At 41.4% G+C, this 144,179-nt stretch overlaps 2 protein-coding genes across 2 annotated transcripts; one reads left to right on the forward strand and one right to left on the reverse strand.

Moving 5' to 3' along the window:
• Positions 1 to 4,476: 4,476 nt before the first annotated feature.
• AHCY (adenosylhomocysteinase) lies at positions 4,477 to 62,129 on the forward strand. Its single transcript, XM_070744865.1, has 10 exons — positions 4,477 to 4,648; positions 9,548 to 9,738; positions 12,677 to 12,752; positions 16,792 to 16,944; positions 32,201 to 32,313; positions 36,378 to 36,585; positions 39,648 to 39,735; positions 44,242 to 44,359; positions 57,358 to 57,552; positions 61,357 to 62,129. Exons 1-10 carry the CDS (start codon positions 4,621 to 4,623, stop codon positions 61,486 to 61,488), a joined length of 1,302 nt encoding a protein of 433 aa, XP_070600966.1. The 5' UTR covers positions 4,477 to 4,620; the 3' UTR covers positions 61,489 to 62,129.
• A 29,689-nt stretch (positions 62,130 to 91,818) lies between these two features.
• ASIP (agouti signaling protein) lies at positions 91,819 to 110,806 on the reverse strand. Its single transcript, XM_070748826.1, has 4 exons — positions 110,742 to 110,806; positions 103,418 to 103,578; positions 93,119 to 93,180; positions 91,819 to 92,070 (listed from the first exon to the last, which is right to left on the reverse strand). Exons 2-4 carry the CDS (start codon positions 103,575 to 103,577, stop codon positions 91,894 to 91,896), a joined length of 399 nt encoding a protein of 132 aa, XP_070604927.1. The 5' UTR covers position 103,578; positions 110,742 to 110,806; the 3' UTR covers positions 91,819 to 91,893.
• Between the last annotated feature and the right edge of the window lie 33,373 nt (positions 110,807 to 144,179).

The following is a 144,179-nucleotide window of genomic DNA, read 5'->3' on the forward strand; positions in this document are numbered from 1 at the left end:
TTTTCTAAAGTTACACAGGAAATAAATCATATCTGCCCTCTGGTGGGGAGCTAATTGAACATAGGCTATATCCATCACAGGATTAGTACAGTATAGGCAGGATTAATTTAACACTTCACTTTCCTACTATGAAACCAGTTATAGCTGCTCCAATACTTCAAGCCTACACAAATACTTTTTTTTAGTGAAGAGATTTCATGCAGATTCATTCTAGATTATTTGAAGTTGGTATAACTGATATCTTAAAAATCCATTTGAAGTGATCCAAATCTAATGGACAACATTGCCAAAGATTCCTAGGAAGGGAAATTAAAAAAAATGTATTTTGGAACTATAGCACTGGATTGCTGATACTTAATAGACAAGAGCAGACTATAAGTGCAAATGGTTTAGCAACACTGATTTATTTTGAATTGGCTAATGACAATTCATATCATAGTTCCCTCTAAGCTGAGCAGTGAGCAATTGCTCACTTAAAAATCATCATCAACTCAGAGTTTTCCAAACCTGCCCAGAAACCGAGAGGAAAAGAGTGAGAGGGAAGGAGAGAGGAAGAGAGAGAAACAGATAGAAAAAAGAGAGGAAGGAAAAGAGAAAGAAAAAGAATGGGAGTAAGGAAGAGAGAAAGAAAATCAAAATCTAGTTTGAAACTAGCTCAACTATTTAAGTGGCATTTTGATATTGATAGAGTTGCCCTATTATGAGCTCACTGTTATAGACACACAGTACAGTATTTTATTTTGAAATTCTCTGAGGCAAAACAGGGTGGGTTTTTTATTTGTTTGTTTGTTTGTTTATTTATTATTTCTGTGCCGCCCAGTCCCAAAGGGATTGCCGCTCAGACACTATACTTTTCCGCCCACCCCCCCAAAAATTAGAGGGAACACTGATTCATATTGTTCTCAATTTACATAAATAAAATCAAGCCATGGGCAGAGAAATGATGTAATCCAGTGGCTCTCAACCTTTCCTCATGTTGTGGTCACCCCCAACCATAAGTCACGTGAGGTATCGTGATATATCATGACTTTTTTTCCCCTTTGCAAAGCTGGGGTGGGCGTGACCAGCACATGATACATTTGGCCTGTGGGCTACCAGTTCGACAGGCTTGGCCTAAAAGAACAATATTTGGGATGTCATCTGGAGAGGAGGACTTCATTATTGCAAGATTTCTGTCCAGTTTAGGGTCAAAAAAAGCCAGTGTGACTACTGTATGTGATTAGGGAACTAGCATAAAAAAAGGCATGGCTTTGCTTACACGGTCACTGCTGTCATTGTGACTCCCATTCTCCTTCATTATTTGTACAATTTAAGCTCTTTTATTTAGTTAATGCTCCATTGTTTATTTCATAACAATAACCACAATCACCATCATCATCACAGACTGACAGAGCACCACTGGCTCAAAATCACCATCTGAAAGAGAACTAGAGCTCACAGTCTTCTAGTTTTTAATCCAGCACTTTAGGCATTACAGTATACCAAACTAGCTTTCTAGTTAACATATTACAGTATACTAATACCGAGTATAGAAAAGTAATAACTTGGACGGAAGGTTATAATTACTTTGAATAAGACAGGCTTCTATTCATAGCATTGTTATGTACAAATTATAATTTTGGAGTACATAAACTGATTGTTGGCAGAACATTGTACTGTAAACTGTGACTTCTTTAACCAAGTTGATTTAATATGCTACACGCGTGCAAGAAGGGGCCTGAATCACAACCAAGAAATAACTGATTGATTTAATATGTTACATGAATCAAGATTCTATAGGCAATTTACTATTAATCTTGGTTCTAAACTTTTTGCACAAATAAAGACCGGAATGTACTGTATTACCCAATTCTTTATCATTCGTGACTTCATCATTTTTAGTCTGTCTATCTATCTATCTATCTATCTATCTATCTATCTATCTATCTATCTATCTATCTATCTATCTATTAGATTTGTATGCCGCCCCTCTCCGTAGACTCGGGGCGGCTCACAACACAATAAAACAGTTCATAATAAATCTAATAATTTTAAATTTAAAATATTAAAAAAACCCATTATTAAGTAGACATACATACAAACATACCATACATAAATTGTATAGGCCCGGGGGAGATATTTCAATTCCCCCATGTCTGACGACAAAGGTGGGTTTTGAGGAGTTTACGAAAGGCAAGGAGGCCCATGACTGCTCTCGCAGCTGCATTCTGCACGATCTGAAGTTTCCGAACACTTTTCAAAGGTAGCCCCATGTAGAGAGCATTACAGTAGTCGAATCTCGTGGTGATGAGGGCATGAGTGACTGTGAGCAGTGAGTCCCGGACTTTTTATAATTTTGTGGCTGACCATCCTGATAATACCTGTAGTGTAAAGTGCAAAAAGGTGCTGTGTCCTAAGCCATTTACTTTCAGGTGAATGTGAGCATACCAAGAATCCAACTACAGTAGTCCCTCGCGGCTTCACTTCATCGCGGGTTTTCAAGAAATATTAATGAGAAAAATCATTCGCGGATCTTCGCTGGTTCGCGGGTTTCTGAGGAAGTCGATCGGCAGATTTAAACAGCCCGCCGAACTCGATCGGCAGGTTTTTCAAAAAAAAATATATCTAAAATTGTAAATACTGTATTTAAATACTGTATCTAAAATAAATACTGTGTGGGAAGGATTTATAAACACTTAAAACAATGAAAACTTACCAAACAATTACAATATAAATACTTAAATAAGTACTATCAGTCGATAAATTCCCCATCACGGATTTCACCTATCGCGGCCAGGTCTGGAACGTAACACCAGCGAGAGGTGAGGGACTACTGTAGTCCATTTCCTGCTACAGCCCATTTCTGCGGAGAGGGGCGGCATATAAATCCAATAAATCTAATCTAATCTAATCTACATACTGCAACACAAGAAAAGCCAGATCTTTGAAATTGCCAGGAACATTCCTATCAAAATTGCAAAAACATGGACTTTGGTATTTCAAGTATAACATTAATCTTGCTTTGTTAAAGTTAAAGCGTTATCAGAACATTACATTTATCAAGAAACCTTTGATCCAGCAGGATAACTTTACTGAAACATAGGATTACAAAGTTAACTTTAATAATTAAGGATGTCATCATTTAGAACTAGCAGATCTGGGTGGCCTAGATTTGGATAATCATTAAGTTAATAGTGAATGTTTCATTTTTCCTGCCCAGTTGTGTGAACTGGTACCTGTTTATCTACTTGCACTTAACTGTTTTCGAACTACTGGGTGAGTAGCTGAATTCCTGAGTTTGCGCCCTGCGGTCTAGAACAGCAGCTGACATGCGTCTTTAACCACTGAGCCATTATCATCACCCCCCCCAATGATCATTAATTGGCAGAAAATACCAGCAGTCCTCAACTTACAACCATAAATGAGCCCAACATTTTTGTTAAGTGAAACATTTGTGAAGTGAGAGTTTTGCTCCATTTTATGACATTTATTTATTTGTTTGTTTGTTTTGTCAAGTACCTATTGGTGGTATACAAAAATATAATAATATTTATATACATGGTACTAATAAAAGAGAAAAATTAGACCAGGGGACGGAAGGCACTCTGGTGCACTTCTGCATGCCCCTTACTGACTTCTTAGGAATCGGGAGAGGTCAACAGTGAATAGTCTAAGGGTAAAATTTTGGGAGTTAGGTGATGATACTACAGAGTCTGGTAGTGAGTTCCATGCATCAACTACTCAGTTACTAACGTCCTATTTCCTGCAGTCGAGTTTACTTTCAGTTTGTATCTCTTGTGCGCTCATGTGTTGTTGTGGTTGAAGCTGAAGTAGTCGTTGACAGGAAGGACATTGTAGCTGATGATTTTATGGGCATGTTTAAGGCGACGTAGTTGTAAGTTTTCTAAACCTAGGATTGTAAGTCTGGTTGCGTAGGGAATTCTATTGCAAGGAGGGCTCTTCTAGTAAAGTATCTCTGGACGTTTCCTAGAGTGTTTATGTCCGAAATGCATTTTGTTGCCAGAGTTGTTAAATGAATCATTGCAGTTGGTAAACGAATTACCTGGCTTGGTAAGTGAATCCTGCTTTTCCCATTTGACTTCGCTTGTCAGAAGGTGGCAGAAGGGGATCACACTCCTCGGATCCACTGCAACGGTTTCATGCATGAAACACGGCCATCAGTCATGTTTTGCAGTGACGTAAACTTTGAACGGTCCCCTAACAAACTGCTTTAGACCGAGGACTCCCTGTAAACAGGAAACGAACTTTTTTTGCCCCCAAGTGGGCGTCCGGATGATTGCAGTTGTATCATAGCCTGTCTTGATTAGTACAAATACAAAAAACGTGAACAACGTAGCTGCGCTGTGACGTCAGCAAAAGAAGGCGTTTCTCTCCGCCCCGCCCCAGCGCGCCTCACGCTCTCTCGCCTCTTCCCCGAGCAAGCGCTTTCCTCTGCATGGGAGCAGTCTACGGCCACGCCCACATCGTGCCCCGGACGGGGATTGGTGGACGGGGTCTCGGGGATTTGCAAAAGTAGGCGAGTCTATTTAAAGCCTGTTTTTGGCGCCGCTTGCTTTCCTGCGCCCGTCTAGGCGGCTCCCTCTCGCTCGCTCCTCTTTTGTACTGTTCAAAGCACCAGCAATGTCCGAGAAGCTGCCCTACAAAGTTGGTAAGTAATTCATTATCCTATTCATTCTTCTTCGTGCCCACAAGCGGTTCCCATACGAGGCAGTTTTGCTGGCTTTCTGAACACAGTACAAAGGTTTACTGCAAAAAAAAAAAAGGGGGGGGGGAAGCAATGGCCAAAAGCACTCAGATTTCTCTTGGAAACATTTAGCAGAGAAACACGTGATGGCTTTTTTCTCTCCCTGTGCCTTAGGCTCTCTTTAAAACGGAAAGGAGATGTTTTTATACATCTGAAAGGATCTTGAAAGAGGGATGCACCATTCTTTCTTCCAGGGGAGGATTTAATATGCAACCGACAAATATATCGCAATGTGAAAAGAATGCAAATTGTTTTATATTGTCTTTGATTGATGTACGCCGCCCAGAGTCCGGCAGGAATTGGGCGGCTTATCAATCAAATAAATAAAATAAAGGAACAAATAAACCGATTGATTGTCTTTTAACTGGAAATCGATCTGAAAATTAAAAGGGTGACACTACACTACAGAAAAAAGGGAATATCCTTTATTCTCTTTATCAAAGAACACATCCTGGATCTGAATGAATGAAATATTCTCATTGAATACTTTGTCCTGTACAAAGTTGAATGTGCTGACAACATGTGAAATTGTCAATCAGTGCTGCTTCCTAAGTGGACAATTTGATTTCACAGAAGTTTGATTTACTTGGAGTTACATTGTGTGGTTTAAGTGTTCCCTTTATTTTTTTGAGCAGTATATAATGTTGCAAGGCTTGTGGGGCGTTTTTTCCCCCTTCGTTTGTCAAAATGGATTTCAGATTGATTCCTGGATGGCTTTCTTTGCGATATCTGAGCAAAACGCCATGTGGCTCTGAAGGGAAAAAGAGACTTCGGGGAAATGTAGTTCTTCTGACTGTTCTCCAGCAGGCCGATGTTCGAGTCTTGCCATTGAAGTGACTACATTTCCCGTCATGCTTCCGGGGACCATGCTGTCAAAGCAAGCGCTGCCCTCTGGCTGCTCAATCCATTCACGTTGTGTAGTCATTATTTCTACGAAAGAAAAAGCTGACAGTTGAAATTACAATCCGGAGTAAGACAGATCTTTTTTTAAAAAAAGTGTTCCTTCAGCTGCATAAAAATCAAATGTTATGCAGAATCGAGACTTGTTAACTTTTCACATTCTAAAAGAATTGTGATTTATAATGGAAGCCTTTGTGGACCAGTGTAAGATATATAGATTCTACTTACAAATGTTAGAATCAAGAGGTTTTTTAAAAATTAATTTAATTTAATTAATTTAATTTATTCGACTTCTATGCTGCTCAATCCCGTAGGACTCAGGGTGGCTTACAGCAATAAAAAACACAACAATACAATAATAAAAAAGTTGAACATCAACAGTAAATAAAACCCCATTATAACTGAAACAAACTCATTATAAAACCCCAAAAACCAACCTAACAAACATACATGCCAGGCAAACATAATTTGGGCACGTCTGATGTTAGAGTTCACAGCCTGTTGACCTGGGGTTATTATTGCAATGTTCCTCTTTGCTGAATTTGAACCCTCTTCTCTGGACCTTAAACATTGCTTAGACAATGTAAGAATACCTTAAGGAAGTAATTGAAGGTTTGCCATTCCTTTAAGGGATCAGAATTAAAAGGCATTTACGTATGCACTAGGAACACTTTAGGCCAGCTCCACCGGTGTATATTGTACTGTAGTTTCCATAAGGATTTCCATAAGGTCTTTGGATCATTTACAACCTTTGAACATCCACTGCATAACCATGTTGATAAATCTTTTCTGATCTTCTGTGTCTGAGAGCATACACATCAGTGCTGTCAATTCCAAAAGGTTATTTCGTATCAGAAGATCCTGATATGTCCTGAGGCAGATATCTTAAAAAGACTCAACTCTGTTCATAGTATAAAAGTCTTCTTTCTGTCTTCCTTCTTTCCTTTCCTTCTCTGAAGTCAGACGTGTATGTACATGCAATCACCAAAATTTTGTTCTAGGGTAAAGTTGACTCAAGTCAATTATTTATTAGATGCTTTGCATAAGCATTTATTTTTTGCTTCGCTGTCATTTCAGCGTTTTCATTTGCTTTGCCTGGACAAAATCTCTTTCATTTCTTGGGTTTATTTTCAGTTACATATCCACAATTTCACTGCATACTGTCTCCAGTCTAAGGGTGCTTAGTTTTCTCCTTTGCGCTTGAATCTCCCAAATGTCCACCATTAGAAGTCCTTTTATTGCCAAGTGTAGCAGATGCAGAATAACATTAACAGAGTTGGAAGGGACCTTGGAGGTCTCCTAGTCCAAGGGAAGGCAAAGTTGGCTCTTCTATGACTTGTGGACTTCAACTCCCAGAATTCCTGAGCCAATCATGCTAGCTCAGGAATTCTGGGAGTTGAAGTCCACATGTCATAGAAGAGCCAACTTTGCCTATCCCTGTCCTAGTCTAACTTCCTGCTCAAATAGGAGACACTATAGCCATGATGGCGAATCTATGACACAAGTGCCAGAGTTGGCATGTAGATACCTCTGTGGGCACGTGCATCATTGCCAGATGCCCTCCTAGGTCCGTTGCGCATACGCACACAGAACAGGTGGTCCGTCGTTCATGCACATGGCAGCCAGCTGCTGTCCTCCGGGTTCAAGCTTGTGCCAGTCAGCTGGTCTTCATGAGACGGAACTGAGAATTGCAGCTGTCTGGTGTGCACGCGCACTTGACCAGCTGTCTGGCAAGCATGTGCACGATGGAACCCGGAAGTGCAGCTGGCCACCACACACATGCCAGCTACACTTCTGGGTTTCATCGCACACATTCATGGTGGACAGCTGGTCCAACTGTTCTCTTCCAGGTTTTGGCGTGCACACACACCGGTTTGGCGTGCACACACACTGGGTGCCAAAAAGATTAACCATCATTGCCCTATACCATCATTGCCCTATACAATAGATTGACTCCCTCTTCTTTGTAGCAGCCCCTCAGATATTGAAATACTACCAGCATATTACTCCAAGTCCGTTTTTTCGTCTAAATTAGACATACCAACATTATTTAGGTTAATGGATAATAGGGAAGTTTGTAAGAGGATAACAAAACTTTAACATTACCAACTGCTGTTATAGGTTTTTTTTTTAAAATAGAAAACTGCAAGTGGGATTAAGTAAGAAGTAGAACTAGATTTGAAGGTAGGTCATTCTGGGATTGCAGTTCTGTAATGTCAGCTGTTCTTGCTCACCTCTCTCCAAGACCTGTTCCAGTGTTTCTCAATTATCGCAACTTTTAAGATAATAGACTTCCAACTACCAGAATTCTCCAGCCAACACTGTGTTTTCTTGGTATTTGACTATTGTTGCTCCTTCTATGTTTAGATTTTTATCTCACCATTTTCAGATAATTCAAACATCAATACTCTTTGAATTTTCCCCAATCTTGTGATAATTTGAGCTGAGAGTGATTGGCCCAAAGTCACCCAGCCAGTTTTTCATGCCTCAGGTGCAATTAGATTTCACTGAGCCAGCATCTTAACTGCTGGTGGTGTACACAAATCTTTTAGAACCCACTTTATGATTTTATTTTTGCTAAATCTGATAAACTGGTGGCTCCTCATGAATGTCCTTTTCATCCCATGCTCTCATAATCTAGAAATACTGACAAGAAGCAGGAGGAAGGGAGAATTATTTTTTTTGCAAATTTCAATTACTTTTGTTATAATTTTTAATATCTCTGTAAGTATTAGAAGTTTAGGAATTGACAAAATCAACTTTTGAGTAGTGGTACTTTAGGGAAAAATGCATTGAGATTCATATCCCTCTAATAGATAGATAGATAGATAGATAGATAGATAGATAATTGTTTTGCTGAGTCTGGACAAATATTTATCGAGGCCAATATTGTTTTCTTTATAAGGGATAAGCAGCTGTTTGTAAGCAATATCCCTGCTTTCTGAACACTGCTGGTTTATTTTTTGAATATAGAGTTAGTCCTGTAGAAAAAAGTTTATTATAGTTTTAACCAAAATAGTTGATCTAACAGACCCATTTGCTGTCCAGTCCTAACATTTTATAAATGACAGTTGTATAGTGTTTGTATGATAGTTCTGGTGATGGAGAATTCATCTCTAGTTCTTGAATGGCAGATAAGTGACCTTAATATTTTTAAAAACTCAACTACTCCATGAGATACTCCATGAGTTATTCTAAGAGCACTTAACATTCAAAGACTTTAAAATCTTGAAGGTTATAATTCCTTCTTGTCAATTGTTTTTCTGTTCAGTTGTGTCTGATTCTCTGATATTATCTGGACAAGACTCCCTCCAGTTTTCTTGGTATGGTTTTTCAGAAGTGTTTTGCCGTTGCCTCCTTTCTAGGGCTGAGAGGGGTTGACTGGCCCTCGGTCATACGGCTTCCTTTGTCCCCTGGTTTCTAACTTGATGCCTATTATGTAAAATTGATACTTGTCAACAGTGCTTGTTATAAATGTTAAGCTAACAATTTAGTTTTTTAGAGCCGGGGTTTATAGAGCCTGCAGCACTGTAGCTGTACTGCAGGCCACTGAAGCTGACTGTAGATCTGTAGGTCAGCGGTTCAAATCTCACCACCGGCTCAAGGTTGACTCAGCCTTCCATCCTTCCGAGGTGGATAAAATGAGGACCCGGATTGTGGGGGGCAATATGCTGGCTCTGTTAAAAAGTGCTATTGCCAACATGTTGTAAGCCGCCCTGAGTCTAAGGAGAAGGTCTGCACAAAAATTGAATAAATAAAATAGAATAGAATAAATAAATTGCTTTTAGTTTAGCTCATGTTTCCTTCCTTAACATTTTATTCTGGAAATTTGGAGAAGGCCAGAGCATAGTATTATAATATAGTATGTTGTGTTTAAATGTCTATTGTTTTCTTAATCGGCAGCTGACATCAGCCTTGCTGAATGGGGACGCAAGGCTCTGAACATTGCTGAAAATGAGATGCCAGGGCTGATGAAGATGCGTGATATGTACAGCTCTACAAAGCCACTGAAAGGAGCTCGAATTGCCGGTTGCTTACACATGACTGTGCAGACTGCAGTTCTTATAGAGACTCTGACAGCTCTGGGGGCAGAGGTAAGGCTGCATTTGGGTTAAGTTATACTCACCTGCATGGTTGATTGATTTATTAGACTTGTATGCCGCCCTTCTCCAAAGACTCGATGTGCTGTATTTGGATGATACCATATGGCCCATTTCCAGGTTAATGAGCCGCAGTGGTTAGAATGCAATACTGCAGGCTACTTCTGCTGCCTGCCAACTGTCTGCAATTTAGCAGTTTAAATCTCACCAGGTTCAAGGTTGTTTCAGCCTTCTATCCTCCCAGATTGTTGGGGAAAATATGCTGACACTGTAAGCCACTTAGAGAGGGCTGTAAAGCAGTATATAAGTCTAAGTGCTCTAGCTAGTGCTAACACTGTCACTCGATAGAGGCAGTTAAAAACACAGTACGCGGGGGATGCGTTCCGAGATCGCCCGCGAAAGTCGAATTTCCGCGAAGTAGAGATGCGGAAGTAAATACACCATTTTTGGCTATGGACAGTATCACAAGCCTTCCCTTAACACATTAAACCCCTAAATTACCATTTCCCATTCCCTTAACAACCATTTACTCACCATTATTACTGGTACTAACCATTGAATAAGACATTTAGTGATCCTGATATTTATAAACATAATTATTTATTAACAATAATTTTTTTTTGTTATTTATTTGCAAAAATTATTAGTTTGGTGATGACGTATGATGTCATCGGGTGGGAAAAACCGTGGTATAGAAAAGAAACTGCAAAGTATTTTTTAATTAATATTTTTTTGAAAAACCGTGGTATAGGCTATTCGCGCATTTCAAACCCGCGGAAATCAAGGGAACACTGTACTGGGAAAGCTTAATTGATAACTTATACTTATCTCAAAGCCAGGGGTCCCTGGGACGCAGCTCACTGCTGGGCCTTGAACCTTTCGGAAACAAGTGGCAGAAGTGATGAGCAAGCATGTGTGTATTTCCACTTGTAGCGGGCAAGCGCATGCTCCATTTATGTGAGCAGTGGGTGCAGGTGCCCACTACTCCTGCAGATGGAGCTGAATGTGCCCGCTTGCCTGCCAAATGTACGGAACCACCCCTTCTCCCCCTTCAACCAGCTAGTCCGCAAAGGTGAAAAGGTTGGGAACTCTGCTCAAAGCTACGGGGACAATTGCTAAACATTTTCCTACGCGCTAGTTATACTTTCCATAGAGTCTTTCCATTTTAATCTTGTAAAGAAGCTACACTTACAGTGTGTTTCTACAAACCTAGTCATTGTGGCTTGTAAATAATTGATTTTGGCATACCGCGTTGTGCAAACTCAATTAGGTTTTATTCTATAAAGCATGATTGATAAAATTATGGCTTAGTGCGTCATAGTAATTATAGCTGGCTAGGCATGATGTACTGGTGGCTGTAGATAGCACAAAGACAGCTCTGTTTCCATTTTTGTATACTGGCACTGATGAAAAGGATGAGGCTCACATGCTATAGTGTGATTTGTATGTATCTGTAAACCTAATAGTTGTGACTTAACATCGTGCATGAACCCAGACTGTTATTTGCTCAACTGAAAATGTGGTTGAAATACTGATTCCCTGCACACAAATTAGTTTGTATAGAAACGTCCTTAATCCTGGGTTGATTCGGCTTAGTTTTGCAAAGCTTTGTTGAATAAGTCCAATGGGTTGGGTTTTTTGTGCCAAATTATAAAGCTAAAATGAGTTTGTACAGCAGAACCGAAAAAACAATGGCATTGTTTAAAACAGTGTCTGACCTAGCTGCAAACTAGCCAACTATAAAGTTTCCTTACAATGTAATGATTAAATTAATATGAAAAAAGCTCTCAAGAATGTTGAGTGGAGCTAAAAAAAGAAACCTAAGTAAGCAGTCACTTCAAGATCCATTTACACTCTGATTTTCAGCTACTGAGTTTTGGAAAGCTTTTAATTTAACCAGGTGCAAAGTTTTGAATGCTGACTCCGCTTTTCACTGGGAAATAATTGATCCCCTGATTTTTCAAACTACAGTGATCCCTTGATTTTCGCGATCTCGATCTTCGCGAAACGCTATATCGCGATTTTTCAAAAAATATTAATTAAAAATATTTTCCCACCCGATGACGTCACTCTCTTCCTTTCTCATCTTTCTTTCTCTCTCTCTTTCTCTATCTTGCTTCTTCCTCTCTCACACTCTCTTCCTCCCTCTCTCATCTCTTTCTTTCCTTCTCTCTCTTTCTCTATCTCTCCCCCTCTTGCTCTCGAGCGGCGCGTGGGCGGCGGGGAAGACCCAGGGAAGGTTCCTTCCGCCGCCCAGCAGCTGATCTGCTCGGCAGCGCCGCAGCAGCGAGGAGCCGAAGATCGGGGTTTCCCCTTTGCGTGGGCGGCGGGGAAGACCCAGGGAAGGTTCCTTTGGCCGCCCAGCAGCTGATCTGCTCGGCAGCGCCGCAGCAGCAAGGATCCGGGTTTCCCCTTTGCGTGGGCGAAGATCCGGGTTTCCCCTTTGCGTGGGCGGCGGGGAAACCTGGATCTTCGGCTCCTCGCTGCTGCGGCGCTGCCGAGCAGGTCAACTGCTGGGCGGCCGAAGGAACCTTCCCTGGGTCTTCCCCGCCGCCCACGCAAAGGGGAAACCCCGATCTTCGGCTCCTCGCTGCTGCGGCGCTGCCGAGCAGATCAGCTTCTGGGCGGCGGAAGGAATCTTCCCAGGTGCGGAAGTAAAAACACCATCTGCGCATGCGCGGCCATGGAAAAAAAAGGGCGCGCATGCGCAGATGGTGTTTTTACTTCCGCACCACTATATCGCGAAAAATCGATTATCGCGAGGGGTCTTGGAACGGAACCCTCGCGATACTCGAGGGATCACTGTATTTGTCTTTGAAGCATTTCTCCTAACCAAAGTCAAATTCTGTGAAAGTAGTAAACGAGGAATTGCTTCATTAATTCTATATAGTTATTGAATATAGTGCTGATGGCATTTTGAATTATTTTTCAGGTCCAGTGGTCCAGTTGCAATATTTTTTCCACACAAGATCATGCTGCTGCAGCTATTGCCAAAACTGGAATTCCTGGTAATGTTTTGCATTGTTAACAGTTATGAGCTTTTTTAGCCCTGTCGTCGTTGGTGTAAAGTAAGGGAGAACCAAAAAAAAATGTTGGAGGTTCCTAGAAAGATAGTTACTCCAACTGAATGTGTCCTATTGGGGTAACCTCCTTTTTTCCAGTGAAAATAAGAACACTAGAATGTTGCTTTATCATTAAAAAAATTAATGAAAATAAAAATCTGGAAGTGTAGGATAAAAACAATAGAGGTTCTATAGCAAGAAAGCTTTTGATCTTGAAACTAGCAGATATGTGATCTTTAAGGTTTTGCACTAAGGGATTAAATGCAGTAAGGGGTGCAGAATTGTTGCGGGTTGGCGGAGCCTCCTGGTGCCACCAGTTCTTAGAACTAGGTCGAACTGGGAACAACTCACCACTGAGTCACTGGATTCAATAATTTGAAAAAGGGTTACATTTCCTGTTTCAAAATATTGGATCCACTATAATGAATCTTCTAACTTCTAAGTGATTTTAATGTAAAGAGCAAACCAATAACATACCTTATATTGTTTTTGTTTTCTCAGAAGTGCTTAAGTCAGTGTTTCCCAACCTTTTTTGAGCCACGGCACATTATTCACATTTACAAAATCCTGGGAAACATTGAGTGGGTGGGTGGGTGGACTAAAAAAAGTTTGGACAAAAACTCCCTCTTCCTCCCTTTCGCTCTATTTCTCTCTCTCTCCATCTTTCTCTCCCTTCCTTCCTCTTTCTTTCCCTCTCTCTCTCCATCCCTCTTTTTCTCCCTTCCCTCCTCTCTCTTTTGCTCTCTTTCTCTCTCCCTCCTTTCCTCCCTCTACGTCTTTCCCTCACCCTCCTTCCCCCTTCTTTCTCTCTCTCTCTTACTTTCTCTCTCTCTCTTTCTGACTTTCTCCCTCCCCCCTCTCTCTCCCTCTCTCTTTCTCTCTCTCTCTTTCTTGCTATCTCTCTCTTTCTCTCTTTTTTGCTTTCTCTCTCTTTCTCTCTCTCCCCCCCTCTTTCTCTCTCTCCCTCTCTTGCTATCTCTTTCTCTCTCTTGCTATCTCTCTCTTTCTTTCTCTCTCTCTTTCTCGTATACCACGGCGCAGCAACGGCATTGGGCAGTAGTCGTGGGGCGGCGGCAGGGTGGTCAGCTGTGAGGCAGAGCTCCGGAACAGAGGCACCGACGGCGGCGGCTGGACATGTTGCTAGACGCCGTACATGCTGCCGTTGCACTGGGCATGGGCGTAGGGCTGGAGCCTCCGTCCCGGCCCAGCCAGCAGGCAAGTGCCAGCCATGCAATGCCAGCATGTACAGTGTACAGCAACATGTCCAGCCCCCGCCGTCGGTGCCTCTGTCCTGGAGTTCTGGCTCGCAGCCGCCCACCCTACCGCCGCCCAGCGGCTACTGCCCGGTGCCGCTGCTGCCGCCGCCCTCCCACCGCCATCGTCCCAGGCCCCAAGGCTCACCTGCTGCCGCCGCCAGGGAAGCTCCAGCTGGGCGGGGCACTGCAGCTGCCGGAAAACTTGGAAGGTGCAAAGAAGGAAGCTCAGCTTCCGGTCTCACAACTTTTTGCTCTTCGCACTCTCAGCAAAAAGTTGCGAGACCAGAAGCTGAGCTTCCTTCTTCGCGGCACACCTGACCAGGTCTCGCGGCACACTAGTTGGGAAACACTGGCTTAAGTGACATGGATTTTTACACACTAGGGAATCTTCAGTATAGTGAAGTGTGTTTTCACAATATTTAAGAATATCTTAGACTTTGAAAATTTACAATTCTTGTTTGTAACAATATAATTTCTTTGCAAACTGGAGCCTGATGTAGACTTTAGAGTAATTTTTTTTGACAAATGAAGTGTGATAGCTTCTAATCAGTGGTACAGCTGCTTTGCTGGTAGAATAGTAATGTAGAATAGCTGTGCTCATGTATTCAAGGCAGAGAGGTGCCCCTGAAATCTGCACCGTTTTACGATGTGGCTTAGTTTTGCAAAAACGTGGAGTGATAGATCTGATGATTAAACTGCTTGGAATTTTAACATTAACTATTTTTGTGAGGAAAAGCAAAAAGTTCTCATTTTATTGGCTTAATCATGACTAACAAGGATTATGATTATGCTTCATTCCCATGAAAATAAATAGACGCGAAGCTCCACTTGCTGCCTTGGATTTAGCTTGGTAAGAATATATAGCAGAGGCTATGGAATATATATCCTTAATAAGTCTGCATAGGGAATAAGGCTGCATGATCTACATAGGGAATAATGTCTTGGAATTAGAGAAAGGTAAAGAAATAGAACAAAGCACAAATGAATGAATACTATAGTCTTACTTGCACGGTAATCTGCAAAATAATAATACACAATTTATATACCGCCAGTTCTCAGTTGCTCTGAGCAGCTTACACCAATTAAAGGGTTGGTGATGATGCTGAAATAGATGTTTCTAGAATAGATGGAAGACAGAAAGACAGATTCACTTTTAATCTAGTTAATTAAAAAAACATATAGTTTAACTGCTTTGGTTTATGTTACTGCAGGGTCAGGCCCCTTTACATCTCAGACATATTCTTGGAAATAAAGATAACACTGGTGAAAGGCTCTTCATAATTCATTTACAAGCAAAATCATGGAGCCCATGGAACCCAAAGTTCATCCTTAAAACATTTAGAAGGCAATTATTCTTTTCTTTTTTCTTTTTATTGGATTTGTATGCCGCCCCTCTCCGTACACTCGGGGCGGCTAACAACAATGATAAAAACAACATTTGACAATCCAATAATATAACAACTAAAAACCCTTATTTATAAAACCAAACATACACACAAACATACCATACATAACTTGTAGTGGCCTAGGGGAAAGGAATATCTCAACTCCCCCATGCCTGGCGATATAAATGAGTCTTGAGTAGTTTATGAAAGACAGGGAGGGTGGGGGCAATTCTAATCTCCGGGGGGGAATTGTGACCGGAAACTGATCGGCAGCCAATGCAAGCCACGGAGTGTTGAAGAAACATGGGTGAATCTTGGAAGCCCCACGATGGCTCTCGCGGCTGCGTTCTGCGCGATCTGAAGTTTCCAAACACTTTTCAAAGGTAGCCCCATGTAGAGAACGTTGCAGTAATCGAACCTCGAGGTGATGAGGGCATGAGTGACTGTGAGCAGTGACTCCCTGTCCAAATTATGTTTGTTGCAGAAGCCTTAACATGGTTAACTCCTGACATATATGTTAAAGAATGACTACATTGATTAGCAATTGGATTGGAGGAAGGGAATTGAAAATTGTGAGATTTTGATAGTCCTTTATTTTTTAAAAAAAAAAACTTGTTAGGTATATATTGGCTTGAGACCAAAGCAATGTGAAATGTGTCTCTTCACACTTGCTCCCAGCATCTGTGGATGTTCCTCACCCAGATCTTGCTGACATATCTGGCAGTTTTAGCATCTGAGGAGTGACCAGTTTGAAGAAGGATGATCTAGACCAGGGGTGGGGCAATTAATTTTGCCATAGGGCCGCATGAGAAATTGGGATGGTTTTAGAGGGCTGGACTAATATAATTAACTCAGTTCTACCCAATACTGTGTATATTATTGGGTAGAACTGAGATAATTATAATTATATATTATATATTTATATTATATTATATATTATATATTATATCTTGAACACCCAGTTCTTATCTAGAAAAGTTGGACCGACCTCCACATCTTGCCCAGGTCTGATCTAGACATTAATCTTTATCTTGAGTTAAATGTGTTCTTGCCTTTTCACAAATACCTTTTACATTTACATTTTGACCACACTTTTTTTACTGCTTTCCTCTTTTGAAAGATTTTTAGGTCAGAGTCATAGATCTGTGAGAAACTGATGAGTGCTGATCACAGTCTTAATAGTGGGGAAATTAGTTTTCTATGCAGAGAATATTTTTTACTGCCTCAAGGAAAATTTTACATTAGGACTTCCTGTCATTATGTTCTCAAACGTCACTCAATTGGTGATAACAGCACTCCTGAGAAAATTATAAGCCATATGGTCTATGTTTGATTTGTGTTTAGTGTACGCCTGGAAAGGAGAAACGGATGAAGAATATATATGGTGTATTGAACAGAGCCTCTACTTCAAGGATGGACAACCTCTAAACATGATTCTTGATGATGGTGGAGATCTCACCAGTTTGGTTCATACCAAATATCCTCAGCTCCTGAAAGGTAATTGTCTAGTCTTCCAAAATTTTCTAATTTATTGTACATTCAGAGTCACAGGGGAGGTAATTGTTTCATTTTTAAACGGATGACTGTGTGGGTAGGTAGAACTCAAATCACTCAAAACATTGCATTTCACTTGAAAGGCAAGAAACTCCCACCACGTATGTTGTGAGTCCCAATTGACTTAGCATATGGTAAGGGAGGATTTATTTGCATTAAACTTTGCCCCATTCCTCCAGAGTATACAGTACTAGGTGCTATTTAGTGTTGCCAATTGCTCTGCAACCTTTAGAAATACAGAATGGCCACTTTAGATATAAAGATTGGTTTGAACTCCTTTCCCAACTGACCTCGTTATTCTCATTTAGTGCACAAACCAGATATTGTGATTACCTCTCATATGGGGGAAACATTGTACAGTTTGGGGTATTATGGATATGAGATTCTGTGTAGTGCATTATAAGGTAAAAATACAGGGATGCACTACACAGAATCTCATATCAACAAAATTAACAAAAAGTTGATTAAAAGTTAAACATATTAACAAAAAGTATTTGAAAAAATTGAAATAAAAACCCATCCTTTTGTAAATACTGAACTTGTATGAAAAGCTTGATAAACCTACTTAAGTACCGTATTTATATTCTGGAAGTGAGATGTAGTATGTTTTCCCAAAAATAAGATCTTGTCATATATATTTTTGAGCCCTGAAATACGCCCTTGGGCTTATTGCCATGCACTCAAGCCCAATTGGACTTGCTATCAGGGGATGTCTTATTTTTTGTGGGGAGGGGGAACAGGCTACATTTTACATTTTGTGACCTTGTAAACTTGTTTACAATTGTTAAAATTGTTTCATGAAAAAAAATTCTGACCTGTATTGTAGCGTAGTTAGCATGAATCTGAAATTCTATAAATTTTAAATTACATTTAATAGCTTGGAGTCATTTTCTGCTCCCTTCCCTTTGGAAAATTCTCTGTATGAGCTATGCTCATACTTTTTTGCAGCCTTAAAAACAGTGTGGCTTCAACTGTAAAATAGTATTAGACAACCCATGCTTTGTTGGGCCATCATTTTAGAGATACAGTGTTCCCACGATTTTCACGGGGGATGCATTCCGAGACTGCCCGCGAAAGTCGAATTTCTGCGAAGTAGAGATGCGGAAGTAAATACACCATTTTTGGCTATGAACAGTATCCCAAGCCTTCCCTTAACACTTTAAACCCCTAAATTACAATTTCCCATTCCCTTAGCAACCATTTAGATTATTACTTATTTATTAAAGTTTATTTAAAAAAATGTTTTTTAAAGGCAGACAAAAGTTTGGCAATGACATATGATGTCATCGGGCGGGAAAAACCGTGGTATAGGGGGGAAAACCCGCGAAGTATTTTTTAATTAATATTTTTGAAAAACCATGGTATAGACGTTCCGCGAAGTTTGAACCCGCAAAAATCGAGGGAACACTGTATTCAGCCCAGCCCAGCAGGCAAGTAAGTAGCTGCTGCTGGGTAGAGGAGAGAATATGGGATTGTGAATCTGGCTTGGAAAATCTCATATTGAAACCCTATGAGAACTGAAGAAGCTGCTTGGAAGAGAAGTGAAATGTTTTCAGAGGGGGAAGAAAAAAACAAAGTCCACTTGCCTTTTAGAAAAAGCATCTTTGGGATAAACATGACCTGGATGATGGAGAATCTTCATGGACATTCTGTCATGGTGACAATTAAGACCATGTGATTGCAGAAGTAGCATTGGAACAGTTACATTCCCTTGGGAATCATGGGTTCTGGATTTTAGATACATTCTGTAAGCTACCCATTTGCGGTGCCTTGCTTGAAAGAATGTTGCTCTGTGATGCAATATTTCACCTGTTAAAAATCCTGACAATGAGAAGTTTCATCGTATATAGAACTTTTTCGTATTAATGAAATAATCCCAGATGACTCGAATAAGAAGAAATGCCATATATTTATTTATAGACTGAATAGGTTCCAAAACAAATATGCAATGATCTTTGCAACAAATATACAATGAATTTTTTTGGAAAGTAGGCAAACCAAATTTTTTTTGGGGAAAGTAGCCAATCAAAAGTATTCTTTGGATTTTGAGAAAAAACTTTTCTTTTGAAGATTTCCTTGAAAGCCCCCCCCCCCCAAATTTTTCAATCCTCTAAATCAGAGGTCCTCAAACATGGCCACTTGAAGACTTGTGGACTTCAACTCCCAGAATTCTCCAGCCAGTATAGTTGGCTGGAGAATTCTGGGAGTTGAAGTCCACAAGTCTTCAAGTGGCCAAGTTTGGGGACCCCTGCTCTAAATCTTACATTGTTCAGGAATATCCAAGGTTTTGCTGTCATGAATTACATGGTAAGCATCCCAATAGCAATTTGAGAAATAAATCAAAGTCCAAACCTTGGCCTTCTTCCAAATCCCGATTTATTAACGTAGCCATGTGGGATACAAACTGTAGCCAAAATGATACTAACTTTCCTAGGGTTCCCCACCCAGGTTAAGGTTCATCCCATATGCCCATGCCCCAAGTTCATCACGTTAACACTCCGGTTTTTTTGGCGACAATGATCCAACCCCGTATTTCTGGCTGAAGAAAGGATGACCTTTGAGTATTATGGAAGGAATGTTTTGTGGCTAGTAACTTTCCCTTCTCATGCAACCACCCCTCCCCAATTTCCATAGAACTATTCTAATTGGCAGGCCAAAGTCTCTACTCAAAGGACAGCTTGGGCTTGGCAATAAGTGGAAGATTCAAGGAAAGACAGAAAATGTTCAAGTACTCTGCTATGTTATGATATTTTCTTAGTCTGTATGTACTAGATTAGGAATTTAAATAATCAATAAAACACCAATAAAACCCTGGGATTTGAGGAGGAGCATTTTGAACTCTGGCTGCCAAAATAAATGCTTGTTTTTAAAAAAAAATAATTTCTGCCTCATCATGTTTTGCTGTTTGAAAGGCATTGATTTAGTAGTTAATGCAGTATTTCTGACAACCAGAAAGTCTGGCTTCCTGCTCTCATTTCATTTTCATTTCATTTTATTGGATTTGTATGCCGCCCTTCTCCGTAGACTCGGGGCGGCTAACAACAGTAATAAAAACAACGTGCAACAATCCAATACTAAAAACTAAAAACCCTTATTTTAAAAACCAATCATACATACAAACGTACCATACATAAATTGTGGAAGCCGAGGGGGAAAGAATATCTTAATTCCCCCATGCCTGACGACACAGGTGGGTTTTAAGAAGCTTGCGAAAGGCAAGGAGGGTGGGGGCAATTCTAATCTCTGGGGGGAGTTGGTTCCAGAGGGCCGGGGCCACCACAGAGAAGTCTCTTCCCCTGGGTCCCACCAAACGACATTGTTTAGTCGACGGGACCCAGAGAAGGCCAACTCTGTGGGACCTAATTGGTCGCTGGGATTCGTGCGGCAGAAGGCGGTCCCGGAGATAACCTGGTCCGATGCCATGAAGGGCTTTATAGGTCATAACCAACACTTTGAATTGTGACCGGAAACTGATCGGCAACCAATGCAGACTGCGGAGTGTTGGTGTAACATGGGCATATTTAGGAAAGCCCATGATTTATTTATTTATTTTATTTATTTATTATTTGGATTTGTATGCCGCCCCTCTCCGAAAACTCGGGGCGGCTCACAACAAGTGAAAAGACAATCCAATACATAATCCAATTAATTAAAATATTATAAATTTAAGAAAAACCCCTATACTAACATACACACATGATTGCTCTCGCAGCTGCATTCTGCACGATCTGAAGTTTCCGAACACTTTTCGAAGGTAGCCCCATGTAGAGAGCGTTGCAGTAGTCGAGCCTCGAGGTGATAAGGTCATCTTCCTTATTCATTTTTCTTTAGCTTTGCATTCTGTTTTTCCAAGAAACAGATGGCGTTCAATACAATTAATATAAAGCAGTAAAGTAATTAATCCCACAAATGAAAATCTTACACAGTAGATTAGAAAGTGCTCAGGCTTACCTTCTTTAGCTAAGCAACTGAAGCTTGCTTACACATAAAAACCAACCTAAATAAAAATGTCACTTTTAATTAATTAATAAATTAATTTCCAGTGAGAAAGATAAAATGACCAGTGCTTTAGGTTTTTACCAAATTTACCAACCTGTTTCACAAAATGTAAGATATATAACACACACACACAAACCAATTCAGAAAATTCAAATAAATTATTAGGGGTGGATTGTTTTGCTTTTCTTTTAGGAAGAAAAATGAATTGAATGAGGGCTCAGTGAATCAGTGCCATATAGACGAAGTGTCTCCAACTTTGGTAACTTTAAGACTTGTGGATTTCAACTCCCAGAGTTCCTCAGCCAGCAAAGCTAGTTGTGCAAATCTGGGAGTTGAAGTCCACAAGTCTTAAAGTTGCCAAGGTTAGAGACTCCTGATATAGACTGTATTAATTTCTCTTCCTTGAACTTTGAAGACAGGTAGAAATAGCATAATATCAAAATGCCCTTATCCCCTTAATAAATAGGTATTTATTGAGAAATAGCTTAATATCAAAATGCCTTTATCCCCAATAAATAGGTATTAATGTATAGTTTTGAAACTATGCCTGTCAAGAACTTTTCTTTCAGGATCAGAACTCAGGTCTTTATCATCAACACATAGTCTTTGATTTATGACTATAATTGAGCTCACAGATAATTGAAAATTGTGATCATTAAACATGTTCTCATGTGACTGCTGGTTTTATGGCCCTTTTTGAAGTGGTTGTTAAGCAAACACTATCACTATACAATCCAGTGGACTGTTTTTGCAAATAACTGGGAGTAAACATTGAGTAGAGGCCAAATTATTCATGGTCATGTAACTGTGGAATATTGCAAATAACCATATAGGCAAACTGGTTATCAAACACCCAAAATGAGATCATGGGACCAGAGAATGATACAGCCAACATAATTTCAAAATCAAGTTATAAGTAGTTTTTGGGAGTGTCCATTGTAACTTTGATCCTTAAGCAACAAGTTGAAAGTCAAGGACTACCTACAGTCTAGTATAGTACAAATCCATATTGTTTCAAGTGGCAATCCACATAATTAACAAACTGGATTTATTAATACATCGCAGTTAATAAAGATGACAAATGGAAAAAAAGTTCCTAAAGATAAAAATCAGCAAATATTGGAAAAACAAAAGCAACATTAATCTACAAATTTGAGCAAGGCTGTTCTCCAGTGCAGCAGTGAAACTGAAACCTGCAAGTTAATCCTCTAATGTCCTCTATTTTTAACAGCAGACAACAATAAGGAAACAGACCAAGATCTTTCAACATTGGTTCTTTTAGGGGCAATTATTTATTTATTTATTTATTGAAATTTTATTGCTACCTATTCACCCATCATGACTCAAGGCGGCTTACAGAATAAATGATCACATTTATACTGCCGCCCCGAGTCTTCGGAGAGGGGCGGCATACAAATCTAATAAATAAATAAATAAATAAATTTAAAACTAAAAGCTAACAAAAATAATCAAATAAATTAATGAGCAGAGATGGCGCAGCAGACAGAGTGCAGTACTGCAGGCTAACTGTAGATCTGTAGGTCAGCGGTTCAAATCTCATCACTTGCTCAAGGTTGACTCAGCCTTCCCTCCTTCCGAGGTGGGTAAAATGAAGACCCGTATTGTGGGGGCAATATTATTGCTGGTTCTGTTAAAAGTCTGCACTGGTTGCCGATCGGTTTCCGGTCACAATTCAAAATGTTGGTTATGACCTATAAAGCCCTTCATGGCATCGGACCAGAATATCTCCGGGACCGTCTTCTGCCGCACGAATCCCAGCGACCAGTTAGGTCCCACAGAGTTGGCCTTCTCTGGGTCCCGTCGATTAAACAATGTTGTTTGGCGGGACCCAGGGGAAGAGCCTTCTCTGTGGCGGCCCTGACCCTATGGAACCAACTCCCCCCAGATATCAGAGTTGCCCCCACCCTCCTTGCCTTTCGTAAGCTCTTAAAAACCCACCTCTGTCATCAGGCATGGGGGAATTGAAATATTCCCTTCCCCTAGGCTTATAAAATTTATGTATGGTATGACTGTATGTATGACTGATCTCTTAAATTGGGGTTTTTTAGATTTTTTTAATATTAGATTTGTTCACGATGTCTTTTTATTGTTGTTAGCCACCCCGAGACTACGGAGAGGGGCGGCATACAGATCTAATAAATAAATAAATAAATAAATTAATTAATTAAAAATAAATGAATGAATGAATAAATAAATAAATAAATAAGTGCTATTGCTAATATATTGTAAGCCGTCCTGAGACTATGGAGAATGGTGGCATTTTAAAAAAATCAAATTAATTAATTAATATAGTACAATGTAACAAAATCACACACACCTCCACCTCCCACCCACCCCGCTTCAGCAGCAGATCACATGAGCCATTTAGTGGGCTCCATACCGCTTTGTGATCCCCAGGCCTGCTGGCAGAACCAGGTCTTCAGCGCCTTCCGTAAGAGTATTAGAATAGAGGCCATTCTAATCTCTGGAGGGAATGATGTTCCAGAGAGAGAGAGAGACACCCGGAGAAGACCCTTCTTCTGGGCCCCACCAGGTGTATCTCTCTTGGGGATTGGACCCGCAACATTCCCTGCCTCCCTGCTCTGATGGGTTGGGTAGATATGACCGGCAAGAGAAGATCTCTCAGTTATCCCTCTGGAGCCATGAAGAGTTTTAAAGGTTACAACCATCACCTTGAATTGCGCCCGGAAGCAAATTGGTAACCAATGCAGCTCCCGCAGTAGAGGTAATACATGTGCACACCAGGGTCTGCACAAAACCATGTGGGCCACTGAGTCTTCGGAGAGGGACGGCATACAAATCTAATAAATTATTATTAATTATTATTATTTTGCACCAACTGGAGCTTCTGGGTGCTCTTCAAGCTCTAGGGCATTACAATAGTCAAGATGAGAAGTGACTAGGGTATGAGTGAGTGTGAGTAGGGACCGTTGGTCCAGGAAAGGCTGTAACTGATGCACAACCTACAGTTGCGCAAAGGCCCTCCTAGCCTTTATGCACATGGTCTCATTGGGGTAGTGCCACCCCATCCAACACCAAAGGTGGCAATTCTCCCTGAGTCAACAAACCCCAAACCCAGAGCCACTCAGTCTTGCAAGGGTCTAGTTTCAACCCATTGCTCCCCATCCAACTTCTAACAGTCTCCAGGCACTACTAGAGGGGGGGTGGGAACACCTTCACTTAACTCACCATGGGCCGAGTCATACAACTGAGTATCATTAGCATATTTGTGTTATCTCAGTCCGTGGTGACGGATGATCTGAGCCAGCAGCTTCATATAAAAATTGAACAGGAGCTCAGAGAGTTCTGAGCCCTGTGGAACCCGTAAAGCAGTGGGTACGGGCTGGTTCTCCCCCCCCCCCCCAATTAACACTGACTCAGAACAGCTGCAGAAGGAAGGAAATGAACCAGGATAGCACAAGGGTTCCCACTCTCCTTCACCGAAGCCCCCCCCCCAGAGAATACTATGGTTGATGGTATGAACGGCCGCCGAGAGGTCAAGTACAGTAAGGATAGATGCACTACTCCCATGCCACTCCTGCCACACCAAAAATGTGACAGATGCCATTTATGGCCCAAATCCAGGCCTGAATCCTGACTGGTAGGAGTCGAGATACTGTAATCCGTTTCATCCAGAAACCTCTGGAGCTGCCACGCGACCACCTTCTCAACAACCTCCCCCAAAATCTCATCACCAGCTCAAGGTTCACTCAGCCTTCCATCCTTCCGAGGTGGGTAAAATGAGGACCTGGATTGTGGGGGCAATAGCCTAGCTCTGTTAAAAAGTGCTATTGCTAACATGTTGTAAGCCGCCCTGAGTCTAAGGAGAAGGGCGGCATAAAAATCAAATAAAATCAAATAAAATCAAATAAAATTAAATAAATAAATAAATAAATAAATAAATAAGATTGGAGACAGGTTGTAAATTATCCAATAGAGTAGAGCCCAGTGATGGCTTCTTAAGAAGTAAGCAGACCATAGCCTGCTTAAAGTGCTGGGGCACTGCCCCTTCCTGTAGGGAAGCATTAATCACTGCAAGAGTCTAATGATACTGCTGGTTTAACAAGTCCATCAATATTACATAGGCATTATTACATTAGTCGACATTATATAATTACTTTATGCACTGGCTGCTGATCAGTTTCCGGTCACAATTCAAAGTGTTGGTTATGACCTATAAAGCCCTACATGGCAACGGACCAGAAAACCTCCAGGACCACCTTCTGCCGCACGAATCCCAGCGGCCAGTTAGGTCCCACAGAGTTAGCCTTTTCCGGGTCCCATCGACGAAACAATGTCGTCTGGCGGGACCCAGGGGAAGAGCCTTCTCTGTGGCGGCCCTGGCCCTCTGGAATCAACTCCTCCCAGAGATTAGAACTGCCCCCACCCTCTTTGCTTTTCGTAAGTTATTGAAAACTTTGTAGCCAGGCATGGGGAAATTTACAAAAACCCCAACTATCTTGGTTTGTGCATGGTTTGATTGGATTGTGTGATTATTTAACTATAAGAGTTTTTAAATTGTTTTTTAAATATTGGATTTGTAGACTGTTTATTACTGTTGTGGGCCGTCCCGAGTCTTTGGAGAGGGGCGGCATACACATTTAATAAATTATTATTATTATTAATTATTATTACTTCGAGGCTTTGGACATTTTATAATCATTTAAGCAAAAATGGGAACAATTGTTCAGGGTCAGTGCTGCCCTGGACTTTTTAGAGATATGGAAGAGGCTACACAAAATAGGCAGGTACAAGTAACTGAAGTAATTACAGTTAATTAAACTTAAAATACAGTTAATATGGTCATTTATTTATGCTAAATATAGTTATATGCTATAACTGTATGTTGTATGCATGCATGTATATATGTAGAAAGAAACCAAAATTGTAGAAGTATAGAAGCTTTTGTAGCCATGGTAGAGGATACACTTACTAATACAGTAGGTAGCTTACTGTAAGAATTTCTTAAGCTGTAATAATAGGTTATAATTTTTTACATAATCTTTTAAAATAAAATTGCAGATGCATCAGTGAATCAGTAAAACCATGCACTAAAAGTAAAAGGGAGACTAATTGGTAACAGATATAAAATTATGTAAATAAGGTTTTGCAAAATGCCCACTAGAGGGAGGCCTTGCATTTTCTATTGTCCCAGTCATTCTTACTTTACATTAACAAACAATATATTGCCAAGTCTATTTTTACTCATCAGCTATATTTCAGGAGAGATATAGGGTAGACTATTCCTTTGTCCATCTAGAAGTCATTAGTGTTCAACTTTTTTTCTCCTTTCATTTTTCTAATGCTAAGAGGTGCAAATAGGGATATACAGTGATACCTCGTCTTACAAACCCCTCGTCATACAAACTTTTCGAGATACAAACCCGGGGTTTAAGATTTTTTTGCCTCTTCTTCCAAACTATTTTCACCTTACAAACCCAAGCCGCCGCCACTGGGATGCCCTGCCTCTAGACTTCTGTTGCCAGTGAAGCGCCCCTTTTTGCGCTGCTGGGATTTCCCTGAAGCTCCCTTCCATAGAAAACCCCACCTCTGGACTTCCGTGTTTTTGCGATGCTGCAGGAGAATCCCAGCAGCGCAAAAATGGGTGTTTCGCTGGCAACAGAAGTCCGGAGGTGGGGTTTCCCAGCGAGGAGAGCCTCAGCGAAATAACAGCATCACAAAAACACAAAACTCCAGAGGTAGGGTTTCCCATGGAGGGGAGCCTCAGAGGAATCCCAGCAGCACAAAAACGGGCACTTCAGCTGGCAAAAGGGGTGAGTTTTGGGCTTGCACGCATTAATCGCTTTTCCATTGATTTCTATGGGAAACATTGTTTCGTCTTACAAACCTTTCACCTTACAAACCTCGTCCCGGAACCAATTAAGTTCATAAGACGAGGTATCACTGTACTTGGTTCTTGGTACTTGGCCTCATTTTTCTTAAAATGTTCTTTTTTTCCTGCTGCTTCCCCGCGATCCAAATATTTATATTCAATATGATCAGGGATGAAACGCTACCGGATGTGCCTAGTTCAGCTGTATTAGTAACGATAGCTGCCGGTGGTTTGGAGAATTGGTAGCGGTGGTAGCGTGAGGCTCTGCCCATCCACCTGGAAGTCGCCATTTTCTTTTAAAACCCTTTTAAAACCCTCTGCGCATGCACAATGGCTTCTGGGCATGCGCAGAGGCTGAAAAAGCACAGGTGATGGTGATGTGTGCATGAAGCGGGCGCATACACTTCCAAACCAGTAGGGAAGATAAATAGATTTCACCAAATGTATTTAATGGCTGGAAGTGATATCAAGCTATTTCATTATCAGAATTCTGATACAAAATTTGTCTCCCTGAATATGCAGTCTGTTAAAATACTATATTAACAGGGCCATTGGTTATCAGTTAAGATAATGACAGCAAAGCTATGGTTATACAAGGCTATTGTTCACTTCTGGGAAACACTCTTTGATTGGTTTAAGAGTTAAATTTTATATTCTTGTAGTAGTTCTTTGTTCAATGAAAAGTATTCCTAAATTTCACTTACTACAGTACACTTACTTTCCCATAGGAAATCCAGTATCCATGGAACGCAAAACTAAAGAGACAAACTAATGCTGACCACACCGTCTCAAAAATACACCTCCTTTCTAATTATCTCTTTTTTCATCGTGAAATAAAAGAGATAATTTAAAATGAAAGATAATTACTTTATAAATATTCTAAAATCCTTAATAAAACTGTTATATTAGGTCAATCGTGATTGTAGAATTACGTTCAAAGTTTCAAGTTCAACAAAGTCCATTGTTAAATCTACATTTGGTTTCAATCTTCTGGGGAAAAAGGAATAAATTAAAAGTCATGTAAACTGGGGGCTATCAAATTGCATGTACTGAGTAAGCTGATTAGGCTGATGAAACAAGTTTAATGTAATTTATAAAACACACAGTCCAGTTTGGCTTTTCTTGTTTCTTAATTCCATTCATCTTTCAAAAAGCCTGATGTAAGTTAAAACTGAGTTGGAACATCTGAATTCTGTTCCGAGGTTCCATTTAAGGCTGTAGCAACTTTATCTATCTATCTATCTATCTATCTATCTATCTATCTATCTATCTATCTATCTATCTATCTATCTATCCATTTATCCATTTATTTACTTATCCATTTATTTACTTATTTATCCATTTATTTATTTATTTATTTATCCATTCATTTATTCATTCATTCATTCATTCATTTATTAGATTTGTGATGGTGAACCTATGGCACGTGCGCCACAAGTGGTACCTGAAGCCATATCCGAGGGCATGCAACACATTGCCCTCTATGAGCTCCAGTGCTCATGCATGCACTGGCCAGCTGATTTGCAGCCTTCTGGGGGGGGGCATTTTTGCCCTTCCTAGGCTTCAAGAAGGCTTCCTCCAAAAGCTGTGCCAAGCAGCAGAGTGCCAGAGTCAGGCTGCCCTGCCAAAGGGATGAAACGAGACAGTGTCAGCCATTTCCTGGCACCAAAGCGGAAAGGGCCCAGTAGAGCAGCTCTGAAGGCACAGCAAAGAGAAGGGGCAAGGGAGTGATGGGCAAAGTCCATTTTGGCTGAAATAATGGGTGCTCATTGGGGGACGGAACAGGCGCTCCAAAGGGCTCACCAGGCAACCGCCTGGGCTGTCCACGCCTCTACCACTGCCTCCTTATTCTCTTACATGTCATTCGGTGGCTGAGACAACTCCAGGAGCGCCGCCTTCTCTCTGACCTCAGGGCCAGCCAGGACCTCAACAAATGTCTGGCCACAGCCCAGTTCACATCTGACGCCACCCTTTAACCAACCCGCTGTGCTGCCAAAGCCATGGAGTCTCCATTGTGGCGCCTGGCATCTGTCCCCTTAAGGGGCCAACAGTTGTTTGGGGAAGCTTTAGACGCCATCATGATTGAGTCGCAGGACAAGAGGAGGGTTCTCCCTTCCCTTCCCTGTAAGAGTTCCTTTCGTCCCTTCCCCTACAACAGGCATTCCTTTCTGGCTCTTGACCAAGGCCCAGGGTATGGGAGGTTTCAGAGCCAATCTGAAACAACAGGATCAGGACAGGAGCGGCAAAGGCAGACAATGCAGGCGGCCCTTTCGCGGCTCAGGAGATCGTTCCTTCCACCGTGATGTGAGATCTTGCTCGATCGTCCCATTAGGGGTTGCTTCACCCTCTTCAATAGCTGATGGGAGGAGACTACCATATTTTTCAGAGTATAAGACTCACCTTTTTCCTCCCTAAAAGAGGCTTAAAATTCAGTTGCGTCTTATACTGTGAATGTAGCTTTTTTTTGAAGCTTTTTTTCAGCCCTAACTAGTTGCTAACGATCTTCCCAGTTCTTACCTTGCAAGCTCTTTCATTGTTACTCTTTGTGAAGAATGTTTTCCTAGCCCTAAGTCTTTGCAGAGTTTTTTTTTCAATGCTTTACTTGCTCCGAATGTTTCTTTCCAGCCCTTACCAGGTGCTAATAATTTTCCCACCTCTTACTTGCTTGCAAGCTCTTTCATTGTTACTCTCTCCAAATAAGGTTTTTTAAAGCCCCAACCAGGGGATTAAATAATGTGCTGAAGCTGACAAGACTAAGGTCACTAGCCAGATGAATATCTGGTAAGCAGATTCTTTTCCATATTTTCCTCCCCAGAAACTAAGGTGCGTCTTATACTCCAAAAAATAAAACTTCTTAAAACTTCTGATGCATGGATTTGGGAGACTGTTTCCTCTGGGCTTTCTATATAATTCCTCTCCACCCTCCTGGGGTATTTCATTTGATGACCTGTGTCTTCCAACCCTGACAAACTGGTACTCATGGATGCTGCCACCCAGCACCTGCTGGATATTTGAGCCATTCAGATGTTGCCTGAGAACCAGCAGGGGCACCAGTTTTATTCTATCTTGTTTGCGGTCTCCAAATCCTCAGATAGGTGGAGAGCAATTATTGATTTGAAGTGTGTAAATCGTTTTTTACACTTAGGACGATTGCAGCATCTCCATGGTCATCAACATGATCAAAATTCAGACACTTGGCAACTAATTCATATTTATGATGTTTGCAGAGTTCTGGGATCATGTGATGAGTTTCAAGGTTCCAAATAGCATCTAAAACTAAATCAGAGTCTGGGGCAAAGGATTTTTCAAAGTTCCAATTTATTAACAAAGCCATGTTGGTACATCTGGGAGAAACTCGAATCTGAAGTCCCAGGGGTTTCTCCATCCAATTGAACGTTTAAGCCCTTGTCCCCACATCCCCAAGTCCATCACGTCAACCAATCTTCACTTGCCAACTTGGCAGCAACTCCCATCTCCTTCCGTGCAGGCTCAGAAGTGCGAAGACAAAGGATGACCTTGACCATCTAGAAGGAATTTGTTATGGCTACATGCAGACATCCCTCATGCAATTACCCCTCTCAAATTCCCACAGCTGAGAATACATTTTAAAATAGAAAAATGTGTGGCAGGCCTGATAATCACCTTTTGGCAATCTGGCAGTCAGAGTCGATGGGGAAGGCAAATTCACTTAAGAACTGCGTTACTGATTTTAATAACCGTTTTGATTTACTTAACATAGAAACATAGAAGATTGACGGCAGGAAAAGACCTCATGGTCCATGGTCTACGGAGAGGGGCGGCATACAAATCTAATAAATAATAATAATAAATAATAATAATCTAGTCTGCCCTTATACTATTTCCTGTATTTTATCTTAGGATGGATCTATGTTTATCCCAGGCATGCTTAAATTCAATTTCTGTGGATTTACCAACCCCGTCTGCTGGAAGTTTTTTCCAAGCATCTACTACCCTTTCAGTAAAATAATATTTTCTCACGTTGCTTCTCATCTTTCCCCCAACTAACCTCAGATTGTGCCCCCTTGTTCTTGTGTTCACTTTCCTATTAAAAATACTTCCCTTCTGAACCTTTTAACGTATTTAAATGTTTTGATCATGTCCCCCCTTTCCCTTCTGTCCTCCAGATTATACAGATTGAGTTCATTAAATCTTTCCTGATAAGTTTTATGCTTAAGACCTTCTACCATTTTTGTAGCCCGTCTTTGGACCCGTTCAATTTTATCAATATCTTTTTGTAGGTGAGGTCTCCAGAACTGAATACAGTATTCCAAATGTGGTCTCACCAGCGCTCTATACAGCGGGATCACTGTCTCCCTCTTCCTGCTTGTTATACCTCTAGCTATGCAGCCAAGCATTCTGCTTGCTTTCCCTACCGCCTGACTGCACGGCTCACCCATTTTGAGACTGTCAGAAATCATTACCCCTAAATCCTTCTCTTCTGAAGAAGAGGCATGAAAAATGATAAAAAGTGGTTGAGGATCAGCTGTAGTCAATTAGCAAAATTTTACATGTTTTTGAACACCGTATCTTAACAGATGTAGTCTCAGTGTGCAAAATTATGATGCTGTAGCAATGCATCCATAAATCCTGATTCGAATCCCTCCGTGAAAAAGGATTTGATCCCCATCATTAACATAACAGTTTGAAGTAAGCATAGGATTATTTTATATCAGCTCTTTGAAATTCAGATAATGTTCCAAACAGCTTCAAGATGTCTGAGAATGTTGTATATTGTTGTTTGTCACTGAGGGAAGATCCTTCTTCCTGGGTTAACCTTGAAAGCCCTCCTTGATCATACATATTGTTTTCTTCTGCCCATGCACTAGATAAAGTGAACTAGGAAAGTGAACACAAGAACAAGGGGACACAATCTGAAGTTAGTTGGGGGAAAGATCAAAAGCAACATGAGAAAATATTATTTTACTGAAAGTGTAGTAGATCCTTGGAACAAACTTCCAGCAGACGTGGTTGGTAAATCCACAGTAACTGAATTTAAACATGCCTGGGATAAACATATATCCATTGTAAGATAAAATACAGGAAATAGTATAAGGGCAGACTAGATGGACCATGAGGTCTTTTTCTGCCATCAATCTTCTATGTTTCTATGTTTCTGTGATATTTATTCTGAAGTCTTCAAATCTTTAAAAAAATTACAGCTGAAATAAAATAAATAGATGGTCAAAGATTAAGTTCTTATATGTGTAAAAAAGGGATTGGTTATGTGTGTCCATTATTATCGTCTGTCATCCTGCCAGAATAAAATCTAAGATTTCCTCCGGTAAGAGGTAGTGCAGTAAATTCTGTTGGATTTTTCCTTTGCAGGAATCAAAGGAATATCTGAAGAGACGACCACTGGTGTCCATAATCTTTACAAAATGCATGCCAATGGAACTCTGAAGTTGCCGGCTATTAATGTTAATGACTCTGTCACCAAGGTAACAACCAGTATTCTTATGTTCTATTTTATTTTTCCTTGAAAAAAGAAGGCAACTTACTGTTTCTTCATATTTTACATGAAGTGTTGTTTCCGTATCCTGTTTTATGTGTACAGTGTTCCCTCGATTTTCGCAGGGGATGCGTTCCGAGACCGTCTGCGAAAGTTGAATTTCCGTGAAGTAGAGATGCGGAAGTAAATACACTATTTTTGGCTATGAAAAGTATCACAAGCCTTCCCTTTAACACTTTAAACCCCTAAATTACAATTTCCCATTCCCTTAGTAACCATTTAGATTATTACTCACCATGTTTCTTTATTAAAGTTTATCAAAAAAATATTTATTAAAGGTGGACGAAAGTTTGGTGATGACATATGACGTGATTGGGTGGGAAAAAACGTGGTATAGGGGGAAAAACCATAAGTATTTTTTTAATTAATATTTTTGAAAAACCGTGGTATAGACTTTTCGCGAAGTTCAAACCCGCGAAAATCGAGGGAACACTGTATATGACTACCATATTTTTCAGAGTACAAGATGCACCTCTTCTCCCCTAAAAGAGGGTGGAAGTATCAGTGCGTCTTATACACCAAAATACAGCCATTTCTTTGCTGTCCCAAAGCCCTGCCTCCCGCATCTTATTTTTGTGTAAAATGGGCCAGGTGTTTTGCAAAAATAGGGTGGACAGAGGGTCTGGGAAGCCTGCAGGGAGTTCCTGGGTGCTGGGGGATGGCAAAAAAACTTCCAAGTTACATGTATTCATTTTGTTTACTACAGTTTCATATATCTCTACTTCAGTGGTTCTCAACATTGCTAATGCCGCGACCCCTTAATACAGTTCCTTATGTTGTGGTGACCTCCAACCATAAGTCTAGCGCCAATTCTCCCTACAGAGCTTTAAGCTGATTGGCAGGAAGGTCAGAGGGATACCCCCACTGTAAACACCTGATTGGTTCAATTGTAAAAATATGTTCCAAGGCACCAGAACAGAAGCTTTAGTTCCTAACACCATGAGAAATTTGTCTTTTCTAAAGGTATTAGGTGACCCCTGTGAAATGGTTGTTCGACCCCCAGGGGGGTCCTGACCTCCAGGTTGAGAACCACTGCTCTAATTGATAAATATTAAGCCTTTGTACATACAGTATGCAATGTTTTCATTTATCTGTAGTTTTGGCTTCATTTTTTGAATTTTTAATCTACTTTTTAGTTGTCCAAATCACTAGAGTAATTCTAAGTGGCTTACTTATTAACATTAAAAACAGTAAACAGAAACAATTACAGTGGTACCTCTACTTAAGAACGCCTCTACTTAAGAACTTTTCTAGATAAGAACCGGGTGTTCAAGATTTTTTTGCCTGTTCTTAAGAACCATTTTCTACTTAAGAACCCGAGCCTGAAAAATTTCCCAGGAAATTTGAGAGCGGCACGAAGGCCCGGCCAGTTTCCTGCCATTCCCCCTTTAATCCCGGCCATCTTGGGCTTTTCTGGGCTGCCAGAGGAGCCTTTTGGTGGCGCTTAAGGAGGCTTTGGCAGTGCAGAGCGAACAAAGCATTTTCCTTTCTCTGGGTGCTTGGCGAGGGAATAAACCTCTGCCAGTGCCCAGAAAAAAGAAACTCTCCCTTCGCTCTGGGCAGCGACTGTCCTCCTCCTCTTCCTCTCTTCCTCCTCCTCCTCCTACCCAAATTCTGAGCTTTTATTTCTTTCCTAATGGGTTTGCACGCATTATTTGCTTTTGCATTGATTCCTATGGGAAAAGTTGCTTCTACTTACAAACATTTCTACTTAAGAACCTGGTCACGGAATGAATTAAGTTCTTAAGTAGAAGTACCACTGTATTATGCAAAGGACAAAACAGTAGTGCATACTGTGCATCAGAGAAAGATAACAAAATCAAAAGCTGGTATTTCATTCACATTACGCTATCAGGAAGAGAATGAATACAATACAGGCACTGCTGAAAGGGTCCTGTTTGGGACCCTTTGTAATCTAGTATTGTTGCAGCCTTAGGAATCACCAAATGAATGTTCCACAGGGCAGGCACTGAAATGGAATAGGTTTTCCAACTAGATCCTGCTCAGTGGAAACGCTAGAGACCTGAACTCCTCCATATCTTAGTAATGGGACAAGAAGTGACAACAGAAAGTTGCCCCCATAGGTCTTAACAATCAAGATCTCAAACTTTGCTGATTTTCTAGCATCCAACATTTTTAAATTGGATTTTGATAATATTTTTTATTATTAATAATATTTTTATTACTTTATTATTGTTATTATAATTATTACAATTATTATTATTATTATTATTATTATTATTATTATTATTATTATTATTTATTAGATTTGTATGCCGCCCCTCTCCGAAGACTCGGGGCGGCTCACAACAACGATAAAAACAATATTATAATGGCACAAATCTAATATTAAAAAACTAAAAACCCTATCATAATTAAAAATCAAACAGCACATACATACGAAACATGAATTATAATAAGCCTGGGGGAAAGATGTCTCAAATCCCCCATGCCTGGCGGTATAGGTGGGTCTTAAGTAGTTTACGGAAGACGAGGGTGGGAGCAGTTCTAATCTCCGGGGGGAGTTGATTCCAGAGGTCCGGGGCCACCACAGAGAAGGCTCTTCCCCTGGGGCCTGCCAGATGACATTGTTTAGTCGACGGGACCCGGAGAAAGCCAACTCTGTGGGACCTTATTGGCTGCTGGGATTCGTGCGGTAGCAGGCGGTTCCGCAGGTTCCGCAGGTGAAAATATAAGACAGGGTCTTATTTTCGGGGAAATATGGTAATGCTGCTTGCACATTGCCTGTAGCTTATTCCACAGTTGCAACAAATAATCTGCAAGCAGCAACAGCATCCAATGAAGCCCCTTGCGATGGTCTCTCTCACTAAGACTGAAAGATACAATGTACAGTGGAGAAGTGCGCATTAGCCACATGGCAGAAAATGGAGCAACAACCCCCACCAGCAGCCCATCAGTCTCCCTGTTCTGCCTGGGTCACTCCAGAAGCCAATACCAACCCAAAAAGAGAATCCAGACACACTGGTAAAAGGCAAAGGCAGTTTATATAATTCAAGGAAAACACAGGTAACAGAAAATGTCCTTACAAACAGGAAAAACGCTGGAACTTCAAATATATACACGAAGGGAATAGTCCATGAAGCAATACCAGATTTTTGCTGCCAAGACGAAGCTGTAGAGAGCAAACAGACGCCTCCCATGAGTCTTCCAGACTGCGCGGCCACAAGCCAAGATCAGAGACGCTGAGAATCAAAACAGGTCACCGCAACTCCAATTGATAACACTCCACATGGCTTCAAGGCCTTGCCTGCCTTTTAAACCCTGCTGATGAGGACCACACCCAAACCCAGCTGTTTCTAATTCAATGGTGATAATATTTCTTTAACTGCTCCTTTCGTTGCTCTGAACGTCTCTGTCTCATGTCAATGACAGCTTGTGCGTCATCACCTAATGACTCCAAGCTACTGGCTGGGGAGAGCCCCCCCCCCCCCGGGGCTCTCATGCTGTTCTCCTTCATCCCATTCCTGACTCTCCTCTCCCCCGTCCGACTGTTCAGCCCCCTCCTCTGCGCTGTCATCCTCCTCCGGGCATGGAGCCAGCAGAGACACAGCTGGTCCCTGAGCAGCCTCAGGCTGAATCACAACACTCCCCAAAGAAGATATTTTTACTGCAAGAGAACATCTTGGAGTCTGAAAAGCATACTGCACAGCTGAATGAGATGAAGAAAGGGCAACTACATTGTAGTGGAACTGTGTAGATAATTGCTTATGGGAAGAAGAAAATTACCATTGGCTCCAGAACCTAAGCCACAATTCCCATAGTTATAAGCTTGTTTTGTTAACCGTAGTTCAATACTGGAATAGAGTCTCTTGAGCAACAGCAGCCACCCATGAGATGTTTAATAGTCTCTGCTTTCTTACCAGTAGAATTTAGCTCCGTACAGTAACAAGTAACAGCTGGGGGGTTTTTTGCTTTTACATGAAACTATAAAGAATGTTCAGTTTTCTTCAAATGCTCACTTTTCTTTCCTAGAGTAAATTTGACAACCTCTATGGCTGTCGAGAATCCCTCATTGATGGGATTAAGCGTGCTACTGATGTCATGATTGCGGGGAAAGTGGCTGTTGTAGCAGGCTACGGAGATGTTGGCAAAGGTTGTGCTCAAGCCTTGAGAAACTTTGGTGCTAGAGTCATCATCACAGAAATTGACCCCATCAATGCACTGCAAGCTGCTATGGAAGGTGAGAAGCAACTTGGTTATATGTTACAAGATGGCATTATCAGTATTAATTTGGTAGCTGTACATTGACTGTAATCATTTACTGTAGTGATTTTCTAGCATCCAGTACAGTGGAACCCCGACTTACGAGTTTAATTGGTTCCGGAAGGAGGCTCGCACGTCGAACAGCTCGTATGTCGAAACATTGTTTCCCATAGGAAACAATGTAAAAGCGATTAATGCGTGCAAGCCCGAGGGCTGAGGGGAAAAGACGTCGGCTGAAGCGGGGAAGTTCGCCAGGAGTCAGCAAAGAAGCCGCGCGTGTGTTTTAAAACATCGGAGCCGGCATGGGGAGGCTTTTAATCAGCCCCCGAGCCCCCAACCCGGACTCGGGGGTTGATTGAGAGCCTCCCCATGCCGGCTCCGATGTTTTAAAACACACGCACGGCTTTTCCGCTGCCTCCTAAAGCGGGGAAGTTCGCCAGGAGGCAGCAGAAAAGCCGCGCGTGTGTTTTAAAACATCGGAGCCGGCATGGGGAGGCTTTTAATCAGCCCCCGAGCATCCAACCCGGACTCGGGGGTTGATTGAGAGCCTCCCCATGCCGGCTCCGATGTTTTAAAACACACGCGAGGCTTTTCCGCTGACTCCTAAAGCGGGGAAGTTCGCCAGGAGGCAGCAGAAAAGCCGCGCGTGTGTTTTAAAACATCGGAGCCGGCATGGGGAGGCTCTCAATCAACCCCCGAGTCCGGGTTGGATGCTCGGGGGCTGATTAAAAGCCTCCCCATGCCGGCTCCGATGTTTTAAAACACACGCGCGGCTTTTCCGCTCGGAAGCAAAGCAAGCCAGCCCGGGTCTTCTCGGCTCGTATCTCGAATGTGAGCTCGTGAGTCGAGCAAAAATTTCTCTAATCTCGCAGCTCGTATCTCGAGTAGCTCATAAGTAGAGCTGCTCGTATGTCGGGGTTCCACTGTACAGTGTTTCTCAATCTTGGGTGTTTGAAGATGGGTGGACTTCAACTCTCAGAATCCCCCAGCCAGCAACGCTGGCTGGGGAATTCTGGGAGTTGAAGTCCAACCATCTTCAAACGCCCAAGGTTGAGAAACATTGATCCAGTATTTGGCTAGAAAAACTGATCCAAGACACTAGTATAATGCCCTTAACCACATTGCCATTATATTCAGTACACATCCTGTAGCTGACCAGCTGACAACTCTCTTGCATGGTGGAGAGACTGGAGATTGGAGAAGAAATTAGAAAAGAGTAAGCAGGCACACAATGGGAATATACAGCAGTTTTCTGGTGCCAGCAGCTGCCATCAAACTCATTATGTGGGTCCTTATTCTCTTCTAAATCCCTGGCCAAGGCTAGATGGCACTGGACAGAGTAAGAGATGGCTCTGAAGCCACTTGCCAAAACTTGGCACCATCACAATCCTCTCCTGTTAGTCAAACATTTCTTCACATCAAAGCAGCAAGCACCACGAGGACTCTATATTCCCAAGGCCAATTAACTTTAGCTTCCACTCTGCCAAGATGAAAAAGGAGTTCTAAGCCTGCATTACCTAAGCCATTTCTGTAGGCAGTCCCACAGTGGAGAAATTGGAGACAACTGTATTAGAAGACACTACACAGGTAAAAGTGACTGCTGACACTGGCTCAATGCTTTCAATATGATTACTGTCTTCTAATCCCTTTCTCTCCAAAATGAAGGCAAACATTAATTCCAGTCTTGGGGTGAGCATTCCAAAGGGCAGGAGATGGTTAGGAGGCAAACAAAATTTGCCTTGTAAATTCTCCGTGTACATCCAAACTAAACTCTGTTGTTTTTCCATGTGATATAATATATATGGCTATATGCATAATTTGTATATAGTTAGTTAGTTATATTTACGTAGTGTATGTTTATTGAAGTGGATAACCTTTGGGAGCTGTATGCAATGAAATTTCATTTTACTGTATGCTGTTTATTGTATATTCAAAGTGATAATAAAGTTAGTCTAAGTTATTATTATTATTATTTATTAGATTTGTATGCCGCCCCTGTCCGAAGACTCGGGGCGGCTCACAACAGTAATAGAAACAATATAACAGTGAAACAAATCTAATATTAAAATAAAACGTATCTAAAACCCCAGCAATTTAAAACCATACAACACATACATACCAAACATAAAATATAAAAGCCTGGGGGAAGATGTCTCAGTTCCCCCATGTCTGGCGATAAAGGTGGGTCTTGAGTAATTTGCGAAAGACAAGGAGGGTGGGGGCCATTCTAATCTCTGGGGGGAGTTGATTCCAGAGGGCCGGGGCCACCACAGAAAAGGCTTTTCCCCTGGGAGCCCGCCAAAGTTCCTGGTTCCCAACGTGGAGCGCAATTTGATTTTTGAGGGGGGCAAATGGAACCTTGTTTAAACCAAATTAATGGCCTTTTATGCTTCCTCCATGTGGGTAGTTCACTTTTTGAATAGTAAGAACTATATGTCATGGAGATGGGGAGCATCAGGATTTGAGAGATGCTTAGGTGTGGCATGGCCAAAAAACGGCTGGGAACCACTGGTCTAAGTCTCATACCAAGCTGTGAAACTGATTAGCTTTGAGTCAGAAAGCACAATTGCAATGATTTCTCACTTAGTGACTGCTTCAGTCAGTAACTTAGTTACAGATCCCATTTGTGGCTGAAAATAGATGAATTAGAACAGTGTTTTCCAACCTTGGCAACTTGAAGATATTTGGACTTCAAGTTGAAGTCCAAATATCTTCAAGTTGCCAAGGTTGGGAACACTGCATTATATACCTGTATATATTCTCTCTTAAGTTTTTTGTAAGAATAGGAAGAATCATATGGATTAATAGAGCTTTTAAAGTTGTATTTACAAGTTTTGCTTGTTTGGAGATGATTCACCATAATCCAGTTGTGATGTATAACAAAGTATATTTTAAAATTATAAATTCACACAAACATTTTATAAGGAAGATTGAATCTTTATTGGTTGAGGTTTTATATTTTTAGAGGTATACCTGAAATAAATGCATGCCTTTGGCTGTGACGCAACATACATTTTTTTCCTTTTTTGGTATTTTCAGGTTATGAAGTTACAACAATGGAAGAGGCCTGCAAAGAAGGCAACATCTTTGTTACTACAACTGGATGTTCAGATATTGTTCAGGGGAGGTATTTATCTTTTTAGCTATGACCAGTGTGGCTCTATGTGATATTAAACAGAGATGCAGAATATTTCAGAAGTTGAATTGCTGACATAATTTCTTTGATGGTTTAATTATCTTATTCTCAGTGCTATTTACTCCCAACACAAACCATTAGATTTTAGTTGATGAAGTCCGAGAGTCAGTCTTCTAAAAAGGATTTCAATAGTTCTGCATACCAGATAGACCTTGTTTAACAATCGTTTACAGTGATGACAGTGATGAAAAAGTAACCTTATGATCAATCCTTGCATTACAACCTTTGCAGGTATATGAAATAATGCTAAAGTAAAATCATAAGCACAGTTGCAATTTTACTTAGTGACTGCTCTGCTTAAAACCAAGTTGCCCATCCTAATTGTGCTTGATAAACAAGAACTATCTGGGTACTAAAGATATATGATTTTGTTTATGAGTTTAGTTTCTTCTGTCCTAGCTTAGAGTTGAGACACTCACACAGATGTTTGCAGCAAACTATTACCATATTTTTTGGAGTACAGTGGTACTCCAAAAGTTCTACTTAAGAACTTAATTTGTTCCGCGATCAGGTTCTTAAGTACAAAAGTTCTTAAGTAGAAGCAATTTTTCCCATAGGAATCGAAGTAAAAGCAAAATGCGTGCAAACCCATTAGGAAAGAAATAAAAGCTCAGAATTTGGGTGGGAGGAGGAGGAAGAGGAGGAGGAGGAGGACAGTCGCTGCTGAAGGAGGAAGGTAAGGTGAGGGGAATCAAAAAAATTCAAAAACTTTAAGACTTTTAAAAAAAAGAGGGACTCTGAGGTGGCAAGGAGGAGCACGCACCTCCCATACACCCGGCACAAGGCAGTCTCCCATTCACTGTGCCAGAGAGAGAAACTCAGGCTCCTGCTGTTGCTGCTACATGCTGCCTCTTCATTCCCATGCTGAAAGGCTCCCCCCTCCTCTCGCTCGCTCGCTCACTTTGTAGCCGGCACCTTTGCTTCACTGTGGTGACTCCTCAGTTTGGCTGAAGTCGAGTTGATCTGGCTAGGGTGAAGCGCCCCTTTTGTCTTTCCACGGCCAGACACTCTGGGAGGCAACCTCGCGCCGGGTGTATGGGAGGCCACGCGAGGGACTCTCCACAACAAAGTGGTTTATTCCCTCTCCAAGCATCCAAAGAAAGGAAAATGCTCTGTTCGCTCTGGACTGCCAAAGCCTTCTCAAGCGCCACCAAAAGGCTCCTCTGGCAGCCCAGAAAAGCCCGAGATGGCCGGAATTAAATGGGGAATGGCAGGAAACTGGCCGGGCCTTCATGCCACTCTCAAATTTCCTGGGAAACTTTTCCAGATTTGGGTTCTTAAGTAGAAAATGGTTCTTAAGAAGAGGCAAAAAATCTTCCACATCCAGTTCTTATCTAGAAAAGTTCTTAAGTAAAGGTGTTCTTAAGTAGAGGTACCACTGTATAAGATACACCAGAGTATAAGGTGCACCTTTGTTTGAGGGAAGAAAAGCAAAGGAAAAAAATCTTCCTCCCAGCAATTTGCCGCTCAGCAAACAGTACAGATGATATACATTGTTTGCTGTATATTTCTGTACATGTATGCCTGACCCATAGAAATAGCAAAGAATTGGAGAAATGTATATTTTGGCAGTACATTAATACCAGAAAGTTTTATTAAATGTAGTCACACTAACTCTTCCCAGTTATTTAAATAGATCTACTCCAAACATGACTAAGTCAGGGTCTAACTCAGCTGTCTTAATACTAATCTTAATACAACAACAGGCACTGATACATTTCAGACTATACTTGTATAGATGCTGTTAAAATTGGTGTGGATTTCTGGAAGTATAGTTATTCTCTGCTCTTTAAAAGAAGATATAATACCGCTGGGCCTCTTCAGATCAAGCATTGATTTTAAAAGGTTTCTTCATATTGTTGTCTAGAACAGTGTTTTTCAACCAGTGTGCCGTGGCACACTAGTATGCCGTGAGACATGGTCAGGTGTGCCGCGAAACTCAGAGAGAGAAAGAAAACAAGAGAGAAAGAAAGAAAGAAAGAAAGAAAGAAAGAGAGAGAAAGAAAGAGAGAAAGAGAGAGAGAAAGAAAGCAAGAGAAAAAGAAAACAAGAGAGAGAAAGGAAGGAAGAAAGAGAGAGAGAGAGAGAAAGAAAGCAAGAGAGAGAGAAAGGGAGAAAGAAAGAAAGAAAGCGAGAGAGAGAGAAAGCAAGCAAGAGAGAGAGCAAGAGAGAGAGCAAGAAAGAAAGAGAGAGAAAGACATAGAGGGAGGGAGGGAGGGGGGGAGAAAGAGAGCAAAAAAGAGAGGAAGGAAGGAAGAGAGAAAGAGGGGTGGAGAGAGAGAGAAAAAAGAAGGGAGAGAAAGAGGGAGGGAGAGAGAAATAGAGCGGAAGGGAGGAAGAGAGAGAAAAATTTTTGTCCAAACTTTTTTTTAGCCCCCCCCCCCCAACTCAAAAGTGCCCCAGGATTTTGTAAATGTAAAAAATGTGCCATGGCTCAAAAAAGGTTGAAAATCACTGGTCTAGAACAATAATAAAGCAGTCTTTTAAAAATAAGTCTGATAATTTGAACATTCTACAGACATATTGAAGGGCTACCAATTTTTTTACTACCATACTGCAATGTTCCCTCTAATTTTTTTTCGGTGTGGGCGGAAAAGTATATTATCTGAGCGACAGTCCCTTTGGGACTGGGCGGCACAGAAAAATAAATAAATAAGTAAGTAAGTAAGTAAATAAAGAAAGAAAGAAAGAAAAACATTCCCTTCTTTTTTTATTAAAAGAAATTAATAATAAAACCAAACCAAAATCTATTACTATTATTATCTTCTCTTTTTCCATCCCTGTCTCCTCCCCCCTTGTGTGTGTGTGTGTGTGTGTGTGTGTGTGAACTCTTGAACCATTTACAATTAGAGGTGAGCTATTGGAAATGGTTCAAGAGTTCACACACACACACACACACACACACACACAAACGGCTGGGCGTTTTTCTCTCTGTTATTATTTGGGTGCTTTTTACCATATGCTTTAAATCAAGAGTCATTTCTCTCTCTTTCTCTCTCCCCCTCTTGCACTCTCTCTCTCTCTTTCTTTCTCTCTCTTTCTCTCTCTCTTGCTTTCTTTCTCTCTCTCTCACTCTTTCTTTCTCTCTCTCTTGCTTTCTTTCTCTTCTCTCTCTTGCTAGCTCTCTCTCCCCCCTTTCATCTCTCTCTCTCTTTCTCTCTTGTTTTTTCTCTCTCTCTCTCTCTATTGCTTTCTTTCTCTTCTCTCTTGCTAGCTCTCTCCCCCTTTCATCTCTCTCTCTTTCTCTCTTGTTTTCTTTCTCTCTCTCTATTGCTTTCTTTCTCTTCTCTCTCTTGCTATCTCTCTCTCCCCCCCTTTCTCTCTCTTAGCAGCGGCATTGGGCAGTAGCCCTGGGGCGGCGGCAGGGTGATCAGCTGTGAGGCGGCAAGGGGGCTGCGAGAGCGCTTTCTCCGAGCGCTTCAGGAACGCTTGCCGTGCCTCTACTGCAGCCCCCTTGCTGGAAGTCTGGGACAAAAGCGCTCCCAGCGAATGGGTTGCGAGAGGGGCGGGGCGGGCATTCCTGAAGCCCGCGGAGAAAGCCCTCTCTTGCAGCCTCCTGGCTGGCTGGCAGCGCTTTCATCCCGCAGCCGCCACCGCCGTGAGAGAAGTCGTGCCCCAAGGCAGGAGGCGGCGGAGGAGGAGAGGGGGCGGATCGGGCAGGCGGGGGGCAGGGCTGAGAAGCCAGGGGCGCGTTTGGCCGGAGGCACCGTGGGGGAGGCAGGGGCGACCGCGGCTCCCTTTCCTCCTACTGCACCTCCCCCCACCCCCCGCGGGCTGGCAGGGGGATGGGGAGCGCGCGCCCATAGAAAAGGGCGCGCGCGGGGTATTTTGGGGTGCGCGCGCACAGCTTACAGGGAACGGTGCCATACTGTGGGCGTGGCTTATGCAGGACATCCTGCATTTTCTTTCAACATCTTTCAGTGCAAATTGAGTGCTCTGGGGTGGAGCACCATTTTCACTACCCCACTGCATTTCCCCCCCATCCGGGCAGCAGCCCATCCCTGCAAATATAGTTATTGGCTTATCTTCGTGCATCCAGTTCAGCAGAAAATAAAAATCTTCCTCTCCGTTGAAGCCTAATTGCTTCATTGCTGGGGGTCGGGAAGCTGATAATGGGTTGCTTGGCTTAGCAGGCTCTGTTCTGTTTGCTGCAAGAAGTTGAATTTCTGGGAGGCAGAGGCCAAAGTGTGGGAGTGGCTGGGTGAGACTTCATTTGGTATATAAGATGCACCCAAGTTTTCATCCTCTGGGGGGGGAGGGGGATAAAAAGTTGCGTCTTATACTCCAGAAAATATGGTAACTAATAGTGGAGACATCCATCATTGCAAACTTTGGTGGATTTTCTTATTGCCAGACATCTGGAAGTCTTCAAAGTCCAGTTCTTTGGGTGCCTGCCTAGTTACTGTCCCTGAAAAAGATCTCCCTGTTTCATTTCAGGCATTTTGAACATATGAAAGATGATTCCATTGTGTGCAACATTGGGCACTTTGATGTGGAAATTGACGTGAAATGGCTAAATAAAAATGCTATGGAGATTGTAAATATCAAACCCCAGGTTAGTGCATCTACTCCAAGTTCTATCTTTTAAGGTACACAGAAAAGTATATGTATTAATAATTGTACCAGATTGTGAACAGCCTGAGAAAAGAATGAATGGAAACATAGAACAGCTTTTGTCATAAACGGCGATTTAATCCTGATGAAGAGAAATCTGGAAAGAAAACTTTTAAAACATTCAAAGAGGCTCCATCTTAATGAACACATTATAAATTAACATGGGAAACACGTAGTAAAATAATATAATTTCTGCAAGCAAGCAACCAGGCTCAGGAAGTTCTACAGTTTAACCCTGAGCTACATAGATTCTCTTCTATTGGATCTTGTTGCAATTTCTAAGATTCTGTATTTATCCAAGAGTAGCATAAAAATTTTTGTACTGAAATCTGTTTTATTCTTGCTTTCCTGAGCTTGCCCAGTTACGCTAATGGTTTACCATCCTGTGATTGAGAATTCTGATGCCCAAGCATCACAAAACATCAAATTACTTCAGTTTTTTTGGCCAAGTGATTTAACCTTTCGAAAATCTAACTTAAATGCATTACAGTGATCCCTCGATTTTCGTGGGGGTTGCGTTCCCAGACTGGCCGCGAAAGTCAAATTTCTGCGAAGTAGAGATGCGGAAGTAAAAACACCATTTTTGGCTATGGACAGCCAAAAACTACCCCCGCACACCCTTGTCCAAGGTCGCGCAAGGAGCCGGGCTTGAAGTTGGGGGTGGGGAGCGATGAAAGTGCGGAGGCCGGCAAATATTGTTTTGCATGTCGGCCTCCCCCAGCGCCTCCGGCCCCCTCGCCGCTACCCCCCCGCGTCCCCAATCCGCCCCTCTCACCAGCTTTCTTGGGGCACACGTCCTCCTGCAGCAGCGCTGGCGGCTACGGCTTCTCGTCCTCCTCATTCGGCTGCTAGCCGCTCTGAGCACTTTGAGAATGCCCGCCCCCCCCCTCTCGCAGTCCCTTACCTGAGAGTGCTTTCGTCCCAGCTGTCAGCGAGGGGGCTGCAGGAGAGGCGGGGCAGGCGTTCTACCAGAGAGAGAGCAACAGACAGCGAGATAGAAAGGAGAGAGGGAGAGAAAGAGAGAGAGAGAGAGAAAGAGCAAGAGGGGGGGAGAGTGGAAAGTAGAGAGAGAGAAATGATAGAAAAAAGGAGAGAAAAAAAGAGAAATGAGAAAATGATTGAAGCAGAGAATGACAGGAAAGAGAGAGAAAGAGAGAGAAAAGTGACTCTTGGTGATGACGTATGACATCATCGGGTGGGAAAAAACATGGTATAGAAAAAAAAACCGCGGAGTATTTTTTAATTAATATTTTTTGAAAAACTGTGGTATAGCCGTTTCGCGAAGTTTGAACCCGCAAAAATCGAGGGATCACTGTATAGCAAGTTGAGGAAGCATCTTTTTCTAGTTTAATTTGTTGCTAGTTTAATCCCAGTTGGCACAAGCTGAGTTTATTGCGGTGACTGCTTCATTGTTGTGTTCCTCTGTTGAAGCTTTCTAGCTAGAGTTGCTATCTCCTGCTGTGATTAATACTTTTGGGTATCATATAGCAAATCCTTATCATATTGAGCTACTGTTTTTCATTTATTAATAGGTAGCTGGAAGCCTGGTGTCTTTCAGAAACACATTTTTTCAATATTTTTTTTTAATGGAGACATTTTCTAGCACAGTTTTGAAACAGTCCAGGTACTAAGATAAATAATTCAAGGAGCACATCAAAAACATTTCTTATCCCTTCATGTAGTTTGATTTTAAAACTCTCCCCATCTTCCTTAAATTCCTGAACATCATATGCAAGCAAGATGTCACATAATTTTTTTGCAATTAAAGGAAAGCACGATTTTGATAAGAACCAGCGCCTTGGCATTCCTAAGGAAAATGTTATTCTGTTCAGATTGGTTCTTTGAGCTTTATTCCAAGGTGCTTTCTACTCAGAGGTTGCCTTTGAACAAAATAGCCTTTGAACAAATAGCCTTTGAACAAAACACTTTGCTCAAACACTTAAAATTGTCTTTTTAAATTTGAAAATCAAACACATCTCCCCTGGTATTTGATATTAAGCAGATGTCCAAGATAAAGTCTGGTAATTATTTCTTGTATCTCAGAAGTTAGGAATGACTTGGCCAATTCTTAACCATAGTTTAGTTGTTATAAGGCTACAGACAGTAATGCTATAGTGAACATATCTTTAGAAACATAGAAACATAGAAGTCTGACGGCAGAAAAAGACCTCATGGTCCATCTAGTCTGCCCTTATACTATTTTCTGTATTTTATCTTAGGATGGATATATGTTTATCCCAGGCATGTTTAAATTCAGTTACTGTGGATTTATCTACCACGTCTGCTGGAAGTTTGTTCCAAGGATCTACTACTCTTTCAGTAAAATAATATTTTCTCATGTTGCTTTTGATCTTTCCCCCAACTAACTTCAGATTGTGTCCCCTTGTTCTTGTGTTCACTTTCCTATTAAAAACACTTCCCTCCTGGACCTTATTTAACCCTTTAATATATTTAAATGTTTCGATCATGTCCCCCCTTTTCCTTCTGTCCTCCAGACTATACAGATTGAGTTCATTAAGTCTTTCCTGATACGTTTTATGCTTAAGGCCTTCCACCATTCTTGTAGCCCGTCTTTGGACCCGTTCAATTTTGTCAATATCTTTTTGTAGGTGAGGTCTCCAGAACTGAACACAGTATTCCAAATGTGGTCTCATCAGCATTCTATATAGCGGGATCATAATCTCCCTCTTCCTGCTTGTTATACCTCTAGCTATGCAGCTAAGCATCCTACTTGCTTTCCCTACCGCCTGACTGCGCTGTTCACCCATTTTGAGACTGTCAGAAATCACTACCCCTAAATCCTTTTCTTTTGAAGTATTTGCTAACACAGAACTGCCAATACAATACTCAGATTGAGGATTCCTTTTCCCCAAGTGCATTATTTTACATTTGGAAACATTAAACTGCAGTTTCCATTGCTTTGACCATTTATCTAGTAAAGCTAAATCATTTACCATATTACAGATGCCTCTAGGAATATCAACCCTATTGCACACTTTAATTTGATAGGATTTTGTTAAGTCTGTATATAACCAATGTAAAATTCTGTAAAAGAAAAGACCTTGTAAATACTGTTTAAACTATGAATAAACCTTGGCCGCGTCTGATTGGCTAAGACGCACGGCCGTTTCTTTTAGGCGCGAGCCTTAAACGTATAAAAAGGGCTGTTCTGACACTGACAGCTCAGATGCGTTCCTTGCTGAAGTCACTTCGAGAGAGCTGAATAAACGGAACCATCTTGTACTCCTTGTCTGAGTCTCATTCATTTCACTGGCGACGAGAGAACGAAGAATCCACGAGTCAAGCATGAATCACCTCCAGATCGGCCGGGCTCCCGACTACTTCGACCCCGAGAAGTCGTCTTGGGACGCCTACATGGCGAAATTTGAAATCTTCCTAGAAGCGGCAGGAATGGGAGAAGCTGAAGACGACAGGAAGCGGGCGATCTTCTTGAACTATTGCGGGACTGAGATTTTTGACCTCGTCCAAACGCTCACCGACCCGCTTCCAGCTAAATCCGTTCCGTGGGACGACCTCCAAGCAAGACTTGCAAACCACTTCAAACCAACGAAGCCTGCCGTAGTCTACAGACATCAATTTTCCAGGATGACCCAGCGTGAGTCTGAGACAATCAATCAATTCGCCACGAGACTTCGCACGGTACTGTCAAAGTGCAAATTTGACAGCCCAGAAGCTCGCCTCACAGACGCTCTGATCTTTGGGATGAAGAATGCGACGGTCCGAAACAAAATCCTGACAGAGGACGACCCAACGCTTCAGTCAGTCATCAAGCTGGCTCAAACAGCCGAAGTAGCTGACGCGGCCGCCAAAGAACTCAAGGAACACGAAAAGAAGGAGACCGTCTCCAAAATCTCCGTTGCTGTTTCCCGCGCCGAAACCACAGATGACCTCAGCCCAGCTGCCACGGACGACGACACCTGTCTCCTGCTGAAAATGATATGTCCATATATGGAGAGACGAAGGGGGTTGGATTCTATCATGTACTTTATTATATAAATGTACCCTTATTCCTTGTTAAAGATCGCAAAGTTCTTATAACTTGCGGTCCTATATATATATAGTATTGTTGATTTATTCAAACTTGAATAAATACTTTTTATTTTTTAATCAGAGCTCTGTATTTCTGGTTTTTATTCATTGTGCACGTTTTAGAATTTTTATAACAATTATTCATAAATATCTTAAAAGTGAGATACCCTAACGAAAATTTGCAAAGGATTTAAAAAAACATAAATACAATAACTTTCTAAACATTATTAACAATCTTAATTCTAAAAACTCTGTTTATACATTATGTTGCAGATTACATGAATATTAATTACTTTAAAAAGTGGCCCAAGAGAGGAACTTTGCTATAATTTTATCATGTCCTGATGAGATAGCAGCATTCATTTCTGAAATATATGTGCTCTTTGTCAGCTTTCTCAATGTAGCGCAATGTAGATGGATGGGATAATTCCAAGTCTCTCTCCTATAAATTGGGAATTGTATGGTAGGCGATGCATTAGGGAAGTTATTGGTTAGTTGCTTAGTTGATTAAAGTTTATTGCATTTAAGTTTAAGTTTTATTGGATTTATAAGCTGCCCAACTCCTAACGGACTCTATAAATAATAAAAAGTATACAACAATGAAACATTATTATACAAGCTGATACTGTTTTACTGAAAGAGTAGTAGGTACTTGGAACAAACCTCCAGCAGGTTGGTAAATCCACAGTAACTGAATTTAAACATGCCTGGGATAAACATATATCCATCCTAAGCTAAAATACAGGAGATAGTATAAGGGCAGACTAGTTGGACCATGAGGTCTTTTTCTGCTGTCAATCTTCTATTTTTCTATATTCACTGCATTTTTGACAAGACTTGTCTCTGCAGGTCTCTTGTTATAGAAATAGTAAACTTTTGTATTATAAGATCCTTGGTATATTGAAATAGGACAGATCTCAACAAAGAATTTAAACAGATGCATTTTAAGATTAATGTTTTTTAGATTAATAACATTCTTAGACCTCAAGGTTATATATTATTTTGTACTGTATAGATGTCATCTACAACATCAGATTCAGATTCCAGGGGAGATAAGTGATTGCAGGTTTATCTCACTGAAGTTATAAAACCTGTGGAGAGCTGTTGCATCTTCACTTGAATAAATAGTTGATTTATTTCCCCCAGCTCTTGGCTCTGAAAATCTGATTTAACTATTTTTGGTGTTACAAATTTAACATGCTTTAACTTTGCTTAGTAAGAACACTTGTTACTTCAGCTAATTCTATACAATGTACATTTTAATTACTTTAAAATAATTGTGTATTTTTAATTTAGTTACCATCTTAGTTTGTTTCCGAATCTTATTTAATAGGATAAAGTATATCTCAGAAATGAGCAATATATTTGCTAAAGCTGTTCAGTTTGGTTAAATATTTTCCACAGAATGAATACTTGTATACAGTTACAGTACCGCATCATGTGAAAATAATTTCCCTGTTTTTCACAACTCACACAGCATTTATTTTTTGCAAATTTTAATTCATTTCAGTCTGTCATGCCATCTGCTTATAATTTTGCAATTTTTAGCTTAAAATACCCATTTAAATATAAGCATTGTGGTTCAGAATAGATCATTTGTTCCATACTATTTCTTTCATCATCATACTTTTCCGCATTTCATCTTTTAGCAACTGCGAAATACATATTATGTTTTATGTTAAACTTCCATTATTTTCATATTGGTCTGTTGGCTCATTGATTAGAAATGAGTAGAATGTCAAGGAATATCTTAAATTGATTAGACATAATGGTAGTAATCAAATTCTATTACAGAGTTAAACATGCCTATGCCTATGGGTTATGCCAAGAAACTGAAGTTCTTGTAGAGGAGGAAGCGAAAAGTTGTGATGTGATGAAATGTATAGCCAAAAGTTCCATTCCTTTATACTAAACATAGTAATGCCCAGTGTTCTGTTAGTGGATATTAACTAATATGTAAATATGTGTGGGTCTGGAAGTGATGCTTCCTAACAAAACAAAACTAAATATCTCCGGGACCGCCTTCTGCCGCACGAATCCCAGCGACCGGTTAGGTCCCACAGAGTTGGCCTTCTCCGGGTCCCGTCGACTAAACAATGTTGTTTGGCGGGACCCAGGAAAAGAGCCTTCTCTGTGGCAGCCCCGACCCTCTGGAACCAGCTCCCCCCGGAGATCAGAACTGCCCACACCCTCCTTGCCTTTCGTAAAGTTCTTAAGACCCATCTCTGCCGTCAGGCATGGGGGAACTGAGACATCTCCCCCGGGCCTATACAGTTTATACATGGTATGTTTGTGTGTATGCTTGCTCTTAATAATGGGGGTTTTAATGTTTTTTAAATTATTAGATTTGTTCTTACATTGTCTTTGTTATTGTTGTGAGCCGCTCCGAGTCTATGGAGAGGGACGGCATACAAACCTAATAAATAAATAAATAAATAAATAAATAAATAAATAAATAAATAAATAAATAAATAAATAAATAAATAAATAAATAAATAAATAAATAAATAAATAAATAAATAAATAAATGGTTGTTATAGAATAGAGTAGAATAGAATTTTATTGGCCAAGTGTGATTGGACACACAAATAATTTGTCTTGGTGTATATGTTCTCAGCGTACATAAAAGAAAAAGATACATTTGTCAAGAACCACGTGGTACAACACTTAATGATTGTCATAGGGGTCAAATAAGCAATGAAAAAACAATCAATATTAATAAAAATCTTAGGATACAAGCAGCAAGTTACAGTCATACAGTCCTAAGTGGGAGGAAAAGGATGATAGGAATGATGAGAAAAACAAGTAGAAATAGAAGTGCAGATTTAGTAAAAAGTCTGACAGTGTTGAGGGAATTATTTATTTAGTAGAGTGATGGCGTTCAGGAAAAAACTGTTATTGTGTCTAGTTGTCTTGGTGTGCAGTACTCTGTAGCGACATTTTGAGGGTAGGAGTTGAAACAGTTTGTGTCCGGGATATGAAGGGTCAGTAAATATTTTCCCCGCCCTCTTTTTGACTCGTGCAGTATACAGGTCCTCAATGGAAGGCAGGTTGGCAGAAATTGTTTTTTCTGCAGTTCTGATTATCCTCTGAAGTCTGTGTCGGTATTGTTGGGTTGCAGCACCAAGCCAGACAGTTATAGAGGTGCAGATGACAGACTCAGTGATTCCTCTGTAGAACTGTATCAGTAGCTCCTTGGGCAGTTTGAGCTTCCTGAGCTGGCACAGAAAGAATATTCTTTGTTGTGCTTTTTTGATGATGTTTTTGATGTTAGGTGATGTAAATTATTATTATTAATTATTTTAGATCTTGAAATATGATAGAATCTAGAAATTTGAAGGTCTCTACTGTTGATACTGTGTTGACTAGTATTGTGAGAGGTGGAAGGGTGGAAGGGTTTCTCCTAAAGTCTTCCACCATTTCTGTGGTTTTGAGTGTGTTCAGTTCTAGATTGTTCCGGTCACACCACAAAGATAGTTGTTCAATCTCCCATCTGTATGCAGATTCATCATTGTCTCGAATGAGTCCGATCACTGTTGTATCGTCTGCAAACTTCAGTAGTTTAATAGATGGATCGTTTGAGATGCAGTGTAATGATGCAGTGTATAGAGCAGTGGTTCTCAACCTTTCTAATGCCGCAACCCCTTAATATAGTTCCTCCTGTTGTGGTGACCCCCAACCATAAGTCTAGCGCCAATTCTTCCAACAGAGCTTTAAGCTGATTAGCAGGAAGGTCAAAGACACCTCCACTGTAAATGCCTGATTGGTCAGATTGTAAAAATACTTTCCAAGGTGCCAGAATAGAAATTTGTCTTTTCCCATGGTCTTAGGCGACCCCTGTGAAACAGTCATTTGACCCCCAAAGGGGTCCCAACCCCCAGGTTGAGAACCACTGTTATAGAGAGAAGAGAAGTGGTGAGAATACACAGCCTGTGTGTGTGTGTGTGTGTGTGTGCGGTAATTGTACATGTATCTGATGTGATTTTTCCTAGCTTCACCTACTGCTTCCTGTCTGTTAGGAAACTTCTGATCCACTTACAAATGTGTTCAGGTGCCGCTAGCTGATTTAGTTTGGTTAAGAGAATGTCCGGTATGATGGTGTTGAATGCTGAACTGAAGCCTACAAAGAGGACCCTAGCGTAGGTCATTGGAGATTCAAGATGTTGAAGGATGTAGTGTAGATCTATATTAATTGCATCATCTGTCGATCTATTTGCTCGGTATGCAAATTGCAGGGGGTCTAACAATGGATCAGTGATGGTTTTCAAGTGGAACATCACTAGCTTTTCAAAGGTTTTCATAACTACAGATGTTAGAGCAACTGGTCTGTAGTCATTCATTTCCTTGATGGAGGGCTTCTTCGGCACTGGGATGATAGTAGAGCGTTTGAAGCAGGAAGGAACATAGCACAACTCTAGTGATTTGTTGAAGATTTGGGTGAAGATGGGGGCCAATTGGTCAGCACAGACTTTTAAGCAAGCAGGAGTTTTCTTGTCTGGGCCTGGTGCTTTTCCAGGCTTCTGTCTGTGAAATAGATCTTTCACTTCCTTTTCGGTGATCACTAGGGGTTGTAAACCCAATGGGATGGGTTCAGTTGTAGAAGATTTGACTGTTGTTGGTGTGTCTGGGATGGAGGTTGTGCAGATAAGTGGTTGTGGTTTCTTTTCAAATCTGCAGTAGAACACATTCAGGTCATCTGCCAGTTGCTGATCTCCTTCAGCTTGGGAAGGTGGTTTTCTCTAACCGGTGATGTTTTTGAGAGTTTTCCACATGTTTGCTGGTTTATTTGTTGAGAATTGATTCTTTAGCTTTTCAGAGTAGTTCCTTTTTGCTGCTCTGATCTCCCTTGTTAATATATTTCTGGCCTGATTGTACAGCATTCTATCACCTTTTCTGTAGGCTTCCTCTTTGGAATGACGTAACTGCTTGAGTTTGGCTGTGAACCAAGGTTTATTGTTACTGTATATTTGAAAGTTCCTGGTTGGTACACATAGATCTTCACAGAAGCTAACCTATGATGTTACAGTATCTGTGAGTTCATCTAGGTCTGCAGAGGTGTCTTTAAAAATATTCCAGTCTGTGCAATCAAAGCAATCCTGTAGCTTTAACTTTGCTTGGTCAGCCCAAGTCCTCACTGATTTAATTGTTGGTTTTGTGGCTTTAAATCTTTGTTTGTAAGCAGGTACAAGGTGAATCATGCAATGATCAGAGTGGCCCACAGCTGCTCTTGGTAAGGACCGGTAAGCATTGTTTACTGTTGTGTAGCAATGGTCTAAGATATTATTTCCTCTGGTGGGACAATTTACATGTTGAAAGTATTTTGGTAGCTCATCTCTTAAGTTTGCCTTGTTTAAATCTCCCAAAATAATGGCCAGTGAATCAGGGTATTTGGCTTTAACCTCCATAATCTGATCAGCTAGGGTTCTTAGTGCCTTTTTTACAGATGCTTGCAGAGGGATGTAAATCACAGATATTAAGAAAGAATGAATCTCACGAGGAGAATAAAAGGGTTTGCAATTAATAATTAAAGACTCCAAGTTTTCATCACAAAATTTTTGTATAATGGTGATGTCTTGAGACCAGCTGTTGTTGATATATATACATAAGCCTCCTCCCTTTTTCTCCCCTGATAATTCTGCATTCTGATCTGTACGAAAAATCTGAAAGTCCGGTATATGCATACTATTATCATAAATTTCCTCGTTTAACCAGGTTTCAGTAAAGCATAGGGCAGATGCGTGTGAAAATCAGAATTGCATCTATTTAAAAGCAGTATTGTAAATGTTTCCATTAAATTATGGCTCCCCCACCTATAAGAGTCCCTTTTCCCACCAAATTCGTTCAGCTTAAATTTGCTAATTTATTTTCTGCAGAAATTTTATAGTTTTATAGTTGGCTTTCCCCAAAATTTCCTTTTGGAAAAACTCAACTACTGAAATAAAACGACATATGTGGGGGATACTAGTGAGGGCTTCTATTTGATATAGTTTTGGTAGAGCAGAATCTGTTCTGCTTTAAATTGGTGTGTGTGTGTATGTGTGTGTGTTTACAGGAAATATGGGAAACCTTTTATCTGATTAATTTTCAGTTGTCACAGCCAAGCATCCTGAACATTGTAGAATTTGCCTCTTCTTAACATTCTTCTGTTTGTATTATTAAGACAGGTCCTTTAGCCACTTTCCTTCTGGTGTATTGGGAGCTACAAAATAATAATGATTCTTGTGTCCTTGCGCCTGAATACTTGGTGTAATGAAGAGGCATCTTTTCTTGTACTTCTTATTTTCATTGTTCCAGATGGAATATAAAGCTGTAGGCATTCCTGACCAAAAGTGTAATTCATGGCATCAGTACAAATTCAGATTCAGCTGTGCATTTTTTGAGATGAATGTCTTTCAAAAATATTTTATTTTATCATTTCCCATCTCAAATTCATTATCCTGGGTGGTTAATAGTGTTAAAAAATTAAGAGTTTGAATAAAACAGAAAAACATAAATAGCAGTTTGGGTAAAAACACCCCTCAGTCGCAAGTTTAAAAAACCAGTGTATGGGCCCAATTCCCCCCCTCCTCCTGCTATAATTGATCCCCCCCCCCCAATGAAAGACTTAAGTCTGAAAGGCCAACAAAGTCAAGGACAATTAGATTTCTAAGGGGAGAGTATGATATTTCAAAAGGCAATTCTCTTCAATTATGTCCCAGCATCACAACAGAAAAGCCTCTGTTTCAGGACCACCCTACTAATGGTACTGTTCCTTATAAGAAAGAGCCCGAAGCATGCCTCTTCTGTCAAACCTAATGAGATGGGAAGAAGACATAATTAGAGGTGATCTCTTAAATAACCTGAGCCCATGCCGTGAAGGGCTTTGTAGATTCCAATCAAGACCTTGTGTTTTTAACTTCTACATTTCATTAGGGATAGATAAATAGAATTCCTTGGTGGATCAAGCTAAGACTTTCTCTGCTATCTTGAGTGTCTCTGGAAATGATTGGATGTTGTAGTCTATTTCATTACTGTGGTGAGGCTTCTGTTTTATAATCCACTGTAACTTAAGAGATATGGGCAAGGGAAGTCAAAAAATGTAAACGTTTGCAAGGTCAAAATTTGCTATTTCAAGATTATATGATAATTACTTTTCAGATAATTGATCTAAAAGAGGGAGAGAAAACTAAAAGTTTCCAAGTTAAAACTTAAACTTAAAAGTGCTGGGGGAACATGTGATGGACATGTGGGGTGGGGGCTTGAACTTTCTTTTGGGTGTGGAGAACGGGAAGCTTTCAGATTTAGGTTTTCCCAAATATGCCAATTTCTAATAAAATGGAACTTTGAGGAAACTCAAGACTTGGAGTTTTCTTTCATTGAGGGTGTTACCTGGAACCCTGACATTTTCACTAAGAATATTTTTACTCATGTCAGAGGCTTTAGATCTTCCCAATATTCAAATTTACAGACTAGATATATTTTTTTCACATTAAAATCTGTTCATCTCAAGAATTTTTTTGCATAGGAACATTTCCTGATTCAGAATTTTCTGGAAATCCCATTATTTTGTCAAAAATAGACTTTGAAGGAAAATCTCCACAGTAGAATATATGTACAGAGAAGAAGCTTTAGTTTCTTTTACTGAGTCACTGCATTCAGCAATAAAAATACATAAATTGGTGGGTTCTAAGTCAGGGATGTCAAATTCATGGCCCGCGGACCAGATGCGTCACATGTTGGCCACACCCAGGCCCGGTTTAGTGGGTGGGGAAAATGTCCTGATATATGTGATGCCGCCATGACAACGTGAGTTTGACACCCCTGTTTTGTGTGTAGAACTGTCGGGCTGGATCAGGATCATATATTAAGTTTCAATTCAAAGATTTATAGCTGAAGCCTATGCATAAGAATTTAGTCAGCTCAATGCTAAATTGTTCGCAGGTCAATGGAATTCAAGAAGGGTTGTACTTTATGGCAATCTAATGACTAAGCTGATGATTTGCTTAACTCCCTCCCCTAGTCTGCCTGCTTTTCTTCCACAAGAACATGTCCAAGAACCTAGCTACCTTGATATACTAAAGAGACTTTATATTTTATCTTGATTTTAATATACAGTGATACCTTGTCTTACAAACGGCTCGTCATACAAACTTTTCAAGATACAAACCCGGGGTTTAAGATTTTTTTGCCTCTTCTTACAAACTATTTTCACCTTACAAACCCACTGCCGCCGCTGGGATGCCCTGCCTCCGGACTTCTGTTGCCAGGGAAGCGCCTGTTTTTGCACTGCTGGGATTCCCCTGAGGCTCCCCTCCATGGGAAGCCCCGCCTCCGGACTTCCGTGTTTTTGTGCTGCTGCAGGGCAATCCCAGCAGCGCAAAAACAGGCGCTTCACTGGCAACAGAAATCCGGAGGTGGGGTTTCCCAGCAAGTGGAGCCTCAGTGAAATCGCAGCATCACAAAAATACAGAGGTCTGGAGGTGGGGTTTCCCATGGAGGGGAGCCTCAGGAGAATCCCAGCAGCGCAAAAGCGGGCGCTTCGGCTGGCAAAAGGGGTGAACTTTGTGCTTGCACGCATTAATCGCTTTTCCATGGATTCCTATGGGGAACATTGTTTCGTCTTACAAACTTTTCACCTTAAGAACCTCGTCCTGGAACCAATTAAGTTTGTAAGACAAGGTATCACTGTATTACTTTTACATAAAATGCAGTGAAAAAGATTATCAGGAGATTGAATGGTCAATATACTTTTCCTTGTTTTGCAATATTGCTTAAAAAGATTCGGTGTATCGTTTCAGTTCATCCCAAAAATGGTTGTGATGCATCCTCTGGAAGTCCAGTAATGCCCTTCTTCTTTCCAAAAGAGAAAAAAAGAAGTCCTGAAACATTTTGTTTTTTGCTTTCATTCAGGTGGACCGCTACACACTGAAAAACGGGCATCATATTATACTTCTGGCAGAGGGCAGGCTGGTGAATTTGGGGTGTGCCATGGGACACCCCAGTTTTGTTATGAGCAATTCGTTTACCAATCAGGTGTTGGCACAAATAGAACTTTGGACAAATCCTGGTAAATATGCTGTAGGAGTACATTTTCTGCCAAAGAAGGTAAGCGTGCGGATTAAAAAAGGAATGATATGTTTTAGCTGAAATAGATAATTTTTAATCCAAAGAAAATGTGGGGAAGATAAGCCAACCTTATTTTCAGAACTGATTAAATTCTGTAAAGCTCAGCGGTCACATAAATAGCTCTTCTCTAGGATATTCTGTCCCCAGTCTGGTGCTTCAGAGCTTCCAAGAGCAGACCACCACTATCATTGAGTCCATCCATCTTTGCTGATAGATAGCCTTTTGCTTTTTTAAAAAATTATTATTATTATTATTTATTAGATTTGTATGCCGCCCCTCTCCGAAGACTCGGGGCGGCTAATAACAATATAAAAAGACAATGTAAACAAATCTAATATTAAAAACAATCTAAAAAAACACAATTTATAAAACCACTCATACATACAAATATTTTATTTTATTTTTTATTTTATTTATTAGATTTGTATGCCGCTCCTCTCCGCAGACTCGGGGCAGCTCACAACAGCAATGAAACAATTCATGACAAATCTAATAATTTAAAAACATTTTTAAAAACCCGTTATTAAGTAGACATACACACAAACATACTATACATAAATTGTATAGGCCCAGGGGAGATATCTCAATTCCCCCATGCCTGGTGGCAAAGGTGGGTTTTAAGGAGTTTATGAAAGGCAAGGAGGGTGGGGGCAGTTCTAATCTCCAGGGGGAGCTGGTTCCAGAGAGTCGGGGACGCCACAGAAAAGGCTCTTCCCCTGGGACCCGCCAAACAACATTGTTTAGTAGACGGGGCCTGGAGAAGGCCAACTCTGTGGGACCTAATCGGTCGCTGGGATTTGTGCGGGAGAAAACGGTCCCAGAGATATTCTGGCATACCATTGTATCCAACATTATAGACTTCTTCTACCTTAAATTTGTGCGGCAAAGTTATCATAACATGCTAGGCCATTTTTAAAATGTATTTTATTAGATTTATAGGCCGCCCTTCTCCTCACGGACTCAGGGCAGCTTACAAAAGTAAAAAAGAAGGTAAACAAGGTAAAAATAGAATACAATAAAAACATTAGAAAAAATAGATAAAACCCACTATAAGAACAATCAATCATCCTTCATTCATATCGATGGCCAGAACGGAACTGTCACTCGCGGCTTCCAGGCCTGCTGGCATAAATGTGTTTTTAATGCCTTTCAGAACGGGAGAAGGCATACGCCATAACATAAACTATAATAGCTAATCTAAACCAAGTAAACCACATTATGTCTTAGCATGTTTTTTGAATCCGATCAATATGATGTTAAGCCATAAGGTCATAAGTTACTGAACTTGAACATGTTGGATTGTTTCTCTAGGTCTATCCTGAAATTCAATCAGATTCAAAAAAGATTTTCCATTAGTAAAATGAACTGATGATTTGCTTAGGTAGAAAAAGATAGGAGCGAATTTTAAAACTTTCCTGAACAATGCTGCAGTAATGGAATAGACCAGGGGTGTCAGATCTGTCGCGGCAGTCATCATTTGCTAAACTGGGTCTGGGCGTGGCCAGCACATGATGCTTCTGGCCTGCAGGCTACAAGTTTGACACCCTTGGAATAGACAATCAAACTATACAATGTAAATCAGAGACTCTTCCATTAAGTTTTAAGTAAAGTTGGCTGTATTCACGGTCATTTTCCATTGGCCTATATCAGTTTTTATATAATTTTCAGGAAAGGTGCTATGATATATTGGGGTATGCAATTCTGCAGCCTAATTTTGGTAGCCCCAGAGCATGTTGATATTGTGCTATCCGTCCTTAAAAAGCACTCCAATTTTCCTTTAAAAAATGAAGGCAAAAAATAAAATGAGAGGGGATTCTCCTCTTCACTGCGGCAACAATATTTAATTATTGGCCCGCAGGGTTCAGAGGATGATATTTTTAAAAGGATGGCTAGACACGGAACAGAGATAATTGAGAAAACGGTTGTTCTATCCATGTGGTAAAATCTGCACATTCACCTGGCAGATATGCAGACCCACCCAGAGGTGGTTTGCAAGAGGCTTTACATAGGATTTAGCAAATTCAAGCAGCAGCAGCTAGAATGTTTGTGCGCAAACGCATGCTCAAAGCAATCCCAAATTCCTGTAGAATTTATCTTCTACTACTACTACTACTACTAGTAATAATAATAATAATAATAATAATAATAATAATAATAATTATTATTATTATTATTATTATTATTATTATTATTATTATTATTATTATTATTATAGAGAAATTAGTGAAATACGAAGATCTAAAAATCGAGTTGCAACGACTCTGGCATAAGCCAGTGAAAGTGGTCCCAGTGGTACTTGGCACCCTGGGCGCAGTACCAAAGGATCTCAGCGGACATTTGAAAACCATCGGAATTGACAAAATCTCCCATCTGTCAGTTGCAAAAGGCCGCTTTACTGCGATCGGCAAACATAATTCGCCGCTACATCACACAGTCCTAGGTGCTTGGGAAGCGCCCGACTGGTGATGAAATACGAAATCCAGCATAGTGATCTCGTTTGCTGTGTTGTACTGACATAATAATAACAGTAATAATAATAAATAACAATGATGGTTGTTGTTGTTGTTATTATTATTATTTATTAGATTTGTATGCCGCCTCGGGGCGGCTCACAACAGCAATAACAATACAATACAATACAAATCTAATATTAAGAAAAATAAGTTAAAACCCATTACAGTATTACTAAAAACAATCAATACTACACAATCACACCACACTCAAATGCTACAAGTCAGAAGGGGGGGGATTAGTCCCCCCATGCCTGGCAACATAAATGGCTCTTCAACATCTTACGGAAGGGATGTCACACTCGCATCATGATAGTGGTGTCATGTGATGTATCGAGACTTCCCCCCCTTCGCAAAACCAGGTGTAGGTGTGGCCAGCACTTAACACATCTGGCTAGTGGGATGGGAGTTTGACAACCCTGATCTACAATGAGTTCCAAATCATTATGATCATTAATGATGCACGAATCCCAGCGACCAGTTAGGTCCCACAGAGTGGGCCTTGTCCGGGTCCCATCAACTAAACAATGTCGTTTGGCGGGCCCCAGGGGAAGAGCCTTCTCTGTGGTGGCCCCGGCCCTTTGGAACCAATTCCCCCGAAAGATTAGAATTGCCCCCACCCTCCTCGCCTTTCGTAAACTTCTTAAAACCCACCTCTGCAGTCAGGCATGGGGGAACTGAGATATTCTTTCCCCCTAGGCCTTTACAATTTACACATGGTATGTCTGTATGTATGTTTGGTTTTTATAATAAGGTTTTTTTTTAGTTATTTTAGTATTGGATTGGATTGTTACATGCTGTTTTTATCATTGTTGTTAGGCGCCCCGAGTCTACGGAGAAGGGCGGCATACAAATCCAATGAATGAATGAATTAATGAATTAATGAATAAATGGCTAGAAAAAAAACCCAGCCTGAGTCCGTAGCACCTTGACCTTTGGTAGCTATAGTAGTTTAAAGATGTGTGGCTTCCAACTTCCCAGCGACGCTGGCTGGGGAATTCTGGTAATTGAAGTCTACCCATTGTGAAGCTGCCATGATTGAGAACCTCTGTGGAAACATATGCTTGATGAAATTATGATTTGCACATATTTTCAGCATTCACATATTTCTGAACTTCAGTTCTCTAATATCTTTCACCTAATATCTTTCACACATCTTAAAACTACTATTGGCCATCTGGAGTTATTCATTTGCACACGGTCACCTGCATGTTTTAGTCCATATCAAGATGTAGCCTCCTACATTAATACCTTTTCAACTTTTCTCTTTCAGCTGGATGAAGCAGTAGCTGCTGCTCATCTGGATAAACTCGGTGTGAAGTTGACTCAATTGAGCGATAAGCAGTCCAAGTACCTAGGACTACCCAAAGATGGCCCCTTCAAACCAGATCATTACAGATACTGAGCAGCTAGCAAAGCCCAACAGGCTCACATTTCAAGTCCTTCTGTGCTGCGATTTGATCAAATAGACACATCATCAGTCATCTATACTTTCCCACATCTGCCTCTTGTCTCCTTCACCTCAAGCACATCTGCTCTTCCGAAGTAACTTCCCAGAGTCTTTCAAGCAAGTGTCTGATGCTTCAGCCGAGGAATGATGATGCTGGAGAATCAAAACGTGTTTTGCAAATTCCCTTCTCTTCATAGCCTTACCTTTTTTGAATTTTTGAATACACTGACTAAAAATAAACTGGGGAAGGGGGACTGAGGAGGAGGAGGAGAAGAAAAATCTCTTGAAATCTCTTTTTCACATTAGGCCTTCTGGTTGGGAGATGAAATGATGCATTTTAATTTAATGTTTGCTTACATTCAGTCTCAGGTGCTGCTTGGATCTGGCTGAGGAGGCAAAATGTGCATTCAGGCAGGCTTTGAAAATACCTTGGAAGGAAATGTCTAAAAGCAATATATTTACTATGTAGTAAACCTGATTCTGAAAGGCTGACTGTGGGGTGGGGGTGTTCAATTCTCCAAAGAGGCCATCAGGCATTGCTCAAGCCCGCTCTGTTCTTGTGTCATAAAACAATTTTATTAAACATCTGGAAAGTGGTTTTGTTTTCATTTTAATTATGTGGGTTAGGAAAACTGTTGCTGTTAATTTTATCTGCCCAGATTGAGCAGCAATTTAAAGGTGCACTGTACAGATATAATTCTGGCATATTTGATTCATTTGTGAATGTAACAGTTTATTTGTCAAAATAGTTACTACTTACTGCCCAGTGGCAGAGAGTTGTAAGTCCTCATCCTGTGGCAATGAGTTCCCAAAATTATGTATTGAGTGGAAATCTAAATATGTTTTGACAGTGATTTAGAGGAAGCACCCAGGGGTGGGCTACTGCCTGGAACGGGGGGGGGGGGGGGAACGCCGTGGGATAGCAAAAATGGAGCTCCACCCCAGAGCCCCCAATTTGCACTGAAAGATGTTGAAAGAAAATGCATAAGCCATGCCCACAGTGTAGTAGTAAAAATTTTGGTAGCCCTTCACTGGAAGCACCAGTATTCTCTCTCCATTGATTGTTCTCTCCGAAGACTTGGGGTGGCTTACAACATATAAAAACAGTGGGTTACAATAAGATTAAATTCAATTAAGTTAAAATTACATAACTATCTAAAATCCCTAGTTACATTAAAACCAATCACTCCCATTCGTACAACAATCATACAATCATTCATTGGACAGGGACTAAGGTCTCATCTGCCCAAGCCTGCCGACATAAATGAGTCTTGAGACTCTTGCAGAAGACAAGGAGGGTGGGGGCAGCGCGAATCTCTGGGAAGAGCTGATTCCAGAGGGCTGGAGCCCCCCAGGGCCGCCATCAGGGATTTTGGGGCCCCATACAGCCTAAGTATCTGGGCCCCCCTGCCATTTTAAAACTATTTTAAGTCGCCGAGCCACTCCATCCCCCGGGGATCATTTCCCGCTTCACGCCAAGCGAGGCGGTCCCATAGGCCAGTGTTTCCCAACCTTGGCAACTTGAAGATATCTGGACTTCAACTCCCAGAATTCCCCAGCCAGCGAACGCTGGCTGGGGAATTCTGGGAGTTGAAGTCCAGATATCTTCAAGTTGTCAAGGTTGGGAAACACTGCCATAGGCTATTTCAGGAACTGGGTTAAGCCGATTGTGTGGACTCATCCAGGAGAAAGAAAGAAGCGGGAGTGGTGAGGGAAAGAAAGAGCCTCCTGGCATTGGTCAGGCGGAGCATCGCTTATTTACGGCTCCTTGGCACTTCTCCCTTCTTGGAAGAGGCCTTGTTGACAAAACCACGTGCTTTCTAGCGAGGGGAGAGGGGAGGGGGATCCCACACCTGGCAGTCACTGGTGAGGAGCTGGAAAGGGCGAGGGGAGAGAAAAAGCAGGGTACCAGCAGTCGGGCAGGTGTTTTGAGGGGGCACTCCCATCTGGAAGGAAGGGAAGAAAGGCGAGAGCGAGCTAGGAAGGAGGAAGGAAGGAAGGAATGGTAAAAGGGGCAATCAAGAGAGGAATGGATGAATGGATGGAGGGTGGGAAGGAAGGAAGGAAAGAGGGAAGGGACAGGAACAGAGGAAGAGTGCAAAGGAAGCAAGGAAAGGTGTAAAAGGGGAGAGTAAGAGGAAGGAGTGAAAGAAGGGAGTGAGGGAGGAAAGAAGGGAGGAAGGAGAAGGAAAGAAAGAAATGGAGGGAAAGAAAGAAAGAAAGAAAGGGGGAAGGGACAGGAACAGAGGAAGGAAGCAAGGAAACTTATGAAAGGGGAGAGTAAGAGAGGAAGGACTGAAGGAAGGGAGGGAAGAAGGTAGGAAAGAGAAAAAAGAAATAGAGGAAGGGAAGGTAAAAGAGAGAAAGAAAAAGAGCAAGAAAGAAAGAGAAAGAATGAAAGAGAAATAAGAGAGGGGGAATGAAAGAAATGGAAGGAGGGAAAGAAGGAGAGAGCAAGAGAAAGAAAGAAAGAAAGAAAGAAAAAAGAATGAAAGAGCAAGAGAGAAAGAGAAAAAGAAACGAAAGAAAGAAGGAAAGAAAAAGAGAAAAGAAAGAAAGAATGAAAGAGAAATAAAAATATAGAGGGAGAATGAAAGAAATGGAAGGAAGGAAGGAAGGAGAGAAAGCAAGAGAAAGAAAGAAAGAGAACGAAAAAAATGAAAGAGCAAGAAAGAAAGAAAGAAATGAAAGAAAGAAGGAAAGAGAAAAGAAAGAAAGAATGAAAGAGAAATAAAAATAGAGAGGGGGAATGAAAGAAATGGAAGGAGGGAAGGAAGGAGAGAAAGAAAGAGAAAGAAAGAAAGCAAGAGAAAAAAAAATGCCACTCCAAAGAAAGGCTCACTGAGCGGATGCATGAAAAGAGGGACCTGGATCTCCACTTGCCTCCCCCTCGCGCTTACCTGCTCCCAGCGCCAGCAGCAGGAATGCAAGCGAGTAAGCCGGCGCCTGCCCAAAAGAAGCTATTGGCTGCGGGCGGCAGGTGGTGTTCATGGCCCCCCCCGAACCCACGGCCCAGCACCTCCGGAGGCTGAAAGGCGCGGCTCTCTTGCCCTCGCAATCCTCGGGGGGACACAAGACTGGCAGAGAAGCCGGCCGGGCTCAGCCCTCTCCCGGCTTCCTCAATTCCACTTCCCCAGCAGCGCAGCTTGGCTTCCGGAGGGCCGAGACACCCCCACGGTGACTCCTCCTTCCGCGGCTGCCATCGGGGCTCCCTGCCTGTCTGCCGGCCGCCCTGCCTTCTTTCCTCGCAGGGGTGGGAAGAAGGTGCGGGGCTGCTGTCGGAGAAGCTCCGCAGAGGCAGAGTTCGTCGCAATCGGGGTTGGGGAGTTTTTGGCGGGTGCCGGGGCCCCCCCATTTTTCAATTTGGCCGGGCCCCTGACGCCACTCCCAGTAATACCGGTCTATCGGCGGCCCTGGGCCCCCCACAGAGAAGGCTCTTCCCTTAGGTCCCGCCAAGCAACTTTGTCTAGTTGAAAGGACTGGAGAAGTCTGACTTTGTGGGACCTAACCGGTTGCTGGGACTCATACGGCAGACACAATTAAGACACAGTTCTTTTGAGTTTTTGAAATGCAGAGCTTAATGTATATTTAAGATAATTGAAAGAATAATATAATCCATTGAACTCACATGTTGTTCAAAAAGTGGAATAAAATATTTAGTGCTGAAATTGATAGTATAATACAGATTAATAAATTAATCTAGATGAAATTAGATGTTTTAATTTTTTGCCTGGAAGAAACATGTAAGAATTCTAGTCCACTGGATAAAATTTATATATAATCATTACATCCCTTTAACTTAACTTAATATGCATTAGTGCTGGCGTATATAGTCCATTTGCAAAGGCAACATCCTATATCTGGGTTCTCATAATTTGATCATAGATATATAAAATGACCTTAAAAATTTAATTTTCTTTACTCTCCAGTGTTTATAAAAGGGTGATTTCACTTTGTAATGTAAAGTGTTGCATTAACAGAATTTACCAAGAATTAAAGTTGGTTAAAATATGCAGAATGATGCAGATTTTAATATAGAATAGAATAGAATAGAATTTTATTGGCCAAGTGTGATTGGACACACAAGGAATTTGTCTTGGTGCATATGCTCTCAACGTACATAAAATAAAATATACATTTGTCAAGAATCATGTGATACAACACTTAATGATTGTCATAGGGGTCAAATAAGCAATGAAGAAGCAATATTAATAAAAATCTTAGGATATACGCAACAAGTTACAGTCATACAGTCAACATGGGAGGAAATGGGTGATAGGAATGATGAGAAAAACTAGTAGAATAGAAGTGCAGATTTAGTAGAAAGTCTGACAGTTTTGAGGGAATTATTTGTTTAGTAGAGTGATGGCGTTCGGGAAAAAACTGTTCTTGTGTCTAGTTGTCTTGGTGTGCAATACTCTGTAGCGACGTTTTGAGAGTAGGAGTTGAAACAATTTGTGTCCAGGATGCGAGGGGTCAGTAAATATTTTACCCGCCCTCTTTTTGACTCGTGCAGTATACAGGTCCTCAATGGAAGGCAGATTGGCAGCAATTGTTTTTTCTGCAATTCTGATTATCCTCTGAAGTCTGTGTCGGTCCTGTTGGGTTGCAGCACCAAACCAGACAGTTATAGAGGTGCAGATGACAGACTCAATGATTCCTCTGTAGAACTGAATCAGCAGCTCCTTGGGCAGTTTGAGCTTCCTGAGCTGGCGCAGAAAGAACATTCTTTGTTGTGCTTTTTTGATGATGTTTTTGATGTTAGGTGACCATTCTAGGTCTTGAGATATGATAGAACCTAGAAATTTGAAGGTCTCTACTGTTGATACTGTGTTGTCTAGTATTGTGAGAGGTGGAAGGGTGGAAGGGTTTCTCTTAAAGTCTACCACCATTTCTACAGTTTTGAGTATGTTCAGTTCTAGATTGTTCTGGTCACACCACAAGGATAGTTGTTCAACTTCCCGTCTGTATGCGGATTCATCATTGTCTTGAATGAGTCCGATCACTGTTGTATCATCTGCAAACTTCAGTAGTTTAACAGATGGATCGTATGAGATGCAGTCATTAGTGTATATTGTATTATTAGTGTATAGTGTATCATTAGTATAATTAGTATAGTGTATCATTAGTATAATCGACAAATGAGTATTTCTCTATTAAACCATGAGAATATCTATTGCAATTCCTTCTTTGACTGCTGCTTCCTCTTTTAGATATAATAATTATTGTGTATCTATTAGAAATAATCTACATACAGCATCTGGTTGGAGAGACATGGAATTCTACAATTTGGAGAAAAATAACCTAGCTTAGTAAATATCTGAAAACTAATGAAATGCTCTGCATTTATTTTATTAAGGCTGATCTGACCCTAATAGGCAAAGAAAAATAACTTTCTGTTGTATCTTGAAATGGCTACCTTGTATTTCCTGTAGATAGTTTGTTCCGTCTTCCAGCGCTGTCTGAGCTAAAGCAGGAAGTCGCTCCTGATTGGCTCAGACGCGGCTGGCTCTTGCTTTGGCGGGAGCCGCAAATGTATAAAAGAAGCGGTTTCTCCAAGCAGAGCCAGTCGGTACTAGCTGAATTGTCACTTGCCTTGCTGAGCTGTTACTTGTTCTCTGAGCTGAATAAAAGTACCGATTTTGTTTGAACCCTGTCTCTGGGTCTACTTCACTGGCGACGACGGACGAAAAAAAACCTCGCATGCAACATGAGCAACGTCCAGATCGGCCGGGCTCCAGAATTCTTCGACCCCGAAAAAACGTCCTGGGACGAATACCTGGCTACCTTCGAGATCTTCCTCGAAGCGGCAGGAATACAGGACGCCGACGCCGATCGCAGACGGGCTATTTTTTTGAATTACTGCGGCCCAGAAATCCGTGGCCTTGCCCAGACTCTCACTGACCCGCAGCCAGCAAGAACCGTCGCTTGGGACGTCCTACAAGCCAAGCTAGCGAGCCACTTCAAGCCGACCAAACCAGCCATGGTTTTTCGGCATCAGTTCTCCATGATGGCTCAGAAGGAAACAGAATCAATCAACCAGTTTACAACGCGACTTCGGACGGTACTTGCACAATGCAAGTTTAAAGACCCGGAAGCTCGCCTCACCGATGCCTTGGTTTTCGGCATGAGAAGCGCCACGGTGAGGAATAAACTCCTCACCGAAGACGAACCGACTCTACAAACCGTGATTAAACTAGCGCAAACCGCAGAAGCCGCCGACGCAGCAGCTAAGGAATTAAAAGAACACGGAAGGCGAGAACTCATCGCCAAGATTGACTCTGCGTCTCCCCGCGCCGAGGGATCAGACGACCTCAGCCAACCAGCTCACAACGAGGACAACTGTTTCCTGGTACAAGACCAGCCAAGACACCACAGAGCTACTCACCCCCCAGCCCCCTGCGCCAGCTGCCGAGGGAACCACCAGCGCCATCGATGCCCCTTCCGGGACGCCACATGCCGCCGCTGCAACCGTCGAGGCCACATCGCCATCGCATGCAGAGCATCGGCACCAGAGGAAACATTCGCCACACCGCACCACCAACGGCCACAACACCAAACGCCCCAGCCACGAGAAAACCGACCGCTCCGCTATTCGGGTCAAAGGAACTACTCAGCCGCTAACCGCGACTACTCAAGAGGTAACACTCAATTTTCCGTGAATAACACGGCAACCAAAAAAGGGGGCAAAATTGTTATCTCGCTGTTACTTAACAACCAACCATGCTCGATGGAGCTTGATACAGGGTCTAGGTATACCATTATGCCATGGGAGAAGTTTAAACTGTACATGCCTAACCTGTCTAAATCTGATCTAAGGCAAACCTCTGTAGTAATCAGAGATTTTCAAGGGGGGGTAATCTCGGTCCTGGGAACAGCAAATGTACCTATTGTATTTAAGAATGTCAAATGTACCCTACCCATGCTCATTGTCACAGGGGCTAAGCACTCTCTCCTGGGTTTGGCTTGGATGGAACCTTTGGGGATTGAAATTTCTGGTGTTTGTACTGTAAACTGTGATAATATGCCTAACTTCGTGCAAGAGTTCCCTGAAGTGTTCAGCCTCACCTTGGGATCGTATAAGGGGCCCCCTATATCATTTTCTATTGACCCCAAGGTCCCACCAGTCCGGCTCAAACCTCGCAGGGTACCCCTCCCGCTTCTCCCCAAGCTAGACCTGCAGCTAGATAAACTTATAAGCCAAGGTATTTTGGTCCCTGTGGAACAAGGGCCATGGGAAACGCCCATAGTTACGCCTCTGAAGCCAGATGGTTCGTTAAGGGTTTGCGCTGACTACAAATCCACCCTTAATAAGGCTCTACAGCATCACCCCTACCCCATCCCGGTGGTACAACAACTCCTACACTCCCTAGGGGAAGGAAAAAGGTTTGCAAAAATCGACCTCGCGCAGGCTTACCAGCAGCTTCCGGTCGATGAACAAACAGCAAATGCACAAACGATTGTAACACACAGGGGGGCTTTCAAATGCACAAGGTTACAGTTTGGGGTAAGCATAGCCCCAGGGATATTCCAGAGTATTATGGAACGCCTATTGTCAGGGGTAAATGGGGCCATTCCATATTTTGATGACATCTTAATTGCAGGGGAAAACCAAGAACAAGTAAACAAAAGAATAAGGGAAGTACTTAAGAGGTTACAGGATAAAGGATTAAGGATCAAGCCTGACAAATGTGTCTGGGGAACCAACAGTATAGAATTCCTGGGATATAAAGTGGACAAAGAAGGTATCCACCCCACAACAGAGAAACTGAGGGCCATTAGGGAAGCCCCAGAGCCACAAGATAAAAATGAACTGCAGGCATTTTTAGGCCTCCTAAATTTTTATTCCGTTTTTTTGAAGCAGAAGGCAACAGTAGCAGAGCCTCTACATCGTTTACTCCAGAAGGAAACCCGTTGGACCTGGGGGAAAACTGAACGTGAAGCCTTTTTCCAAATAAAGCAACTACTAACTTCTAAAAGTGTGGTAGTCCAATACAGTGCTTCACTACCCATTAGGCTCACGTGCGACGCTTCACCGTACGGCATAGGAGGAGTCCTAGCTCACGTTCTGCCTAATAATACAGAGGCCCCAATCGCATTTTTCTCCAGAACCATGACCAGCACAGAGAGGAATTATAGCCAGTTAGATAAAGAGGCTCTAGCTTTAGTGGCAGGGGTGAAGAAATTTCACAATTACATTTTTGGAAGAAGTTTTGAATTGGTTACAGACCACAAGCCCTTACTAGGCCTGCTAGCCCCCAACAAGCCCACTCCGCCATTTATGTCTCCAAGACTGATCAGGTGGGCCCTTTTCCTCTCAGGGTACCAGTATGATCTCACCCACAAGGGGGGGAAGGAAATCAATCATGCAGATGGCCTCAGCAGGTGCCCCATAGCAGACTTAGTGGAGGACCCTGCTCCTTCCACAGATGTACTAATGATAGAGCTCGAGGATAACCCACTAACCACGGCCAAAGAGGTAGCTGCACACACGCAGCAAGATCAAATCCTTAAACAAGTGGTCAACTGTGTACTTAAGGGATGGCAAAATGACTCTGTGAAACCTGAATTGTGTGATTTCAAAACCAAAAGACTTGAGTTATCTTATGTAAAGGGTTGCCTGCTGTGGGGAGATAGAGTGATCATCCCCAAAAGCCTAAGGGTAAAGGTACTAAAAATGTTACATGTGGGCCATCCTGGGATTGTCAGGATGAAGAGCCTAGCAAGAGGGCATTTATGGTGGCCAGGGTTGGATGCTGATATTGAAAACTGGGTATCAAAGTGTGACCCATGCCAAGAATCACGGCCCAATCCCCCCAAAACAACTCCAGCAGAGTGGGAGCAGCCTGCTGGGCCTTGGTCAAGAATCCACATTGACTTTGCTGGTCCAGTGGGATCCCAGTATTTCCTAATAGTGGTTGATGCGTTCTCCAAATGGGTGGAAATAATAGCAATGAACAACATAACCACAAGTGCCACCATCAAGGTATTGAGTAGACTGTTTGCCACCCATGGTTGCCCGGATATCTTAGTGTCTGACAATGGGCCACAGCTAACAGCCAGACAATTCGAATTGTTCCTAGACGGCCTAGGGGTCAGGCATGCCCTCATCTCGCCTTACTCGCCATGGGCTAATGGCTTGGCAGAACGTTACATTCATGTGGCAAAGGAGGCATTGCGCAGATCAGGCCCTGGGGATGTACAACAAAACTTGGACCAATTCTTGCTCACCCAACACATCACCACATCACATGTAAGCCCTGCAGAGTTATTAATGGGAAGAAAATTAAGGTCACCACTAGATAGGTTGAATCCAAGATTCTGTGTTAATAATCAAATGTTTGTAAAACCTGAAAGAGAAATGTACTTGGGACAAAATGTATATGTAAAAATTTTTGATGGAGGTGTAAACTGGATGAAGGGAATTGTTGTTAAACAAAATGCACCAAAGACTTATATGGTAAAACTAGAGGATGGTCGACTGTGGAAACGGCACATCGACCACATTCGGAAACGAACAGAAAATCCTTTGCCACAAACCGCTGACATGGACTCTCCCCCTTTAACAGACTTTAACACATTGCCCGAATTAAGAGACACGCAAAGGAACTTATCGGGCCAGGGGGAGCCATCCAGCGACGCCGAGCCATCCTCCTCCTCCGAGGTCCTCGTTGGGCCCGCCAGGCCAAGTCCACCGCACCGGGAGAACAACAGCGAGCCATCCTCCACCGTCGGTGTCGAAGGAGAAATTGAATTGCGCAGGTCAGAGCGAGCTTCACGGAGACCCCACCGATTGGACGACTTTGTCACATGGCTGTCGTGATGGATGTGTCCAACTATGAGGGGAGGGGTGTTGTATCTTGAAATGGCTACCTTGTATTTCCTGTAGATAGTTTGTTCCGTCTTCCAGCGCTGTCTGAGCTAAAGCAGGAAGTCGCTCCTGATTGGCTCAGACGCGGCTGGCTCTTGCTTTGGCGGGAGCCGCAAATGTATAAAAGAAGCGGTTTCTCCAAGCAGAGCCAGTCGGTACTAGCTGAATTGTCACTTGCCTTGCTGAGCTGTTACTTGTTCTCTGAGCTGAATAAAAGTACCGATTTTGTTTGAACCCTGTCTCTGGGTCTACTTCACTTTCTCTTCTAAGAACTTCACTCTTGTGTTTTTAATATTAAAAAAAAAACTTCTGTTGTTTTGAAGCAACACATTTTCATCATGTCCCAAAACTTTGATGAACATTTTGTTCCACTTAAAATTTTCTAGGAATTAAGAAACCAAGTAAAGTGGATACAAGTCTGGAAATGATTTTGTAAAACGGATTATATTCAATCTTAAATTGAAGAAATGTTGGGAAATATATTTTATACATACCTGAGATTGGTGACAACACTTCAACTCATCTTTGGTGTAATTAATAAATAGAAAATCAGTAGAACAATCAGATCAAGGTCTACCACTTCTAGATGGAGAAAAATCCTTCTTGTCTGCAAAAAACTTATCTGTCTAACATCAATATACAGTGTTCCCTCGGTTTTTGCGGGTTCAAACTTTGTGGAACGTCTATACCACGGTTTTTCAAAAATATTAATTAAAAAATACTTTGCGGTTTTTTCCCCTATACCATGGTTTTTCCCGCCCGATGATGTCATATGTCTGCCTTTAAAAAACATCTTTTTAAATAAACTTTAATAAATAAACATGGTGAGTAATAATCTAAATGGTTGCTAAGGGAATGGGAAATTGTAATTTAGGGGTTTAAAGTGTTAAGGGAAGGTTTGGGATACTGTTCATAGCCAAAAATAGTGTATTTACTTCCGCATCTCTACTTCGCGGAAATTCGACTTTCGCGGGCAGTCTCGGAACGCATCCCCCGCCAAAAGCGAGGGAACACTGTATACTATATTATTATCTCTGTTAAAAAAAATAGAAAATCCCTTTCCGTAGAGCAGACCTGGGCAAGGGGCGGCCCATGGGCCGCATCTGGCCCGCCCGCTGTCTGACTGGCCCGCCCGCTGTCTGACTGGCCCGCCCGCTGTCTGACTGGCCCGCCCGCTGTCTGACCGGTCCGCGGAGGTCGGGGTCCGCTCCAGTGCGAGGATGAAAGAGCTCACCGCATCTGCCAGGACCCCTCCGTTTCCTGCTTTCCTGATGAATCATGAGGAAAGCAGGAACCGGAGGAGTCCTGGCAGATGCAGTGAGCGCTTTCATCCTCACACTGGAGTGGACCCCGACCTCCTACCGAGAGCAGCCGAGCACAGAAACCACGCAAACACTCCAGCGCACCGTGTTGCTGTAAAGCAAACAATTAGGGGTCTGTAGAGTGGGTCTGGGTGTTTAGGTCAGGCCGTGGTCTGGGTCTTTACAGTATTGGGTAGAACTGAGTTAATTATATTAGTCCAGCCCTCTAAAACCATCCCAATTTCTCATGTGGCCCCATGGCAAAATTAAATTGCCCACCCGTGCTGTAGAGAAAAAACATGTTAGCCTTAAATAAGTCCAAGTCAATTACTTTTGCTACTAAGTCAATTCTACAAATCATAAAAGTACTCATTCATATTATACAAATATATTACTTTTAAAACTGGAATCAGCCAAATTTTGTTCCCCATAAAAATATGGTAGTGTCTGTACTATAGGCAGCATGCAACCACATGTTGAGAAGAAATTATGGTTAGCAAAAACATCCACTTCTTCCTGCAATGGTCCCTTTAATTAGTACCGTTTTATCCCACATTTTTCTTTACAAAAGCATCGTTGATTGTGTGCCTTCAAATAAAAATGCCATCACCCCATGCAGTCGGGATCAATAGAACAATTAAACCATACAATTTTAAGAATTGGAAGAGATTTTGTGAATATTTATTCCAAATTCCTAGTGCAAGAAATGACTGCTACAACATCTATGAAAGAAATAATGATTCAGCAATCTTTAAACCTTTAATAATAAAGAAAAGCCTACTTCCTCCCAAGCCAATCTCTGTTGAACAGCTCTTAGGATTAAAAGACTTTTTTTGTTGTCCAATCAAAGTCATCTTCCTTATAATTTAAACACATTATTTCTTGTCCTGACATCTGGAATGAGTAAACAATTAAAAAAAAAAAACCTGTAGATTTTACTCCGCTATTCATTGCTGATTATAAGATGCTCATCTTCATTCTCAAGATGATTGAGCCAGCACTGACTGAAGACATTTCCATGGTTTTGTGGCCAGCATGAAATCACTGGAGTATTGTTATCTTCCCACCATGCTTTCAAACTGCGAGGGTGGCAGGAACTGGGGCGAGGATGGGAGCTTATCCTGTTGTGTGGTTTAGGATCTCACACCTGGCTGCCAGTTTTCCACTAAGGCACTAAGCCCAGCGTCTTAACACAATCCCAGTCTTAAATACTGCTCATTTTCTATAACAGTCCTATAATAATAATAATAATAATAATAATAATAATAATAATAATAATAATTGTTTTGTTTTTTTGTTGTTATTATTATTATTATTATTATTATTATTATTATTATTATTATTATGATAACATTGGAGTCCAACCCCCTGCTTAGGCAGGAAACCATACACTACTTCAGACAGATGGTTATCCAACATCTGCTTAAAAACTTCCAGTGTTGAGGCATTCAGAACTTCTGGAGGCAGGCTGTTCCACTGATTAACTGTTCTGACTGTCAAGAAATTTCTCCTTAGTTCTAAGTTATTTCTCTCCTTGTTTCCACCCATTGCTTCTTGTTCTACCCTCAGGTGCTTTGGAGAATAGGTTGACTCCTTCTTTGTGGCAATCCCTGAGATACTGGAAGACTGCTATCATGTCTCCCCTGGTCCTTCTTTTCATTTAATAGCCATGCCCAGTCCCTGCAACCATTCATATGTTATAGCCTCCAGTCCTCTAATCATCTTTGTGGGTGTGGTGGAGGGGGTTGGTGCGGCAGCGGCATTTGCCGCCACTGCTGCCGCCATTTGCTGCCGCCTAGGAATGCTGGAGCTTTTACCGCTAAGCAGCTGATCAGCGCTGAATGGGTCTCCCGGAATACTGCCAATCAGCTGTTTTACACAGCAGTAGCTATAGGTGGTGGTGGCAATGATCCCCACCACCCATAACAGTTGATATGCCGGGAGCGGTATTCCAGGAGTCCGACCCAACTACCAATCAACTGCTGGCAGTGAAGACTCCAATATTTCCTGGCAGCAGCAGCAACTCAGCTCAGTTGACCCGTGGTGGGCGCAATGGAGTGAGGCCCTGAGGAGCCACATGCTGGGACTGCAGTAATGAGCTGCAGCTGACCAGACTGTTTGCTGCAAGGATGCTAGCCAGATGAATACCGGATGGATGCTGGGAGGCAGAGGCAGAATTTTTTTCTTGTTTTCCTCCTCTAAAGCTAAAGAGCCTCTTATGATCCAGTGGGTATTATAGTATGAAAAATATGATATATTTGATATAATTTAAAATGGAGCACCTTAATTATAATATATAACTTTGAGTCAAGTCACCTTAATTGTACATACCTGGATGGGTTAGCTGACTAAATTTTCTCTCTGTTCTTTAGTTACAGAATTGACTACAATTCAACGCTATTCCTACGTAGGCACTTTCCTAATTCTTTATTCCGTATTACCTTCCTCACCTCACAAATGGTGAAATTAACATAGAAAGTGGTGAGGAAACACTTGGACTTCTCTGTTCCATGCATAGGATGTCGTCTAAATTCTAAGAGTCTTATTGTGTGATTCTTTTTGCTTCGATGTGCTTACTGACCAGAAAGGGACTGAACATAATGACTGGTCATAAGTCATATTATCTTATTATGTTTACTTCCTAATGCTAATAAATGTAAATGTAGCATGACTTGGAGAAATTTGAGTCAAATATCAAGCAATTAGGAAGATTCCTGAGTGATCTTGGCCCAGTGTACATTCTCATTTTAATTTATTGAAAATATCATTAGATTATTTAGGGGATAGAGGAAGAAGATCAGAGTTTCATTTGAAAATGCAGATAAAGTACAGTAATAAAATGACTGTGACTAGAATAATAAAATACAAACGTGGAATGTTACGAAAGACAAAGTGCCAATTCATAAAATAGAGCAAGAGCACGCAGCGAATGGTTAAATTTAAGAATTGGGGTAAATTAATTTGATTCCATGTGTTCTCTTTCATAATTGCTTTAGAATTAGAAAAGGCTTGATATAAACATCTTTTAGAAATACAGTGGTATCTCATGATACGAACCCCTCGTCATATGAACTTTTCAAAATACGAACCCAGGGTTCGGAATTTTTTTGCCTCTTCTTACGAACTTTTTTCACCTTACGAACCTGCCGCCGGCTGCTGGGATGCCCCACCTCCAGACTTGAGTTCCTCCTGTTTTTTCCCACCCTGTCTTGCACCATTCTCCCCTCTGGATCTCCATGGGTTTCCCCCGTTTTTCCCACCCTGTCCTGCCCCATTCTCCCCTCTGGATCTCCATGGGTTTCCCCCGTTTTTTCCCACCCTGTCTTGCACCATTCTCCCCTCTGGATCTCCATGGGTTTCCCCTGTTTTTCCCCACCCTGTATGGCCCCATTCTCCACTCTGGATCTCCATGGGTTTCCCCCATTTTTCCCCACCCTGTCCTGTCCCATTCTCCCCTCTGGATCTCCATGGGTTCCTCCCATTTTTCCCCACCCTGTCTTGCACCATTCTCCCCTCTGGATCTCCATGGGTTCCCCCCGTTTTTCCCACCCTGTCCTGCCCCATTCTCCCCTCTGGATCTCCATGGGTTTCCCCCGTTTTTTCCCACCCTGTCTTGCACCATTCTCCCCTCTGGATCTCCATGGGTTTCCCCCATTTTCCCCCACCCTGTCTTGCCCCATTCTCCCCTCTGGATCTCCATGGGTTTCCCCTGTTTTTCCCACCCTGTCCTGCCCCATTCTCCCCTCTGGATCTCCATGGGTTTCCCCCGTTTTTTCCCACCCTGTCTTGCACCATTCTCCCCTCTGGATCTCCATGGGTTTCCCCCATTTTTCCCCACCCTGTCCTGCCCCATTCTCCCCTCTGGATCTCCATGGGTTCCTCCCGTTTTTCCCCACCCTGTCTTGCACCATTCTCCCCTCTGGATCTCCATGGGTTTCCCCCATTTTTCCCACCCTGTCCTGCCCCATTCTCCCCTCTGGATCTCCATGGGTTTCCCCCATTTTTCCCCACCCTGTCCTGCCCCATTCTCCCCTCTGGATCTCCATGGGTTTCCCCCGTTTTCCCCACCCTGTCCTGCCCCATTCTCCCCTCTGGATCTCCATGGGTTTCCCCCATTTTTTCCACCCTGTCTTGCACCATTCTCCCCTCTGGATCTCCATGGGTTTCCCCCGTTTTTCCCCACCCTGTCTTGCACCATTCTCCCCTCTGGATCTCCATGGGTTTCCCCCGTTTTTCCCCACCCTGTCCTGCCCCATTCTCCCCTCTGGATCTCCATGGGTTCCTCCTGTTTTTCCCCACCCTGTCTTGCACCATTCTCCCCTCTGGATCTCCATGGGTTTCCCCCGTTTTTCCCCACCCTGTCCTGCCCCATTCTCCCCTCTGGATCTCCATGGGTTCCTCCCGTTTTCCCCCACCCTGTCTTGCACCATTCTCCAATCTGGATCTCCATGGGTTCCTCCCGTTTTCCCCCACCCTGTCTTGCACCATTCTCCCCTCTGGATCTCCATGGGTTTCCCTCATTTTTCCCACCCTGTCTTGCCCCATTCTCCCCTCTGGATCTCCATGGGTTTCCCCCATTTTTTCCCACCCTGTCTTGCACCATTCTCCCCTCTGGATCTCCATGGGTTTCCCCCATTTTTCCCCACCCTGTCCTGCCCCATTCTCCCCTCTGGATCTCCATGGGTTCCTCCCGTTTTCCCCCACCCTGTCTTGCCCCATTCTCCCCTCTGGATCTCCATGGGTTCCTCCCGTTTTCCCCCACCCTGTCTTGCACCATTCTCCCCTCTGGATCTCCATGGGTTTCCCCCATTTTTCCCACCCTGTCTTGCCCCATTCTCCCCTCTGGATCTCCATGGGTTTCCCCCATTTTTTCCCACCCTGTCTTGCACCATTCTCCCCTCTGGATCTCCATGGGTTCCTCCCGTTTTTCCCCACCCTGTCCTGCCCCATTCTCCCCTCTGGATCTCCATGGGTTCCTCCCGTTTTTCCCCACCCTGTCCTGCCCCATTCTCCCCTCTGGATCTCCATGGGTTCCTCCCGTTTTCCCCCACCCTGTCTTGCACCATTCTCCCCTCTGGATCTCCATGGGTTTCCCCCATTTTTCCCACCCTGTCTTGCCCCATTCTCCCCTCTGGATCTCCATGGGTTTCCCCCATTTTTTCCCACCCTGTCTTGCACCATTCTCCCCTCTGGATCTCCATGGGTTTCCCCCGTTTTTCCCCACCCTGTCCTGCACCATTCTCCCCTCTGGATCTCCATGGGTTTCCCCCGTTTTCCCCCACCCTGTCTTGCCCCATTCTCCCCTCTGGATCTCCATGGGTTTCCCCCATTTTTTCCCACCCTGTCCTGCCCCATTCTCCCCTCTGGATCTCCATGGGTTTCCCCCATTTTTCCCCACCCTGTCCTGCCCCATTCTCCCCTCTGGATCTCCATGGGTTCCTCCCGTTTTCCCCCACCCTGTCTTGCCCCATTCTCCCCTCTGGATCTCCATGGGTTCCTCCTGTTTTTCCCCACCCTGTCTTGCCCCATTCTCCCCTCTGGATCTCCATGGGTTTCCCCCGTTTTTACCACCCTGTCTTGCCCCATTCTCCCCTCTGGATCTCCATGGGTTTCCCCTGTTTTTCCCCACCCTGTCCTGCCCCATTCTCCCCTCTGGATCTCCATGGGTTCCTCCCGTTTTCCCCCACCCTGTCTTGCCCCATTCTCCCCTCTGGATCTCCATGGGTTCCTCCTGTTTTTCCCCACCCTGTCTTGCCCCATTCTCCCCTCTGGATCTCCATGGGTTTCCCCCGTTTTTACCACCCTGTCTTGCCCCATTCTCCCCTCTGGATCTCCATGGGTTTCCCCTGTTTTTCCCCACCCTGACCTGCCCCATTCTCTCCTCTGGATCTCCATGGGTTTCCCCTGTTTTTCCCCACCCTGTCTTGCCCCATTCTCCCCTCTGGATCTCCATGGGTTTCCCCCGTTTTTCCCACCCTGTCTTGCCCCATTCTCCCCTCTGGATCTCCATGGGTTTCCCCTGTTTTTCCCCACCCTGACCTGCCCCATTCTCTCCTCTGGATCTCCATGAGTTCCTCCCGTTTTTCCCCACCCTGTCTTGCCCCATTCTCCCCTCTGGATCTCCATGGGTTTCCCCCATTTTTTCCCACCCTGTCTTGCACCATTCTCCCCTCTGGATCTCCATGGGTTTCCCCCATTTTTCCCCATCCTGTCCTGCCCCATTCTCCCCTCTGGATCTCCATGGGTTCCTCCCATTTTCCCCCACCCTGTCTTGCACCATTTTCCCCTCTGGATCTCCATGGGTTTCCCTCCCCCCACTCCGTTCGCCTCAGCTTCGTCTGCCGGCAGCTTTTTTTTTTTTAAGCCTTAATGTTTTGGATTTTCCTAATCGGCTTGCACGCATTATTGGCTTTTCCATTGATTCCTATGGGAAACATTGTTTCATCTTACGAACTTTTCACCTTACGAACCTCGTCCTGGAACCAATTAAGTTCGTAAGATGAGGTATTACTGTATCTCATTGTGGAATCGAATCTGAGTTGATCTTCAGTTTCCCATGCTTTTGGATTTGAGCCCATACTCAGGGAGCTTCCTTCTGAGATGAAGAGAGATTTCCTGAAGATGGACTCCAGCACAAATCTAAAAGCTTGGAAGACTAAATCTCTGGTCCTGGTGACTGACTCAGATTTGATCCTGCAACATTATCCTGGGACGCATAAATATTTGCCTTCATGTGAGAAATCTCCTATGCTTATGGAAGAGAATCTCGGAAGCATATCAAAATATTGCTTAGTATTAGATATAACTAGTAACTGATGGAGTAAGTACACTGGTTTGCTTTTCTAAATAAACAGGCAAGGGATGTTTAATTTCCTATTTTCTGGAAATATTTTACCTCTAGTATGGCAATGCCTTTTTTATATATATAGGACCAATCATTTGAAAAAATGGCCCATTTAAACATTAAGATGTGGAACAGAATGATATTACTACTATATGTGACTGTATTCCTGTGTTTAAACCAGCCCTTCCTTGCAGGCCAAGAGATCTTTGGTTCTAGGAACTTCTAATAATAACTCAAGGAAATCCGTTTTGCTCACTTGCCATCATTTTTCCATTACATGACAAGGTGACAGGGGGATTTTTATTGCACTCAGAGTGTTGATCATAAAGAAGATGAAGGGATGAGGGAGTTTACAAATGTTTCCCTATGATTTTGGTTTGTGTAGTGGTTGGGAAAGACTGCTCATTACTGTCAGGGTAAAATTGAATGGTTAGTATGTGAGGGATAGAGCGTCAGATGCATAATAAGGATGACATATATAAGGATATTTTGCTGAATGTGAAAATTAAGGGAGACTAGGATAGCGCTATTTCGGCCTTGTTCTGGCCTGATCATCTAGCCATACCCTTATTATATATTATATTAGATATATATTATTATATTATAATATTATATTATAATATTATATATATAATATTATATTATATTATATTATATTATATTATATTATATTATATTATATTATATTATATTATATTATATTATATTATATTATATTATATTATATTATATTATATTATATTATATTATATTATATTATATTATATTATATTATATTATATTATATTATATTATATTATATTATATTATATTATATTATATTATATTATATTATATTATATTATATTATATTATATTATATTATATTATATTATATTATATTATATTATATTATATTATATACTGATGTTCAGTGGATGAATTTTCACAGCCCATAAGATGGTGGTTGGAATTTATATATATATATATATATATATATATATATATATATATATATATATATATATATATATATATATATAGTGTACAAGGCAAAGGTTTGCAGGTTCAAGTCCCAGTGGGTATGGCTAGCTGATGAGGCCAAAATAAGGCCGAAATAGAGGAGAAGAGTGGACTAAAATTCATGCCCATCTCAAATACTGATGTTCAATGGATGAATTTTCACAGCCCATAAGATGGTGGTTGGAATTTATATATATATAGTGTACAAGGCGAAGGTTTGCAGGTTCAAGTCCCAGTGGGTATGGCTAGCTGATGAGGCCAAAATAAGGCCGAAATAGAGGGGAAGAGTGGACTAAAATTCATGCCCATCTCAAATACTGATGTTCAATGGATGAATTTTCACAGCCGATAAGATGGTGGTTGGAATTTATATATATATAGTGTATTTATATATATATGTCACATGTTTTTTTTTTTTTGCTGAATTTGAAAATTAAGGGAGACTAGATCTATTTCGCCCTTATTTTGGCCTCATCAGCTAGCCATACCCACTGGGACTTGAACCTGCAACCTTTGCCTTATAAGGCAGAGAATTATCCTCTAGGCTACAGTATCCAATCCCTACACACACACACACACACACACACACACACACACTCTCTCACACACACACATATATATGTGTGTGAGTGTGTGTGTGTGTGTGTGTGTGTATGTATGTCCACTCTTTAGTCTACTCTTCTCCAATACTCTATTGGAGAAGAGTGGGTCTCCGGAGCCTGAGGAGGCCATTTTCACCTTCCTGGAAGCTGAAGGAAAGCCTACAGAGCCCAAGGAGGGTAAAAACGCCCCCTCCTGCCATCGTGCAGAAGACTGACTAGGCCATGCCCACCATGGCCACACCCACCCACCAACTGGGCAGAGAATCCCTTGCTAAAAATTTTGAAGGCCAACCCTGAATGAAAATGTGAGTTTCAAAAGTTGGGGGAGTGGGGGAAAGGCCTCTAAGATTTGCTCTCTTTTTTCCAGCTTCCTTGTAAGTTGAGTTCTGGACCATGAACCTTCCCTGCTATTAGGGCTCACTGGCTGATTGGGGTCTTAGCCTCTCAATATTGTATATATGTATTTATGGGCTATTTCTTAATAAATCTTTTCTAAGCTTTATTAAAATCCCAGTCTGGTTCTCCATCTTTGATATCTAAAGATTTCTTGCAAATTCTAAAATGTCAACATTCAGATTGATGAAAACAGTTTGCTTCACTTTTATGAATATTTTAAAATTTAATTTAATTTATTAGATTTGTATGCCGCCCCTCTCCAGAGATTCTTGTGTCTTGCTGGGATATTTATATATGATTTCTGTTGAGTTCTTGTACTGAAGAGTCCTGAGGCAGACTTAGTGACAAGCTTTTTTTCCGGCTGGGTCTTTGGCTTGTTCCGTAGTTGCTCTTCAGTATCCCACCTTCGTTACCAGTGTTGAGTTCTCTTATTGAAGAGTCATGAGGCAGACTGAGTGACCACAGCTCTTTATTAGTATAAAGTGAACCCAGAAAAAGACCAGTGAGGCAAGCCTCATTAAATAGGAGGTGGCCAGCTGAAGGAACCAATCAGCCCTCTTTATTCTCCCGCTCTGCAAAGCGGACCTTGGTATAAATGGCTAGCTTACATTCAAACACTCAATACATAACACCCCTTCCCATTTGGTTTAGTCCAACACATTTACATACATAATATTTTAGATACACAGGACATTTGTGAATCCTAGTGGACCTGCGCAGCTCAGTTTGGGTGTTGGCTTTGGATGGAGAGAATGGCTTTTCGCTCTCTAGCTCCACCTGTGGAACTTCCTGGAATGGCTCAGGGATGGCAAGTGGTTCAACTAGAACTGATTTGAAATTGTCGATAGGTGGCCACTCTGGCTCTTCAGATAAGTGCACCGGCTCCCTCGGATCAGGGTTAGCTGTAGGGAAATCATCATTAGAGAAGGGATGTCCTGGACTCCTGGCATGGAGTATACCCTGTGACCCATTCCTCTATGTCTTTGTCTATATTGGACCACCATACACCACACCACACATGTCTTCATCCTCACAATCCCTGGGTGTCCCTCATGTCCCTCTTAGTATGTCCTCTTGAAGCAACAGAGGAACAATGATGCGTTCACCCCACAATAGGCACCTCCCTTACACCAATATTTCATGCTGTCTCTGTGCATATGGTTTGAATTCAAGCTTAACTGGCCCTTTTGGCCACCCCCTCCATACCCAGTTCAAAATGGAGCAAAATACAGCATTTTGAGCAGACTGGGCAGCAATATCGGCCAATGTGATCAAGCCTGGCTCAGCACAGTCAAGTAAAAGCACATTGATGCCTGGAGTGGGGTCTGACAGTGGGCACCAGCTCAGGGGTCAGCGTGTCCCATGGCCTTGCCTGGCTGGTGAACTAGTATATAGGAGTAGGAGGCAAAGAAAATAATCCAGTGTGTCAGTCTTGGAGAAAGGGAGGCCGGAGTGGGCCTATTGCCAGTCATGAACCTTAATAAGGGTGTGTGGTCAGTGATCAGCTCAAAGTTCCGGCCAAATAGGTACTCATGAAACTGTTTAACTCCAGCCATGATCCATTGTCTAGCACTGTTCCTTTCAGTGCTAGACAATATTCTGGAGAAATAGGCAATGGGAGACTCAAAGACATTAGGCAATGTGTGTCTCAGCACAGCCCCTATGCCAAATGGTTATGCATCTCAAGCAAGCACAACAGCCAGGGTTTTGTTGAATTGGATTAAGAAACTGTCCTCTGAAAAAAGGTCTTTTACAGCCCTAAATGCAGTGTTCTGGGCTGGTCTCCAAACCCACCAGTTTGTGCAAAGGTTCAGTGATGATGACTTTATTTGCGAGGAAAATGCTATAGAAATTAAACATTCCCAGGAATGCCTGGAGTTCCATTCTGTTGGTGGGGACAGGGGCTTCTCTAATTGCCCTGACCTTGTCCCTTATGGCAGAGGTCCCCAACCTTTTTTGCACCAGGGACCGGCTTTAAGCTAGACCAATTTTCCACGGCCCGGGGGGCGGGGCTTTGGTCATATGGGGTGGGGTTATGGAGGGGTGGAGCTTAGCGACGCAGCCCTCCACACTTCTCCACAGGACGGGGAGAATCAGGAGGCTCCTTTGGCGGCTGGGGGCTGCCTGGCTTTGTGATTTTGGCTGGGGGGGGGGGAGTTAGGAAGGTCCTACTTCTCCACCCCCCAGCCAAAAATTCAAAGCCTATCTGCTGGATACGGGCGATGAGTGGGACAGAGCGGCGCGGAAGCCTCTTGCAGCAGCTGCTACAGCCACCGGCTTCCGCGCCGCTCGTCCCACCCATTGCCCGTATCCAGCAGAAGCTGCTGCCTGAGTGCTCTTGGCCGGCGGGATTCAAAGTGCTGGGGTGGGGGTGTCCCGACAGCCCCCCCACCCCAGTGCTTCGCCTCCTGCTGGGACACCCCCCACCCCAGCACTTTGAATCCCACCAGCCAAGAGCACTCGGGCAGCAGCTTCTGCTGGATACGGGCAATGGGTGGGACGAGCGGCGCGGAAGCCTCTTGCAGCAGCTGCCACAGCCACCGGCTTCGGCGCCGCTCGTCCCGCTAATTGTCCGTGTCTGGCAGAAGCTGCTGCCCGAGTGCTCTTGGCCGGCGGGATTCAAAGTGCTGGGGTGGGGGGTGTCCCAGCGGGAGGCGAAGCACTGGGGTGGGGGGGCTGTCAGGACACCCCCCACCCCAGCACTTTGAATCCCGCCAGCCAAGAGCACTCGGGCAGCAGCTTCTGCCAGACACGGGGAATGAGTGGGATGAGCGGCGCCGAAGCCGGTGGCTGTGGCAGCTGCTGCAAGAGGCTTCCGCGCCGCTCTGTCCCACTCATCGCCCGTATCCAGCAGATAGGCTTTGAGTTTTTGGCTGGGGGGGGACTTAGGAAGGTCCTACTTCCCCCCCCCAGCCAAAAACTCAAAGCCTATCTGCTGGATACGGGCGATGAGTGGGACAGAGCGGCGCGGAAGCCTCTTGCAGCAGCTGCCACAGCCACCGGCTTTGGCGCCGCTCGTCCCGCTCATCGCCCGTATCCAGCAGATAGGCTTTGAGTTTTTGGCTGGGGGGGGAGAAGTAGGACCTTCCTAACTCCCCCCCAGCTAAAATCACAAAGCCAGGCAGCCCCCAGCCGCCAAAGGAGCCTCCTGATTCTCCCCGCCCTGCCCGACGCCCCACCCTGTCCTGCATAATGTCCTCTGCCGGGAGGGCAGCGGCGCCGCGGACCGGCTGGAAAACCCCAACGGCCCGGGCCCGGTCCGCGGACCGGTGGTTGGGGACCTCTGCCTTATGGGGTGAATGCCATTAACCCAGAAACTCAACCTCCGGCACCCCAAACCTACTCGCTGTAGTCCTGAGCCCAGCAGCTCTAAACCTTGTCTGAGCCTTTCCCTTAGCTGAGGATTATTTTTGGTCATTATTAGCACCTCATCGAAATAGAGGACGACACCTGGTAGCTTACTTAGAACTCTTTCCATAATACCTTAAAAAATACTGGTGACAACTCTGACTCCGAATTGGAGCCTATTACATTTGAATGCTCCGTGTGCGTAACAATTGTTTGCACTTCAGCAGTCTCGCGGTCGACTGGTAACTGCTGATATGCCTATGAGAGATCCAATTTCACAAAAATGACACCTGGGCCAAGCATGTGCAGCAAATGCTATACTACGGGTATTGGATAGGCACTCTGTTGAAGAGCCTTATTGAGTGTGCATTTCTAGTCAACACATATCCTAACAGACCCATCACCTTTCATTGGAATCACAATAGGTGTTTCCCACTTTGCATGATCTACAGGTTCTAAGACTCCCTGGCTTATGAGTTTGTCCAATTCCTGGTCAATCTTTTGACCAGGGAACTTGGTGAGGCTTAAGTCTACTGGGGGGTATCTTTGTATCTAAACTAAATGAAATTGGAGTGCCCATGTACTTGCTGAGCCTTGAGTCAAAAACATCCTGGTCGTCGTAGTCTGTAGAGATAGCACTGATGCCAGTAGTGGTAGTGTTTATTCCGGTCACCTCCATTCCTAGTGTGCTGAACCAATCAAGGCTGGGCAACCTTGGGAGTTGGTTCTGAATGACAGTTAGCGGTAGGCTTGACATTGAATTCTCAGTAGTCCATCACAGGAATCTGATTACCCTGGTAATCATTGATGTGAAGTGGTTGTGTTCGTAGCTGCCTCTGGTTAAGGTTTGGAATTGCCCTTTTCACAGCTGACCAAGATATGATGGATTTAGATGAGCCAGTGTCTATTTCTATTTCACAGGGTGAGCCTTCCAAGAGGGCTGTGATGATAAGCTTCTTGTTATTATGAGTGATCACTTGGCCCACCCTGGTTTGGTTTGACCTGGAAAATGGACAGTAGTCAAGTTGTTGTTCTGGACCTCTTCCCTCTTCTCTTGGCTCACACGGCTGGCTGTTTCGCCTGGCATCTCTGGCGGGAAAATGTGGTGCTAACAGTGATGCTCTGCAGGCCTGCGCAGTGTGGCATGGGTTGTTACATCTGAGGTAGATGGCATCACAGAACTGGCAGGACATTTGTGGATGCAGTCCCCCACAACTGAGGCATGGCTTTGGCTTGTGCCCCTCAATTCCCTGGTGCTTGTCAGTCCTGAAAACTTCCTCATCTCCACTGTTATTGGGGTCATCGTAGTACTGTGTCTTGTGTATCTCAGGGATTGTCTTCTTCGGGGTCAGTGGGCTTCTTCGGTGCAGTGATTCTGCAGCTTTGTTTGAGGACTCGGTGGCCATGGCCTCATCTAATGCAGTTTTGAGGGTCACATTAGATTTGGCCAGAGGTTTCCGTTGTAGCTGAGTGTCCTGGACTCCACATATTAATTGGTCCAACAGGACATCAGCCAAATTACAAAAATCACAGTGCATTGCCGCTTTTCCGAGAGCCGCATTGTACTGGTTTATTGTCTCACCATCCTTCTGTAACTGTTGATGGAATTCGTATCTTCTGACCGCTTTAGATGGTACTGGAGCATAATGTGTTTGAAGCAGAGTTTGGAGCGATTGCCTCGGAAGCGTTTTTACTGGCGTCGGTTCAGCTAGTGATTTAGCTGTATCGAAAACTTCATGTCTGCAATGGCTCAGGAACGTGGCTTGCTTCCTTTTATCTGAGATGCCTTGTAAGTCATTGGCTTTAAGGAAGCAGTGGAATCTTGTCATGTAGGACCCCCAATTGTCCTTGGTCGGGTCGAACGGATTTGGCGGGTGGAATGACGACATGGTGGTTTTGAATTTGGTGCTCAAATTGGCCGACACTTGCTTTTTTTCCGGCTGGGTCTTTGGCTTGTTCCATAATTGCTCTTCAGTATCCCACCTTCGTTGCCAGTGTTGAGTTCTCTTATTGAAGAGTCATGAGGCAGACTGAGTGACCACAGCTCTTTATTAGTATAAAGTGAACCCAGAAAAAGACCAGCGAGGCAAGCCTCTTTAAATAGGAGGCTGCCAACTGAAGGAACCAATCATTCTGTTGCTCTGCAAAGCGGACTTTGGTGTAAACAGCTATCTTACATTCAAACACTGAATACATAACAATTTCCCCAGATGTAAAAGCATGTAGTTATCTGTCCTCTTGAGCATCCTGTAAGACATTGTATGGAAAGAGGTCATAGCTGAACACTTCAGAATGCTAATGAATATCTTGCTTTCATGGTAAGGTTTGTGCATTTTTTCCGCTTCTTAGTTTGGAGATGTTTGATTGAATAAAATGGTTGTTCACTAGCTGTTTTATTAGTCACAGCTCTTCCATACAATTAGTATGATGTGACCATGACATAGTTGACTCTGCCCTACTCATGCCCTAGTTATTTAGTTCTATTGCTCTTTATGTGTTCACCAATAAATGCATTGCAAAAAGAAAACAATGGCAGTTGCTTGTTCTTGGTCTTGTGTAATTATTATTATAATGAATAGGGGATGCGTTGACTGAATGTTTCACTTATGCATCAAACTATGTACATTAAAATTGACCGTGTCTTTGACATCTTGAATGGATGTTCTCAAAAAGGAACCTGATATTGTTTTGTTCTGTGAACAAAAGCTACAATGCAAATAAACGTTACATAGAAAAAAAATCTAAGGGTTTCTGGAATCTTTCTAAGCAGTTTGCTTAGCAATTTTGAACAGACAAGGACCACATGTGGAAAAACAAGGAAAAAGTCTAGCAAGTTCTGCAACTTCCAGGTCAGGTTGAACCACAAAGTTTAATTTTACCTGGAAAAGATTATTTTACTTCCTAGAACCTTTTATGGTAGTGTTTCTAATAAAGTTTAAGAGTCCAATTATTCTGTTAAAGTTATCTAAATGGGGAAAAGAGCAATTTCAGATCTCTTTTAAAACCTATCTGTATTTTTTGCCCACATACTAGCCAACCCTGCTCAATATAAAATTCCAGTGTTATAACCCAATTAATAAGAAGTAAAACAGTGAGGTCCTTGGTGCTCTCTAAGCTTAGTTGTTTTGTTTTTTTTATTTTCAATTAAAACAAATTAAAATGATTAAATTTAAATCTAAAAGATTATTAAATAGTACTGTATGTATTCTATTATAATGCTCTTCCAAAAGAAGATATAAATCTATCCCCATCCCCAAAGATTGGAAGGAACTGATGTTTCAAATTATAGGCATGTTTCATTATTGAACCAGCATGCTAAAATATTAACATCAATACTTTCTAATCGTTTTAATTTAGATTAATATGGATTCATCAAGCCCAGATTGGTTCCAATCAGAAAGCTTCTTAACATGATACTCTGGAATAAAGAAAAAAGAAATATTTGCTGATTTGCTGCAGACACATACCAGGACTTTGATATATTAGAATGCCTACTTTTATTCAAGATGTAAGAAAAATATAAATTAGGAATTAAATCTGTAACTACAGTACAGTCAGGAAATTAAGTTAAGTTATTAAATTAAATCATAGTTGCCTACCTTCTCCCCTTTGTTATAGAAGAACTATACAAATGAGCATAGGGATATCTCTAAGATTTATGTAAATAAAGAAAATGAAATGAAATTTGAACACCTTCAAACCATTCTAAATTGGATATAATCAATTATTACACAATGTTAAAGTTACTTATAGTCATGACACTAATTAACAACTATGTCAGGATTATATCCTTAAAATGATCCTAAATTATTTTTTTCAAACATCTTTTTACTACAAGATTTATAGCAAGAAATATTTATAAAATTTGTATTAAAAAGCATGCATAAATAGATCACTATTTTATCTTTAATCTTAGAAATTGAGATTTTAAAATATAATATTGTATAGCTTTCTAACATTGTTGCTGTTATATTGGAAGATAATTTTTCAGAAATGGAAAGGAAATAAAGAATCGTTTCTTCATTTCAAGTCCTGGACACAATCCTATTTAACAAGAATATTTATTTAAAATGGAATGAAGAGAAACTTTGTTTGTTTCTTTGGAATATACTGTATCAGTATAACATTTAGTAAAAGCAGTGGTAGCATAACGTACCCTGATAACACGTCTCACAGAACAGCAATATTTTGGCAGGGAATTTAAAGTCACTATAAACCAAGAAATGGGAACAAAACCATATATATGGATGAAAGGAAGGTTTTACAATGTCTAATATGTTTATAGGTTGGTGAGCTCATATTCTAGAAATAAATTGGGTACAATATAAGTTTAACCATTCCCTAAAGACAAAGATGTAAAAGAAATAATTTTACACTTTATCATTGACTTTGAAAGAGTAATTCTTAATATAGAATACCAAAGACACAGTTCCAAAATGCATAATGGATTATTAAAGGATTCTCAAATACAGATTTTAAAATATTTATAGAAACAGTTATGAAAAATCTTAGACATAAAAAGTAGAGCATTTTCTAATTGTCTGTGCTGGCTGGAGAATTCTGGGAATTGAAGTCCACAAGTCTTAAAATTGCCAAGTTTGAAGACCTCTGGAGTAATCTTAGGAAAAACAGAGTAGGGATGATAGAAAGGACAAGCAAAAGCAAAACAAAGAGAAATATTTTAGCTTCGGCTGTACCCATCATTGGTGGTGGATAGTTATTAAAGAAAAAAAATATTAGAGAAGTGAATTAATCCCTTGGACTGAAACTGGTTCCCTGCTCCCTTTTATGGAGATGGGACATTTGCAACCCTCAAAGATTGATTGTTAATCATAGTTCCCATTAACCCCATCAATGGTTGGGGGTCAAGTGTTAAGCACCACTGGAATTCTTAAAAGTCACCAAACCCTGTTACAGAGGGCTAACTATAAATAACTTGCTTTCATCTGTCTCATTTTGCTAGAAATTCACATGATTTTTGTCCTGGGGTACAACTTTTATTGCAGCCCTTGTTTTTCATTCATGTTTTTACATCTCTGAAGAAGATGCAATTCTTCAGAAGGAAAATATACAAGTAGTCCTTGACCCCAAACAATTTGTTTAGTGATTATTCAAAGTTACAATGATACTGTCAGGCCTGGAAACCATCTTGAACCTTGGATCTCTGGGCGTGTGACACTTACCATGTTTCTCCGAAAATAAGACAGTGTCTTATATTAATTTTTGCTCACAAAGATGTGCTACGTCTTATTTTCAGGGGATGTCTTATTTTCTTTTCAGTGAATTGTATCCTGTATCCTGCTGCAGCAAAAACGCATCCAAACACGCAGCCGCATGTTGGATGGGTGTTTGATGTGTTTTAAATCTGATTGATGCAGTGTTTTGGGATGCAATTTATGGACAGCAGTGTTATATATGTTCCATTCGGGAATGCTGCAAAACGAAATGTTTCCACGTCTTACTTTTGGGGGATGCCTCATATTAGGCAATTCTACAAAATCTCTCCTATGTCTTACTTTTGGGGGTGACTTATTTTCGGGGAAAACAGGGTAGTTCTGTGGAAAACTGAGGGGGGTATTGGGTGAGTGGGGAGATATAGTCATAACAACATTCCCTTCTCTGACAGCCAAGGTCACTATGCCTTGCGCCTGGAAGGGTATGACTGGGAGGCATTTCCATTTGGGACAGTGCATTTATTGGACAATGTGATGGACAGGTGGGTGCTAGGCAGGGATTTGAACTTTCTTTTGGGTGTGGAAAACCAGAAGCTTTCAGATTGGGATTTCCCCAGATGTGCCAATATGATATCTGTAATAAAAGGGAACTTTGAAGAAACTCAAGTGTTGGAGTTTTCTTTCGTTGGGGTTGTTACTTGGAAGCTTTAAAAAAAAAAAGAGACTTATGACAATTTTTCACACCGCCATTGCAGCCTCTCCACTGTCACATGATCCAAATTCAGATGCTTGGCAACTGGCTCCTATTTATGATGGTTGCAGTGTCCTGAGGTCACGTGATCAGCTTTTGTGACCGTTGGACAAGCAAAGTCAATGGGGAAGCCATATTCACTTAACAACCATATAACTAATTTAACAAGTTCAATTATTCACTTAACAACAGACATTGTGGCAAGAAAAGTTGTAAATGGGATAAAATTCATTTAACAAATGTTTCCACTTAGCAGTTGGATTCAATTGTGGTCATAACTCGAGGATTACCTGTAATGTATTTTTATTGTGTAACTTTCTTTTTTTTCTCCCAAGTTTTTTAAATTGTTTTTTGTCTTTAAACATTATATCATTTTTACACAGAACTATAACTTTTGTACATTAGAACATTACACATGCCTTCAGATGTTCCTCCCTAGTTTGCATATGACTATTAGAGCCAGGAAATATCATGGTTTGAGTAAAATGTGGTGAAAATCACTTAACAACGCTCTAGCTTAACAACCAAAATTTTGGGCTTAATTGTGGTCATAAGTCAAGGACTATCTCTCCCTTGTTCTGCATGGCAGTCTTACCCTAGTAAACACCTTCTCCTTTCTGACAATTTTCCTCTATGTTAGGTGCAACAAAATAATTCAGAAATAGTAGGTTTCCTGCTGCAGCAGGGGGTTGGACTAAATGACCTCTGAGATATCTTCCAGCCCTAAATTGCTGTGCTGTTTCAAAGTGTCTCCTGAAGCCTGCTGGTTCGCTTCATGTGGCAAAAAAGAAAAAAGAAAAAAAATTGTTTAAAAAACAAAAAAATTTTTTAAAAAAAGTTGCGTCCGCGGAACAGCACTAACAAATCCGATTTGATGACTTCAATGTGACATCACCAGATAGTCGCTACCAGTTCGGGTGAACTGGTCCGAACCGTGAGGAACCCACCCCTGCCTTTGAGATAGATCCCACGCTTGGAAGAAGGCAAGACTCTTGACCTCTTTGGAAAATAGATGCAAGGCAACCAGTCTGGAAGATACACTGAAATACTGAGAGCATTCTTGACTTTGATTTAGCAGTTTGGATTTCCCATACGGCAGTAGCAGACGGTCTGAAAAAGTCGGCAGTAGCAGAAGGCACAGAAATCACAGCAGGGACGAGACGGTGGCTTGCAGGTTGCCCAAGTAGCAACACAATTCGGAGGGGGAGATGGTTTGGGTCTAGAAGGTTTTTTGGGTTGCCCCATTCTCTGAAGAGAGAAAAACAAAGCAAAACATATAAATAAAGCTTTTGAAAAGTGTTTCGGTAGCTTTTGCTGCCTAAGAGTCTAACTCAGAGTCTTACTTCAGTTGCTCTAACTGAAGTAGATCTGTAGGTTTCATTTTGAGTACATTTTGAGCTACTATTGAGTTTTTCATTGTATTTTATCCTGCCGCAGATTTAAACTACAGACAAGTGCTTGAAAAGGTGAAGTGAAGAGCATGCTGGGTTCTTATATTTATTTATTTATTTATTTATTTATTACTTAGATTTGTATGCCGCCCCTCTCCGACGACTCGGGGCGGCTCACAACACGTGGAAACAAATCATAAATAATCTGACAATTTAAAATATTAAAAATTTAAAAGACCCCATATACTAACAGACATACACACAAGCATACCATATATAAATTAAACATGCCCAGGGGAAGATGTTTCAGTTCCCCCATGCCTGACGGCAAAGGTGGGTTTTAAGGAGTTTACGGAAGGCAGGAAGAGTAGGGGCAGTTCTAATCTCCGGGGGGAGTTGGTTCCAGAGGGCCGGTGCCGCCACAGAGAAGGCTCTTTCCCTGGGGCCCGCCAACCAACATTGTTTAGTTGACGGGACCCGGAGAAGGCCCACTCTGTGGGACCTGATCGGTCGCTGGGATTCGTGCGGCAGGAGGCGGTCTCGGAGATATTCTGGTCCAATGCCATGAAGGGCTTTAAAGGTCATAACCAACACTTTGAATTGTGACCGGAAACTGATCGGCAACCAATGCAGTTTATATGCAGTTTCATCATTGGTCGCTGGTCAAACCAGGTGTGTTCTTCATACTTCATATAGCAATAAAAGTATTGTTTTCATTTATCTACAATAGCCAATCTTAAAATCTTAACACTGTCTCCAATTGTTTGTGGATTTCCAAGCCCAAATTTTTAACAACTTCAGCAAAGTATAATTCCCAAAATTATTTAAGGAAGTCATGACAATCCAGAAAAGAATATAATGGTAGTTTATTTATTTTTGTAAATATGCTAAGAACAATCACCCACCTTCATAGATATTTTTCTCTCCGCTTCTTTCCTGCTTAGCTTCATGGATGTTTTGGTTAAATCTTTAGAGGGGAGGGAGGGAGGGAAAGAAATAATTCAGAAGAATTCAGGAAATCGTATAATCTGCATTTTTAACTGTAACAGTTAAAATATAGACGGTTTGGACAGGGCATTTCAATTGTAGTGACCCACATACATATTGTCTACAAAAGCATGAACTTCTCTCTATTGCTTTTTGAATAGAAACGTAGAAATAAAATACTTTTGCTTCTGCTTGAAAGAAATCACAATTACATTTTATTTCCAGCTTGTTATGTAAATGGTCTCACATTTCATTGCTGGTTCTAGGGTCTTAGAAATGGATTTTTAATTTTTTTAATTTATTTTGTCAAGCATGTATAATATAATAGATATACTGTAAGTTATAATAAGTTATAATAGACAAACATGTACATGAATTCACGAGATAGATACAAATAAATGGGGACATTAGGAATTAAATTAAATTAGGAAGGAAATAAGGATGAGTATCTGGATGGCCAAATAAGGTATTACAATTTTTTCTCATGCTTTTTAAAACTGTATGCTCAGGGAATGAGTGAGTGTATTGTTTGTGTGGGTTTTTCCCCTTCTTTATTTATTTATTTATTACTTAGATTTGTATGCCGCCCCTCTCCGAAGACTCGGGGCGGCTCACAACATGTAAAAAACAAATCATAAGCAATCAGACAAATTTAAAATATTTAAATATTTAAAAAACCCCATATGCTAACAGTCACACACACAGACATACCATGCATAAATTAAACGTGCCCAGGGGGAGATGTTTCAGTTCCCCCATGCCTGACGGCAAAGGTGGGTTTTAAGGAGTTTACGGAAGGCAGGAAGAGTAGGGGCAGTTCTAATCTCCGGGGGGAGTTGGTTCCAGAGAGTCGGTGCCGCCACAGAGAAGGCTCTTCCCCTGGGGCCCGCCAACCGACATTGTTTAGTTGACGGGACCCGGAGAAGGCCCACTCTGTGGGACCTAATCGGTCGCTGGGATTCGTGCGGCAGGAGGCGGTCTCGGAGATATTCTGGTCCGATGCCATGAAGGGCTTTAAAGGTCATAACCAACACTTTGAATTGTGACCGGAAATTGATCGGCAACCAATGCAGACTGTGGAGTGATGGTGAAACATGGGCATACCTAGGTAGGCCCATGACTGCTCTCGCAGCTGCATTTTGCACGATCTGAAGTTTCCGAACACTTTTCAAAGGTAGCCCCATGTAGAGAGCATTACAGTAGTCGAACCTCGAGGTGATGAGGGCATGAGTGACTGTGAGCAATGAGTCCCGGTCCAGATAGGGCCGCAACTGGTGCACCAGGCGAACCTGGGCAAACGCCCCCCTCGCCACAGCTGAAAGATGTTGTTCTAATGTGAGCTGTGGATCGAGGAGGACGCCCAAGTTGCGGACCCTCTCTGAGGGGGTCAATAATTCCTCCCCCAGGGTGATGGACGGACAGATGGGATTGTCCTTGGGAGGCAGAACCCACAGCCACTCCGTCTTATCCGGGTTGAGCTTGAGTCTGTTGACACCCATCCAGGCCCCAACAGCCTCCAGGCACCGGCACATCACTTCCACCGCTTCGTTGACTGGGCATGGGGTGGAGATGTAAAGCTGGGTATCATCCGCATATTGATGATACCTCACCCCATGTCCTTGGATGATCTCGCCCAGCGGTTTCATGTAGATGTTGAATAGCAGGGGGGAGAGGACCGACCCCTGAGGCACCCCACAAGGGAGAAACCTAGGAGTCGACCTCTGGCCCCCCACTAACACCGACTGCGACTGGCCAGAGAGGTAGGAGGAGAACCACTGAAGGACAGTGCCTCCCACTCCCAACCCCTCCAGCCGGTGCAGAAGGATACCATGGTCGATGGTATCGAAAGCCGCTGAGAGGTCAAGGAGCACCAGGACAGAGGATAAACCCCTGTCCCGGGCCCGCCAGAGATCCTTTCCTTTCCACTATTGTTTGACTTTATGCTCTATGCTTTTCCTAACTACCCCAAACTTTTGTGAGCTCTGTGACCAAGAGACTTTGGATAGCAAGGGGGATTGGCACTCCAAGGGACTGTGAATCACAGTAGGTTGCATGTGGAAATGTATAGTAGATGCACATGTTTTATCTGGGACTCGTTTCAGTCCCATGTATACTGCTCCAAATATAGCAGTCCTCTCAAACAAAAGGTTTGAAAACTGAATGGTGAGTAAGGATAGGAGAGTTATGTACCTCATTTAGAGCTCCCAGGTGTGTGCAGGGTGGGCAGCAGGCAGGACGGGGTGGAACTCAGTTCCACGGGTGGAAATGAAGATGCGTGTGCAGCTCCAGCTGATCAGCGGCTGTCACTTCCTGGATTACTGGTCTCGGCTCGGCTTTCCTTTTCCCCCCTGCTGCTGCATCTGCGCTCCTTGCTTTTTTCCTCTTTCCTCCTTCCTGGCCTCAGACAAACTTCCCTTTCTCCTGCCCGGCTCCCCTCCAGCCTCCCGTGACCACCTCCCGCCTGAGGTGCAAGCAGAAGGTGTGGGTGAAAGCAGCGCTGGCAGTATTTATGCTTCTGGCAACACCCATTCACCTACCTACCCAGCCTGAGGCAGAAGGGGGCAACCCAGGAAGGAGAGCGCGGGAAACATGAAGCAAATTGTCACCCCAATGAGCAACACTGGTAAGGTTGTAAGTCGAGGACTTAACAGTTCACTTGAACGATGATGATCGTTCAAGCCACTCCCACCTGGTCACATGGCCGGCAAGCCACTCCTACCCAGTCACATGACCATTAAGCCACACCCAGAAAATAAACCACACCCAGTGTGGCAGTAAAAATGTTGGCTGCCCATTACTGGGTGTGTGTGTGCAGTACACCCCAAACTGATAAGGACACACAAATAAGCTAGGGATAAAGAAAAAGGATATTTGGCTTTGTATGTTTCCCCAACCTGTCCATTAGGAAGGTTGCTGGATATCTGGATTTAAGTGTGAGGACCACGAGTGGGTTCCTACCTGGGCACTTCGGTAGCAGCCCGTTGATGATGCAATTTAGGAGTGATGGCTCCGGTGCTATTTTTCCTGGTCCGTGCATGCCACTATTTTTTTTGCAATTTTCAGTACTTTTTCCCTGTTTTGTATGGCTTCTCAGCTATCTTTCGGCTTAAAATGTCATTCTGCGCATGCATGGAAGTAGAATTGCACAGAGCATGTGTGCAAAATGTCATGATACGCACCGGGAACGAAAGGTAAGTGGTCCTTGGTGTGGACGCTTGGTTTGGGCAGGAATGAAAAAGCAAAAAAAATGTAAAATGTAAAAAAAAAAAAGTAAAAAAAATGGATTAAGATATGGGATGACACTAGTAATTTAATTTAATTTAATTTGGCAAAGCAAAGGTACTTTTAACTGTAATTTAAAAAATAAAGAAAAAAGCCTTGGAAGAACTGTTTTCTTGAAAAATTAAATCACTGTTGAGTGTACAAATGTTTCTATAAGTTTAAATCGAAAGAGACTATTTTACTGTCGTGTATGCATGCTTATTGTAATTTTATGTTTAAAGTAAGGAAATTTAAAAAGATGACTTAATTATGCTCTTTAGAAGATCAATGATAATAACACATAGAAGGCAATATATTTATTTCTGTTTCTTCACTTTATCTGCGTTTACCAGCCTCAAAGTAAAAGCTGGAGGTTGAGAAAAAAGAAGGGATGTTTGAGGTATATAATCTTCCATTCTTCCGTCTGCGCCTCTTTTGCTTTTAAAGATTAAATATTTATTATTTCCTCACGGCAGCCTGGGCCTCATTTTTATTTATTCTTGTGCAACCCCGTCTTGAGTTGGAACTAGAAATTATTCTTCTGACAAACCAATAAACAAAAATGATAATTAAATAAATTTGAATATTTGAATACTTAACGTTGAAATAAATTAAATTGAATAAATAAAAATTATGAGAATACAGGAAAACATGAAGTCATTTCTTCTTCTTCTTCTTTGCTTTTGCAACTTTATTTGAACTGATTGAAGTTTTGCCTGATAGCAGGGAGGAAATCAAGAACTGGAAAGCACTTAAGCTCTTATTTACAAAGAACAAAGTACAAAGTAAAATGTTGTTCTCTTGATAAAAGTTCTCTTGATAAAGTTGGAATGCCTACAGGCAGATTGGGGCCTTTGTTATTCTCTTCCATTAATATTTCACAGCCACATTAATAACTAGTGTTCTTCTAGGACAGATAGACAGACATATGACAACATGTTGCTAGTGTTATTCTAAGACATGTAGCTAGTGTTATTTTAAGACGTGTAGCTAGTGTTATTCTAATAGTTTAGTTATTCTAAGACAGATAGATAACATATTTGTTGTGAGCTGCCAATAAACAAATAAACAAACGAACGAACGAATGAATAAATGAATAAATAAATAAATGTAAAAAAACACTTTCAATGCCCATGATGTTTTAATCTCTAACTGAATGCAGTATCACTCTGTGCCTCCCCTTTAATTTTCCTCAATAAAGTCTTAAATAGAATACTGTCAGATTAGTTGGTCTCACCTATAAATCTGTCTTACTCACATGATCCAACTGCTCTGATTTTTGAAAAATGACCATGTGTGAATTACAGCCTTAACCTTTCACATAACTTCCAAATTTTCACCATTACAGCCAGATGTGATTCAAAGTCAAACCATGTGTAATGTGGAAACCACATGTTTCATGTCCTTTCATAACAGGAACGATGAGTGAACAAAGTAAGACTTCTTACGACTTAAGAGGCAGACACCATAACTACGGTGTGCAATCAGGTTGTCCCCCTCGCTGCTGAGCATTTCCAGATGCTTCTAAATTTCATCACATATACTTTTGCTAGCTATGAATTCACTTGCATGCTATTTGTTTTAAAGGCCTTTTATAGCTAAGAAGCTTTGTTGTTTCACATTCTCCCTTTCTTTGACTTCATCTGTGACAATGTTGAAAGAAAAAAAGCAGGATTACTTTCTCTATTACTCTAAATATACTAACCATGTCCTTAACCATTTTTATTTGTTTTCTTCACTTCCTCCATTTTTCACCTCCTCTTCTGAATGCAGTGTTAATCTATTTATCAAATTTATCCTTAAACCAAAAAATGACATAGGAGAAAGAATAGCTGTTGTCTAATGGAGACATCTTAGTTACTAGTAGTTACTAGTGACTGAGATACTAGCTACTAGTTATTTGGTTACTATGTAATGGAACAAAGTTAAAATTTGTCATTATCTAAAGAGATAGTATAAGGATGAAAAATCAGGACCAATAGTAATTCTTAACAGATACAAAATGCTAGTTAGGAAGTGTTATGTATTAAAGTTTGAATGGTTTGAATTGAATGAACCTATTTTTTTTAAAATACTGTATTTCTTTTGTCAAATACATATTGGTGGTATACAAAGATATAATAATATTTATTTATATGATACTAGTAAAAGAGAAACATTAGGATGGGGACGAAAGGCACTCTGGTGCACTTATTCATGCCCCTTACTGACCTCTTATGAATCGGGAGAGGTCAACAGTGGATAGTCTAAGGGTAACGTTTTGGGGGTTAGGTGATGATACTACAGAGTATCATCACTACCAGACTCACTACAGAGTCTGGTAGTGAGTTCCATGCATCAACTACTCGGTTACGAAAGTTATATTTCCTGCAGTCGAGTTTAGAGCAGTTTACTTTAAGTTTGTATCTGTTGTGTGCTCGTGTGTTGTTGTGGTTGAAGCTGACGTAATCATTGGCAGGAAAGACGTTGTAGCAGATGATTTTACAGGCTATACTTAGGTCATGTTTAAGGCGATGTAGTTCCAAGCTTTCTAAACCAAGGATTGTAAGTCTAGTTGCGTATAGTATTCTGTTGCGAATGGAGGAATATTTACTCAAGGTCCGCTCTGCGAAGCGAGAAAATGCAGAATGCTGATTGAACTGTTAGTTACTTCTGTCTGCAAGTCTCTTCAGTAACAGTAACTTAACAGGAAGAACTTTAAAACAAGCAATAAAAAGCAACTGTTTAAAGATGCATTATTGTTCTTGAAATTGAATATTGTTTGAAGCTCCAGATAGCTAGCAAAGTGACTAATCCATAGTTTAATACAGATAGTCTCGACCTATAAGTACTACAGAACCCCAAATTTCCATTTCTAAGAAGACAGTTGTTAAGTGAGTCTTGCCCCCTTTTAACACCTTTCTTGCCACTGGTATTAATCAAATCATTGCAGTTAAGTTAGTAACATTTGTTAAGTGAACCTTACTTCCCGATAGACTTTTTTTTTGATCAGACAATCACAAAAGATGATCTTCTTGACAAACCTACATGACCCTGGGACACAGCAACCATCATAAACACATGCAAGTTGCCAAGCATTGAAGATTTGATCACAAGACCATGGAGATGCTACAATGGTCGTAAATGTAAAGAATGGTAATAAGTCACATTTTCCAGTTCTGTTGTAACTTCAAATGGCCATTAAATGACTATATGCTACCTACAAATGATTCTATGTTGTCCCTTACAAATTTATATAATTTATTTTCAAGGCTTTAGAGCAGGGATGTCAAACTTACATCGTCACAGTGGCGATATGTGATGTATAAGGACTTTTTCCTGCTTCACTAAATCAGGTGTGCTTGTGGCCAAGGCATGGTGCATCTGGCCCATGGGCAGGGAGTTTGAGAGCCCTGTTTCAGAAGATCTGATGACTACTAATATCACTAGAATAAATTCTGACATATATTAACTTTAAGTGATCACGAAAGCCAAAATGGTTTAATTAACAATGTATGAGAGATAGCTAATGGCAAAAATGTTCCTGTCAATCCCAGTAAGACTGTGAAGTACCTTTATAAAAATTGGCCTTGATGTTTCAATTGACTCATCTCATAAATCTGTGATAACTTCATATGGCTTCAATTTGAATAGACCATAATGTTATCCGTATTTGTTTCTTTTTCAAGATGAAAAGATTTATGAGGGTGACTGTGAAGATGAGGTTTGCAAATATAGGTGAGATCTAAATTGCTCCGTCAGTAATCTGGAATGTAGGTTTTTGATTTGAGACATTCAATTTGATTTTCTATTCCCCCTCTGAACAAAATAAAATTGCAATGTAGTGCCTACATTGAAATTATATCATCTTTTATACCTGTAAATTTAAACTAGTACTTTCTGTTATGTAAGATGAGTGAGCCCTTACCTTGTTCCTTGCTTTTAGCAAGTTTAAATATATTTTACTCAACCATTTAGCTTTCACAAAAATTCAAGATTTTGAAATATTTCAGCAATCTTATGGGATTGTGTTCTTTTGTTTATTTCTTTTTATACTTTTCCCATAAATATTCTATTTTATTATGTTGGTTTATTGTATGCTGCCTAGGGTCAGACTGCACCTAAATTGAATAAAGTCAATTTTCTAGGGGTCCTCCTGGCCAGCCCCTTGCCTCATAGATGCCACTTTAATCATATCTGTCATATTATATTTCGGCGAGAGAGAACAGTGTTCATATGTTACTGGTTAAATTTGCTATCTGTTTATGTGGTATATATGTAGTTTCGTTGCAATGTTTGCAATTTGCTTTTTATTCAAAAGCAAACACAGAACATTTATCCTGGTACCTGTCCTCCCGGAACGATATTCTTCCAGAGATCTGTATTGCCCTCAATTTGATGATGTTCCTGAAATCTTTAAATATTATCTCTTCTCCCAGGCCTTGTGATTTACATTTGTGGAGTCCTTGTTTTTAATTTTTTAAAAAATGTAAGCCAGTCAGTGTTGTTCCAGAGTCAATAATACTAATACTGTACTAACAACTAAGAACATAAAATGAAAAAAAGTTGTCGAAAGTGAGACGGTGAACAGCCCTACATGGCATTGGGCCAGAATACATCTGGAACCGCCTTCTACCGCACGAATCCCAGCGGCCGATAAGGTCCCACAGAGTTGGCCTTCTCCGGGTCCCGTTGACCAAACAATGCCATTTGGCAGGTCCCAGGGAAGAGCCTTCTCTGTGGCGGCCCCAGCCCTCTGGAATCAACTCCCCCCAGAGATTAGAATGGCCCCCGCCCTCCTTGTCTTTCGCAAATTACTCAAGACCCACCTTTGTCGCCAGGCATGGGGAAGTTAGGATATTCCTTCCCCTAGGCCATTACAAGTTATGTATGATATGTTTGTGTGTACGTTTGGTTTTTTATAATAAGGGTTTTTAGTTGTTTTATTAAATTGGATTGTTACATGTTGTTTTTATCATTGTTGTTAGCTGCCCCGAGTCTGCGGAGAGGGGCGGCATACAAATCCAATAAATAAATACATAAATAAATAAATAAATCTTGTAGGACTTTCAATACAGGCAGATCGTCACTTTGAATACAACATTCCAGATGTCACAGTTGTTGAAAAATGAAACGTACTATTTATTGATATTGCTGTACCAGGAGATGCCATAGTAAAAAAAAAAACAACTGGAAGAAAATCATGAAATATCGCGACCTGGCCATAGATCATACATGATTATGAATGAAACATGTATCAGTGATACGCATTGTAGTTGGGGCACTTGGTACCATGTCCAAAAATACATCAAAAAATTGCAGCTTCCTGGAACTGCAAACACCTGCACTATTTGGAACATTGTACATCTTAAGAAGATACTTGGTTGATACCTAGGATGCTGCAGCAACCCGTATCAACCATTAGTGCCAGTCAATGATATTTGTGATACATTTTTGAAAGTTCAGTTGACTGAGTTTCATGTTTCATGAATAAAAAGATAACATGAACAACCCCACAACATCTGGAGCTTCAGCTGTACACCATCAAACAACAATAGTTGTCTGTCTCAGGTACTTTATTTATTTATTTATTAGATTTGTATGCCGCCCCTCTCCGTAGACTCGGGGCAGCTCACAACACAATAAAAAACAGTTTATAACAAATCTATTATTAAACAGACATACACACAAGCATACCATACATAAATTGTATAGGCCCGGGGGAGATATCTCAGTTCCCCAATGCCTGACGACAAAGGTGGGTTTTAAGGAGTTTGCGAAAGGCGAGGAGGGTAGGGGCAGTTCTAATCTCTGGGGGGAGCTGGTTCCAGAGAGTCGGGGCCGCCACAGAGAAGGCTCTTCCCCTGGGGCCCGCCAACCGACATTGTTTAGTTGACGGGACCCGGAGAAGGCCCACTCTGTGGGACCTAATCTGTCGCTGGGATTCGTGCGGCAGAAGGTGGTCTCGGAGATATTCTACTTGGGAGGGATTTGACAGATAGATAAAATATGCCAAATCCGGTCTAACCATCTGGCTGATCATGTGATCCATCATAATCACATAGTTGATCAAAGATGGATACCACTATATAGAAATCATATTTTACCATTCAAACATAATTAGAACAAATTTGTGCCATGAAGGTGTTGTGTCAACTCCTACCTAACTACATGTTATATTTTCTTCAGGATTATTAAACCAGATTAAATTATTAAATTACATCATTAATGTCTATTGATAATTTATACCTGGAGATTTTGAAGACTTAGTAATTTTGTCACTTAGAGAGTGACAAAGTGGCAGTTTTCAAAAAGAAAGTTTTTGAGCAATAGCTGAAAAAGGTATCCCTCCAATTTGTTCTATCTACAAATAGAAAGTAAAATAGAAACACAGACGTGCTATCATTATATTGAAACATCCTCACCATTTAAAAACCATTTTGATGACTCTGTTCCATTTTATTCACAAAACCACCTGACAGAAGAAGAATACAGGTACATTGGTACCTCATGATACGAACCCCTCGTGATACGAACCCCTCGTGATACGAACCTGGGGTTCGGAAATTTTTGGCCTCTTCTTACGAACTTTTTTTGGCTTACAAAAAGTTCGGGTTCGGGTTCTGGTTCGGGAGAACGCCGAGAAGCCCCCCGGCTGTTTTAAAAGGTGACAGCTGGGTGGCGGCGCCCAGCGGAGCGCCATTTCGTGATTTTTTTCTTTTTTGCACGGATTAATCGCTTTTACATAGTTTCCTATGGGAAACAATGTTTCGTCTTACGAACGTTTCGCCTTACGAACCTACTTCCCGAACCAATTAGGTTCATAAGACGAGGTATTACTGTATATGACAATGTTGCTTCACAGATTTCATTTCACAATACAGTACTGAAATGAAAGAGAGGAGTTAGGAGAAAAGGCAAGAAATCTCTGTTGATTCCTGGAATTAAGGCTCAAAACAGGATTCATTTTTACCAACCTACTATAGAGATGGGAGGGAGATTCGGGATCTTGATTTTGTTGTTGTTTATTGCATCGTTGTCCGAGTTCCGCTTTTGTTCAAATATCATGTAGCCATAACTGATTGTAAGCAGCATGCCACAAAGAAGGAAGCTCAGGAGGAAGTTCTTATATTCCATTCTGGAAGGCAAAACAGAAAATATGTTCTGTGTTAGCAAATACTTCAGAAGAAAAGGATTTAGGGGTAGTGATTTCTGACAGTCTCAAAATGGGTGAACAGTGCAGTCAGGCGGTAGGGAAAGCAAGTAGGATGCTTGGCTGCATAGCTAGAGGTATAACAAGCAGGAAGAGGGAGATTGTGATCCCGCTGTATAGAGCGCTGGTGAGACCACATTTGGAATACTGTGTTCAGTTCTGGAGACCTCACCTACAAAAAGATATTGACAAAATTGAACGGGTCCAAAGACGGGCTATAAAAATGGTGGAAGGTCTTAAGCATAAAACTTATCAGGAAAGATTTAATTAACTCAATCTGTATAGTCTGGAGGACAGAAGGAAAAGGGAGGACATGATCAAAATGTTTAAATATGTCAAAGGGTTAAATAAGGTCCAGGAGGGAAGTGTTTTTAATAGGAAAGTGAACCCAAGAACAAGGGGACACAATCTGAAGTTAGTTGGGGGAAAGATCAAAAGCAACATGAGAAAAATATTATTTTACTGAAAGAGTAAGTAGATCCTTGGAACAAACTTCCAGCAGACGTGGTAGATAAATCCACAGTAACTGAATTTAAACATGCCTGGGATAAACATATATCCATCCTAAGATAAAATACAGAAAATAGTATAAGGGCAGACTAGATGGACCATGAGGTCTTTTTCTGCCGTCAGACTTCTATGTTTCTATGTTTCTAAGTCTCAAATACCTAAGGAAAAAAAGGTATATCAAAAGTATAGCCATTTTTTAAGCCTCTGTGTTTCACTTATCGTTCCTACCCCATAATGGACAATTCCAGTTTTAGTCTGTTACAACAAAGCAGAAAGGCAGATTCATCATTGATTAAAATGAAATGAGAACCTATTTGATCAACCAAATTAAATAATTATTGTATAAATGAGCAGTTTTAGATCTTTCGCCTTTCATCTTCTCTTGAATATTCCAATGTACTAAGTGCATAGGTATCAACAAGGCCAAGGATAAGATAGTAGTGGACCACTTTCGCTGAGGAACCCCACCCTTGGCTGTGGGAGATTGTTTATTTATTTATTGGACTTGTATGCCGGCCCTCTCCGTGGACTCGGGCGGCTTACAACATTTTAATAAAAAATACAATAGATAAAACATTCTAGGCCACTTAATTAATTAATTAATTAAACTAAACATTTAAAATTAAAAAGTCACATACCTCCTCTCACACCAGATACATTCATTGGGCAGAGGCTGGGGCCTAATGACCCCAAGCCTGGCGACATAAATGTATTTTCAAATTCTTACAGAAGGCAAGGAGGGTGGGGGCAGTGCGAATCTCTGAGGGGAGTTGATTCCAGATGGCCGGGGATCCTACAGAGAAAGCGCTTCTTTTAGGCCCCACCAGCCGGCATTGTCCGATTGATGGGACCCTGAGGAGACCAACTCTGTGGGACCTAACCGGATGCTGGGATTCATACGGCAGAAGGCGGTCTCTGAGATAATCTGCCATGTAGGGCTTTATAGGTCATAACCAACACTTTGAATTGTGTCTGGAAATCAATCGGCAGCCAAAGCAGTCTGCAGAGTGATGGAGAGATGTGGGCATACTTTGGAAGGCTGAAAAATGCTTGCGCGACTTCATTTTGGATGATTTGAAGTTTCCAAACACTCTTCAAAGGTAGCCCCATGTAGAGAGCATTGCAGTAGTCAAACCTCGAGGTGATAAGGGCACAAATGACCATGAGCAAAGAGTCCCTGTCCCTGCAACTGGTGCACCAGGCGAACCTGGACAAGCGCCCCCCCTCGCCACAGCCAAAAGATGGTTTTCTAAAGTTAGCTGTGTATTGAGGAGGACGCACAAGTTGCGGACCCTCTCTGAGGGGGTCAATAATCCCCCCCAGGGTAATGTATGGACAGAAGGATGTGTCCTTGGGAGGCAGTACCCACAGCCACTCCGTCTTGTTTGGATTGAGCTTGAGCCTGTTGACACCCATCCAGACCCTGACAGCCTCCAGACACTGGCACATTACTTCCACTGCTTCACTGAGTGGACACGGGGTGGAAATGTACAGTTGAGTATCATCAGCGTACTGAGTTTGGCTATCCACCAAACATTTACCCTCAAATTGACTGCACTGCAAACTCAACCATCGCTATCTGGGTCCATTCCTGGTCATCAATCCAGTGATATATCGCCTGACCTATATCGCCTGACCTTGCCTTGCTCTCTCCGTGTTCATCCAGTGTTTCACCAATCTCTTCTTGTTCTGGACCATTCTGCCTGTCCGCTCCATCCTCTTGATCAACCCCCACCGGTGCCCAGCGTCCGTGATAAACTGCCCAAGTCTGAGGTTGCCAGCATTCGGGATTTTTAGTAGATAAAGGGTCTGTTCCAGTACCACATTGAGCGGAAGGTATATGGGCTGCAAGATTGCATCTCGGAGAATGCAACCTCTGTTCAAGCTCCTGATCTGGTTTGTGCATTTCATGAACAGTTTCCATCATGATTATTAGCAGCTGCCACTAAACAGACTTATTTCTTGCTTTGTTGCTGGATTTCTAAATCCGAACCTCCGAATTACATGCTTAAATCTTGTAAAATCAGTGCACGTGGGTCTATTTCTTAGGGGGCTCATTGGTGGGACAGAACACTATCTTTGAAAGAAGCAGTTCTGAATCATCGTCTAATAAATACCTCTGTGAACACTGAAGCTCAAAAACCAATATAAGCATTGTTTATATAGTTGATTGTGGTCTCCGTAATGTCATATCTGTGACATGGAAACCACAATCAAATCTGTAAATCTGTGACATGTTAGATTACATAGATTACATTTATGAAATTATCTACAATAAAATTTCAACTAAATAATTCTGTAAAATACTTAAAGTCAGGAACAAAACTAAAATCTCTAGTTTATGTCTTAGAGATAACTCAGATGATTAAAACAATTGGTTTGGTAAAATATATATTGGTCAAATGCAGAAATTCACAACTGGGTGTAGTTTATATATGTTTATTTACTTATATTTTTATTATCTAATTTATTTATTATATTTATTTGCCCTGAAACAGCTCTGGGTGGCTTACAAAATTAAAAGCTATAAAACCATAAAACATAAATATTTCTAAAAACAATAATATAGAATTTAGCAAAAAAGCAAAATTATAGTCAAAATATTGGGAAGGGGAAAGCAGGATGCATTAGTGGGGAGAGGTTTCATGTTTGGGACAATGTTAAATTTATTTTCATTTTAGGTCTGTGACAGAGTAATTTCAAATTGCACGATTATTTTCTTAATTTAAAAACCTTGCAGAATGAAACATATCAGAAAATAATCTGTTCAATAAGTAATGTTACGATGTTTATTCCAGTATATGATAAAGGGTTCATTTTTTCTATCTGGAAAATAAGCTAATTTCTCCCTGGGACATCTATTTCCTTCTTTTTTTAAAAAAAATCATTGTGATTTTTATTTTTCCCCTCACACCTTCAAAATGCTTTCAACCCTCTGGTAAAAGTTTTAACATATAGTCACTCACATATAGATACATAATATAGAGAAAATGTGCTTGTTAGTCAACAACTAAGATAACATATTGAGTGTCTAGAAATTGTTGTCCATACTTATATCCAAACCTTTATTTCCTTTTTTGTGTAATAATAATATTCAGTTTAAAAAAGGAGGGGGGTGTTTAAAATTATTTGAGATAAAAATAAATAAAATGTCATCTTAATATATTAAGAGGCAAATTTGACAATATTTACACATTATTTTGAAATGCTAGTATTTTCTCTTCTTTTAGCATTGAAATAACTCCTATCAAACACTACCTATTGATGCAAACAATTGCTTCATTTTGTCTATATAAATATACAAATATCAGCATAATAATTATAGATTCAGAATAGAAGTTCTAGAATAAAATTTAGATATTTAACATCCACAGAATTAAAGAAGCAAGGAACTGACATAGTACAAAATTGAGTAACAAGGTTGAGACCAACCAATTAGAAAATAAATAAAATTTTGAACTTTGCTGATACAGAAACCAAAATACAAATCACATATGGCATGTTTGGATTTCGTTTCTTTTAGAAATGTGTTAATCACAGCCCTTAAAAAAACTGTATGATTACATAGAAAAACAAAGGAATAATGCATAAAGTAGGAAAAATAATTGCTCTTACCTATAATTGACTTTTCAAAAATATTACATACGGTATATACAATCTTTATTGCAGAAAATACTGCCGAATGGCAAAAAGTAGCAAAAAAATAAAAATGCAGAATTTCTAATGAGATATTAAATGTATTCATTTACTTTAATCCATATTTTAATAACAACAACAATATTTTTGAAGCCCAAGATGAAGATTAAAAACAAAAATACCCCCCCCATAAATAAGCAATAAATAATATTGATTTTAAATATAAAAATAAAAAATAAAAAGATGGATAGAAAGATGATTCCAAATCTTGTTTGGCTGGTTCTTAATTAAATTTTTCATGGCTATCTTAAAAAAGAAGAATCCCAGGAAATTTTTACAAGTTAAGGGGTAGAATTGTAAATTCTGATAGAGAGATTTACCCTACCTCATTCACAAATGACTATTATACTCACTATTCACTAGTAAAAATTAGAGCAACTTTTCTCTATGTGATCTTCTTGGCTCTAAATATTTGGTAGAGTCCCTTCACTTTTTTTCAGCAATTCTGTAATCCACACCTGTTTGTAACATATGGACTGGCTTGCTCTTATTATGGCCCACAATTTAATTTGCTGCATACAGTGATGTGATTTTACTGATGATAATTGTGTGTGTGTGTGTGTGTGTGTGTGTATATATATAATACATACATATATACACATACACATACAGCACATACATGCCTATGTAAGTAAAGTACTCTGCAGAGCAACTTTGAATTGATTTGATATAATTTTAATCAAGAGGGACTTTAAGGAAAATGTCACCAGGTGTATTTCAGATACAAATAATTTTAAATAATTGGAAAATATTTACTAATATTTCCAGCCCTGATTTCTTTTCATAAGGACTAACCTTGTTTGCTGCCTAAGAAAAAAAATATTGTGCAAAATAAACAATTTTTTTTAGCCTTTTTAGTCTTTTTCTTGTATCCATTCGAAACATAAATTATAAATTAGTGATTGGCTACAACAGAAAGAGCAAATAATCTACCTGAAACATTTATTTTAAAAACCTTTTCCCCCCTAATAATGATCAGCAAGATAAATTCATAATAAATATATTATAAAACTGTTTTGACAGCACTCTTTTAAAATATTTTCTCATGTCTAGGAATAATTTTTAATAATGCATTTTTAACATTTTTTTTGTTTCAGAAAACAAAAAATGTTTAGCACCAAGTTAAAATAATGTGCTATAGCTCCATTTGGAGATAGTATGAGACATTTGAGCATTTCTCTGGAGCAGAGGAAGCACAAGGAAACAACAAGCAACTTCTTAATAGCTGGCCATCAACACCCTAATTAACAGCTAAAAGCCACACACAACTAGGAATCACATAAATACTACATTCTGGAGAGAGAATTTCCCTAAGGATGGGCTCCAGGGCAAGTCTGAAAGCATGGAAGACTAAACATCTGGTTCTAGTGAATGACTCAAATTAGATCCTGCGAAATTACCCTGCGACCCATATATTTGCCTTTATTCGTAAGCCTGGATTTCTCTCTGGTTTGGACATCAAGGAAGCTTTCATAATGCCTCTGATCTTTGATGTCTCTGTAGGGATTATTAATTGAGTCTTTAATTTTCCAGAAAACAATTCTAGGAAGAGAATTTATGGAAATGTTTCAGTTTGGGATTCCTGAATATTGACAATGGCCTTGTTCTACCTGTTTTATCTTCATCCTGTTGCATGATACTGTTTATTTATTACTTTGACTCAAAGGTGTGCATAAGTGTGCCTTCTGTCCCCTGTCCTAATGTCTCTCTCTCTCTCACTCGTATCATGTATATTTACTTATTTATTGGATTTCTATGCCGCCCCTCTCCGAAAACTCAGGGCGGCTTACAGCATATAATAAAAAACAGCAATACAGTGTTCCCTCGATTTTCGCGGGTTCGAACTTCGCGGATAGCCTATACCACGGTTTTTCAAAAAAATATTAATTAAAAAATACATCACAGGTTTTTTTCTATACCACATTTTTCCCACCCGATGACATCATACGTCATCGCCAAACTAATAATTTTTGCCAATAAATAACAAAAAAATTCATTATTGTTAATAAATAATTATGTTTATAAATATCAGGATCACTAAGTGTCTTATTCAATGGTGAGTACCAGTAATAATGGTGAGTAAATGGTTGTTAAGGGAATGGGAAATGGTAATTTAGGAGTTTAAAGTGTTAAGGGAAGGCTTGTGATACTGTCCATAGCCAAAAATGGTGTATTTACTTCCGCATCTCTACTTTGCAGAAATTCGACTTTCGCGGGCGGTCTCGGAACGCATCCCCCGTGAAAATCGAGGGAACACTGTATACTAATCCAAATAACTAGCTAAAAATCAAACATTGTTATATCTTTCCTTTCTACTATGAAGTATGGGAGATATTTTATAGTTGGGTAGAAAAGAGGAAGCAGAAATAAAGCTGTATAAAGGGGTATTATGCTAAATAATTGTAAAAATATAAGAAGGCCATTGCTGAAACTAAGTATAAGAATAGATACACAACCCAAAAAAGGCTTTACATAAGGCCAAATGAAGCCAGTGGTACTGAGCATGGTAAAATAAGATATAAGATATAAGAAATAACTGTCAAGATAGACAGCAAGGGGGAGGGGGTTGTTACATATTTATACGTTTCTCTTTCCTCTTTGTTATTTGTTTTTAGTTTCTATCTCTGTTTGTGTAAGATGTTTGTCCATTTTAAGACAATGTATAATATAAGATTAGTGTAAAGAAGTATGAAGCAGATTCCAAAGATTATGTCCAAAGATTTTTTAATTGTATATATTTTCAATAACATTTTTTTTAAAAAAACATTGTTATATCTTTGTATACTACCAATACGTACTTGACAAAAATAAATAAATAAAATAAAAGTAAACAAAGATTTTTTTTATAAAAACCCTGCACACTTGAAATGGTGATGAATTACCTGAACTGTCCCAAAGTGTAAAGAGCATAAGGTCAAACACAAACTTCCTCTAGGGCAGGGGTAGGCAAAATCGGCTCTTCTATGACATGAGGACTTCAACTCCCAGAATTCCTGAGCTAGCATGATTGCTAGCATGTCTCAGGAATTCTGGGAGTTGAAGTCCACAAGTCATAGAAGAGCCAACTTTGCCTACCCCTGCTCTAGGGTTCTCCTCATCACTTGAAGATGGTCCCTATCTCCAAGCTCTGCAGCATTCCAGCTGTAATCCTATGCATGATAGGAATGTGATTCTTGTCTTTCAAAAATGTATTGAGAGCTAGGGTCACTTCTTCAGTTCTGTTCTTTTGTTTAGACCAGGGGGTCAAAGTCAATTTCATTGAAGTCTGCATCAGGGTTGTGTTTGCGCTAGGATTCCCTTCATTTTTGCCGGCGAGGGGAGCCTCAGGGGAATCTCAGCGCTTCTGCTAGCAACGGAAGTCCGGAGACAGGGTTTTCCAGTGAAGGGAGGCTCAGGGAAATCCCAGCGCTTTGGCTGGCAACGGAAGTGCGGAGGTGGGGCATCCCAGCGGTGGCAGCTTGGGTTTGTAAGGTGAAAATAGTTTGGAAGAAGAGGCAAAAAAATCTTAAGCACCGGGTTCATATCACAAAAAGTTCATATGAAGAGGGGTTCGTAAGACAAGGTACCACTGTACTTTGTATTTATTTATTTATTTATTCAATTTTTATAGCCATCTGTCTCAAATAATGACTTTGGAAGGCTTACAATTCAAAAAATATATTTCAATAAAAACATTTTAAACAATAAAATTATCCAAAATAAATATATACAGCAGTCAAGATACTGGCCCAATTAACATTAAAATCAGGGAAAATATACGGTATTTTGATATGAACATCTGGGCTTATTGCAAATCTTTATCAAGGAAACTATGGATTCAAAAGATATTATCACGCATTTTTCTCCAGACTGCATTCAATATACAGCAGTCCATTGTGTACCATCATTTTATTTTCTTGTCTCATCTAATCATTTATTTTTATCATTTCCATTCAGGCTTTCTATAATGCTTTGCAAGATGTATCACTTTTATACAGAAGCCAAAATAAAATCAAATATAAATTGCAGTTCTATGCATGTTTCCAAAATCATTAAAAGTCATGAGACTCAGACTGAAGACAGTTGATGGCACTCCAGCATGATTTTAATTAAATTATTTTAGTTTATAATGCCATGGTCTCAGAGAAACTAGAAACATACATAGATATTGTGAATACTTTAGAAATATTCAACTAGTTTCACAATAGTACCATCAGACAATTTTTAAAAATTTGTTCTTTGGGAAAGTATATTTTGAAATATATGATTTAAATTAAACTATTGCCCTTTTTATTTACTGGTAGCAATTCTTCTTTAAGCATGTGTTAGGTATCCATGTACAGGGGTGGACAAAAAAATGGAAACTTTTTGACATCATGATGTTTGAACATGTTCAAATCAATCAAAACTTCACATATTTTAATGTTTTTTAAAATTCTGTTATTTGATTTGTCTTTTAAAACTACCTTTATTTTACAGAAATGTAAGGAAATTGGTTATAACTTTCTAGAAATGGCAGACCTCTCAGACTTTCAAAGAGGCCAAATTGTTGGTGCTCGAATGGCTGGCGCTAGTATAACAGAAAGTGCCCAAATGTTTGGCGTTTCAAGAGGTAATGTCTCAAAAGTAATGACTGCTTTTGAAAGAGAAGGGAAAACATACTCAGCCAAGCACAGGTCTGGTCGAAAGTCGAAGTTGTCTGAGAGAGACCATCGGACTCTAAAGCGAATTGTTAGAGCGGACTGCAAGACCACAGCTCCTAAAATCACTGCAGAGCTCAATAGACACGTACAGAATCCAGTTTCCACAAAAACTGTTCGAAGGGAGTTTCAAAATCTGGATTCCATGGAAGAGCTGCAATTAGAAAACCTCTGCTCTCAAAGACAAATGTTTCAAAGCGTTTAGAGTGGTGTAGAAACCACTAGAAATGATCCCTCGAGCAGTGGCAAAATGTGATTTTCTCTGACGAATCATCGTTTATCATTTTTCCGACCTCTGGCCATGTTTATGTTTGGAGACAGCCAAAAGAATTATTTCATCCAGACTGCCTTCTCCCAACTGTCAAACATGGCGGAGGCTCAGTGATGATCTGGGGTGCTATTTCCTGGAAATCCGCCGGGCCAATGATTTCCCTTCAGGGAAGAATTAACAGCCATCACTATTTAGGAATTTTGGCCGACCAAATTCATCCTATGGTTCAAGAACTGTTTCCAGAGGGGGATGCCATCTTTCAAGATGATAATGCACCAATCCATAGAGCAAGAATTGTTAAAGAATGGCATGAGGAACATTCTAATGAAGTTCAGCATCTCATCTGGTCACCACAATCACTAGACCTCAACATTATTGAGCATTTATGGTCGATTTTAGAGATTCAAGTAAAAAGTTGATTTACACCACCAACGTCTCTAAAAGAACAGAGGGTGATTTAACTGAAGAATGGGCTAAAATTCCTTTGGAAACAATTCACAATTTGTATGAATCAATACCTTGGAGAACTGAGGTTGTATTTGCCGCAAAAGGTGGACCAACACCATATTAAAATATATTTTGATGAGTTTTCAAAGTGTTTCTATTTTTTTGTCCACCCCGTAACTGTAGCTGAAGATAATTTGGACCTTTTGCATTTGACACATGAATTCTATCATTCATTTCTTTTTTACTCATACTTTCTGTGGAAATTTAGATTTCACTTTTATTGAAATTTCAGCATGCAAGATAGTAATTTACCATTTAAAGTGACCTATTGAGTGAATGATAAATTGAATGTTTTAAAGTTTTTAGGCTCTTTTAAAGTCTTTTAACTGTAATTAATTGGATCAAATTGTTTTACTACCTATCCTATGTTTGTTGTGAGCCGCCCCGAGTCCACAGACAGGGGTGGCATACAAATCCAATTAATAATAATACAAATCCAATTAATAAATAAAGAAAAAATATTTATATATTTTCAACCTGCCTTTTTTATTCTTTCCCAAATATTATCTAATTTAGGATGGTTGCTTTGATTTTATTAAGCAACAGACTAAACGATTTTCCCCACTTTTCCTTTCTAATAGTCACAGTCTGCGGAGAGGGGCGGCATACAAATTTAAATAATAAATAAATAAAATAATAAATCTTAAATCTTCATTTCTATTTCCACTCTATTCTAATTTAATTTTCGGTATATGTTACTTATTTATCTAATGCTGCCTCCTTTCTATTTAGCTATTTGAGATATATTCTTTGGACAGACTGAACTATTGGAAATTTGAAATGTGATTTAGGATATTTTATTACTTTATTATAAGAGATGATATAAACATATGGTTTGCTATTGAAGGTATATGGGTTGTTCTGTATGTTTTTCAATGTGGAGAAAAATAAAAAAACCTTTTCAAAAAAATAATAATTTAGTATGGTTGCTGTATGTTACTGAATGAGACACCAGATGGGATCAAAAGTTTATAGTTTAAAAAAGGACAGAAGCAATTTCATCTTACTTTTTAGAATGGGAAAAAATCATTTAATTATTATTTTGTGAAGTAAAAAATGATTTCATGGGGAAATGAAGAAACATCATATCTTGCTATTTTATCTTTTTAAAATATAAATATTCTACTTGATTGCTTCTTTCTCCTGTCACCTAAAAAGTAAATTACCTATCTGAAGTAGGAGACATTTGGTTTTAGTAGAAATTTTGCATTCAAAGTAATTTAACGCCTGAAGTTGGCCTTGGACTAAAATTTTATCCCAGTTAGTTATGCCTACATAACACATAATTGGAAAGAAGAGCAACTTGGATAAATTCCACTGAAATATTTTGGAATGGATAATCCAAAAATAATTAAAATGTTTTAGCCATGTACATTATAAACACACACGAAAAAATAGTTTGCATCTAAATATCAACATAATTTCATATTTTGGGACTAAGACATGCAAATAAAAACTCATTTTATAGCTTTTGTAAAGCTCTTCAAATTTCAAAATACAGTTTATCAACACTTACAAACAAAGGGAAGATTGTTTTTAAAACTATGCATTCTACAACATTTCAAAGAGACACCAAGAAATCAATGCTCCCGCAAAAGCATTTCAAAATAGAGGGTTGAATTATATAAGTGATTTATGAACCACCCAAACATATTGCACACATTTAATTTTCTATGTCCTGGTGAAAGAAATAGAAAATGTGGGCAAAGAAGAAAATATTACATATTATTCAAATACAGTACCTCTATGAGCTTTTAAACCAGCAGGCCCAATCAAAACTCTGCTTGCATTTAGGCTTGTAAGTATCTCCTCCAAAAACTTGTTAAACTACTGGCGGACACAACATTGATATATTTTCAATTACTTTGGCAATTGCAACTGGAAACAACTCAAGAACTGAATACCCAATACTTGAATAGCCATTCAGTCAATTGTAAATAATCAGATTTGTGTTACCTATTTTGGATATGTTACAATAGAGATTGCTCTTTTAAAGATTGCTGTAATAATTGTAAGGCTCATTTGGAAGTCATATGAAAACATGATTTGTTTATTTATTTACTTATTTATTTACTTACTTACTTACTTATTTATTTATTTATTTATATCAATTAATATTTATTTATTTCAGTTATTTATTAAATTGGTCCTGGCATTTATTTTGAAGTTTGTGTCATGAGACCACATTTATTGGTGAGTAGGGGAAATCTCCTGGATTGGTTTCAACTAGACTTGACAAACTAGATTGCTCAGGTAGGGAAAGTGAACAGTGTTAAGAACTGTGATTTATTCTGTCTCCTTTCCCTTTTTTAGTGGAATCATCTTAAATTACAGATCATCTTGCTTTCAAATAAATGCATTATTTTTTGTTTAACTGTTTGGCAGCAAAATTATATATATATATATATATATATATATATATATATATATATATATATATATATATATATACATATATTCAATAGGATATATATATATATTCAATAGGATAGAATTTGAGGAAATTTACTTTCACACAGGTTAGTATAGAATTAAATAATTACACTTCAAACTATGCTCTTTTCCTTGAAAGTAAATTCTTCACACTGATAAATTCAGTGTTAACTACGTCTGAAAAGTTATCTATAGAAAATTATAACTCATTCAAAATTAAAAATTGCATCTATATGTTGAAAATGACAAATATTCATAAACCACTCCAATTTCAAAAATACAATTACTAATATTTTGAAATGCTCAGAAAGTTATTTAGTAATGTTTCAATGCATAATTTCATTAAAATACTATTATTTAAGAAATAGATTAATTTTGATAGATCATCTAATTCCCTGATTCTGCATGTTTTACATAAAATAGAAAATTAAATCAATGCAAATTTTCAGGTCTGCCAAATAAATATAACTTTTCTATCGAAATTCAGACATTGCCCTGAATTTCCTACAGATTTATGAAAGCTTTCTGGTTAATTTTTGTTGATTTCCAGCATTATATATCTGTGTCTTCTTAATATATTCAAAATGAATGAATTTTAGCTTTTGTAATGATAAGATTTTTTAAAAGTATAACTTGTGGTAAAAGATATGGCATTTCTAATTTTAGCATTCCTTTACTTAAAGCTAGTTCAAAAAAGAAGGCTCGTCTAAGTAATATATTCAAAAGTGATAACGGTGGAATACAAGTATTTATTTTATTTGCAATTAAAGACTGAAAGTTAAAATAAATTCTATGTACACAAAGACATCTGGCTACCATTAATATATCTCCAGGTCTTCCACATACCTTTGTACCGTGTTTGGATATTAAATGGTTTGAATGCTGTGCTTCTCCTTTTTTCGTCTTGAGTGTTAGCAGCTAAGCATCAAGTTGTAATTTTAAAATGATTGTGGCCCTTTTTATAGTGTCAGTGAGGGAGGGGGCGGTTGGGCACCATACCTCATCCATTACTTTACCCATTTCTTAAATCCGGTACCTACTACGTAGTTTCTGCTTGTGTCACATGATATTTGGAAAGATTTGTCCTAGGAGATTTTTAGCACGTTCTATTTGCTTTGCAGAAGAAAATCAGGAAAGGAAATGAGGAGGAAAGGCAACCTAATGAACTGACAAGATAGACATTTTTCAGATCATTAAGGACAGACCAGCCCAAGACATTTGCCCATTGACAGAAAGGGCAAGAGTGCACCGCTTTTAAATTGTTTTCTCTTCTTCCACAAACAGAACTCAAACCGATTTCTCTGCATTTTGCTTCCTCTCTGATGAAGAGATTTTTTTCCTAGCAGACAGTAGCAGACTAGTTGAGTGTCCTGGGAAAAGACTCGGGGAAAGTGACAGAGCCGATCCTTCAGGTTTCAAAACCTGCTTCTTGGATCAGCCACTTTTCTCTGTGTATTGACAGGACGAGTCTTGTGAGACACATTATCACTTTCTGTACAAGTTAATACTTTGAAGGAAAAGTACAACCAACAGACTATGCTTTGAAGGAATAATTATTCCCTTAATTTTTCATTTGGCTGATTTGAATAAACAGAGAACTCCATTCTTTTTCTCAAAACCTCTTTTAACAGGAAATTGTGCCCCTTCTCTGTGCATGTATATGTGTGTGTATGCGCTTGTGCATGCATATATACACTTGTGGTTATATAATGCTTCGAAATGGAAAGGAATCTTTCAGAACTCTAACCTTTTGATACCCATGCCCCTAGCCCTTTTTTGTTTACAGTAGTTCCTCTTTCTTCTCACTTCAGTTTCCCTGGTTGCAATTAGCCCATTGCTGATTGTCAGATTTTGACATAAAAAGCTGGAGGTGCATAGCATCCAGCATCGGGTTGCTATCTGTCTGGTCCTGTTCTATGAACTGGTAGCGGCAATGATGGGAAGTTCCATCCACCTACCCCAGATGCTTCTGTGCATGTGCAGAAGCATCGTGTGCAAGAGAGAGAGAGAGAGCATGCAAGCAAACCAGTATTAATAGGATTTATTTATTTATATTAATTAATTAATTAATTAATTTATTTATTTATTTATTTTGTCCAGTACACAATGAAGGTTATAGAGGATATACTCGTAGTAAAATATATCAGAGAAAGAATAGAAGAGAAGATATAGGAATAAAATATATCAATGAAAGAATAGAGAAAGGATATAGGAATAGAAGAAAAGTTATATGAGATATAGGAGAGACAATAGGACAGGCTTCGGAAGGCACACTAGTGCACTTATGCACGCCCCTTACTGACCTTTTAGGAATCCGTGGAATTAGAACCCATTACTGATGGTGTCTCTCCTAAATGACATTTCCAAGTACTGTAATTGTTCTGTTTCTAATTTGCCATCAGGTTACAAAATGCCCAAATAAACAGCAAACAGGAGTTGGGGGGGAAATGTGGTTTCATCATTTAAGCTAGGAGCATATAAACAGCCGTAGCAAAATATTGCTTGCCCAGAATATATTCCTCTTAAAGGAATTATAGAAAATGTTACAATTAAAAATACAAAAATAAATAAAAGAATTTAAAAAAAAATGAAAGCACAGGAAAAAAACCACAAGAAATAGAAAAAAATAAGTACAATATATAGCAGTGATGGTGAAACTTTTTTTGGTTCGCATGCCAAAAGATGGGGAAGTGCGGACGGGTCATGCATTTGTGCGCCCACATCCACATAATTTCATGTGCACTCTCCCCACATGTGCGCGTGACCCCCCCAGCTCCAGGCATCTCATGGCACATCTGTTTTTAGCTCTCCCCCCTAGAGCCTTTCTAGGAACCTCGGGAGAGCAAAAACAGTCTTCCCCTCCCTGCCAGAGGCCCTCTAGAGCAGTGTTTCCCAACCTTGGGAACTTGAAGATATCTGGACTTCAACTCCCAGAATTCACCAGCCAGCATTTGCTGGCTGGGGAATTCTGGGAGTTGAAGTCCAAATATCTTCAAGTTCCCAAGGTTGGGAAACACTGCTCTAGAGGCCAGAAACGGCCCATTTCAAGTTGGGAAACAGATACCGAACCTGAATTCATGTGCCCAGCCTCCCCCTCACCCAGATGTGCTGCTAGGAGAAGGGGCTTGAAGATGGGGCTTCGAGAAACTGTTCGAAGACAGAATTCCCGAACAGTGAGTGCAGTAAAAAGAAAGCCAGACACAAATAATTACTGAAGATTTATGATTTTAGCTGGTGTGATTTCTGGAGGGTTATCTATGCTTCACAGCCAGACTCTGTTAGTTTGAAAACGGCTTTGGACTTGACTGATTTTGTTACAAGACTGTGTAAAATAATATTCCTTTGCTTCGATCCATGTTTCCAGTGTGTGGGTTTGCTTACAACTTACAATCCTTATACCGAAGGCTGTTCAGAAGGATGCCAGGAATTCTCAAGCTTAAATCATGACTGTGCCAAATCATCATTTAACTATCTGTCAAGCCACCTTCTGCGACCACAGCTGCGGTATAAGGATAGCTGTAAGAAGGATTTAAAGGCCTTGGGAATGGACATTAGCAGCCGGGAAACGTCGACCTCTGATCATTCAGCTTGGAGGCTAAAGGTGCAGCATGGCCTTCTCCATTTCGAGCGACACTTGTTTGGCAGGCTGAGGCAAAGTCCCGGAAGCAGTGAAATCTGGGAGACGGGCAGGGAATAGAATGGATCTGCCTTCAGTGTGAAAGGGATCGCCACTCTCGGATTGGCCTTTTCAGCCCCACTAGGGCTACAAGAATGGTGGAAGGTCTTAAGCATAAAACGTATCAGGAAAGACTTAATGGTCTCAATCTGTATAGTCTGGAGGACAGAAGGAAAAGGGGGGACATGATCGAAACATTTAAATATGTTAAAGGGTTAAATAAGGTCCAGGAGGGAAGTGTTTTTAATAGGAAAATGAACACAAGAACAAGGGGACACAATCTGAAGTTAGTTGGGGGAAAGATCAAAAATATTATTTTACTGAAAGAGTAGTAGATCCTTGGAACAAACTTCCAGCAGACGTGGTAGATAAATCCACAGTAACTGAATTTAAACATGCCTGGGATAAACATATATCCATCCTAAGATAAAATACAGAAAATAGTATAAGGGCAGACTAGATGGACTATGAGGTCTTTTTCTGCCGTCAGACTTCTATGTTTCTATGTTTCTATGCTGTTCTAAGGGACTTTTTCCAGAGCACAATACCATAGCATAGTCTTTCGAGCCTGAAGGTTGCCAATGCCAAGCCACATTCTTATTGGGCTCTCTTTCCTAATTGTTTTTTTTTTTTTTAAAAAGGGATTTATTTATTTATTTATTTGATTGGATTTATCTGCTACCCAACTCCAGTTAGACTCTTACAGTCATGACTATAAATACCAATGATACAAAACAAATAGGAACAATAAATACAATAAAACAGTGTATAATACATTGTAACCCTAAAAAGCAATACGTACTCCCAGGCCCGCCAGAAAAGCCAGGTCTTGACAGATCTTGGTAGGGTGGGGATAACATGGATCTCCAGTGGCAGTTGGTTCCAAAGCGATGGAGCTGCCACAGAGAAGGTCCTTCCCCGATGTCCCGCCAACTGACATTCTTTGGTGGGCGGAACCTGGAGAAGGCCAACTCTGTGGGCCTTTATTGGTCGCAGGGAAGTACGAGGTAGAAGGTGGTTCTGTAAGTCCTAGCAGTTTATTTATTTATTTATTGTTAGAGTTGAAAGGGACCATGCAGGAAACCCTATAGCACCCCAGCCAAATGGCAGTCCAATTTCTTCTTGAAAGTGTCCAGAGTTGGGGCGTTCACAACCTCCGCAGGCAGGCTGTTCCACTATGCTCTGACCGTCAAGTTCTTCCTTATTTCCAGGTTGAATCTCTCCTTGGTCAGCTTCCATCTGTTGTTCCTTGTCCAGTCCTCTGGTCCGCTGGAGAATAGAGTGACCCTCTCTGTGGCAACCCCTCATATACCTGTATACTGCTATCATGTCCCCTCTGGCCCTCCTTTTCTCTAGGCTATCCATGCCCAGTCTACGCAATCTCTCTTCGTAAGTCTTGGTTTCAAGTCCCCTAATTGCAAAACAACATGGCAGCATCCAACACTATGGGGTCCTTAGTACTCTTTGAACTTTGTTGTTGTCCTGCAGACATTTCATTACCCAAACTAGGTAGCATCATCACTGAGCACTGACAATGTTACCTAGTTAGTGCAACATGTGCAAGAAAACAATCAAACTCAGAGAGCACCAAGGACTCCCTCATTGCAACCCTGAGCTACAGAAATTCTCCTTATCGTTAACAATCATTCAAAGGATGATCCCAAAGTGTAAATGAAACACAGGATAGGTGCTGAGTGATTTATTGGTTAATGTACTCAGCTATCCAAAGAAAAATGCAAATTCCTGTAGATATTCTTGTATAGAATATGGAAGGGTTTGGAGGATGTAACAAACAGAATTTAAATGATTTTGGTATGTTCTCTCATGAACATTGTGTTTTCCAATTTGTGGATGAGCAAACTCACTTCCAGGAGTCATTTTGCAGATTGTACAATATGTTCTCAGCTTTATAATTGAAGTTATATGAATCCAGTCAATTGTGGTATTTTTATTACTAGCACCATGTGTCAAGCCAGTGAAGGGGTTGGTAATAAATTAATGGCTTGCCGCACTATCTATAGAAGGCCTGATGTTTATGGGAACTTGGGAGAGGTGATTTTCAAGAGGGAACAGATGCAGCCACAAAGTATTTTTTCAAGAGGTTCAAGACCATCCTATGCCCACCCACCTGGGTGGAAGTGGAAGGAGGACTGGCTACGCTGGAACAATCTGAGTGGGCAATGTGACAAACATGTGGGTGATGGACAAGGAATGTGAATTTTCAACTGGGTGGGAAACTCAAATTCAAGTTTCCCAGTGTAGGTGCCAGGATGGTTCCAGCAATAAATTAAAACTTTGAGGAGTTCTTTGACTTGGACTCTGATTTAGTTTGGATGCTACCTGGAACCTTGATACCGTGATTAATCAAAACCAACATACAGCATTAATCTGAGCCTCTACTGCAGGATAAATTTCTACCATCTAAAATAATAGGGGGTGACTATTGACTGTATTATATAGTTCTGTACATTTTACTGAGCTAAAATGCCATAAATTTGAAATGTGATTAAATGTGCTGGGCTAAAGACTATAGAAGAGACGTAGCAGACCAATAAACGTAGTAGTAACAGCAACTGCTATAAAAAATATTAAATGTGGATTAGCAATTTGTTCACAAAGTAATTCAAGTTATTAATATTATATATCCTGAATTATGATTTTTATTTTTCATTAACTTTTATAATGTTATGATATATAATTTATGGAGTAGTTTATAAAATTTAGCAAGTAATCCTTCCAGTAGCCTATGCAGATTACTCCAGATTTTTAGACAACACTGCCCTCTTGTGCACACTTTTAATACTTTGAGGGGGAAAATTATCCCAGGACTATTAATTTTTCAAGTCTTTTGTGGGTAGCCTGAATTTATACATACAAACTCAGTAAAAAAATGTTTAAGATGCTGAGGATGTGTCCCTGAAGGATCAATACTTTACATGAGTGTTCTGTCGAGCTCTCTGGTAGAATCCTCCCGAAAATGCACAGATACAATTTCAGACACACGCACGTTTGAAAATTCAAAACAATGTTCTTTATACCGAATATGCAAATAAACGAAGCACTCTTTTTGTATAGCAAAGAGCACTCATCTCCAAACAAATTGGTAATTTGTACAAGTCCCTTATCAGTTCTGTGATACTTAGCTTGCAGCTGTGAGGCAATTCACCGTCCTTCTTCTTTCACAAAGTGAAACACACTTTGCTCTGGTTTAGTTTCAAAGCGGGGAAAAATCAGCACACAAAGGTCAAAGTCAGCAAAGCAGGCACGAAACACAACCATTAGATAATCCTCCACGATGGCCAAACCCACAGACTGCTATTTATAGCAGCCTCACTAATTACCACAGCCCCACCCAACCACAGGTGGCCTCATTTTCTTTGATAATAATCTCTCAGTTGTTGCTGCCTATGCATCGCTCTTCGCATGCGTGGTTGTATCATTAACTCTTGTTCTGAATCCAAGGTGGAGCTAGATAATTGATCTCCTTCTGAGTTGTCTGCCACACTCTCCTCCTCCCTGTCACTCATGTCTTCTTGGTCAGAGGAGCCTTCATCAGCAGATTCCACTGGGAGCAAAACAGGCCTGCAGCATGTGGATGTCTCCCCCACATCCACAGTCCTTGGGGCAGGAGCTGGGTCAGAGCTAATCACAACACATGAGTAGGTTTATAATTGTCGTTTTAAAGATTTTGAAAGATTAGGCTATGAAGATGCTTTGCCTATAACATTTGGTTAGCATGATATGCAACATGGCTTGGATACTTTAATGCTTTTTATGTATCTTTAATAGTAGGGTCCTTAAAAGAAGCAAAATTTGAACTATAATCAACAAAATCGCATTTCATAAAATACTAAAATGGAGAATGAAAGTTAGTTATATACTTGAACTGTGGAACAAAGAATTGGAATCCAATCCAACTGTTGGAAAATAAATGATCTCTAGTCTTTAAGAAATATAGAACATATTTCATATAATTGGAAAATGAAATGAATTAATCAAAATAATTATTTTATTTCTATTGTATGGTACTTGTCAAAGAACCTTTTAAAAGGTTGGACATTAGATTTCTTTTGGCATTAGTGTTATAATACAATTGAGTAGTCTTTAGCTCCTATGACTTCTGAAAATAAGAAGAGGCAATATATTATTATTATTATTATTATTATTATTATTATTATTATTATTATTTATTAGATTTGTATACCGCCCCTCTCCGAAGACTCGGGGCAGCTTTATGTGCTCTAGATTTAATAATGAAAATAAATTTTATAGTGATTTAATAAGGAAACTATAGGAATGTTTTTTATTAATTAGTTTGTCCTTTTCTGTTAGTTTATTTTAATTACTATAATATTTTCCCCCTCTTTGTATAGCTATTATGCATAGTGCTGATTTGCCTGTATTTTCACTGTTTAAAAAGTAGGGCCGTTTGCACAGCCAGCCAGATGTTTAGACTGGATTTGGCATTTTTATCCACCTATTGAGTCCTTTCCAAGGACCTGGGTGATGTTGTTCTGAACAAAGCTGCCCTTTACAATTGATTGATGGTGATTTGTACTCTTTTTAAAAAAAATTTAATTAATTTTTAACAATTTTTATATCACACAACATAAAACAGTGCATAGTGAATTGTGCCCACCCCCCCGACACACACACATCCGACACACACACATTCCCCACCACCAAATTGGGGGTGTTTCTTGTATAGTCCACTTAACCCAAGAGCAATATATCTGTTTACATATTATAGAGTGATTCCAATTTATTTCTTGTAGCTTGGTCTCGGATTCTGCTCGTCATATATTGTCTTACCTTGTCCCACCGTCCCATCAGTTGTCCCAACTCAGTTTCATTATCCAAATTTATCCTTTTATCCATAATTTCAAATTGAATATGGTCCACCATGTACCTATACCAATTTTGCATTGTCCATTTTGTCGCATCCTTCCAACCCAAAACTATTACTGCCTGAGAGCTTTCTATTACTGCTTTTTTTATTTCTCTAAATTCTCCCATCGCATTGCTTTTTACTAGTACTGCCATTTCCTTAGTGATTGTCCATTGTATATTTAGCATTCTATTGATATCCTCTTTCACTTTTTGCCAAAATTCCTGCACTATCCGGCATTCCCAAAACATATGCATAAACACTCCTTTGTCTTGACACCCATGCCAACAATTCCCCTTGACATTCTGCTGAAAGTGTGCGAATTGAACAGGAGTAAAATACCACTTATGTAATATTTTCCTTCTCATTTCCCTGATTCTTGTATTTTTAAGTTTTCCTTATATTTTCTACTATATTTTCCATCTCTTGTACCTCTACTTGTATCTCATTTTGCCACCATTTAGTCAATCCATCAATCGTATCCCCTTCTGACTACACTAGCAATTTATATATATTGGTTGCTTGCGCCTTTATCCCCTTACTTTTTTCTCTTATTATTTTCTCTAACCCTGTCTCCTCCCTCCACAGTACTTCTTTATTCTCCCTTTCATTAAGATATTTACATATTGCATTTATTTGTAGCCACCTTCCTTTACCTAACCACCATTCTATACAATTTCTACTTGGCCTGCCATCCTTCTCATATAACTGTTCTATCTTAGTTATCCCTCTTCCCTTCAACTCTCCTATAACCCTATTTAAGTTCGTTTCATTATCTCTATTTATTACATAAAGCGATGACAATTTAGATTTATATACTCTTATTCTCCCCTGCCATTTTTTCCAAATTTCCATAGTCCCTTTCATGGAGCCTATTAATTTACCTAAGTCGCTCCTGTTCCACTTTCTAAAAATTAATTCTCTATTTTTCATCCTGTTTATCGATGGTGATTTGTACTCAACTCTGACTTTGTACATCTAGCTATGCAATTTTGTCAGTGCTGATGATGTTCAAGTGGTGCTCCAGATATTTCGGGATTGCACTCAAGGCTCTTTCGGTTCTACCTTTGCTTTCTTCTGCTACAACCATTCTATTTCTAATTGTAAGTTTTGTATTTTGTTACCTCCTCCAGTTGTTAACGTTCTATTATCATCATTATTTATTATTATTTAAAAGGAAGTCTTTAATTGTATTATGACAACAATCTTTCTCTTCTCCAGTGTTTCTTTGTAGGTGTTTAATTATACTATTTGGATTCAAATAGTTTTAATGTTGCTCATTCGATTAAATAATTCACGCACACATTTATGATTGAGAGCTATTTCCCAATAGGGCTTCATTTTACATTTTAGCTGACATTTAGGTTACTAAATAGCACATGAGAAGAATGGCAGTCAAATCAGTCTAGAGCAGTCAAAACAGAATCCTAAAATTGCTGGCATACACAATGATGTCACCTTCACACATTCATGCTACAGGGGTATAGTTTATACTAGTTTATGAGGTGTTGAAGGTGACTAAAAGTAATGATAGGGCACAAAAGTAATCAACTTGTCTGCAATATAGCTACACACACATAATTCTGAAAAACTTAAGGAAACACAACAAATGTTAGAGAAATAGGATAGGATTGGACAATGCAGACAACCAGTTGTTTTGTGTTAGCAGAGGAAATGGGCAGAGGAGGGGTCTCAATAGAACCCTACATCACTGAACTGAAAGCCTGCTTACCAGCAAAGATGGGAAAGAAAAAGAAGTAAATGTATCAAAGGAAAAGAATGAAAACATATCAGAATGTGTGACTATCCCAAGAGGCCCTTCATCAAATAATAATAATTTTAAAATCCCCACAGGAGCTCCTCCATAACAGACAATGAACAGTACAATAAACAAAGCAAGGTTAACATTCCCTATGTTGCAGGAATATCAGAAAAGCTCAGGAGCATCTTCAGCCAATACAATATACATGCACATTTCAAACCCATAAGGCAGCAGTTTGTCCACTCCAAGGCAGTACAATATAATGAGGCATGTGCAGATCTATACTTTGGGGAAATAAATTAACCTCTTCATAAATGCATGGCAAAACACAGGAAACCAAATCCATCAGGATTATATTCAGTTATCCATCTACATTAAAAAGATAAAGGCTACTCTTTTGAAGAAAGCAAACTCCACAGTTTGGACAGAGAGGACCACTGATTTGAAAGAAGATTTCAAAGAGGACATCTAGGTCAACATTGCACAGCTCTCTCTCTCTCTCAACAGATTGGAGATAGCCAGCATCGAACTCCAATCTACAACACAGCCCTTTCAACAGTTTGTTTTTTTGTTTATTTATTTATTTATTTTGTCCAATACACAATGAGGGTTTTAGTGGGTATATATCTATATACACATAGTAAAATACATGATGAAGGTTATAGAGGAGATACTCATAGTAAAATATATCTAAGAAATAATAGAAAAGAAGATATAGTAATAGAACATATCAATGAAAGAATAGAAGAAGAGATATAAGAATAGAAGAAAGGTATAGGAGATATAGGAGAGCAATAGGACAGGGGACGGAAGGCACTCTAGTGCACTTGTACTCGCCCCTTACTGACCTCTTAGGAATCTGGATAGGTCAACCATAGATAATCTAAGGGTAAATGTGTATGCCGCCCCTCTCCGGAGACTTGGAGCGGCTCACAACAACAGAACAGTACAAATCCAATAGTTAAAAACAATTTAAAACCCTTAATATAAAAAACAATCATACGCCTCATACAAACCATACGTAAAGCGGAAACGGCCCAGGGGAATCAATTTCCCCATGCCTGATGGCAGAGGTGGGTTTTAAGGAGTCCAAGAAGAAGGACCAGAGTTCCAAGAAGGCACCACACCTATCTGCACCACTAAGGTGATTCCGATGAATAGATAAACAGATAAAGCTCCAGGTGGCCTCAATAATTCTCTGGAAGAATGCAAATGACCGACTGCCTGCAAGAACATACCCCACCATCCAGTCAGAGTTGAAGAAGCTTTTTGGATGAGAACCGAAAAATATTCAAAGGAAAACCAGAAAGTTCAGTTGCCTCTTGAAAAAGCATCTTGGGAATCACTTTTCTGCACTAAGATTTCAAAATCTTTCTTTCTGTTCTCCATGGTTGTTTATCTGCATAGAGACACTGGCTTCTACTCCTTCACCTATTCATAGTTTCATGATTGAGTGCAGCCTTTTCTGGGCTGAATGTCCAATGTGCACATGTGCACGAAGCTCCAAAATGAAATGCATGCACGGATTCATGCATGCATGGCAGAAAACTGACAACCAGCTAGTGGGTGGGAGGCGCGCAACATGCATGGCAGAGTTGAACTAGGATGCCCTCAGAGAGGGTACTGCATGCCCTAGGTTCACAATCACAGATCTAGTGCGCCCATATCTGTAAAGTTGATTTCCCAGAGTGATAGGATTCAGTTAATCATTGTATAAACAAACCACCATTGAAAACTTCACCAGTTTCTTTTTTTTGGCTCAGGACTGCCAAAACCTCCTTAAGCACCACCGAAAGGCTCCTCTGGCAGCCCAGAAAAGCCCAAGATGGCTGGGATTAAAGGGGGAATGGCAGGAACCTGGCTGGGCCTTCGTGCTGCTCTCAAATTTCCTGAGAATTTTTTCCGGGCTCGGGTTCTTAAGTAGAAAATGGTTCTTAGGAAGAGGCAAATAAAATCTTGAACACCCGGTTCTTATCTAGAAAAGTTCTTAAGTAGAGGTATTCTTAGGTAGAGGTACTACTGTACATTCATTTGGCAGAAAGATGGCCACCTAGAAAAACAATATAAGAAGTACAAGTGCACTAGAGTGCCTTCCGTCCCCTGTCCTATTGCTCTCCTATATCTCCTATACCTTTCTTCTATTCCTATATCTCTTCTTCTATTCTTTCATTGATATGTTCTATTACTATACCTTCTTTTCTATTATTTCTTAGATATATTTTACTATGAGTATCTCCTCTATAACCTTCATCATGTATTTTACTATGTGTATATAGATATATACCCACTAAAACCCTCATTGTGTATTGGACAAAATAAATAAACAAACAAACAAATAAATAAATAAATAAATAAAATAAATAAAATAAATAAAATAAATAAAATAAATAAAATAAATAAAATAAATAAAATAAATAAAATAAATAAAATAAATAAAATAAATAAAATAAATAAAATAAATAAAATAAATAAAATAAATAAAATAAATAAAATAAATAAAGTTTAAAGAAGGTAAATAACTTACATATTCTGTATTGTGGCTGTGCTATCTCTCTGATCAGTCATCAAGTTCAGAGTGAAGAAGCAGAGAATTATCCAAAGTTCAGGAACCATAGAGGAGTATCATAAAGCATAGAGCAAGGATTTTTGATGCAATCGGTCATGAAAGTAAAGCGTGAGACTGCTAAGTCTGCTGAGCTAGGCATCTTCCCAGATGTGGGTTGATTAATGGCTGGCAGTCCTGCTCTTGCCAGCAACTAGGCTCTTCTCCTCTGTGTGGTCTCAGCTCTGGTAGCTTAAGTAGTCTTCATTTTCTTGGCTTTTTGGACAGGGATGTGAGCTTTAACAACTCCTTCTCTCTAGTTGTTTCTGCTTTCAGAGAAGGGCTCACCTCCAAATTATTCAGTAGGTTCTGACCAGTTCTGGAGAACTGGTAGTGAAAAGAACTGGTAGGTTTAGGTTTAGGTTTAGGTTTATTGGATTTATATGCCGCCCCTCTCTGCAAACTCGGGGCGGCTCACAACAATAATAAAAAACAGTACAGTACATAATACCAAATCCAATGCCCACCCATCTAATTACAATTTAAATTAATAATCTCATAAAAACAGTATATATAAAAAACAGGCACACAGTCAATCAATCAGCAAAACAACATGGGCAAGGGGGAGGTGTTTTAGTTCCCCCATGCCTGACGGCAAAGGTGGGTCTTAAGGAGTTTAAGAAAGGCAGGGAGGGTGGGGGCAATCCTAATCTCAGGGGGGAGCTGGTTCCAGAGGGTCGGGGCCACCACAGAGAAGGCTCTTCCCCTGGGTCCTGCCAGATGACATTGTTTAGTCGACGGGACCCGGAGAAGGCCAACTCTGTGGGACCTAACCGGTCGCTGGGATTCGTGCGGCAGGAGGCGGTCCCGAAGATATTCTGGTCCGGTGCCATGAAGGGCTTTATAGGTCATAACCAACACTTTGAATTGTGACCGGAAACTGATCGGCAGCCAATGCAGACTGCGGAGTGTTGGAGTGATATGGGCATACTTGGAGAAGCCCATAATTGCTCTCGCAGCTGCATTCTGCACGATCTGAAGTTTCCGAACACTTTTCAAAGGTAGCCCCATGTAGAGAGCGTTACAGTAGTCGAGCCTCGAGGTGATGAGGGCATGAGTGACTGTGAGCAATGACTCCCGGTCCAAATGGGCCGCAACTGGCGCACCAGGCGAACCTGGGCAAACGCCCCCCTCGCCACAGCTGAAAGGTGTTTTTCTAATGTGAGCTGTGGATCGAGGAGGATGCCCAAGTTGCGGACCCTCTCTGAGGGGGTCAATAATTCCCCCCCCAGGGTAATGGACGGACAGATAGAATTGTCCTTGGGAGGCAAAACCCACAGCCACTCCGTCTTGTCTGGGTTGAGTTTGAGTTTGTTGACACCCATCCAGGCCCCAACAGCCTCCAGGCACCGGCACATCACTTCCACTGCTTCGTTGACTGGACATGGGGTGGAGATGTACAACTGGGTATCATCGGCATATTGATGATACCTCACCCCATGCCCTTGGATGATCTCACCCAGCGGTTTCATGTAGATATTAAATAGCAGGGGGGAGAGGACCGACCCCTGAGGCACCCCACAAGGGAGAAACCTCGGGGTCGACCTCTGACCCCTCACTAACACCGACTGCGACCGACCGGAGAGGTAGGAGGAGAACCACTGAAGAACAGTGCCTCCCACTCCCAACCCCCCGGTGCAGAAGGATACCATGGTCGATGGTATCAAAAGCCGCCGAGAGGTCAAGGAGCACCAGGACAGAGGACAAGCCCCTGTCCCGGGCCCGCCAGAGATCATCCATCAACGCGACCAAAGCAGTTTCCGTGCTGTAGCCGGGCCTGAATCCAGACTGCTGAGGACCTAGATAATCAGCTTCATCCAAGGACCGCTGGAGTTGAAGTGCCACCACCTTCTCAACAACCTTCCCCATGAAGGGAAGGTTGGAGACTGGACGGTAGTTATTAAGCACAGCTGGGTCCAGGGAAGGCTTCTTGAGGAGGGGGCGCACAACCGCCTCCTTATAAAGGGGCGGAAAGGACCCCCCCCCAAGGAGGCGTTGACAATCTCCTGGACCCAGCTCCGTGTCACCCCTCGACTGGCCGAAACCAGCCAAGAGGGACACGGATCCAGTAAACAGGTGGCGGAACTCACAGCTCCAATGGCCTTGTCCACTTCATCAGGTGTCACCAAGTCAAACTCCTCCCAGACAGATGGACAAAGACGTTTAGCCCCAGTCACCTCGACTGACTCATTGTCAGTCGACTCTGTTTCACAATTGGAGTCGAGGTCCGCTCGGATCCGGGTGATTTTATCAGCGAAAAACGTGTTAAAATCCTCGGCACTACTCTGCAAGGGCTCCCCAACTCCCCTCTGATTAAGAAGGGAGCGGGTTACCCTAAACAGAGCGGCCGGGCGGGATTCCGCTGATGCAATCAAGGCGGCATGATACGCGCATCTTGCCGCCTTGAGCACCACTTTGTAAGTCTTAATATGAGCTGTTACAAGTGTTCGATCGGATTCGGACTTACTCTTCCTCCATCGCTTCTCCAGACGTCTCTTCTGGCGCTTCAACACCCGGAGCTCCTCGTTGAACCATGGAGCTCTACGGGGTCTAGTGCCGCGGAGAGGTCGCAACGGCGCAATCCGGTCAAGAGCCTCCCCTGCAGCCTTGTTCCAGGCCTCAGCAAGAGACTCTGCCGAACTGTGGACAAGTGTATCTGGAATAACCCCAAGCGCCATCTGGAAGCCTTCTGGATCCATCAGGCGTCTGGGGCGGAACCTCCTAATTGGTTCCGCCTCCCTGCGGGGAAGGATTGGAGCCAGGAAGTTAAGCCGCAGTAGGAAATGATCTGACCACGACAAAGGCAACACTTCTAAGCCCCTTAATCTCAGATCATTACTCAGTTGCTCAGAGAGGAATATCATATCGGGTGCGTGCCCACCCTCGTGAGTCGGACCCTGAACTACTTGAGTCAGGTCCATGGCTGTCATGGTGGCCATGAACTCCTGTGCCAGTCCAGAGGAACCGCTGAGCGACGGCAGATTGAAGTCCCCCAGGACGATAAGTCCAGGGAACTCCACCGCCAGCCCGGCCACCTCCTCGAGTAGCACAGGCAGGGCGGTTGACACGCAGCTGGGAGGCAGGTACATGAGTAACAAGCCCACCTGAACCCCTAAGTCCAACTTCACCAGGAGGGACTCGCAACCCGCAACCTCTGGAGCAATGAGCCTACGCAGGCCAAGACTCTCCCTGGCTATAATAGCCACTCCTCCCCCCCTTCCCTGGGGTCGAGGTTGGTGCCATACCCGAAACCCAGCTGGGCAAACTTCAGAGAGAGGAACTCCTCCCTCCGGGCCCAGCCAGGTTTCGGTCACACAAGCCAGGTCGGCCTCCTCATCCAGGATCAGATCCCGGATGAGGAGAGCTTTATTTACCACCGACCTGGCATTGAGTAGCAACAACTTGAGCCCAGGGCCAGAATTACACTCATCAACAGTGCCTTGAGTTAAGCTCATGGAGCCTGAAGAAGGGATCGCTACTAAGCAGCGATCCCTCCTTCCCCTGGAACGGCTAGCTCCATGGCTTCCGCCATACCTGCCTCTCCCCAGCAAGACCGGGATATTTTGACCCTCTGCCACTCCAGAGATAAGTGTCCCCTCCCCTCCTGCCCCTCCAGCGTCAGGTGTGCCAAAAATTCCATTCATGTCATATTCATTCATTCCATACATATTATAATCCCCCCCACCCACTCCATTCCATCTATCTCCCCCTCCCATTCATTTTCATTCACAGTATTCCATTCATTCCAATAATTACTAAAATAGTCCCATTCATTCATGCCATCACTACCATCCTCCCATCCACTTAAAAATCCCCACAATAATTTAATTAAAAAGAGTTAATATAAAACTAACAGTTCATATTATTAAAATATTAATTATTAAAAATATAGATAAATATAAGTAATAAAAATAAAAATATAGGTAGAAGATATTTCAACTGGTCAGTTAATTAATCAATTAAGCCAAGTTCATATAGATATCATCCAGTCTAAAAAGGTGAGTCCAAGGGATGTATGATGTTATTAGTAGGACAAACAGTCCTGAGTATAAACTCTGTCCTCTGTCCTCCCAGGTTTTCTCTTTGCCACTGTCGTTGTTATCAGCTTTCTCACCTCCATGACACCCTCGGTCTCTCATGGGTCGCCCCAAATGTCTACAGTACCTCTGCTGTTATTTGAGAGGTATCTCTGTATCTCCTGGTCTTCAGTTATAGCATCCAGCAGCCACAAGGTTTTCATACTGTCAATTTCAATCTGGCAGTTTCTTTCTCACAATCTCCTTGTTCACTATAATGGCAGGCCCTCCTTCTTCCAGGCACTCCAGCACCGAGTATGTCCACCGCAAAGCCCTCCGATGTCGAGCGTGCCCACCATGTAACCACTCGGCGTCCAGCGTCTATCCGGTAGATCCCGTTGTTTTTGGGAACGTCCTGCTGTTGTGGGGGACGTTTTCCTCCATCTACTTTCCTCCTCGGCCCGTGCACAGTCCGCCCAGCATGCTTGCCCTGAACATTCACACGCTCGCTCGCTCCTTCTCAGTCCCTCTCCACCTCTCCTTTTCCACCTCTGTCCGTGTCGGTATGAGTCAATTCTGGGCGGCAACCCCCACTCTTCTTATCTCTGCCAGCCCCCGGGTTGAGCCTCAATGTGATTGCAACAATACAGTTCACCCCACTGCAGAATGCTCTTAAAAAGTGTGGATTCAGGGCAGAATCAAGCCAGCTCGGTCACGATCGCCATTTTCCGAGCCCCAGCTGATCGGGGCTCCCAGCTTTCTCACAGCAGGAAATAAAGAGAAAAGCACTGCCGAGATACAAGGTAACACGATCCTCCGAAACGGGGGAGTCTAATCCTTCTGAACTATCTGTTGTTTTTCAAAATTAACTGAAAAATTTCCCTATATTTGATCTTAATGCCGTAGTCCAGCGGAGCAGCAGTCTCTTCCCTCCCTCCTGCTACTCAACCGGAACCGGAAATTCCGGTAGTTGGGAGAACTGGTAAATAACACCTCTGAGTGGCCCCATGCCCATCTATTCTCGGCCTCCTGAGTCACAGCAAGTGATTGGAATGAAATTGGGATTTTGCAGTAACCTTCCCCTGGTGTCGGAAGGGAATGGAGATTTTACAGTATCCTTCCCCTGCCATGCCCACCAAGCCATGCCCACCAAGCCACACCCATAGAACCAGCAGTAAAAAAATTTGGAATCCTACCACTGATTTGCAGCATGTATAGTTCTTATTGTTACCAGAGTTCCAAATAGCATTTGACTCAGAGTAAATGACTCGCACTAAATCAGAGTCCGAGGCAAAGTATTATACAAAGTTCCAATATATCAGCAGAGCCTTGTTGGTTTATCTGAGAGAAACACAAATTTGAAGTCCCGGGGGTTTCTCCACCCACTTGAAAATTCAAGCCCTTGTCCCCATACCCCCAAGTCTATCACGTTGATCAATCTTCATCTGCCAACTCACCTACTTCTGTGCAGGTGCAAATGTGTTTCATCTTGAAAATTGAGAGACTAACTCTCAGCCAGTTAGTAAAATAGCTTGAAATAAATAAAAATAATTCTTACCTCTATGGTGAGTCCACCTGAGAAGACACTATTTTCTCACACAATATATTCAACTATGAAAGCAGAAAGTGATTAATAACACTGTTCTACAGGTAAAAAGTTGTGAACATGAAAACAGCTGTTCTTACATAATTTTGGGGTGATAAAAATGAAAATAACATTTAAAAATGTATATTAGTTCTAGATTCCATGATATATTCTAGATTCCATGCTGGAGGGAGCCTGGTGGTGTCAGCTGCAAAGCCAAAGTACGCCTGAAATGCCCGAAAACACAGAGGCACTTGGGGCAGTGGCCAGTGGGAGTGGCTGCTGTCTTGGGGGAGGGGGAAGCGCCCGGCAGAGACTTTAAGAAATAAATGGACCATACAGAGGCTGCATGGAGGCTTTGGATATTGCTTTGGATATTGCTGGGAACATTGCTGGAAAGGTCAACTTTGAGAAGGATGGACATGTGATGCAACTAGATGAGCAGGACACCCCCCCTCCTTCCTGAGGGGGGAGGGATATTGAATGACCTTTGACTTTAAGAACTTAGCACTTTTGTTACTTGCTGCTGACCGGATTTATTTAATGAATTTAATTATTGCACTATTACCTATATTTTGTATACTCTATACAGTATTTCTATTTTTATTTATTTTTATTAGTGTTTTAACCTTTAATATTAATTGATTTATTTTTTAACTAAATTATTGGGGGGTTTTAAATGATGGATAATTGGGGTGAGTATAGTATGTATGGGGTGAATGATTGGTGTGGCTGGGATGGCTGGGGTGGGTGGAGTTACAAAATGGATGAGATGAATGGGAGCGATGTAAGTAATATATTTGGCCTACATGGCGCTGGAGAGGCAGGAGGGGGGGGCATCTGTCTCTGGTGTGGAAGAGGGTCGGAATATCCCGATGTTGCTGGGGAGAGGCAGATATGGCGGGAGCCACGGAGCTAGCCGTTACAGGGAACGAGGGATCGTTGCTTAATAACAATCCCTTGTTCTGGCTCCGTGAGCTCAACCCTGGGCACTGGTGATAAGTGTAATTCTGGCCCTGGGCTCAGGTTGCTGCTACTCAATGCCAGGTCGGTGGTAACTAAAGCTCTCCTCATCCGGGATTTGATCCTGGATGAGGAGGCCGACCTGGCATGTGTAACTGAAACCTGGCTGGGCCCAGAGAGAGGAGTTCCTCTCTCTGAAATCTGCCCAGCCGGGTTTCAGATATGGCATCAACCTCGACCCCAGGGAAGGGGGGGGAGGAGTGGCTATTATAGCCAGGGAGAGCCTGTGCCTACGTAGACTCATTGCTCCAGAGATTGCGGGTTGCGAGTCCCTGGTAAAGTTGGACTTAGGGGTTCAGGTGGGCTTGTTTCTCACGTATCTGCCTCCAGCTGCATGGCACAAGCCCTGCCTGTGCTACTCGAGGAGATAGCCGGGCTGGCGGTGGGGTTCCCCAGACTTATTGTCTTGGGGGACCTCATCCTGCCGTCGCTCGGCGAATCCTCTGGACTGGCACAGGAGTTCATGGCCACCATGGCAGCCATAGACCTGACCCAAGTAGTACAGGGTCCGACTCACGAGGGGGGGCACACACCTGACATGGTATTCCTCTCTGAGCAACTGAGTAATTGTCTGAGACTAAGGGACTTAGAAGTGTTGCCTTTGTCATGGTCAGACCATTTTCTGCTGCGGCTTGACTTCCTGGCTCCAATCCTCCCCCGCATGGAGGCGGAACCAATTAAGTTGTTCTGCCCCAGGCGCCTGATGGATCCAGAAGGTTTTCAGAAGGCACTTGGGGTTTTTCCAGATACACTCGTCCACAGTTCGGCAGAGTCTCTGGCTGAGGCCTGGAACAAGGCGGCAGCGGAGGCCCTTGACCGAATTGCGCCGCTGCGACCTCTCCATGGCACTAGACTCCGTAGAGCTCCACGGTTCAACGAGGAGCTCCGGGAGTTGAAACGCAAGAAGAGACGTCTAGAGAAGCGATGGAGGAAGAGTAAGTCTGAATCCGATCGAACACTTGTAAGAGCTCATATTAAGACTTACAAAGTGGCGCTCAAGGCGGCAAGATGCGCGTATCATGCCGCCTTGATTGCATCAGCGGAATCCCACCTGGCCACTCTGTTTAGGGTGACCCGCTCCCTTCTTAACCAGGGGGGTGTTGGGGAGCCCTTACAGAGTAGTGCCGAGGATTTTAACACATTTTTCGTTGATAAAATCGCTCGGATCCGAGCAGACCTCGACTCCAATTGTAAAACAGAGTCAACTGACAACGAGTCAGTCGAGGTGACTGGGGCTAAATGTCTTTGTCCATCTGTCTGGGGGGGAGTTTGACTTGGTGACACCTGATGAAGTGGACAAGGCCATTGAAGCTGTAAGCTCCGCCACCTGTCTACTGGATCTGTGTCCCTCTTGGTTGGTTTCGGCCAGTCGGGAGGTGACACGGAGCTGGGTCCAGGAGATTGTCAACGCCTCCTTGGGGAGAGGGTCCTTTCTGGCTTCTTATAAGGAGGCTCTTGTGCGCCCGCTCCTCAAGAAGCCTTCCCTGGACTCAGCCGTGCTCAATAACTACTGTCCAGTCTCCAACCTTCCCTTTATGGGGAAGGTTGTTGAGAAGGTGGTGGCACTTCAACTCCAGCGGTCCTTGGAAGAAACTGATTATCTAGGTCCTCAACAGTCTGGATTCAGGCCCGGTTACAGCACGGAAACTGCTTTGGTCGTGTTGATGGATGATCTCTGGCGGGCCTGGGACAGGGGCTTGTCCTCTGTCTTGGTGCTTCTTGACCTCTCAGCAGCTTTCGATACCATCGACCTGTCACGCTGGAAATTGCCAGCCCCCATGACATTGAGAAACATCCAGTAGTTAGAGAGTTAATTCTGTCTAGTAAGGTAGCTCCTCCTGTGTGATGTAATTGTTTGCTCACATCCTGTCCCTTCTTGGAGAAGAAGGGAGGTCCTTATTCAGAGGACATTGTTCTTTCTCATACATCCTAGCCAGAGGATGTGCTTTTCTATGTCTCTTCAGACATTTGTTGTTTTTATACTTTCATAATAAAAATAACTAGTTCATTCGAACATGCTTGTCTGTACTTCAATATTCATCACCTCTGGAAGCTCCCGGCTCACTCCTCACGGGCTGAGCGCCTTGTCTAAGGTAAGGGGGTCTTCTAATCCCGACATGGTAGCCGAGCACGGTTATTATTGAAGTAACAGACCCCGCTTACACCCCGTAAGCTTCCTAGGAATTTTTCCCTGATGCCAGCGAAAAAGAAACGTAATCCTCTCACGCAGTCATACGTTGATTCTCTCACGAGTGACCAGTTGGCCCAACTCAAGGAGACAATTCGTGTAACCGATTGTAAAAGGAATCCAACCATGTCTCTGCAAGGTGAGAAGGAACTTCTTCTAGCTGACCCCTGCACTCAACAAACCGTAAGTGAATCTTACTTGATTGATGATGTAGAAACCAGGGAAAAGGATTGTAAATCTACCCAGGGTGAGCCCTCCGGCAGTCTTTCCATTAATCCTAGCGAAGATGAGGAGGAGGAGACGTTAACTCTGTTCCCCTCGCAATCATCCGGGACCCACGTTAAGGCTAAAACCAAGACAAGGCACCTAGATGATTTTAGCTCTCTCACTTCTGCTAAAATAAAAGGAACTTCCTTAAATCTGCAGAAAATTGAAGAGCTCATTGAGAAGGATGAGAAGGAGATAAATTCTTTAGAATCAGTCTGTCTCCGTTTTGAAAACCTTCCTACAATGAAAACTATAGAGCAGCAAGAAATCTATTTCAGTTACTTAAAAAAGGCTAATGAAGTCAGGACTGAATTACGATCTCTGAAAAAACTTCAGCTTAAACTTCTTGCAGAAAAAATGGAGTTTATGTCCCTGAGAGGCAGTTCACGTGCTCATTCTCCACAGGGAGAGATAGAAGGAATCCATTCCTCCCACTCACCCCAAGATACGCATGGGCACATCGTAAATCCTCCTGTGGTCACACATTTTTTCCCATCACGCTCTCACATAGAACACATTCCTTTTGAACAAGGGAGGGCTACCCAGCTCGAAGATAAAAAAATGGTCCATTTGCAGTTTGAAAACGTTGCAAGCCGAGAAGGGGGGCTTTCCCCCACTGCTGCAAGTTACGCAACAGCGGCCACTAGTGGATGGAACGTCCGAAAGGAAAAACCATTGCCAGAAGCCAGACAGGGACTTTCCCAGGCAGACATGGCTGCTGAAATGCAAAGAAAAGATCCATTTAATCCAGGTACTTCTGTTTCATCGCAGATACCTCCAGTTTTTATTCCGCAGATGCCTGCACAACTTCCCCAGATGGTACAGCCACAAGGTTTGTCAGGAGGGGTAGGGGCTCAACCCCAACCACTCCAAGCGGTCCAGCTGACTGCATCAACAAGACAGACCATCACCTCCTCTGTTCTGAAAGGTGAGTTTGTGCTGTTACCTAATGGACACAATTATAGGAAGTGGCTTCACAGAATAAATTTGCACCTACTGGCTCATGACATAGATGGGATTGCTCATAATCCACCAGTAAGGCGCTGGACTGCAGAAGAAAGGGAAGCTGACATAAAAGCCAAGCTACTCATTCTCATGAGCATGGATTCACAGTTGTCACAGAGATATGACACACATGACATTACTTCAGCTCAGATATTGCAGTCAATAGATGGCATGTTTAGGCCAATATCAGATGAAAGCAATTACATACTGATAGCCAAGTTTAACAATACTAAACTTCCAACAGGGGGTGAACTTGCACCTCACCTTTCTAAAATCCTTACAATGCATAAAGATTTAGAAGAAAGAGGATACCGCTATGATGATAATCAAGTAAATGCGGCTATTATAACTTCTCTTGGTCCTGAATGGAAAGAAGTTATTTACAAGTTCAGCATACTCCCAATGGCCCAGAAATCTACTCAGAGACTCTGTAACATGCTAACTGAAGAAGCAGAGTTGCTGAACACTGGCCTTAGACCTATGTCAGCAGCATTTAAATCTAACTTGGCCAAGGGCGGTCAGCAGAAAACAAGTACTCCAAAGTACTCACGCCAGAAACCTTTTAAGAAGGATGACACTCGCAAATCTCCTGATGTGCAAAGTGTGAAGTCTGGCGAGACTGATCATCCACCTTATCCAACCCAGCCTAAAGGCGCACACAAGAAAGGATCCAGAGGAAAGAGTTCTGGAGCTGCAAAGTCAACTCCCAAAGACTCCAAAGATGAGAAACCTACTTATGTTGGTACCATCCACCTCAGCATTGTTCCTGACAAGAGTCCACTCTACGACATTCGTGAGTTATGGACCCTAGACAGTGGAGCAGCGGCACACATCGCGTACCGGAAGGAATCCTTCAGTGAGCTACACCCGACAGATGTCAAAGAAGTGTATGGAGTTGGTGGTCTACGTTCCAAGGTGGAAGGAAAAGGAAAAGTCTTCGTCAAAGAACTGGACTCCCTTATCTCAAATGTTTTCTACGTTCCAACTGCCAAGAACAACATCCTTAGTGGATATTGCCTGAAAGAAGAATTGAAGGTTGTAATGAACTTTGGACTCAAAGACTCTAACATTTTCAAGGATGGCAAACTTCTTGCTACTGCCATCCCCATCGAAGGTGTTTTTTATTTGCAACCCAAACCTGCCAGCAAAGGTAGTGTAAGTATAAGCGTTCCAAAGGGCGATTGCACAGGTCCAGAGAGAAACCCTGGTGCCACCGCTAGTTCAAAGGTTCCTAAAACCAATGAAACCCCTGAGGTTCCTAATGCTGTTAAAAATGTTAAACATATGTTAACAAACAAATCTTTTCATTCCAGGTGCATTCACAGATGGCATCGTCGCTTGGGGCATGCTTCTTACCCCGTCTTAGCAAAGATGTCTGAATATGTTGATGGGTTCACAATTGATGGGGCTTGCAAGGTTTACCTAGATTGTAAAATTTGTAATTCCGCAAAATCCCGTCATTCCCCAGTTCCAAAAATTGCTGTCCGGCTCTGTACACGCATCTTTGAATTGGTCCATACCGACGTTGTCGGTCCATTTCGGCCTACTGTTGGTAAACGTAAGTACTTCTTAACTGTAGTTGACAGTTACTCACGATTTGGCTATGTTTTTCTTTTAAAACAAAAATCAGAGGCGTTTGAGGCTTTTAAAGGCTTTGCTGCAGATATACTTACCCAACACGACGTCTGGATCAAGCGGATTCAAAGTGATCGTGGAGGCGAATTTATGTCGCAACAGTTCCAAGGATGGATGGCCAGGAATGGAATCCGCCAGCAGACCTCATCACCCGGGACGCCGGCTCACAATGGTGTGTGCGAACGCAGGAACGGGATTCTGCAGACAATGTTTCGTTGTCTCATTGAGGATGCAAACGTGGACTTTTCATACTGGGGCGAAGCATTAAGGTATGCTAATTACATTGTTAACAGAACATGGAGTAGCGTCATTCAAGACACTCCTTATTACTTGCTCCATGGCAAGAAACCTGACATTCAAAACATTTACATTTTTGGTTGTTATGCCACTGTTAACATTCCAGTTGAACAGAGAAGAAAAGGAGGTCCTGTGTCAGAAAGAATGAGATTCATCGGCTTTGATGAAGTCTCCAAGTACCACAAATTTGCTGACTCTCATCACAGAGTTTATATTTCTAATTCAGCCAAATTTGAGGAAGACACAAATTGGTCCAGTATACATAGTAATGATACTTCAGTTTATTTCCCTAAGGAAAGTGTCCAGAGTCCTGATACCGAAGGATCTGTGCCAGATATTCCAAATGTTCCAGATGATGAACAGCCTTCGACAGTTGCCGAGGAAACCTCTGGTGATGAACTTGAAGGCGGAGATGATGATGAAGGATGGACCAGCGTTCCCAGACGTTCCAAGAGAACTACCAAAGGAACTCCTCCAAAGAGATTTGCACAGCAAGTATCTGACTCTCCTTATCTTTTCATGTGTAACAATCTTACACTTCCACCTGATCATTTTCACCAGATCAAACTTTTGCCTGACTCTGAACAAGAAAAATGGCATGAGGCTATGGAACACGAACTGGACTGTTTAAAGAAACTTAATGTGTTCCAGAAGGTGGAGCCTCCTAACAAGAAGAAAGTTATTGGCACACGCTGGGTGTACAAAGTCAAACAAAAGCCTAATGAAGAAAAGCTGTACAAAGCTAGGCTTGTAGCTCAAGGATTTTCTCAAATTTATCCGGATGACTACACAGATACATACTCACCCACAGTCAGAAATGAAAGTGTCAAGATTGCCTTAATCACTGCTATTGCTTTGGGTTTAGAAGTTTTCCAGTTTGATGTAGAGACTGCCTATTTGAACGCTGATCTGAATGAAGAGATCTACGTCAAAGGTGCTCCTGGATTCCAGAACCGAGAAGGAGAGGTTTGGTATCTGAGCAAGTCTTTATACGGCCTCAAACAGAGCGCCCTCTGCTGGTACAAATTATTATCCCAAAAGCTAAATTCAATGGGCTTTATTAAGTCCGAATCTGATGGATGCGTGTTCACAAAAGGGCAAGGTAAGACTTATGAAATTGTTCTTGTTTATGTTGATGATATTGTTTATGTAGGTCTCAATGAAAGCACTAGTCAAACTTTTGCTAAGGGCCTTGAGAAACATTTCACCTTGAAAAGCCTAGGGCATATCAATGATTATCTAGGTGTTCAGTTTGAGAAAACTGAGAAGGGGTTCTCTCTTTCACAAGAAAGTAAGGTTGACCAGCTTTTGCAAAATTGTAACATGTCTGATGCGCATACTTGTCGTTCTCCTATGCAAACTGACTTTTACAGGTTAACCCGAGAAGAGTATCCTGATTTTGAGAACAAAACATTGTACCGGTCAGTGATTGGATCGCTATTGTACATCAGCAGCTGGACGAGACCTGACATTTCACTGAGTGTGAATCTACTGTCCAGATACGTTGGAAAGGCTACCACGTTTCATTGGTCTTGCATAAAGAAGCTGCTAAAATACATGAAGCTCACGAAAGGCAAGAAGCTGTACCTTGAGCCAGATCATGTTGAGTACCCTGAAGTGATTTGTTATGCTGATGCTGACTGGGCAAGTGACACAGAAACACGAAAAAGTACTTCTGGTTATATCATGTTTTTAAATGGTTGTCCTTTCTTTTGGAAAGTTAGGCAGCAGAAGTTTATTTCTTGCTCTTCAACTGAATCTGAATATGCATGTGTTTCTGATTGCTGTAATGCATTAATGTCTCTTTTTCCTCTCATTGATAGTATTTGGAAAGGTCCTATGACACCAATTGTTATTATGGAGGATAATATTTCAGTTGCATTCATTGCTGAAGCTGAATTTGTTGGAGCTCGTTCACGGCACATTCACATCCGGTATCAAAATATCCGAGAGAAGGTGAAAGATGGTTTCGTGAAATTTCAGTATGTGGCTACTACTGAGCAGATCGCTGACTTGCTGAATAAGCCATTGCCAGCTGATCAACATGAATACCTCACCAACAAATTGTGCCTTAAGTGAATTGATGTCTTGATGTCCTGATGTCCCTCTTGTCTCTGATGACTGACAAAGAAGGGGTGTCACGCTGGAAATTGCCAGCCCCCATGACATTGAGAAACATCCAGTAGTTAGAGAGTTAATTCTGTCTAGTAAGGTAGCTCCTCCTGTGTGATGTAATTGTTTGCTCACATCCTGTCCCTTCTTGGAGAAGAAGGGAGGTCCTTATTCAGAGGACATTGTTCTTTCTCATACATCCTAGCCAGAGGATGTGCTTTTCTATGTCTCTTCAGACATTTGTTGTTTTTATACTTTCATAATAAAAATAACTAGTTCATTCGAACATGCTTGTCTGTACTTCAATATTCATCACCTCTGGAAGCTCCCGGCTCACTCCTCACGGGCTGAGCGCCTTGTCTAAGGTAAGGGGGTCTTCTAATCCCGACACGACCATGGTATCCTTCTGCACCGGGGGGTTGGGAGTGGGAGGCACTGTTCTTCAGTGGTTCTCCTCCTACCTCTCCGGTCGGTCGCAGTCGGTGTTAGTGGGGGGTCAGAGGTCGACCTCTAGGTCTCTCCCTTGTGGGGTACCTCAGGGGTCGGTCCTCTCCCCCCTGCTATTTAATATCTACATGAAACCCCTGGGTGAGATCATCCAAGGACATGGGGTGAGATATCATCAATATGCCGATGATACCCAGTTGTACATCTCCACCCCATGTCCAGTCAACGAAGCAGTGGAAGTGATGTGCCGGTGCCTGGAGGCTGTTGGGGCCTGGATGGGTGTCAACAAACTCAAACTCAACCCAGACAAGACGGAGTGGCTGTGGGTCTTGCCTCTCAAAGACAATTCCATCTGTCCGTCCATTACCCTGGGGGGAGAATCATTGACCCCCTCAAAGAGGGTCTGCAACTTGGGCGTCCTCCTTGATCCACAGCTCACATTAGAGAAACACCTTTCGGCTGTGGCGAGGGGGGCGTTCACCCAGGTTCACCTGGTGCACCAGTTGCGACCCTATTTGGACTGGGAGTCACTGCTCACAGTCACTCATGCCCTCATCACCTCGAGGCTCGACTACTGTAACGCACTCTACATGGGGCTACCTTTGAAAAGTGTTCGGAAACTTCAGATCGTGCAGAATGCAGCTGCGAGAGCAATCATGGGCTTTCCCAAATATGCCCATGTTACACCAACACTCCGCAGTCTGCATTGGTTGCCGATCAGTTTCCGGTCACAAAGTGTTGGTTATGACCTATAAAGCCCTTCATGGCACAGGACCAGATTACCTCAGGGACCGCCTCCTGCTGCACGAATCCCAGCGACCGGTTAGGTCCCACAGAGTGGGTCTTCTCCGGGTCCCGTCAACCAAACAATGTCGCTTGGTGGGACCCAGAGGAAGAGCCTTCTCTGTGGCGGCCCCGGCCCTCTGG

Source organism: Erythrolamprus reginae, chromosome 3, assembly GCF_031021105.1.
Source record: "Erythrolamprus reginae isolate rEryReg1 chromosome 3, rEryReg1.hap1, whole genome shotgun sequence".
In the NCBI taxonomy this organism is placed as follows: domain Eukaryota; kingdom Metazoa; phylum Chordata; class Lepidosauria; order Squamata; family Dipsadidae; genus Erythrolamprus; species Erythrolamprus reginae.

Coding starts and splice junctions, on each gene's coding strand:
- AHCY (XM_070744865.1), top strand. CDS start 4,621: ATGTCCGAGAAGCTGCCCTACAAAGTTG. Junction 9,739..12,676: donor TGACAGCTCTGGGGGCAGAG/GTAAGGCTGCAT, acceptor ATTATTTTTCAG/GTCCAGTGGTCCAGTTGCAA. Junction 57,553..61,356: donor TACATTTTCTGCCAAAGAAG/GTAAGCGTGCGG, acceptor TTTCTCTTTCAG/CTGGATGAAGCAGTAGCTGC.
- ASIP (XM_070748826.1), bottom strand. CDS start 103,577: ATGGAATATAAGAACTTCCTCCTGAGCTTCCTTCTTTGTGGCATGCTG. Junction 93,181..103,417: donor CCCTCCCATCTCTATAGTAG/GTTGGTAAAAAT, acceptor TCCCCTCTAAAG/ATTTAACCAAAACATCCATG. Junction 92,071..93,118: donor AGAGAAAAATATCTATGAAG/GTGGGTGATTGT, acceptor TTCTCTCTTCAG/AGAATGGGGCAACCCAAAAA.